Below are 144,179 nucleotides of genomic sequence, written 5' to 3' on the forward strand. Positions count from 1 at the left end.
TTCCCCTTTTTGCTTTTAATTTAATTTCTTTTCTTTTTCTCTAACTTTGAAGAGGAACTATGGGGTTTTTCTTTTCCCTCCAAAGCATCTACTTTTTCCAATCCTCTCCCATCATGTGGGTACTTTACTGTCAACAGCAGCAAGAATTACCCAGAAGACTCTTTCAAAGGAATTAAAAAGTTATGAATAGCCCTAGTTGCGGCAAGTAAGAGAAATAACACTTTAAATGATATTCACACTTGATTGTTCTAATCAAATCTTCAAGCAAGAAAAAAGAAAAAATTGGAAAAAATGTCCTATTATTTTATTCAGATAGATAGGTAGAAGCTTTTAACCTGATATATATATATAAAGATGCTTCCCAAAATATAGTAAAAGTACAATCCAATAAGTCTTGGTGGAAATTTTTCAATAATTCATCATGAAGCACCATTTATGATGCTTGAGCAAACCTGTTAAATGACTTGAACACATGCTGGTGACAGGAGATTCAGGTGTTTACAGTTCATTCAATAGTCTACTTATTTCTTAAGCACCTACTCTGTGTCAGACAGCCTCTTCAGTTTTTGAACAGCTATAATTGTTTAAAAGTTCTAACTCATATTGAGATGAAATCCTCCTGCAAATGGCTTCAACACAGCTCCACTGCAGAAACACACTGTGTTAAGGGCAGGGGATATGGACACAGCTGCCTTCAGGGAGCTCACAGTGTCGTGAGGTTAGGGACAAGGGATCTGACAATGGAATTAATAAATGCCAGGGCCGGCCCCCGTGGCTTATCAGTTCAGTGCGCGCACTCCGCTACTAGCGGCCCGGGTTCGGATCCCGGGCGCGCACCGACGCGCCACTTCTCCGGCCATGCTAAGGCCGCGTCCCACAGACAGCAACTAGAAGGATGTGCAACTATGATACACAACTATCTACTGGGGCTTTGGGGAAAAAAAGGAGGAGAATTGGCATTAGATGTTAGCTCAGAGCTGGTCTTCCTCAGCAAAAAGAGGAGGATTAGCATGGATGTTAGCTCAGGGCTGATCTTCCTCACAAAAAAAATAAATAAATAAAATAAAATAAATGCCAATACAGAGATGCACAAAGTGTTTTGAGAAACTGGAGGAAGAATCTACTAACTCTGCTAAAGGAGTGGTCAGAGAATGTTTCAGAGAGAACATGGTATTAGAGAGAGTTCTAAAAAATGAATAGGAATCAAAAGAGAAAGAACATTCCAGGTACAAGGGAGAGTATGGCTACAAGCATGGAAGCATGAAAAAGCATGACATATTTAGGAACCTTCCAGTAGTTCAGTATGTCCCAAGTAAAAGTTTGTGGGATAGAAAAGATAAGACTGGCAAAAATCTGCAAGAAGCAATTTAGGAAGAGACTTGTACCGCATAATGAGGAGTTTGGCTTTTATTCTCTAGGCAATGGGGAATCAGTAAAGAATGTTAAGAGAGGGAGTGACATGACTAGCTTTGAACGATTACTCTGACTGAAGTATAGAGAGTGAATCAGAGAAAGGAGAAAACATAAGAAACAATGGAGAGACTTGTAAACAGTTTGTTTCTTCTCCTTTCTTTCTCCTACCCTCTATTGTTCCTGCCTCCTGAAACAGGAAATATGTCTAAACTAAGGTAGTAGGAGTGAGAATACAGGGGAATCAACAGATTTGAGAGATAAGGAAATAAGATCATCATCAGTACTTGATCATCAGTGACCAATTCAATATGGGGGTTGAGGGAGAAGGCTGTGATTTTGCCCCCTGCAGCATCACAAAATTCTTCCCTATGATAACTCTTCAGTCACTTGAGAATAATTATCATGTTTTTTCCCTCACCGCTCAAACAATCCAATGCTCAGGGCTGGCCCGGGGGCGTAGCGGTAAATTTGCACGTTCAGCTTCGGAGGCCAGGGGTTCGCCGGTTCGGATCCTGGACGCAGACATACTCACGGCTCATCAAGCATGCTGAGGTAGCGTCCCACATAGAAGAACTAGAAGGACCTACAACTAGGATATACAACTACGTACTGGGACTTTGGGGAGAAAAAAGAAAAAGAGGAAGATTGGCAACAGATGTTAGCTCAGTGTCAATCTTCTTTAAAAAAAAAAGTGAAATTTTAAAAAAACGAAAACCAACGCTCATCTCTTCAATCTAAGAACAATAAAATGCCATTCCTCAGTCCTACTCTCCTCCAGTGTTTAATTAGGTAAAAAGGGTGCCTTACCTAAAATTTCTCAACTCAACAATATACTCAAAACTCAGTCAGCAGAGAAACGTCTTCTTCTTCTGCCTATAGGTGTTTACACCAGCCAAAACATCTCCCTTGCTGTACAGTTGTCAAGAAAATATATTAATGCCTCTAAATCAAGAACAAAAATAAAATCACTCAGAAATAAAGTTTAACATTTCATATTTTTGGCACTTAAAATATTCGTCTATTTGTGCTATCCTAACATGAGCATATGACTTGCAAAGTGAAGTAGCCATAAATCAGGCGACTATAACACCCTTCCTCGCAGACATTTGTCAGGAAAAATCATTAGTATACTGGCTAACAGAACACTAATAAAGCAGTACATTTCATCTCATCTGGTCCTTATTCAACAACAGCAAAGAGTTCCAAAGCGCAAGACAAAGAAAATTAGAATCATCATTATCCTGTACCCAGCCCAACTGATGAAGCACATTTCTTGATGCTGGCAAAACTCCTGGACCTAATCTTTATTTTTTAACCTATTGATTCTTTTCCATCAGTGACAGACTTGTTCTGCCACAGGCGATGGGTTTCCAAATTGGCCCAAGGGAGGCACGTGGGTTAGAAACAATATTGTCATTGGCCTAGTTTTGACAGGATTGGTGGAAAATCAGACAACTGTTGTGTTTTGGAGTTGTGGGCTAATAGTGCCCTCTGTTTTCCATTTTTGCTCCCATCAACAGAATCTCCAGATGGCCAAGAAGCCACTAGAATGGAAGTAATGTTCCCGTATAGTGGAAAAAGACCAACCCCATAAACGCTCTAACATCTATCTAATGGCTTAAAATAGCAATCTAAGCGGTTAAAGGTGAAGGGAAAAAAAGGAATACATAGCAGAAACTCTAGAAGCCTCACTCATTTCACCAACATACTCAGTCTCTTTAGAGCAATAAATTCATTGCAGATTCCAGCACTCTCAAAATATCTCACCCATCCTCCCAAACGCCAAACCTTATAGCCCAGTGGACCACAATGACATGAAAGATTTGTAAGACTCTTCCTAAACTCCCCAGAGATTCTGAGTCAGTGAGTTCACAAAGGAGCATAGGAATCAGTAATTTTAAAAAATCTTTCCAGATGATTCTGATAGTCACAGTGGAGAACCATTTAGAGGAGTCTGAGGTCTACCTGTGAGAGGGGTTTTCAAATGAGAGTACTAGACAGGGAAGTAATCAGTTGGGTAGCTTTTCAGTTTACACCCATCCTCTGATCCCACCCCCAGGTTTCATCAGTGCCTCCTAGTGGATAGAGAGTATAGTACCCAGGATGAGTATGATCCCCAAGTTGAGAACAAATGCTCTTTGGAAAGAAGAATCAGGGAACTGCCTGGAGAAAAAAAATACTTCCTCTCTGAACGTGTGAACACTTAAAATTAGCAGAATTCAATTATGAAGCCACTATCTTCTTCACCTTCACCCTCAATTTTGGTTCATTCTAATGGGCTAGTTCTTCCTCTGCTCCTGGAAGAAATTCTGGGAAGATGGAACTGTTTTTTTCAGGCATTCTCAAATAATAAAGTTATTTTGCCTGAAAAAGAGTCTCATCTTATAGTTAAATGTCAAGTCAAAAACCAGAGTTTAAAGTTAAAATTTCCCTCCTCCGCCATTTGAACCTGCCCTCCCAGTTTGGGCTGACACATTTAATGTTTTCTCAGTTTCCTTTCCTGCTTCTCCCCCTTCTCCACCTCGCTCAATCAGCTTCTTCTCCCCTATTCAAGATTGAAGGTGGGACTGGGGTCAGGAGAAGGAAGGGAGAAGAGGTAAAGATGTTGAGAGAAAGGTCTTGCCTGACCAAAATTGATGCAATCTGACACCGGTTCCCTCCGGCTAGCTGATATATAAAGCTGACTCTCACTCAGGAGACCATTAAGTGTTTTTTGAAGAGCTCCTGCCCTCACTGAGACGTCTCACCTGCCGAACCAGGAGAGTTTATTTCCTCTGGCTCATGGCTTACAATTCCTCCATCCAGTTCCTGACTTCCACCATACACCAGCACCCTTTCTCTGATGAGCTCTCCTTGCCCTTCCTACCCCAAGTACTTGGGCAGGACCTAAGGTAGTTCAGCTTCTTTTGCACGTGTGGCCCATACTTCACCCATAGAAAAGACTCATATGTCATTCCCTGTCCCACCATCAAAGCAGGAAGCTCTAGCCAGAGTATCTTACTTTTAGGTGCTTCAAGCATGTGTCAGACACCAGTCAACTGTGTCCCCCAAACAGCAGGGAATCATATTGGGGTCTCCAATGTATCCCTTTGAAGCCCATTTTGCTTGACTTGAGGCAAAGAAGAAGCTCCTCCTCTACTGTATCCCTACGAGGGAAAGGGATGGGCATTATACTAAAAACTCTCTCTGAGAAGTCCTTTTTTATATCTGCAACCAACTCCTCTCGATCTCTCCAACTTCTTTCACAGATTGGAGGTGGATGGTCTGCAAAATCAGTTCATAGCTGCCATCTTCTTAAAATGTGTTTAAGTGATCTTGCACCCTCCTTGGCATGCACTGCTTCTATTGTCTTGAGATCTTGGATGAAACAGAGATTTAAAGAGTCCAACTTTACAATTGGTGGCTAAAATCCTAGTCCTTTAGTCTGCCAGACTGAGAAGGGCAACGGATTTACATTAGAGGATCTGAACATGCCCTGCATTCAGTTGGCTCTTTGACATTTGAAGTCTGGGCAGACTGGCAGTTCCCATTTGCCAAGGAGCAATTACTTCTGTAGTAATTAGGACTGAAATCAAGTTGCCTCTTTGAATCAAAAGCAGTTATCTGCACAAGATAACGTTCAACCAGTGCAGACACAGAAGAGTAAATAAACAACCAACGTTTCTTCAACCAGATGCGGCACTGAATTTCATAGCAGATAAAGATTTTTAGAGTATTAAACATTGCAAGGCTATCATCATAAGGATACCAAAGAGATTTATTAATTAAAGCCAAAATCTGGAAACATAAACTGAAGTGATTATTATTTATGTTTATAATAGGAAAGAAACAGAGGGACAAAGGGGGAAGAAAGAAGGAATCGTAAGTGGTAAACTGGAAAGCGAAAGTTTAGATATATGAAGGATTCTAAAGATCACCTAGTTTGAGCCCTTTGTTTTACATAAAATAATACTAATAATAATAGGCAACGCTAGTGAGCATTTACTAAGTTTTAAGCACTTTATTCATGTTATTGCATTTAATCATCACATATGAAAGGCTGTGGTAGACTAGATTCTATTGTTCTCGGGTCTTCACTCGCTCCCTCTCTCCAGCACACTACAGTGGGCAGAATATGTTTCTCCACCCTATTGATGTTGCACTTGGCCGTGTGACTTGCTTTGACTAATGGGTTGAAAAAGAGATGAATGAAGTGTGTTTGTGTAATTTGACTTGTCATCTTTCACTCTTGAAATTGTTGCTGGTCCAAAGAGAATAAAGAAACATGAGGAGCAGACCCAAACTCAATCTGAAGCCTAGAGCCAAGGCCAACCAGTGAACGTCCTGAAGCAGATATGGCCCAACAAACTTGCAGACCCACTACTTAGGAAAATTAATGCTTTGGTAAGACAGTGAGCTCTGGGTAGATTGGTAGGTGGCATTATTTTAGCAACAGTTGACTGATATGGAGGCCTAGGCAAAGAGAAAGAATTTCTGTTCATCACCAGGACTGAAATAAAGTTCAAAATCATCATATTTCCAGTTTTCCCCATATTACCTATTTGTCTCAATTTAGATACTTTGACTCTAACCTGTGGTATTGCTAGAAGTTAAGGATTTTATTTGGAAAAGAGTTCTACAAGGAACTCACGGAATTTCTAAATTACTAAAAGAACTGAAAATATGCCCTCTTCACTCCCCCCTTTTTTTTAATGTTTACTCTGTGTGGGATGTAAAGACAACCAAACAGACATCTACACCTTGGCTCAAGCAACACATCAGCTCTGGATGAACAAGAACAAAGCAGATTGGCAAAAGTTTTTCATGCAAAATGGACCATCAACTGCCAGGACCAGAAGCACATAAATCTTTGGCATTAATTGATGGGTGTTTCTTGATAGCCTATGCAATATCAGGCTGAGAGCAAAGGTCGCAGTGGGGAACTGGTGCTTGGGAAGTGGCTAAAAAGTATAAGAAAGAGATCTTCCCTTAAGAAATTTTAGCTTCATTAAAAAGAAGCTCTCAGAGGTTCAAATTCATTGCTCCAAACCCCAAAACATTCAGAACTGCATGGAAAGTCATAATTTGCTTAAAAAGTAAATTTCAAAATTATTAACAAACTAAAACATCTTTCCCTACCAAGTAAAACCTATAGCAAGGGGTCGGCCTGGTGGTGCAACTGTTAAATGGGCACACTCCGCTTCGGTGGCCAGGGGTTCGCCGGTTTGGATCCCCAGCGCACACCGCTTGTCAAGCCATGCTGTAGCAGCGTCTCACATAAAGTAGAGGAAGATGAGCACCGATGTTAGCCCACGGCCAATCTTCCTCAGCAAAAAAAGAGGAGGATTGGCAACAGATGTTAGCTCAGGGCTGATCTTCCTCACACACAAAGAAAGAAAAAAAAAACTTACACCAAATATCAACACAGTGGTGAAAATTTTAAAGCATTAAATCTAAAATTAGAACCAAGACAAAAATGGCTGATACCACCAGTTTTATTCACATTATACAAGACGTCTGAACCAGTAAAATAAGAAAGAAAAAAGAAGTCAAAAACATGAGAACTGGAAAGGAAAAATCAACAACCATCATTATTTACAGACTATATGGTTGTATATCTAGAAAACTCAAAAGATTATATAGATAAAGTATTAGAACAATTAAAAGATTTTAACAAGGTAGCTGGATATAAGATTGTTTTGAAATCAATTTTAAAAAGTCAATTGCACTTTTAGATACTAGGAACCAACATTTAAAATACATAACTTTTAAAAATACCACTCAAAAATAAAAAATAAAGTGTGTGAATAGATTTAACAGAAGCTTTGTAAGCTCTCTAAGAAGAAAAATATAATACTTTACTGGACGGCATGACAGATGACTTAAAGAAATGAGAGATATACCATGTTCATGGGTTATATGAACATATATGTATTATAACCATGTCAGTTATCCCTAACGTCTTCTGAATATTCAATTTAATTCCAGTCATAGTCCAATACAGTTTTATGGGACATTGAAAGCTAATTTTCACAAATCATATGTAGATTAATGGATGGATAGAGAGATGGATAGTTATGTGACAAAGCAATATATTAAAATGTTAATTGTAGAATCTAAGTAGTGGGTCTACGAGTCTTTGCTTACTATGAAATTCTTTCAACTTTTTTTAATTTTTGAAACTTTTCATAATAAAATGTTGAGGGGAAATTATTTGGAAAGTTCAAGGGCTAAGAATGGGCCAGACACTCCTAAAAAGGAGTGCTTTGTGCTTTACCACAAAGAAAAAGCTTGAATAAAAGTTATAATAATTAAAAGAGTATGGTATTGGTGTGAGAACAAAAAAATGAATCAATGGCATATAATAGAGAGCAGGCATTTATGAAAACCTGATTTAGTCACACCTGACATTATAGATCCTAGGGAAAGGATGGACCGTTCAATAAATGGTACTAGGAAGATTGGTTACACATGTGGTAAATAATAAAAACAGTAAGGACAAAACTTTAAAACTTTTAGAACAAAAGTAAGAGCATATCTCTGAAATAACTTTACAAGGAGAAAGTTTTTTTTCTTAAATGACAAAAAAAGGCATAACCCACAAAGGAAAAGACTAATAAATTTTATTACATTAAAATTAAAAACTACTGTTCAACATAAGGTGGCATTAAGAGAGTGAAAGATTATCTCATAACCTGAAGTGGTTAATTTCAACTCATATAACTGAGAAAAGATTAATATTTATATTTTATAAAGAACTTTTATAAATCTTTGAGAAAAAGATAAACAACCTTATAGAAAAAATGTACAAAATACACAAACAGGCATCTCACAGATGAAGCACAAATAGACCATACATATATTAAAACACATTCAAATCATCGATGATAGAGAAAATATGAATTAAAACCACAATGAGAGTTTTTTAATTGGGTGATATGTATATGAATGTTTATTTTATTAATATTTTTTAAACTGGATACATATATACCATTTTATATATGATGTAATTTATCACACATGTCTTTTAAACAAATATATTAAATGTTTATGTCTTAATTAACAAAAATTATAGTGCAGAAGGATGCTGAAAAGCCTAATAGGGAAGTAAAAATCTAAAAAGCTTATCTGGGTGGAAAGAGATAAGCAAACTCTCTCAGAAATCTGAACATTTTAGTTCCCCCCACCCTTAAAAGAAAGAAGCCAAAACAAAGGTAGCTCTGGCTTATAATGCACTTTAGAAAATTTTAAACCTTCCATAAAGTATAATCTAGAAGCTTGAAAACCACATAAGACTTCATGAAGAGTTATTTATTACTCTCCTCAAAATTTATGAGTTGTGGCTTAAGTATATCTTTCCGTCCTAGGAAAAAGAGCAAGAGAGTGGAAATTATGACCAAATATCTCTCTTTCCTTCTTCCTTCCTTCCTTCCTTCTTTTCTTCCTTCCTTTCTCCCTCTCTTTCTCCCTCCCTCCCTTCCTTCCTTCTACTTCTCTCCCTCCTTTCTTCCATCCTTTCTCTCTCCTTCTGTATTAGTTTTCTATTACTGCATAACAAATCACATAAAAAAATAGGAGCTCAAAACAAAACAAAACAAATTTATTATTTCAGAATTTCTATGGGTCAGGAGTCCAGTCACAGATTAAGTGGATCCTCTGCTGAGGCCTCTCCAGGCTGAAAGCAAGTTGTGGCCAGGGCTGTGATCTCACCTGTGACTCAGGGTCCTCTTCCAAGCTCATTCAGGTTGTTGGCTGAATTCAGTTCTCTGTGGTTGTAGGACTGAGGTCCCAGTATTCTCGCTGGGTGTTAGCTGGGGGTCACTCTCAGCTCCTAGAGACTGCCCTCAGGTTCTAGCTACATGGTGCTCCTCCAACATGCAGCTTACTTCTTCAAAGCCAGCAGGAGAATCTCTCTCATGCTTTAAATCTCTCTAACATCTTTTAAGGGTTCGCCTGATTAGGTCAGGCCCTATTAAGATAATCTCTCTTTTGATTAACACAAATTCAACTGACTAGGGACCTTAATTACAGCCAAAAACCACAAATTATTTAAGATATCTGAAACATAGAGTGACAGGTGGAATTGAATGGGAGAAAGCTAAAGAAATAAAGGCTAAGTCACATAGGACTTTGTAAGCCATATATGGAAAGTGGCTATTATCCTAGCAACAGTTAGAAACCATTGAAGGAGTAAAGGATTTTAAGGACAAAAATGTTAGAATGGAATGGTCATATTTGCATTTTAGAAGGATGGCTCTAGGAGGCAGTAAGAAAGATAAAGAGGGCAATTCACTTGAGCAAGTATTTGTGGGATGAAAGGGGAATATGTGGCAAAAATAACCCTAGAAACTATGCCCAGAATACTATGGCATGCTCTCAGAAATTCTTTAATTTGAAAAACAGTTACTCAGCATCTATTCTATGCCCAGGAACAATGCTTATAATCAGAAGAAAAGTCATATGCCCTTTCTCCCCTAGCCTACCACAAATATACACACATGGCTTTTGATAAAAGAATTGAGAGAGGAAAAGTCAAAATGCAAAAGAGAATCAAAACAGCATGGTACTGGCAGAAAAACAGACTCACAGACCATAGAACAGAATTAAGAGCCCAGAAATAAACCCACACATCTATGGACAGCTAGTTTTTGACAAAGGATCCAATAACATACAATGGAGAAAGGAAAATCTCTTCCATAAACACTATTGGGAAAACTGGATAGCCACAAGAAAAAGAATGAAAACAGACAATTATCTCACACCATACACAAAAATTAACTCAAAATGGATTAAAGACTTGAATGTAAGACCTACAACCATAAAACTACTAGAAGAAAACATAGGCAGTACACTCTTCGACATCCGTCTTAGCAGTATCTTTTTGAATGTCTCTTCAGCCAAGGGAAACAAAAGAAAAAATAAACAAATGAGACTACATCAAACTAAAAAGCTCCTTCATGGCAAAGGAAATCATCAACAAAATGAAAAGAGAACCTATCAACTGGGAGAATATATTTGCAAACCATGTATCTGATAAGGGGCTAATTTCCAAAATGTATAAAAAACTCATACAACTCAGCAACAAAAAAACAAACAACCCAGTCAAAAAATGGGCGGAGGATCTGAACAGACATTTTTCCAAAGAAAATATACAGATGGCCAATAGGCACATGAAAGATGTTCAACATCACTACTAATTAGGAAAATGCAAATCAAAACTACAATGAGATATCACTTCACACTCGTCAGAATAGCTATTATTTAAAAGACAAGAAATAAGTGTTAGAGAGAATGTGGACAAAAGGGAACCCTCATACACTGCTGGTGGGAATGTAAATTGGTGCAACCACTATAGAAAACAGTAGGGAGAGTCTTCAAAAAATTAAAAATGGAAATACTATGATCCAGATATTCCATTTCTGGATATTTATCCACAGAACATGAAAACACTAATTCAAAAAGATACATGCACCCCTATGTTCATTGCAGCGTTATTCACAATAGCCAAGACTTGGAAATGACCTAAGTTATTCATCAATGGATGAATGGATAAGAAAGTTGTGAGATATATATATACACAATGGAATACTACTGTGCCATAAAAAAAGATAAAATCTTGCCATTTAGGACAACATGGACGGACCTCGAGGGTATTATGCTAAGTGAAATAAGTCAGACGGAGAAAGACAATTATCGTATGACTTCACTCATATGTGGAAGATAAACAAACACATACACACTGAGAACAGATTGCTGGTTACCAGAGGGTGGGGTGAAAGAGAAAGGTGTAAAGGGGCACATGTGTATGGTGACGGATGGCAATTGGTGGTGAACACAACGCAGTGTATATAGAAGTTGAAATATAATGATGTACACCTGAAATTTGTATAATGTTATAAACCATGTGACCTCAACTTTAAAAAAAAAAAGATATAAAGATGGAAGATTTCTTCTGAGGCAGAAGAGGTAGAGTTTCAAAGGACAAACTTCCTTTTCCGACAATAAGTGAGGACAGGGGGATACACACACACGCTCTTGCATAGGGTATTTCTTCCGTAAAGAGGATGCTTAGCCGTGTGTGTATGTGTAAGTGCGTATGCTCTGTTTCCGTGTTGCTCAGGATGAAGGAACAAGCTTGTTTTTAAAATTACCATTCATATACTTATGCTTTTGCAAAATATAATAAAAAGAAACTACTAGAATAAAGAAATTTTAAAAAACAAAACAAAAAAATCTGCAAAAGAGAATAAAATTTAGGGGAGAAGATTAGCACACTGCGATCCACATCACATCTTCGTCTGTTGTTGCCACGTAGGGTAAAATTTCATTCTTAAATGTCCTTGAAGTTAAAAAGGATACAGAAAACTTGGTCAGTTACAAAAGTCATTGTCTCTACAGGATAAATTGTTCAGGAGAAGAACAAACATGGCTGATGGTGCAATTAAGTGAAAGTTTTCCCATGGATCCTCTGTTATTTTAAGTAATACACCAAGCATTGAAAGAGGTCAAAATAGAACAGTGACCAGTGCACAGCTGTGTTTGCCAAAAAACGTCTCCTGAAGAAGGAAAGAGGGAATATGGCTCTGCAGAGAGAAGGGGCAAATCCTAGTAATAAATTTATCTCCATATGGAACATTCAATTACTTCTCATTTGATTTGTCAAAGGGTTTGTTTTGTGATTGGAGCATCCCGTGTGTATAATAAATTGCTAACTTCATCTCTTGACCAACTTGTAAATCTTCATCCTTTTCAGGGATTAACTACTTGCTAAATTCATTTATCAAAATTAAAACTAGGTTTCAGAATGCTGCCCTCCAAATCCCAAGAAACTGTGAAAGATTAACCTTTGGCAGATCCTTCCAGACTGAACACCAGAGGGTGACATCAATGCAAGTGATTAATCGGAGCTACCTAAGGTCTGGGAGAGATGCTGACAGACATTTCCCCCCTGTGATAGCATAAGCCATCTCCTAATCAACCTAAGGATACACACACCCTGACACTCTCCATACTAATGGAACGCTTCCAATTAATATTTAGACTATCCATAGGAATTCTGTTTTGCAGTAGTAACAAAGGTTTTTACAAGTGTATCAGACCTGCTCACTTCTGTAAAACAGAATTTATTAACTCAGCCTTTTTTAATCATTCTAGAAGCATCAGTAGCAGAAGCAGAATGAAACGTCAAATCCAGAATGAATTAGTCAAAGCTTTTCTGTAATGCTGTTCTGAAAAAAGGACACTAGCTAACATTTTTATCCACTGACCCCTGTACCGTTGGAGTTGTATACAGTCTATATACTCATCTTAGAGAAACACATTCCTCTTCCTTCCTTCCTTCCTTTACAGCCTGTGGTGCTATCTTGGGGCCTTAGAGGCATTTCATCCAAATATCCACATTCACACAAAGTGTTCCAACACCTTCCCAGTACAATCCTTGACATTTTCTCTTCGCTCCCCGGGAGGCACACGCTATGAACCTGCTCCTTCTTGCATGTGAAATGGCAGCTGGGCTCCTTAATGGTTCCCTCAGATCCTCTACCTCTTTTATTCCTCAAAACAAACTCTTTGCCTCAGTTCATAACAGGTCTGATGACGCCCTAAATAAAGTGCCATCGAGACTTTGCTTCCCACTAAAGGGTATAGGTTAGACCCAGACGGAGGTATAAAACGGCATGTGCCCTATCAAAGTATTCCCAGATTCCCTTAATTACACTTTCTGGAACTGTTCCCTTTGAATCCTCTAAACCAGTGGTAAGCCATCTTTTCTTTTTCCCTTGGGGGCTACTAGCTTACAATGTAATCATTTAACTGGGGATCATACAGGTTATGCTAATTCCATTCCTTTTATAAGCATCTGGTAAAGCTAGCATTCCTGAGCATGTATGGTTGCCATGTACTGTGTGAAGCAATTTATATGCATTATGTTCACCAATCTTTACAACAATTCTCTAAGATATGTTCAATTACCAATATCCATTTAAACACCAGGGGACCGAGGCACAGGGAGTGCCTCGTAACTTATCTGAAGTCACACAGGTAATGAGTGGCCAGCCTAGGAGTCAGACCCTGGTCTGTTTGGCCCCAGAGCTGGGCCACACTCGCTAATGACTGCCTTCTCCTTCACCATGGGCAGAACTCCACAGTAGGTCCTAGACTCACGTGGACGGATGAGCCACATGGATGCAGAAGACAGTATTTCTGCCCCACCTCCACCTGGAGCTTAAATTCCAAGAAAAACATGTTAAAAGCTATTACAGAGTTAAGAATGGAATGGAGGTCCAGCATGGAGAATGGAACAGCTAACTCAGTCTAGAGGATTGAAGAGAGCTTCCCCAGAGGAGAGAGATTCAAGCTGTAAACGTGATGAAGAATACTCAAGCAGAAGAACAGGCAATGCACTAAAGCACAGTGTTAAAAGAGGACACATCCCAGGAAAGGCAGGAAGCTTGACACCACAGCGACAGAGCTGGGACAGTGGAGGGAGGAAGAGGAGGAGAGTGACGGGAGACTAGAAAGGTTTAAGCCGGGCCTTAATTGCAATGCCAAAAAGTCTGGATCTTATTTTTCAGGTATGGGAGCCAATTGCTTTTAAGCAAAAGATTGCATTATTAATGTTGACTTTTGGGTTTTTTATTTTTAAGGAATATTACCAGGTGGAAGTATGGATAATGGAGTGCAGTAGAGAGAAAGACCAGAAGCAAAGCCACATGTTTGGAGGCCAGAACAGTAACGAAAGCAAGACACAAAGAGGGCCTGAGCCAGCCCAGTGGCAGTACAGAGGAAAGGAAAGGCCTGAACGAGATCCATTTAAAACTTTCTCCTCACTACTTACCACTGTCTTTTATACCATATATGTACTTAATGATCTGTTTATTTTGTCTCCCACTAAATCGTAAATTCCACAAGAACAGGGAATTGTGCTGGATCCGTAGTGCCTAAGGCACTGCCCGGCAGAACCTCCATGAGTATATTTAGAATAAATCAAATAAACCCAAAGGAATTTAGGGACTGATTGGATTTAACAGATGAGAGTGTTAGATGACTAAAATTTCTAGCTTGGGAAACTGAATACATGGTGACAGCGATCAAGAATTCACAAGACAGTGTTGAAGTGTCTACAAAATTCCAGATTGATATATGTTGAAGGCTGTTTAAAGTTTGGGACTGGAGGAGCAGAGAAAAATTGAGACTGGTTTGAGAGATTTTAGAGTCATCAGTATAGAGTGAGAAATTGTGCTGAAACCATGCAAATGGATAAAACCAGCAGAGCCTACGAGACAGAGAGAGAAGAGGAGTAGGGAAAACCGCGAGCAACCTCAAAATTTAAGAGCTAGGAGAAGCCAGCAAAAGAACAAAGAAGAAATAATGAGAAAACTAAGAGGAGAACTGGGAGAGAAGGGTGTTCCTGGAAACCCCAGAGGAGAGTCTGGAAAAGCAGAGTCAGGCACATTTGAGGATGATGAGTCATGCCATTCACCATATCCCGGTAAAATAGAGAGAAGATAGAAGATTGGCCATTTGTATTTGGAAACTAGATAATCGTTAGAATCTTTAGAGAGAACACTTTTGCGCCTGGAGGCAAGGACAGAATGAAATTTACCGAGGAGGTGCGGATAGGGCTACCACCTGCTCACCAGCACCTTTGTGCCAATTAGCGAAAGGCACCTCTTCTGGGCAGAAGCAACCATGCACCAGGGCCCACGGACTGGCAGGCAGAGTGCCTGCTCCCCTCGAGCTGATTATCTCTATGCAGGGCAAAACCTGCCCGACAGCATGAGGTAGCACTTTGCTGGGAATTAGGCAAGGAATTACTTTAGGATAGTGAGACTGAATGCAAGGACCAATGAAGAAGTCAGTCTAAGATAAAGGAGAAAAGACAGCAAATGCAGTACAGTGCAAGAGATAGAAAGAATACACCTTAGAGTTTGAGGAGCACGGTAAGGGTTTGAAACAGAGGAAAATAAAACTTATTAGAGGCAAGAAAAATGATGATCTGATCTGCATTGATGGTTCACCTGAGGTTGGATGCTGGTGCCACCAATTGTACAGGTGTGTAATTTTTTTTCCAGCAGGGTTCAGAAGCTCAGCAACAAGAACAAAGAAAGTAAGTGGTTAGCTTCTTAAATTTTTTTGGAAAATTACAAAATATTTCTCATGTCAATTTTAACGTCAATATCAATTTTAGAAATTGACAGCAATCACAAAAATCTAGACTCTAGGAAACTACAGAAAAAATAACTTAGTTCCCTCAACACATAAATTGCAAGTTGAAAAAGAGAGAAAGCAAGCAGGAATCTGAGTAGTAAAAAATATGAAGAGAAAAATCAACCAATCTCAATGTGTGGACTTTATTTGGATACTGATTCCAACAAATTATAAAATAAGTTTTTTAATTGACATTAAGGGGCAATTGGAAATCTGAACATTAGGTGGATTTTGTAATATTAAGGAATTGTTAAAATTTTTAGGAGTAAAATTGACCTGTGGTTATGTTTAAGAGTCCTCGTGTGTGAGAGATATATACAGACACATTCATAGACGAACTTGCTACAGAACTGTAGCCTGCTTCAAAATACTATGGGAAGCAGGGAGTGGATGGAGATGTATGTAAAATAAGATTGGCCATGAATTGACAATTTTGCAGCTGGATGATAGGTACACAGGGATTCATTATACTATTCTGTGCACTTTCATATAGGTTTCAATTTTCCTATAATAAATTTTAGTTAATTTAGGGCCAAAACAAAATTCTATTCAGTGAATAATGGGAAAATTGCATTACTTCTAATGATGGCCAGTTAAGGAGATAAGATGAGAAATGAAAGAGAGGAAAAAAATTTAAAGGGAAGATACAAAAGTCAGAAAAAGGCAGAAAAATTAAAATGACTGGAACAGAGAAATCAAAGCATAAATACAAACAGAAAAAGAGGAAGCAACCAGAGCAAAAGAGACTTGTGAAATAACGTTACCACCTTGTGGTCTTTTAGGATATTGCCCCTAAATGCTCCAACCATGATGTTTTTTCACACCTGTAGGCATTTGTGGGGACAGCATGCTACACTTGCACCAGGTGTAACTGGGTTAAAGGTCATACCTAAGCTTCCAGCTGGAGGTTTCTTATTTGTGACTTAAACTTGCTTGACTCTCCTTACATTTCAGACTGTACCTCTGCTCATTGTCACAAGGTCCCTGCATTTACTAAGCTTTATTGGCCTAAATTTCCCATTTTGTATACACAGAGTTAGCTCCTAATTTGGTATTTCAGGACTTTATGAACAAATCCTTGTTCATTTTTTCCAAACCCTTAATAGCTTGGTTTTTTAAAAAAACAGCTTTATTGGGGTATAATTGATATACAAAAAACTGGACATATTTTATATATACAATTTGATGAGTTTGGAGATACGCATACACCTGTGAAACCATCACTGCAATCAAGGTAATAAACATATTCATCACCTCCACGTATCATATTGTCTTTTCACCATTGCGTCTCCAGCCTGACTCATCTTAATTTCTAACTCCTCCATCTCCTTTAGCTTTCTCGCCTTTCTCTAACCTTTTCCAACTCCAAAGAAGTTACTTTTTTTGCAGTATGTGACAAAGTAGCATAATGTATTCATACGGTGTGGGAGCGGCCTCATAAGACAAAGGAAAGGATTGGGAATGTAGAACCAAAGGGATTCTATAGCTAAAATGGCCCCACTATTCAGCCAGATGACCCAAGCAAGAACATTCCATCTCTCTTGTACTCAACAGCCCAAATAGCCCAAATGATATTACTATCACCCGGTACTATCTTTTTTTTTTTTTTTTTTGTGAGGAAGATCAGCCCTGAGCTCACATCCATGCTAAGCCTCCTCTTTTTGCTGAGGAAGACTGGCTCTGAGCTAACATCCACTGCCAATCCTCCTCATTTTTTTTTCCCCAAAGCCCCAGTAGATAGTTGTATGTCATAGTTGCACATCCTTCTAGTTGCTGTATGTGGGACGCGGCCTCTGCATGGCGGGAGCAGCGGTGCGTCGGTGCGCGCCCGGTCCGAACCAGGGCCGCCAACACCGGAGCGCGCACACTTAACTGCTAAGCCAGGGGGCCGGCCCTCACCCGGTATTATCTTTTAAATTCACCCTCCTCTCCATCCACATCCCTTCTGGGTGAGCTCTTGCTGTCCTCTCTGGCGTGGACTAATGCACTAGACCTCTAGCTAGACTCCCTGCTTCTAATCTGCAGCCCCTCTGATTGACCCTCCACAATGCATTTTTACTCTTCCAAAATGCAGATCTAATCATGTGACTCTCTGCTTAATACCTTCCATGACTTCTTTTTTGTTTGTTTTATTTTGTTTTGTTTTTGTGAGGAAGATCAGCCCTGAGCTAACATCAATGCTAATCCTCCTCTTTTTGCTGAGGAAGACCAACTCTAGTTGCTGTATGTGGGACACACCGGAGAAGCGGTGAGTCAGGGTGCACCCGGGATCTGAACCCCGCCACCAGTAGCGGAGCGTGCGCACTTAAGCGCTAAGCCACGGGGCCGGCCTCTTCCATGAATTCTTACCACCCACAAGAAAAGAATCCTACATGCTGACAGCCAACTTCTTCATAACACAGTTCCTGCTGCTTTCCAGGCTCATTCACTGAGTCCCCCCAACTCACACACTGCTCCAGCCATACCAGGCTACTCGCTGTTCCCAACAAGGCCACTGTACGCTTCGCACTGCCTTGCCTTGGCACGGATTGTTATCGCTGTCTGAAAACCCATTTTTCTGCCTGGTTGACTCCTAATCTTGGTTTGTCTTAGCTCAGACACTGAGCTGACACTCAGACCTAACACTCATGACTGGCCTCACCTCCCAACTGAGTGTTCCCACGGCACTTGCACACTATTACACTTAGCTAGCTGCATTGTAATGATGTGTTTACCGGTCCCTCTCCACTCCCGCCTCCACCCCCTTAAACTTAAATGTAAGGTGACTGGAACTGTGCTCTGTTTATTTAAGCATTCCCACATTAGCACAGTGCCCGGCAAGGCGTGGGTGTGCAGTAAAGACTGCCTTCTACCCTGCAGCTATTTGTGGGAATCTGATCTCCAAGATATAGAGTGGGTGGCCAGATATTTAATGAAGAAAAGGAGATACCATTGGGGGCTTACCGGATTGGGTATTTTTTAATAATTAGGCAGTGTTAGCAAGAATTCTCTCTTAAAATTCAGGTAGGAGTAAAAATTTGTTCAAGTCTTTTGAAAGTAAATACAGCAAAATATACCAAAAATATGCATATCATTAGACCCAGAATTCCACCTGTAGAGATTGAAATTGACAATGTGCACAAAGATTTGGATATAGGAATGTTTCTCACAGCAGTATTAATATAGTTTTAAAAAAGTCTACAGGGGCCGGCCCCGTGGCATAGTGGCTAAGTGTGCACGCTCCGCTGGCGGCCCAGGGTTCAGAGGCCAGGCATGCACAGAGGCACCGCTTGTCAGGCCATACTGTGGTGGCGTCCCATATAAAGCGGAGGAAGATGGGCACAGATGTTAGCCAGGGCCATTCTTCCTCAGCAAAAAGAGGAGGATTGACATGGATGTTAGCTCAGGGCTGATCTTCCTCACTAAAAAAAAAACGAACAATCTACAAACCCAAAATGTCCAAATAGGAGCTTAACAAAGCAAATTGTGGTATAACCATATAATGGCATTCTAGGCAGCCATTAAAAATGAAATTGAAAATTATTCTTCTAAAAAGCAAATGCTGGTGATAAAACAATTGTAGTCAATTTTATACTGTGTGTGTTCATTTCTATCAGGGACTAGCAATAGACATGTACATACATACACTTATACACAAACATAAGATAATGTATAATGAAAGTTTGGAAAATATATATACCCAAATGAAAAATACATTTATAAATAATTTAATTGTTGGCCTCTCTATATTTTCTGATTTTTCTCCAGTGAACAGGTATTGCCTTTATAATAATAAGGGGAAAAAAGAAAGGTGATTTTTTTTTAAGAGAAGGGGAAGAAGAAAGGAAAGGAGGCTGAGTCGCTGAGGCCATGAAGAAAGGAGAGCCTAGGAAGCTGGCCTGAATTTAAAAGAGCATCTGAATCTTAACAACAGAAAGGCCTATGGAATTTTACAGAAGGTTAAGCCAATTGGTCGTATGTGCCATAGTGTCAAGTACCCAGATCAATATGTACTTGAGGTCAGTGTCAGTGAATGGAAATGATTTGGAGAGGAGGGAGCTAGGAGGAAGAGGTGATATCTGTCAATACTTATGGGTCAGACTATTCACATAACCCTACTTTCCTCTGTTGCCCCAGCCCCACCCCCTCCATTATGCCTCCATCTTTACCTCAGGGACTTGGAGAACAATAGAAACTTCCTTTATTCCTAGAGAACAGAAGGATATCTGTGGAAGTAGTGCAAGACGAATATCTAAGCCATATGCCTGCCCAGTATTTCTGGATCTGCTTCACTAGACTTGGGCTTCCTTCCCCTAAACAGAGCTCAGTGGACAGACTGATTCTTTCCAAGTACCTGGAAATTTATTTCAGTTTAGGTTTCATCAAAAGTTTTATACTAGTTGATTTATAAGAAAACCAGTAAAGAAAATCTCTGGTCACACTAGAATGGAAACCACATATTCATTTTGAAAACTCTTTTGGGGCCAGCCCAGTGGCACAGTGGTTAAGTTTGCATGTGCTCCACTTTGGCAGCCCAGGGTTTGCAGGTTCAGATCCCGGGCGCAGACGTATGCACCGCTCATCAAGCCATGCTGTGATGGTGTCCCACATACAAAATAGAGGAAGATTGGCTCAGGTGTTAGCTCAGGGACAATTTTCCTCAGGCAAAAAGAGGAAGACTGGCAACAGATATTAGCTCAGGGACAATCTTCCTCACCAGAAAAAAAAAAAAGGAAAATTCTTTTGTTCTGATAAAAAAATAAATAAATAAAGCACTAAAACCATAACAGATGAAAGAGGAAGTTGAAGGTCGTGATGGTTAATTTTATGTGTCAACTTGACCAGGCCAATGGATACCCAGATAGCTGGTTAAACATTATTTCCGGGTATGTCTGTGAGGGTGTTTCCAGAAGAGATTAGCATTTGAATTGATGGACTAAGTAAAGCAGATGGCCCTCCCCAAGGTGGGTGGGTGCACATATTCCAATCTGTGGAGGCCTGAATAGAACAAAAAAGCGGAAGGGAACATTTGCTCTCTGCCTGACTGTTTGAGCTGGGCCATCAATCTTTTCCTGCCCTCAGTGCTCCTGGTTCTCAGGCCTTCAGATCCAGACTGGAATCTACACCCTTGGCTCTCCAGCTCTCAGGCCTTTGAACTATACCACCGGCTTTCCTGGGTCTCCAGCTTGCAGACAGCAGATCGTGGGACATCTCAGCGTATAATCGTGTGAGTCAATATTTTATTTTATATATATATAATATATATTTATATATGTCCTATTGGTTCTGTTTCTCTGGAGAACTCTAATACAAAGGTGAAGAAGTGGAGATGGCAAGAGTACACTAATTTTTCAAGAACTTTGGCTACGAAGTTGAATAGAGAAGGATGCAGGTAAAGGGTGGTATTTACTTATTGTTATTTTGTTTCTTTGCTTTAAGGTAAGAGAAGACTTTGGTATTCTCGTGTCTTAGGAGGAAAACTATTAGCAGGGAAATATTGAACATAAAGGAAAGGATGCAGAGGGAGGCACCGGTATTGAACGGGATAAAAACCATCAGAGCAATTCTACTTCTGAGGTTGCGGAGAAGTAGATGATGAGGATGCATACTATTTGCAGTTTCGAAGATGTAATGTGGTGGAACTTTTTGATTCTTTGTGAAATTAGAGGCAAGATCAACTGCTGGGGGGTGGTGGATAGGGGTAAAATAGTGGTTTAGGAGCATGGTATATTTTTGGAAGAGCCACAACAAATGTCTTCTTGGAAAAGATATATTGTCACAGGTGGTGTTCTCTGGGAAGCAGACCCGAGACAGAGTTGAGAGTACAAAGGATAATTGGAGAATAACACCTGTGAAAGAGGACTTATGCCATACCAGAAGCTCGGTGTTGTTCTCTATTTTTGGTTGGACATTCAGAGGCAGCAGGTCCGACTTGGTAGGTAGGAATTCATGCTATTAAGTCCACATCTTGCCTCCATCACTGCTAATGTGGCCACTTCATTCACGTGCCCATCATGCTAGCCCTGGGGTGGCTATTGATAAAGAGTGACTAATGTCAGTGGCCAAGCCACTTCGTCTGCTTAGTTGTTGAGCACCTGTCCAGTGGTGGATTCTATCTGGGGCATGTTAATGTATGATAGCAAGATCTTTACACTTTTGCCCACTCCCATATATCCATCCACATGTCTCTATCTCAGATCTTGTCACTCATCTAATTTTTTTACCTTCCATCTCTGCTCAGTTTGTCACTGCTTATTCGTCTTATATAGTGTAACCTTGTTCTACCCAAAGTGGATAGCCTAGTGTACCACCCAAAACCCCGTCCACTGGGAATATTTTCCTTCACCACTGTTTATCAAGACCACCCTGAGTGAAGCAATAATTCAACTGCTATCCACATCCAGCTTACATCTACATACCAAGCCAACCTGTCTATAAACCAAGCTAAGGCTTTTTCTCCTTCCTTCAGCTGGTCATACAGGACCTCCCCTATGACCATAGGTGTGAGTTGGAGAAGGGGCGATGGTGTAAATATGGTGGATGACTTAGGGGGTGGGTTATCTGCTCAATCAGTCTGCTCGTATCTTTTGATCCTGCTCATGTTTGGTCCCAGATGTACTATTTCCAACTTACAATTAAGTGGATTACCACTGGGCCCACCTGACTTTATAACCTGGTATGGCCATTAGAATCCAGATCATGACGGCCAGTTTAAGAAGCATGGTTACTTAGGGTTCCACGTTCAAGGGTTCCACATATACTGGGGCCTAGTAGCACACCAACAGCTATTTTTCAAAAGGCAGTTCATTCTCTGCTGCAGATGGCAAAACTTGACTCCAAAAACTCAAGGGGCCAGTTTTTGATCCTTCCACTGGGAAAAACTCCACATTGCATCTTTTTCTACCAACATATAAGGTCTACAAAACCATATAGCCCAAGTGGCAGAGCTATTTGTACCAAAGGCTCCATTTGTTGCAGAGGTCTTACCAGCTCCAAGCCCCACTCAAAACTGGTGGTCTTCCATATCACCCACTACATGCATTGAAGCAGTATCCCTAGGTGTGGAATGTGGCACCTCTGGAATTCAAAGAGACCTACTAAGCATTGTGATTCCTTCTTTGTAGTCAAAGATGCACAATACAACATTTTGTCTTTTACTTTGGAGGGGATATCCTAGCATATTCCTGATCACTTGACCCCTAGAAACTTTAAATGCCAGGTCCATGAATCTTCTTAGGGCTTATCATGTATATGTTTTACCAAGGCGCCCAGAATGCTAGCTAGCTCCAGTTCATCTTGCCTCATCAATAGGATGTCACTGAAGTAGTGAATCAATATGATGCTCTGTGGGATGTCCAGATGGTCTAGATCTATTTGGACTATATTATGGCAGAGAATGATAAAGTTAACGAAGTTCTGGAATAAAATTTAAAATGTATATTGTTGTTCCACTCATGTGGATAAATACTGTCTCTGATCCTGTTTTGTGCCTCATGACTCAGATAGGAAAGAATTTATTTGTCCAACCAATGGCTGCAAACCATGTACCTAAGCTATATTAATCTGTCCCAATGAGGATACCACATTAACACAGCAGCTGTAATCAGGGCCATTTCTTAGTGAAGATTGTGGTAGTCTATAGTCATTCTTAAAATCCATCCACTTTCTGCAAGCGTGAAACTGGCAATTTAGAGATATGAGAGGGTTTACCAATTCTGCATCCTTTAGATCTTTAAGAGTGGAACTAATTTCCACCATCCTCAGGATGCAATACTGGTTTTGATTATTTGGTTGGCTGGGGTGAGGGCAGTGTCAAAGGCTCCCACGTGGCCTTCCTCACTATGATTATTCTTACCTCATAGGCCAAGGACCCAATATGGAAGTTACTTGAACTTCCAAATATATCAATTCCAATCCCCACTGGGGACTGGGAAAATGACTACCAAGAAGGTTTATGGACCCAATATTGCCAGACTTAGACAAGGACTCCATTTGAACCTATCTCCACATGCCCACAGTCTAATGGCAGGCCACGATGATGCTTCTGTCTCCAGTTACCAATGTCAACTTGAACCCTATGTCCAACAGACCTCAAAATTTCGAAGTAGTCTTCTTTCTCCAGTGTACAGTCTCAATGGCTATAGATCCCTTCAGATAAGGACTGGAGAATCATTACAGTTTTACTTACTACAGTGTTGCAGTTACTATCCCCTGTGGATCTGGCCAACTCTTTTGTAAATGGATTCCAGATTTGCAAATTGCTCATATCTAAAAATTGGGCAGGAGATTTTATTAGCAAGACCACCTTCAGCCTTCTGTTCATCCATTTTTACTCTTATTTACATATAGTATGCTCATCTCTTTTGCCCCATTTCTATTAACCATCTCCACCAAGGCCAATCCTTAGGTGTATAGGGCTTTGAGCAAATGTTTTATGGTGGATTCCTGTCTGTACTAATAATTGATTTAAAGTGTATTACAAAATTCATGGGCCCATGTGAAGTATAGTGATTTATCAATGAAGATTTAGAATAATGGGTAGAGAAGAGGTAATTACATATTGTCTTTCTGTCCAATCAGTGCACATGAAGATTCTTTGTAGTGTCCAGAAACCATTTCTTTGTGTGGAGGTCCAGGGACCATGTTTTAATGTTCCTTATTCTCAAACGCACCATTATTGGCTAATTTCATATTTCCTGTTGTAAGGAAAAGGCAGCAACACTGTTATTAATCACAATGACATGGCTCTTCAGAGTGTTTGCTTTGAAACAGTGAAGATCTTGCAGTTCCCTTATACTGTTTATTTAATGCTGGTTACATCATTACTTATGATCCTGCATCCTCTCTTGTAGTTCCATGAATATTGGCTTCCAATGACTTTCTCAAAGTTGTTCCTATGCTTTATTGATGATAAGCACAAATGCAAGTCTTAGGGTATGCAGGAAAATGTGAACAATAATTTGTTAAGGTTAAATTTACTCTTTGGAGTCTTACAGCAAAAATGTAGAATAACATATCTTCCAATCACGTCTTCTCTTGAACTCTTTAGGCCCTATCACTGCATGGCAAGAATGTGATCCCTTTTTATGCTGACCACACCACTGCCTCCCACACACTACCACCAGCAGGGAGAATAGATGAGAGATCTGTGGAGTGAGGAGAATGGTATTATTTGCAAAAGGAATGTCTGTCTTTCATCTGGCATGGCTCAAGTGTGATCCACGTCAATCAGAGACAAAAGAGGACATCAATCAGAAGGACCCATTGGCATCACAGAGCAATGGTCTTGAAAGCCCTCAAAGGAGATAGGTGCAGTCAGTTGGGGAGAACTGCCTGAGTCTAAGAGGGGAGTGGAGTGATCATTCTGGGTACCAGCAGAAGGAGGGCATGAAGAGTAAAGGATGCCTAAAACCAAGCCAACTTCCCTGGGTGTTGTAGAGCCAGTACTATGGTCAAAACATATATAGGTGAGAGTCAATGCATGGGCTTACATGTGATTCAATCCCAAGAGTCAGCAGTAGATCATTGGTAGCCAAAACCCTAAACTCACTCTGGTCCTACACGAGTAAGAGTCATTCCAAAACCAGCATGTCAGAACTATTCAGTCGTCTTGAATGATCCATTGATATACTGGAGCTGGCTGGTACCAGCTCACAAGAGCCAATTGTTAGCAGCTCTTCCCAACTCTGCAATCAGTGGCATCATGTTAGTAGCTTAAAATTGGCCATGATATAAGTATTTATGCTATGGGAATTGGCAAACACTTTAGGGCTTTTTGTGAGAGCTGGTTGTTAAACATTTATCAGTACACCACTGACATTATCCCATGAAAGAAATATCATTATCAGCAGGAATGATCCACCCACCTGACTGGCCTCCTATAACTAAGGCCTGGCCACAGGGCTCCAGGACAACCCCATAAGCACGAGTTTCTGAGCTCACTGGGGCATCTGGTTGATGCCACATGCAGGGTACAGGGCTAAAGAACTCTCAAAGGGGAAAAATGGAAACTGGATCCCAGCGGGTCCTGGTCTAGTCTTGTGGTATCCTGCCTGGATGGCAGTCCCAGCCCAGCTGGTCCTAGGCACTAGAGGAAGACAAAAAAATTACCAGGAAGATACTCCAAAGCATGGGGCCCATGGTAGGGGCTCTACTTGCTCATATGTAATGGTGACAATGATCTCCATAATTCTCAACTGGTCAGGCTCTCTTGGCTGCTACCCCGTGCTTGTTGGTTGCTTTGGTAATCATGACCACCTGGTGAAGCATCATCTTCTGGCCTCTACACTTCAGAGCACTGTCATCATCCTTGCTATCACTGAGACAAGTTCTGTGATAGCTTCTCATACTATCAACCTTGGCTTCCAGAGGAAAGCCATCACTGAACTTCTTGGTGATACTGGTGTCCCTTTCACCTACTCACTCCTGATGGCCTTGGTGAATGGTGTGTCTTCCAAGCCTTCTGCGAAACATGATCCTCTGATCTTCTGGCCTCATCTATCCAATTTCAGCATGTCCACTTTCTTGAATCTTTAGTACCTTTTTCTAATGTCTGCCATGGCAATCCAGGCATTTCAACCTCACTCATGTGGGCCAGCTTCTAGGAACCACCTTAGTAGCCAGTTTGCAACATTGTCTGGAGCCCTTATGAGAATGTTAAGTTGCATATCCCAAGAGGGTGCCCCCAAGTCAATAAACTCATTGTACGCTACCAAAGAGACTAGCTCTATTTATTACTTAGTTTTTAATCATCGTAAATTGACCTCAGCTTTTCATTATCTAACTGCAGGGTGTCAATGCAATTTACTAACAACAATCCAACTCTGTTTTCTTCATATTTATCATTCTTCCTGTAATTTCAAACTCCTGAATGATCACACTGACAACGCATTTCCATCCACCAGTACACCATCCAAGTACACCATCAGTAAAAGTATTACCAATTAGTTTGCCACCTAGTGCCAGGGTCTGTCTGCGCACCACCTACTAGGTAGGTGAGCAAACCAGCTCCAAACGCCTATCTTACTGCTGCTTTCTTGGACTACTCCTGTCACCAATTGTTGCAGGTTGGGTTTTCTGGGAAACAGATGCTAAGATAAGAGTTTGAAATGTAAAAGGCTTATTGAGGAATAGCACCTGTGAAAGAAAAGGGGAAGAAGAGGATTTGTCAGCAGGACAATTCCAGGTCACGAGACAGACCTGACAAAGTCTCTGCCAGATCAGTGGGGAGCTCCAAGGCAAAGACTCCCCACTAGGAGTCCAACATAGGGAAGAAATGGCAAGGTCTTTGTACCATCAGCTGCCCTGAAAAGAGTGTGATGTCAGTTTGAATGATGAGGCAGAGTCTGACAGCCAGGAGCTGTCAGCTAATCACACTCCATACAAAGTTCTTTCTTAAAGGAAGATCTGAGTAGCACATTCCCAAATCTGCCATAGATATACAAATATTGATAAGTTCAAATACTTATTTTGTTAGGATAAATAAGTGTTAGCATGGTTTGTACATTAAGGTCAACCACCATAAACATAAAAACAGAATGTAAAACTTTTAACCCAGTCATAGTGAATTTTACATATACAATAGAACGTAGAGAGTAAAAAGAAATAGTACAATAAATACATAATATGAAATACCAAGATAAAACTGTTTTAATATAATAACTGTACTAAAAGTAAATGCTTTAATTCACCAATTAAAGATAGAGACTCTCAGACTGAATTTGAAAATATACAGTATGTTGTCTTCAAGAGCCATTCAGAGCAAAAAGACACAGAAAGGTTTAACATAAACAATGGAAAAAGATATACCATGCGAATATGAACCAAAATAATGCTGGCAACTGGTTTAATATCTGACAAAATATATATATTCCTTTGAGATAGATGAGGATAGATAGAAAGATATAGATATAATAGAAATGTTATTCACTGATAAAAGGAACATTGGAACAATCCAGAGAGCAATCTGGTATTACTTCATCAAAATAAATACATGCATACTCTATGACCCAGCAGTTCTTCTCCTTGGATATATCCCAGTGAAATTATTACTCATGTCCATTAGTAGATAAATAATGAGGAAGTTCATCATTGTATCATTGTTAGTGGTGGCAGAGTTGGAAGCAACCCAGGTGCTCATCACTGAGAGAAAAGATAGGTGAAATGTGTTGGACACACACTATGAAGAATTATGTAGCTGATAGCAACAGGACATTAGAGGTACATATTCATATAGCTACACAAATTAATCTTAAAAATATAGTACTGGTGAGAAAAGTGAGTATAAGAATGAAATCAATAAAATACCAGTTATGCGAACTGAAAATAAATGGCCACAAAACTATACACATATTGTAAAACTATATTCAAATAAAAAGATATACAATAAAACGGTTGCTTATGAGTCGGGGAATAGGAGTGAAGGATATGGATAAAAAGGGAATGAATTAATAAATTAATAAACTAACTAGAGGGGCTTTGCTACCAACAACGACAACACAGATTTAACAGATGAGTATGATTAACTCAGCCCTCTGCTCCACAAGTCAACTGCTCTTAAAGGCCCAGGCTACATTGGAGACTTTGGAACTGCCGGAGCATCAACCAGCAAAATTGTGTCATGAGCAGTGCCAGCCTCAGGGGCAGGAGTGGATGAGGCACACAGCTGGATATACCCCAGCCTAAGGGTTGGCTGGACAGTGGTGGGAGAAACAGAGGTGGTCAGTAGCTGAGGACTCCTGGCAGGAGGGCCCCGACATAACACATGGGAACCTAGGCTAGACAACAGTGATAGGCCAGAAGGGGGATGTTTGGACAGAAAAGGAAGATGTACAAGTTCTGGAGGCTTTAATGAAGTAACAGAAAAGATACGGTGGAAGGAAGAAAATGAAAAAAACTAGACGAACAGGAAAGTGTAGCCAAAGATTGGTATAATAAAGTTTTACATTTCTGGGGTGCATATTCAGATGATAAGTTAGACACAGACTATGACCATGCAGATAGGATGTTGATATGAAATGGAAGTGAAGAACACTAAAATTTGAAGAGGCCAAAGAACTTTCGGCCTGAGTTGCTGAAAGGGATATTTGCAGGTACAGCTAAGTTTTCTGTGGTGATGGCAGCAGTGGGCATGAGAGAGAAAACTGTGACTCAGATACTGAAGCACTTCATGAGTAAGGAGGCATTTCCAGAAGAATAAGAGATGACAGTAAGGGCAAGTTGGGTGTTACATAGCCATGTTTCATGAACTTCACATAGGGCAAGCGTTTGTTGGAGAGAAATAGCAGTGGCTAAGAAAATATCCACAGTGCTCTGAGCCCTAGAAACGTGGATTTGGGGACTGCGACTAAGTGGTACCCTCAGGAGAAAGGCTGTTCTCAGTTAAGGTAAGGAAGAAAGGACAGTACCTTGTAAAACAGTTAACATTTACATATTCTCGTCCCTTAAACTTCACTCTCAACACACACACACACACACACACACCCCTTATGTACTTACAATAGAAAAGTCCTAAGACAGTTTACGTTTCTACCATCTGTATTAGTTAGCTCAGGCTGGTGTAACAAAATACCATAGACTGGGTGGCCTAAACAATAGAAATTTATCTTCTCACAGTTCTAGAGGCTAGAAGTCCATGAACAAGATGCCAGTTGATTAGGTTTCTGAAGAGAGAGCTCTCTTCCTGGATTGTAACTGCTGTGTGCTCAGGTGGCCTTTCCTCAGTGCATATGCGCTTTGAAGAGAGAGTGAGCAAGCTCTCTAGTGTCTCTTCTTATAGGGACACTAATCCTATCGGATGAGGGCACCACCCTGATTAATTCATTTAACCTTAATTACTTCCTTAAGGCTCCATCTCCAAATTTCACCACACTGGGGGTTAGGACCACAACATAAGAATTGGGGGGAACACATTCAGTCCGTAACACCATCCAAAAGCTAGGTGAAGATGTCCCCTATTCAGGAAGAACCCACGTAATATCTCAGAGATAAAAGACTGGAAGAAGTAAAACTTGAAGTCTGAGACCTCTCAAGACAAGGAGCCTCCCTGTGGTGGCCAGTGTTCAGATAAGGTGGGGCTACAGGGATCCTCTGCTCACACACCTTCTGAGTTGGAATTTTAAGTAGGGAACACAACAAAGGAAAAGGTGTGCCAAAATGACAGAATAATATCAAACGGTCCCAATCTTTACATGAAATCTTTTCAAAAGCATTTTGATACTGTATTCTAGCATTTTAGAACTAGAAGAGCCTCTAGAGGTAATCTTAATTAATCTGATCATTTCACAAATGAGCAATGAAGACCACAAAACCCATGGTCGTTACTGGGAGTTCCTGACACCTGAACAGTGATTTCCACTAAGCAATACTTTGCCCCTAGTTGCTGCTGTCTCCAGAGATATTCTGAACTGACGAGGAAAAAGAACAGAAACTAAACAGCTAAACTCCATTCAACTTTTACAAAGACTGGTGTTATTAGCAACCCCACCTTAGCTTTCATTTTTTATTGCAAAAAATAAATAAGCAGAGGTTGTCAACACAATATCAGGTAACATAAGACAAAGAACTCTGCTCCAACTAAGTAAGGAAACTCACTGGCAAATGTGGTCAAGTGGTTACATTTTCTTTCTTGTTGATTTTTCTTTTTAGAATATTTCAAAGCTGGAACTCAGAAATCTTTTTTAGCAGAATAGCTTTAGGTTCTTGCTAGGGATGTCACCAAGACAGCCTTTTACAAGGCACCTACACAGCCTTCTGTTTCCATGTGGGAAAAAAAAAAAAAACAAAACTGCAAGCACAATAAAATTTTAAATTCTTTTGAAGTGTTACAAAACTGAGAAATAAGAGAACAGTTTGAGTCTTAAAATGTGGTGAGGTTAAAATGGCAATCCTTTATCAACTAATTACTAAATTTTTTTATAAAAGAGACTAAACAATTTTCAACTATTAAGATTCACAATAGTTGAGAAAACCAACTAGAGAAATTGCAATAGAAACTAGGACGTTTGATTCACGATCTTGTATTAAATGAAAAGCATACAGTAAAAATACGTGATTTTATGTCAAAGAGTAGTATTAGGCTGATTCCTCTTTTGTTGAGTTAAGGGAGCAGAGGAGATAATCCAATGCGACTGCCAAATCTTTAGAAAAAAGCAGATTGTTCCCTGCATAACGGATGATGGCCACTTTCAAAAATAAAATTTTGGTATAAGTCAATAATGCTTGGCTTGGGTTTTATTGACATTTACGCAATATTATGAGAAAAACAATTACAGATTTTGACTGAAACTCATCTAGAGAGAAAAAACCTTTTACTGCTTGTTTCAATGTTATGGACATATATTTTTAAAAATATACACTGCGTGGGGCTTGAAAAGCTGCTGGGATGCTAGATTCTAAGAACACTGAATTCTGGTCCTCTAGGAAATCAGTGGCAGTTAACAAAGTACCTACATACTTCTCCAAATTTCAGCTCAACTAAATAAATAAAAACCAAACCAGGGAGAGGTATATGGTAAAAAATAAAATGAATTTCTAACTTCCAAAGTAAAGTACAGCTTCCTCAAGGAAGTTAGCTTTTCAGGTATCATATCAACTCAGAAATTCTGGTAGCCATTTCCAGGGTTTCTCTCTCCAAGATCAAATACTGTCTTTTTACTTTACTTCTTTTTTGCTTGATTGGAAATATTTCCTAACTACTCAATACTTCGATTCATTCATTTAATAGACATAAAGTGAAGTCCATTATGTACCTAGCTCTATGTAAGGTTATGATACCATAAAGATAAATAAGGCTCATGTCATTAAGGAACAGAAAGTCTACGCAGGGAGGCAAACTCATAAACAGACAATCATGAGTTCATTGATGGGGTGTTCCTGGGGCACTGCAATGAGGTAGAGGAAAAGAGCCAGAAAGGACAATTGACCAAGCAGGGAGATGGCCTTCTGGAAGTGACACTTCCGAAGTATTTTGAACAAAATTTTAAAAAGTTCTAACAAAGTAAGATTTAACCTGGTCAAGGGGATGAAAGCATGAAAAAAAGCACAGAGTTTTGAATAAGATTGATATGTGCCAGAACTATAAGCAGATGCGTGTTGCTCTTTTTGAAGTACAAGGCAGGCGGTGAGAAGACTTAAAGGTGAAGAGAAGAGCTGAGACCAAACCAAGGAAGACTTGAGCACTATGCTTAGGGAGCCATTCTAAACAGTGAAATTTCCAACAAAAAGAACAAAATGTGACAAATGTGGCACTAAATATACGGTGAAAAGACATTTAGAGTATGAGAGCTGAACAAGAAGGCCGTGTCAGCCTGTTCAACCTCGGTCAGGAATTCTCATATCAGGTGATTCAGATTTTTCATCACTCTGCACTCACACTTGTCCACAAATGATCATAAAAGTGCTCCAAGAATTGACTTTGGGGTTACAAATAAATTTTAGCAGGTAGGCAAATTCCCAAATACAGAATCCATGAATAATGAGGATAGACTGTGTGCATACGTATGTATGTGTGTGCATGTAAACACACACATATTTATATAAATATATACATACATGAGTGTGCGTGTATACCACCACATTCTGACAACAGAGGATATACCTTCTTCTCAAGAACGCATGAACATTCCCAAAAGTAGATCATCTATTAGGGCAATACATCAATAACTACCATAAAGTAGAAATATTACAAACAACACTCTGATCACAATGGAATAAATCAGGTATTAAGAACAAAACCAAAAATCAAAAAGGTCCTTCCACCTAGAAATTAAACAACTTTCTACTAAACATCTCAGGTAAAAGCAGAAATACATACAAATTACACAATTTCTGAAAAATAATAATTAAAACACTGCAAGTTAGAATACATGGTATTTGTCGAAAAGTAGTAATCAGAGAAAATTTCAGAAACTTTAACATCCATACCAATTTACAGTATTGATTAAATTCTCAACCAAAAAAGCTGCAATAAAAAGGTTCTACTGTACACTGAGTGACGGAGGAATAGCTCCTATTAAACCAGTGTTCCCATACATAACTATAAAATTGTGATATAAAAAAGCACTAGAGAGCAACCAACAGCAAAAAGAAACCAGAGCAGAATTTACACTTAGAGAAAGAGAATGGCACTGAGTTTCCCATTTTATTAACATTATGCCTGAAGGCAAGCCACAAGTCAGAGGTTTGTGGGGTATCTAAAACTCAAAAAACCTGCAGTCTTACTTACTTGAACCAGAGGACAGACTTCAAAGCAACTCCTAAGTATGGAACAGTTGGAAAGTAGGAAAAGAAATTCCAAGAAATACCCAGAGAGAGATGGCACTAAAATCTGCATATATACTCTGCTCAAAACTCTGGCTGAACTCTGAACTACATGTCTGTGGGGCATACTCCAAGCAGCCCACTAAGGCTTAAATAAAAACTGATCAAAAATTTTAACTGCTGTCCACCAAAGAGGAGCCAGAGTTTGAGGCTTGAGTACAGCCAAGTGACATGCCTGCTGAAACAAACAAAACCAATATTTTTCAGAGAATTGAAAAGATTCAAGAATGAAGAATCAAGGGGCCAGCCCCATGGCCTAGTGGTTAAGTTTGGTGCGCTCTGCTTTGGCAGCCCGGGTTTGGTTCCCGGGCAGAGACCTGCACCACCATCAGCGGCCATGCTGTAGCAGCGACCCAAATACAAAACAGAGGAAGACTGGCACGGATGTTAGCTCAGGGCAAATCTTCCTCAAGCAAAAACAGGAAGATTGGCAACAGATGTTAGCTGAGGGCGAATCTTCATCAGAAAAAAAAAGAAAAAAGAATCGAGAATCAAGAGTTTCTACAACATATCAATCACAATGTCCAGGATACAAATCAAAACTACTAGAAGTACAAAGAAATAAGAAAATATGAACCATACTCAAAAGAAACCAAATCAACAGATGGTCCTTGAGATGACCCAGTTGTTGAAATTAGTGGATAAGGATTCTAAAGCAACTATTATAACTACGCTCAAAGATATAAAGACCATGCTCGTAACGAATAAATAAGAAATTTCAAAAAAGAAATAGAAACTCTAAAAATCAAATGGAAATTCTAGAACTGAAAATAATATCCAAAATGAAAAAAAGTCATTGGATGGGCATAACAACAGCTTGGAAATGAGAGGGGAAGAAGTGAGTGAAATATGAAGATAGACCAATGAAACTAATCCAACATGAAAAACAGAGATAAAATAGATACTGGGAAAATAATTAACAGAGCATTAGTGACCTGTTGAACAATATCTAACAGTCTAACTATGTGTAATTGGAGACTCATAAAAAAGAAGAGAGAATGGGTCAGTATACTTGAAGAAACAATGGCTGAAATGTCCCCAAATTTGGTAAAAAATACAAATTTAAGATTCAGAAAGGTTGGAATCCAAGCAGGATAATAAATACAAAGGAAATCACACCTAAATATATCATAACCAAACTGCTGAACACCAATTAAAAGAGAAAACCTTGGAAGCAGCCAGAAAAACATATTACATACACGGAAACATTCGCTCAAATGATCACCAACTCTTCATCAGAAATAATGGCGGTCAAAAGACAGTATCTTAGGAAACACAACTATTGAGGGGTAAAAGAGATTTATGTGTGCAAACTGCTCTCAAATAATTCACAGAAAGAAATAATGAGAAAAAAGGGTAAAACAAAGGAGGTAAAATATCAAATGGAGGCCTTTGGAAAAGGATATATGGCAGTGCCTTGAACTATTCTTGTGACTTTTCTAGTATTTCCTAATTCTGTCAACTGATGGAATTTAGAAGCAGTAAGACCCCAACAACCGTGAATACACTTGGCACTCAGATCTCAGTTCCTAACTATTCTCTAAAAACAAAAAAAAATGTCAGGGCTCCTGGAAGAAACAGTTGAATTGAAGGTTGAGGCAGAGAAGGTACGAGCCTAGCCTGGAACACCTTATGTTGCCAGAAATGGAAGTGCTCAAAAGATGATGTGGGCACGTTGAAAGGAGATAGCAGCCAAGTTGAAGTTCTCAATCACCAAACTGGAACAAACTGAGTAACAATACGATTGTACTAGATTATAGCCCATAGAATTAAATATGCTTGTGTCCTTACTGATATAGTTGGATAAATAAATAGACCTAAGGAAGGCATAGCTCTTCCCTACAAGAAAACTCCAATTTATGAATGTAGAAGGAAATACAAAATCAACATCAGGCAAATATCACAATTGTTGCAGGCAAAACCTGCCAATGGATGCTAAAATAAACAGCAAAAAAAAAATGCATGGTTTCAAAGTATCCCCTCCCACAGGATACTCATTAAAATAAATGGAGAAAATAGGGAGAAACCTGGCAGACACCACTTAAATTAAGCAATTAAGGTTAATATTACCAATAAAACACAAATTAACATCTTATACCTCATATGATCCACTGAAAGGGGCACATCAATTCTACAGTATTCTTAAAAATACTTATCTGTATCATCAGAGTAAGGAGAAACAAACAAATATGAAATGGGGGAGGCAAGGAAGAACTCTGTGAAGTTGGATTAGAAGTTGGAGGTGTCAATGTGGACTCATAATTTCTAAAACATATGTTTATATATAAATATAAGTGTGTGTGTTTCCTTGCTTTGTCAGCTACAAAGGTCTAGGTTCAGTGATATCCCAGAAGCAATGAGCATACCTGGTTCTCAGATCTAAGTTGCTAAATACCATTCCCCCTAAAAGGAACCAAGCTCCTTGGAGAAATGGCTGATTCCAGGGCTCAGGAAGGGAATGTACACATTTAGTCTGGAACGTCTTATTTTACTAGAAAGTAAGGAAGTGCTCAAAAAATGGTGAGGCATATCAAAAGGACACAGGAACCAGGTTTGATGGAGCTCCCCAAGCCAAATCTCAGACAATTTTAACATCAATATAAATAAGTACAGTAACATTATAATCCACTGATAGAAATCTGAGTCTATACTTAAAATACAGTCACAGGGATGGTATATGATTGATAGATAAATAGACAGACATACAGATAAATGATAGACAGACACAAGAGGAGGGACGATTCCTTAAAGTAAAACACTGATATATGTGGAGCATGTAGCAAAACTAAAAATGACTATTTTGCAGCCATCATAATAATGATTGTTTTAGACAATTATCAACTGTTGCTAAATTGGGGAGGGGCACAGGAGATATTTGAAAAAGAGCAAAAAACTTACATAATCTTAAAGTATCTCCCCAAAGATTGTTTATTACTTACAAGGGGGTATCGTAACTATATAGTGAAGACACAGAACAATACTTGGACCAGGTGATCAAAATTAACATCAACAAGGGCCGGCCCAGTGGCACAGTGGTTAAGTTCACCCGCTCTGCTTCAGCGGCCCGGGGTTCGCAGGCTTGGATCCTGGGCATGGACCTACGCACCACTTATCAAGCCACGCTGTGGCAGGCGTCCCACATATAAAGTAGAGGAAGATGGGCATGGATGTCAGCCCAGGGCCAATCTTCCTCAGCAAAAGGAGGAGGATAGGCAACAGATGTTAGCTCAGGGCTAATCTTCCTCACACACACACGAAAAATACAAAGTAAAAAAAATTAACACCAACAGTGAGTTCTTCAGATCTAATACTCTAACAAGGACACATCACTTTTGTAGTATTTTGGCTGGGGATACACAACCTCAATCTAACCATTGGAAAACACCTAATAACTCAAATTGGAAAACATTCTATAAAACACATATACACAAATTGCTGACTATTTTTGTTATGGAGAATTGATCTTTATGATAAATAAACATTATCTGAAGGAAGAGATCATACCTTATCTTTGTATCTCCACCATCTATTACATTACTTGATAATTAGAAAGGGCTTAATAAACATTAGTGGAATGAATATTTCCTGCCTAGACTGTAAGATGTTAAGTCCCAGACACTGCCTTTATTCATCGATGTTTCCAGCCCCAAACACAGTGAAGACACAAAATATAATGGTGAGAAGAATAATGAATCTTTAAACTAGGTAAATAGAATTTGTTCATAAGTTATATAATATTCCACACTCTCATCTCAACCAAATTTTCAAAAGAAAATTTTTTTCAAAACTTTTTAATACTATATTATAAAATCAGAGAATTAGAAATTTAAAGAATCACTTTAAACATACAAATAATTATACACTAACTTTGAAAAGACTTGTTTTGCCACAAAAGTAAAACTACAAAAATAAGTTGAAGTAACAACAAGATTTATGGATACACTGCAGTTAGAACTCAACTTTATTGTTACAACCAATTTTTATTTACAGAATATAAATCTCTTCAAAAGATACATTCCTTCATTTAATCAATGGTAAAAGGCCTTATTAAAACAGAAATAAAGCCTAAACATCACTTACATTTAAACAGAAATACAAACAGTTTCATTAAAAGTTTATGAACATATAGCAAAAATGTATTTTTACTTAAGCAGTTACATGAATGAGGCTGTTTTTAATTTTCTTCACTGGCAACCCCATTTTATCCACAGAACAAATTTTACTTAAATTAACAGTAGTAAAAATGTAAAAATTAAATTTTAAACATGAAAATAAGCAACAGAAAACAGGAAGTATCTTCATTACCAAACAGATTAACAAGTTCTCAGACACTCAGATATTTTCTGAGGCGTATCAAAACACCTACATCAAAAGTTGCATTCATTTAAGAGGTATCAATACATTTTCAGTGCTGAGACTATTTGTAGCACTTACAGTATATACAAAGCAGCATTAAACTACTATGGTTCACATTTGATAAACACAAATTTAAGCTTTATGCCACAATTTTCCAATTCACATACAGCTAATGCAATGACAATTATTCATTTTGGTTTCTTTCTTCTGAAACTGATAGGAAATTATCACTTAAGAACATGTAATATTGCCAGGTCTTCTTCCTTATAATAATAGTATGTTTTAAATTCAAATACTTCATACCATGGAAAATTTACCCAGCTGTACAAACGTCCCTAAATACAATACAGCTAAAAAGTTTCTTCTCTGCAGATTCCACCAATTTATAGTTACTTTAGAACAGATAAATAACAGGAAACTTCTTCAGATTACTGGACAATAAAAATTTCAGTGTGTCACTACATAATTTATGTAGCAGCACACCACAACCAGGGCAAGTAAATATTCTCATCTCCTCCACTGCTTTTTGGGGTCTTTTCCAGGTCACAGGAGCTCGTTTACATGGATACCACTGGGTCTCAAACTATCTCTGAAAGTTCTTTCATTAAGAGTTTTGAAATGTAACTAGTGGAACAACTCAAATCAGCCATCTTTTTCTTACCCTTCACTAACTAGTTCAAATATAATATGTAATGTTTTCAATTTTTATAAACGTCTTATAAGTGTTTTGTTTAAATGACTAATGGTATTTAGATCATTAATGGGTAAGACGTAAACAAAAATATGCCTACATGTAGGGATTAAGAGTATTTTACAGAGCAACTTTTTCATAACTAGAAAAGCTATAGGATTCATAATGAACACAGATTTTATTTTAACTGTAGTATCAGTAGGATAGTAAGTGCACTAAGTATAGGAAAGAAGAGAAAGCAGATTTCAGGACAGAAACCTACTAAAAAGTTGAATTTTGCATGCCTCAAACACAAAAGAATATTTTCTATAAGCACTATCATGATTTTTTCCATTCAAATAGCTGAAATCTTCTGCCCATTTCCAATTAGAATCCAAAAATGAAAATTTTAGTGTAAAAACTGTTCAGAAAAATCTAATTCATTATTTAATATATCTTATTAATTTCAGTTTTCAAGTATTCAAGTAATGCAAACCCAAGCATTTTCTTTTATAGCAATTCATTTGCAGACTAAGCTTCAAAAATGGGAGGAAATTCACTTAAAATAATTGTTATGCTTTTGTGTCCAAAGACATCAAACCCAAGACATAACACTGTAATCACAAAAGTGGTTATGTAGTAGGAAAAAAACGGGGTGCAACATAACTAATGTCTTTCTTTAAAAAAAGAAACAAAAACAAACAGATCGCCTTAAATGTAACAGTTTCCTGTCAAAAGACTTTCTAAAGTCTAATGAACTAAAGAAGAAAAATCAGAGCAAATTAATTTCGAAATACAAAGCTGCTTTACCACAGACTTATAATTCATTTTCCTCTGTGCATATTAACTAGCATTTGCTGTTTGCGTAAAGTAGTGCAAGTTGCTGCCAATAACAAAACCCTCCTCCTAGCATAAAGCATTGTTAACTTTGTCTATCAATCAAATAACAGATTAATATTAAAAGCTTAAGTCTATATCACTTTGGAATGCAGTATAAAATGCTTATTAAAAGCAATTTAAAGCAGAAAATCAAACTGATAGTATTCTCATTTATATTATGAAGGAATTCAAAAATGAACTGAAGGCTTTGTGCAAGGTAAAGAAGAAATATCTATATAATTTTAAAAGTGGAAGTTTTTAACTTTTAATTTAGTGTTTGCAGGTGATTTTTTTCTTTAAATCTGGAAGCTTTTGTAACATATTTATGAAATTAAAATAAATATTTTTACTTCATAAAAAATTGAAATAACAGTCATTAAAAGATTACTCGTGTCTTTTACAACCCCATAATGCACAACTTTATATTCAGAGAAGCCTGAGATATGCTTAAGTTGAACTAAAGGCTATTAATTACCATGTCTCTTGTATATATGGGATTTAGATTCACATTGAGATATATCAAATTCAAGGGTTTTTTTGGTAGAAAAAGGTTAACAACCTTAAAAAATAGGAAAGGATAATACTTGAGTTTGCAATCATTAAATTATATTTTTAATTTGCTGAAGCTTAGAATCATGACTCAAAGAATGGAGCTCTAACAGTGTACTAATTTACTGCTTGCAGGAATCTAACCTCACAAAAACCAATGGCCAACTAAAGAATGAAGAAAAGTCATATTAGGCACTGAGAGGTTAAATAAATAAGTACTGACATTAACAAAACTGATAAACTCTATTTCCAGTTCCTCTTGCTAACCCCACTGTGCAGCCAAAACTGTTGGCTATTTCCAGTCTAAAATCAAAGAGCTGGATCATTTTCTCACAAAAAAATTCTACAAAAGGGAAGAGAATGCAAAACAATACACAATCTCATATGCAAGATACAATTCACACTAATTTACAAATTTCTATTTACACTGTTTTATATACATTCCAGGCAGACCTAGTTGATGAAGTTTTGTGCTCATATTGATCTCAAAAGATCATGTGAACAGTATGATTTACTACATCTCTTTGATTTCCAGAAAGTGGTAGTAGCATGGAATCAGGAGGGAAAAAAAATCAAATATTACTGGTCAGGTAAGATCATACATGAAAGGAACAAAGAGAAAAAAATGTGGAATTTTGCTTGTTACAGCATCCAGGCCACTATGGTCTATTAACTAACAATGAGTAGACACGAATGCCACTTCTCTAACAACCATTTTCATATTTACACAATGAGCTTACTACCAATTGAGTTATTAGGTAAGGCATTCAAGTTTTTTAGCTTAACATAAAAAGGCAACAGACATCTTAGCAAGCTACAGGACAAATTTGAGAGGGATGTTTCTTCTTTAGAATCCCTTAAATGGTCAATTAAAAAAAAGGGAGTAATTTTGAACCCTACTTTTAGCCTGCAGCATGATCCCAAAAACCTGTACAGGAAGTAGGAGCATCACAACACCCAAAAATCTAGCCTGAGTGGAGGAAATATCCTAAATATCTTATTTTGTTCCCAAGATCCACTGCATAGGCCTAGGGATAAAGTGAGAGCCTTTATTCCTCTTTACATTCACTTGTATATGAATCTCTTTGACATGCTAACAATAGTGTCACAGCTAGCAGCTATGCACATAGTCTACCAGCAATGGCTCAGTGAATCTCTATTCAAAACACTTTGAAGAATATGGAATAAGGTAGAAAAATGATCTTCTCTCCCCCAATAGTTCTCCAAGACATATACTGTTGCACTTTAAGAAGTCAGAAAGCAAAAAAAACAAGAGTATTACATATTCTTCATCATTCCAAGAAAATGTTCCAACCACAGATGAAAATTCCACCAAAAACAATTTCTCAGGTTCACTCTAACATTATATAAAAAGCTATTAATTAATTGGTTCCATTCATTTAGTCAATTAGGTAAAATTCTGTTGATCCTACAGTAATATGATTTATAAAAACAGAAGTGAACATCTGTAACACTGGGGAGGTAGAAAACAAATCTCGGTCTAACACTGTTATAGATACAAACAGATTTTACGATTCTATTTATGCAACTAGAATTTACCATTTTAAATGGCCTTTAAGTGTTTCTACTTGTTTTATTAGCTTTAAATATCTTGAGATAATCCAAGTATTTTAAAGCACTTATCTGAGAATATAAGTCATTTGGAATAATACATCAGACTCCCCAGAAGATTTCTCAGAGGATAAATCTGTAGTTGCATATTCTGAATATGCAGATCCATCAAGCCAACTTTGTACATGGGCACTTATGTGACCAAAGTGCAAAGCTTGTCAGACTAATTTTCTAAGTAAAGTTAACCATGATTGCTCAACTCCACACAGCAGTCTTCAAAACTTGAAGCCTACTTATCTATCCCAAAGATCTAACTTCCTTCCATATAATTGTCATCCTCACACTCTCAAACAAAATAAAAAACACATTTAAACAAAATCAAGAGAAATCAAAACAAACAGAAGCCCTCCTACCATGAGAATTTCTGCTTAATTCACATTTTGTTATATCTGATATTAAATGCACAAGATCAATGTTCTAAATGTTCCTTATTTAATTCTTTAACTGCTTCAACTTACTTCTCTGAACTTACATGTATCAAGTAATCATTTGCTATCATTCTAAAGACATGGAGCCACACTAAAACATGAAACCAAAATGTAAAGAATGAATCTAAAGAGGTAAAAAAGAATTACTCTAAATGACATTGTCTTGTTCCCAAGTATGATAAACATTCTATCTTTGTTTCAAAAATTAGCAATTGTTCTACTAGTTACTATTTAATAACAAACAAAAACAAAGAACATCTCAATAAGTAAAACAAAATTTTTGGTTAGAAACAACTTGAGATAGTAAAATTTTAAAAACAAACTAGTAACTTAAATGACCATATTTAGTATATGAAAACGTTATTTAATGCAGATTTTGGTAACATAAAAATCATCATATATCTATTCCAGTATTATATGGTAAATATTAATATTTATACTGCCAGACTACATAGGGACAGAGGAATTTAATTCTAAAATCTATTCCCCAAAAAGAAACACTTTTCAATATTCAATTCAAAAAGATGTACCATTAGCATAGATAGTGAATGTATTTCACCCTCCTAAACAGATATTTTTCTATGAACATCCTAAGTTATCTATACCAATATCTGGCATTTCAAGAGTAAATGATTCATTTTACTTATAGCGCATCAAAATAAAAAGGTTACACTGAACACCTAGAATGTTTACTAAAATTAATCTTATTAAAGTAAAACAAAAAAATTTTTCTCTGGAACATTTTCATTGCTTACACTCAACAAACAGATGAAACAGATGAAAGCAGTCACAGAATCATGTTAAATTTATAATAAATAATTCACATAAAACATAGATTAAATTATCAAAGAATTAAACTGACATCTTTATACCTTTTTGTAGATTTAACAAATTTCTAATCCACCACATACTGATAGCAGTAGGTATATTTCTTGACATCATTCAGTCTATTTAAAAAATAGATTGGTTGTTTAGAGGCATAATTTGTAAAGCAACATAACCAAATTAAATAACAGAATTTTATCAAATATTGGCTTTTCAGAATTTCTTAAGAAAAGATTCACAAGCATTGTTCAGCTACTTGAGAATAATTAAATCTCTTCTTTACTCAGGCATTTTTAATGCAGTAACCTCAGGCTTCATTTTAAAGTATTGGTTAAAACGAACAATTGAATACCTAGTGAGAAAAGAGAGTAACAAAAGAATTAGTCAAAGCTGAAAAACTTAATCCTTCCTTTATTGCCACTCACCCCTTCTAAATTGATTTTTTTTTTTTATTTTAAGACTTTCAAAGGACATATTTTTAGTTTACTGCACCACCTACTGGACACTTTTCTAATACTGAGAGCATTTAACAGATTATACCAGATTTCCTCGAAGACCAATTATTAAATGTATGCAAGCTTTATAATATTTGACTGAAAATAACTGCAATGTCCCCTATGACTTCTAAATGTTAATCCAAAAAACGGTAGAGACTAACGTATTGCATACAATAAACGTAAACTTACCCAAGGAAATCAAACTCAATAGTGGAGTATTTGGCTTGAATCAAAGCCCACAATCCCCAAAAGAAATGAGAAGCCTAAAACCAAGAGAAGAAAAATCAAGAATTATGACACTGCATTTTTTTGTAAAACAAATAAACTATTAATTTTTCCTTTTTCATCAATTTCATGCCAATATTTTCTCGATGCTTTTTTTATATAAAATATCTAATACACAGGTAATACTGAAGTATACAGATATCTGGATGGCTAGAGATCACTTCTGTCCACACCATACAGGTTATAATAAATTATAAGCACTTAAAAAATAGAGCCCAATTCCTGTAACCTGTTTTGTGTAGGCAGATTTCAGCACCAGCACTGACAGATGCTGGTTAAGTGTTTTTAAAGATTTTATTTATTTATTTTTCCCCCAAAGCCCCAGTACATAGTTGTCTGTCTTAGCTGCACATCCTTCTAGTTGCTGTATGTGGGACGCGGCCTCAGCATGGCTGGAGGAGCGGTGCCTCGGTGTGCACCCGGGATCCGAACCCGGGCCGCCGGCAGCGGAGCGCACGCACCTAACCGCTAAGCCACGGGGCCGGCCCTGGTTAAGTGTTTTTAATGGTTATAATTGCTAATAGGCTTTCCTGTAAACTACATTATCAAAGGACTTTGTTTCTTGACATAAAAATATAAACAAAAAGGAAAATCTAAATCTCAAAAACATATATTTAAATGTAAAGAATGTTCTAGGGGTGACAAACATCTGAAAACAACTTTCATTGACCCAACAATCCTGCATAACCAATCACAACGTAAAGGAACACGACTTATGTCAGAGAAAAACGGATCTTAGGACTTAAAGAGTAAAAAAAACAGATGACTATGTGAGATATGTGTGATTAGAAGCTGTAAAATAATTGTGTGTGTGTGCGCTTTACAATCTATTTTCAGTTAAACATGATGATACTTTAAATATTATTAACACTAATAAGACTTCATTTCCCAAGAAATATTCTAAGTAGAAATACTTTAACTAGAAAAAAAACAGTCTTAATGACAATGTTTTTGTTTCAGCTAAATTCACTATAGAAACAACAACAAAAAGTCTCTTAGAAAAAACTACTCAATAGCTATGACCTTGGTATTAAAAAAAAAAAAGTAATTTGATATGTAAAGCAGCACGGTATATGAGAAAGGATTTTTAATTTGAATTACAAGTTGCAGGGGTTCAAATTCAGGCTCTGTCACTAACTCCCTTTGCAAACTAAGTCACAAAGTTTTAGTGTCAAATTCTCAATTAAAAGATGAGAATATTAACCATTCTGTATTCCACACAGGATTACTTTAAAGATTAATGGCAATTATATATGTAAAAATATCTTTTTACCCTCTAAAGAACTCTATTTAAAAAGTATGTTGTGGGGCTGGCCTGGTGGCATAATGGTTAAGTTCACGTGCTCCACTTTGGCAGCCGAGGGTTCGCAGATTCGGATTCCGGGCACGGACCTACACACCGCTTACCAAGCCATGCTGTGGCAGGAGTACCACATAAAACAGAGGAGGATGGCACAGATGTTAGCTCAGGGCCAATCTTCCTCAGCAAAAAGAGGTGGATTGGCAACAGATGTTAGCTCAGGGCTAATCTTTCTCAACAAAAAAAAAAAGTATGTTGCTGTAAAAATCTCCATTTAAAAAAAACTACTGCAGGGCCAGCCCGGTAGCATAACGGTTAAGTTTGCACTCTCTGGCGGCTGGGGGTTTGAGGGTTCAGATCAGGCACGGACGTACACACTGCTCATCAAGCCATGCTGTGGCAGCGTCCCACATACAAAATAGAGGAAGACTGCACAGATGTTAGCTCAGGGCCAGTCTTCCTTGCTAAAAAAAAAAATAAAATACTATTGCACTTTGTTTTTATCTTCCTCAAAAAATATCACTAGCAGGATATATAACTTCCCATCAAATGCAGAAAAAAATAAACAATGCAGTAAAGAGTAAACAGCTAAAGTCACATGCACATGAAGCCTAATGGTTGGGGGGAAAAAAAAACACCTGGGCTCTGGAGTCAAACTGCAAACATTACTAGCCATGTGGCTTTGAGCAACTCAATTAATCCCTCTGTACCTTTGTTTCCTCATGTGTAAAATCAAGGTATGGCATTATGATTTATAATAAGAAATAAATATTTGGTCTTCATCCACTATTCCTGGCTTATAGCTCCCAAAATCCTTGGAATTTCCTAAGCAAAAGAGCAATGGGAGTATCTTCTGTTAAAATATTTGGTCTTTCGGGGCCGGCCCGGTGGCGCAAGCGGTTAAGTGTGCGCGTTCCGCTGTGGCGGCCCGGGGTTCGCTGGTTCGGATCCCGGGCGCGCACCGACGCACTGCTTGGTAAGCCATGCTGTGGCGGCGTCCCATATAAAGTGGAGGAAGATAGGCACCGATGTTAGCCCAGGGCCGTCTTCCTCAGCAAAAAAGGAGGAGGACTGGCGGATGTTAGCTCAGGGCTGATCTCCTCACAAAAAAAAAAAAAAAAATATTTGGTCTTTTGTTATGGGTTCCTGAAATAGTTGCAGAGCCATAAAAGAGAAAGGAGTGTCTTATTACTCATAACAACCTGAGTTTATGTCAATGAGGTAACTTTTGGAAAGCACCTAAGGATGATGGCTGGTTGCCAGGGAAACCAATCATGTGATCAGAGGGTTGGAACTTTCAGTCCCAACCCCTGCTGACTTCCAGCGAGGGGAGAGGGGCTGGAGATCTAGTTCAATCATCAATGGGCAATGATTTAATCAATCCTGCCTATGTAATGAGGCCTCATGTAAAATGTAAAAAACCAAACGGAGGGCATTCCAAGAGCTTACAGGTTGGTGAACCAGAACACGCCCACATGCTGGGAGGGTGGCACACCTGTCCACGGGAACAGAAGTTCCTGCGCTCAGGACCCTTCGGGACCCATCAGGACCTCACCCTAATGTACCTCTTTATCTGGCTGTTCTTCTGTATCCTTATAATATCCTTTACAATAAACTGGTAAACATATGTAAATGTTTCTCTGAGTTATATGAGCCACTCTAGCAAATTAATCAAACCCAAGGAGGGAGTTGTGGAAACCTCCGATTTATAGCCAGTGAGTAACAAGCCCACCAAACAACCTAGATTTGCAATTGGCATCTGAAGGGGCAGGGGGAGGGTAGATAGTGTCAGAATGACTTAAACTTGTAGGATACCCAATCACTGCCTGCTGAGAATTGGAGAACTGCTTAGTGGTGTGGAAAAAACACACACTGGAACAGATAATATTAGTATCTACACCTGGCATATAACAAACATTCAATAAAATATTAACTATTATTATTATATGAAATCAGGATAAAAATAATAAAGATTTTCAAAAATGGACTTCCTTCTATCTAAAGAAGTATCTCAGGTACTATGAAGGAATTATGAGATAAGACGCCTTCCTTCCTTTGAAAGTCTAAATCAGTGTGGTTCTCAAAGTGGTCCATGAACCTATGGGAGGTTCCTGAGGCCCAAAACTATTTCCATAATAATACCAATATGTTACTTGCCTTTTTGACTATGTTAAAATTTGCGGTGATGGTTCAAAAGCAATAGTGGGTGAAGCTACTGGTACCTTAATGTAAGTCAAGGCAGCGGCACCAAACTGTATTAGTATAGTAGTCTTATTCTTCATCATGACATACTCACAGTAAAAAACCAGTCAGACTAAAGAATGTCTTTTATGAAGCCATTAAAACTATTAATTTTATTAAATCTCTACCTTTGAGTACATGTTATTCTAATACTCTGCAGGACAATGTAGGAAGAACACATAAAGCACGTCTGTTGCATATCCAAAGCACGAAGGCTGTCCCAAGGAAAAACACTTACACAACTGAGTCGTGAGCTGAACTTGCATATTTTTAATGGAACACCATTTTTACTTGAAAGCACAACTGATACGAACTAGAGTTATTAGACTTGGGTATCTGGCAGACATTTCTCAAATATGAAAAAGAGAACTTGTCATGAAATGAAAATAACTGACAGAATTTGTTGCCAATGATAGACTGTGACTATTCCACCTAAAATTAGAACTTTGGAAAATTTGTATTTGACTCTGTGAGCTTCTCAATGCAGTAATTAAAATTTTTCTGATGACACTTCTGGTGATATCAATGAATGTGATTTTTTTGCTATATAATGAGATGTATCAACATTTGGAAGATCTATAGAACTCAACGAATCCATATTTTCTAAATAACTAATGAATGATGTTAAAACTACAAAATCACACACTGGTACAAGAGCCAATCAAAGTGCAAGATAAACCAATAAATTTTAATGTAATAGAGTACATAAAGTTAACTGATGTGGTCAGATTGCGCACTGCAACTAACCTTTAAGAAACTATCACTTGTTGAGTTTTGGTGAAGTATCAGAAAAGAATACCCACAATTATCTGAAAAGACAAAACACTCCTCTTTTCCAACAATACATGTGCTTTGGTGAAACAGGACTTTCTTCATATACTTCAACCAAAACTATATATTTCCACAGATGAAATGCAGAAGCAGATATGAGAATATACCTTTTTTTAAGCCAGACATTACAGAGATTTGCAAAAGTGTAAAATAATGCCGTTCTTCCACTAAATTGTTTTTTGTTTTGGAAAATAGTATTTCTCATTTTAAAAATGCTGTTAATGGGGGCCGGCCTGGTGGCACAGCGGTTAAGTGCGCATGCTCTGCTTCAGCGGCGTGGGGTTCATGGGTTCGGATCCCAGGTGTGCACCGACACACTGCTTGTCAAGCCATGCTGTGGCAGCGTCCCATATAAACTAGAGGAAGATGGGCATGGATGTTAGCCCAGGGCCAATCTTCCTCAGCAAAAAAGAGGAGGATTGGCATCAGATGTTAGCTCAGGGCTGATCTTCCTCAAAAAAAAAAAAAAAAAAATGCTGTTAATGGGGGCCAGCCCCATGGCAGAGTGGTTAAGTCTGGCACACTCTGCTTCGGTGGCCCGGGTTTGCAGGTTCAGATCTCAAGCACAGACCTACACCACTTGTCAAGCCATGTTGTGGTGGCAACTCACATACAAAACAGAGGAAGACTGGTACAGATGTTAGCTCAGGGCGAATCTTCCTCAAGCGAAAAAAAAAAAAAAACATGCTGTTTATGTTAACATGAGTTTATTATTTTCTTTAAATATGTATTTAATAAGTATTTTGAATTTGTTTTAATTTCCGATATGTTAAATACTAATAATTAACCTACAGAAACAAAAGTTTATAGAGGTCTTCAAAAAAATTTTTAAGTATAAAGGGGGGTCCTGAGACCAAAAAGTTTGAGAACCACTAGTCTAAATCACGTCAGCATACTTTAAGTGACATAAAAATCGTTTGTGGATGGTATCATAATCTCTTCCTATTAGGTTGGTTCTGTAGTGAAAAAAGCTGAAATCAGGAGACATTCTACACCTAAAAATAACATCAAACCAGCTCCTCCCACCATTTCAAACAGTGTTGGTAACTGTATTTCTCAATCAATTTTTATTCATATAGTAATATAAAACATAACTAAATGATTCTACACTAGAGAAGCATTACACACATTAACTTCACAAAAACTCCTCATTTTGGTAGGCAACACCTTTTATAGGGTGAAAAATGAAAAATTTATATATAATATTAGACTCTTAAACGGATGAAAAGGAAATGTAGGAAATAGACCATTCATCATTTGCAGTCCCAAAACTGGCAAAGAGAGAATCTTTAAGTCCAAATAAAATAATATAATATTGTGGTTTACTTATACTATTTCTCTCAGATTTATAAGTTATGAATATGTAAGACTCTCTATCAAAGGGCATTTTAATTTCTAGGCTACCCACCTCTGTTGCAAAGGAAAATTCAAAGCTAAATAACTAAAATGAATCCTCAAACTGTTTTCTGAAAAACCGCTATGTAATATTTTACTTAGAAAGAATCTGAAGTCTGTAAACAATGTGTCTAAAAATTCCTCAAAGCTTAAAAAACCCATATGTACACTCTATTTGGTTTTATAATGCAAATACTTACTTTTGTTTGTCACGTCCTCAACATTATATAATAAACAATCAATAACAAGTGAAGTCTAAAGTCTGAGCATGCCCTGAGCAATAAACATTTACCAATCCTTTACTTAAAAATATCTATAATCTTCTTCAAACCTTTTTTTGCCTCCCTTCATACATCACAGACTGTGCAGAAAACAAGATGACTCTGCTAGAGCAGAAGTCAGAAGTGGGAAATAGGGCCGGCCCCGTGGCTTAGCGGCTAAGTGCATGCTCCGATACTGGCAGCCCGGGTTCCGATCCCGGGCGCGCACCGACGCACCGCTTCTCTGGCCATGCTGAGGCCGCGTCCCACATACAGCAACTAGAAGGATGCACAACTACGACATACAACTATCTACTGGGGCTTTGGGGGAAAAAAGGAGGAGGACTGGCAATAGATGTTAGCTCAGAGCCGGTCTTCCTCAGCAAAAAGAGGAGGATTAGCACGGATGTTAGCTCAGGGCTGATCCTCCTCACCAAAAAAAAAAAGGGGGGGGGGGGGATAAGAGAATTTGTAGATATTATCATTTGGATTTCATTCTGTACGTCACAGGGAACCATAAAGTAGGAAACCGACATAATCAGATTCATGAATTTGATACTAGTTATTAGAAAGATCACTTTTATATGTACAGGATGAATCACAGATTGAAAAAACCTAGAGGTAAAGAGACCAGCAAAGGCTGAAAAAGATGAGAGATTAAGGCCTTAATCAAAGGTCATACAATTGAAGGAGAAAGAGTTGGAATTAAGAGAATTTTAGAAAACAAGAATAATAGAACTTGGAAATTAAAAAAAAAAGTGAGAATGGAGAAGAGGAACACATGAAAGAAAATTTCTTCTTTCCTGGTTTTCAAAATAAAGCAACTGAATGGACAGTATTTTAATTAAATCAAGACTAGAATAAAGGATAAATAATGATAGAGAGGACAGGATGCATGAAATAAAATTAAAGTTTGGACATACTGTGGTCAAATACCAACAGGACCCTGGATAGAGATAGTTGGTACTGACCTGGAGCTCAACAGTGGGAGGAAATTCAACTTAGGATCATTAACAGAAAAGGCAATAAAAGCTATGGGACTAGATCACCCAATGAAAGTATATAAAGTGAAAGGAGGAGGGAGAGCCCAAAATCAGAACACTAGGGAACACTAACATGCGAGTGGGTTGGGGGAAGAGGAGGCAAAAAAGGAGCCAGGGAAGGAAACTGAGAAGGAAAGCACAAAAGAGGACAACCAAGGATGAATGGTATCACAAGAGTTAACGAAAGAGAAAATTCTAAGAATCAATGGTAAATACTGTCAAATGCAATGGACAGATCAAGTAAGATGAAGACTGAAAAGTTTAAATTGGACTTAGCAATTATGTCATTATTGGTAACCGTGATCCAAATCTTTTTTTTAGAATAGTGAGGGAGAAGACAGATTGCAGTAGTCTGAGAAGTGCACAAAAGATGACAAAAGAGAAAGATTGCAGGTGTGCTTTTATTTCACCCTAACTTCCCAAATATTTACTCATTCAAACACCTGAGATTGTGACAGACATTTACTTAATGATCGGTAGGATGAAATTAAGAGTTGATAAGAGAGTTAGGTAAACTGGCTTGCTAAAAAGAAGCTACAAAAACAGTCTTTAAAAAGAAAGGAAGATACATCAAAAGGAGAGTTAGTAATCTTAGTGAGAGGGGCTGGTGAAGCCAAGTGTGAGTCAGCTAAGTTCTGCTATATTCTTTCTGTTCTGAAGATAGCAATAGAGGCCCTGATGTAAGAAAGTAACCCACCTTAGAAGAGAAAGGTCAAGGAGAGAAAGGTCTAGAAAAGCACATGGCAGAGGATCAGCAGAATTTAGATAAAAGAAGAGGAATTCAAAACAAAACTGACTTAATAAATGGTTTTCAATGGTTTCTTAATGAAGAAGAACTAGGAATTGGTATTAGAATCTTGGAGTATAATAAACTTACTATATTGCTTATGTGAAAACTAATATGTAAATTCTGAAGACATACTAAATGAGGAATAAATATTAAAAAGGTATTGAAGTTTTATGTCTCTATCAATCATCCTTTATCCTTTTTCCATAAGACTTTCTACTAAACATATGACATTACATGAATATGTTTGCTGTACGTTTCAACATATATTTTTTTTTTTAAATTAGGTTAAATTATCTTTTTTTAATCAGGTTAACTAAGTTTCCTTCCAATTCTAATTTGCTAAGAGTTTTAAACAGGCCTGGGTGTTAAATTTCATCCCAAAAAAGGATATTTTGTACATTTCATTTGCCCTTCTAAATTATAAGCACTTTCAAGGAATGCACTATGTTTTATTTCTTTTTTAAGCCTTCAATCTACCCGACCTAGAGTAACAATAAGTACTTGTTAACTGATTAATGAATATTTATAATCAACCTGGTGATCAAATCAGAAGTAATTGTGTTTTTCAATACCACTTATATATATATATAACCACAGTATCCAAACAAAGGTGTTAAAACATCATCAAAAGTTTACAAGGGAACCCAAGTTAACTCTCTAATAGTAAATAGTGGGATTGCTGACTAAGAATTTATAAGCAATGTGGACTTTATGTGGAAATTAACAAACTCAGTGCCTTAGGAATAATTTAATTTCTTTAAAATTAGTACATGGAAAAAATACAAATTATATCAACAATAATATTCTTCAGGTTAATACAGAAATTGGCTAAACAGAAGTATTAAGATGATTCTGAAGTTCATTAAATGACCTCATCAGAAAAGCCCTGCATGCTCTACTTTAAGATCATGCTTAAATAAATAGAAACAGCAAGTATCCTAGGACCAGCTGGAGAGCACGTTATTAATTTAATCAACAGTTCTGCTGAAAACAGGATCAGAACAGCAGGTAAAGTCAGATTTCTGCACACTCTCTTACTTGAGATGTAGTCTGAATGGCTCTAGGGAAATGCTGCTCTTAAGACTATGGAAACAGTACACCTGTGAGCCACCAACAGGGTCTATTTGTAAAGACTACATAAATATTCCCATGCCAATTATACAGAATTATACTAAAACTAAAAAGAAGTAGCTAAAATAACTTTAACCTGGTATTCAATTTTATTGTCTAACACCTTAGCTGAAAGCTCATTCTAATGCATCATGTCATTCTCAAAAGATCATTTAAATGAAGTAATTTTTTAAAAAATAAATGCATTTAGAGTAAAGAAAAGTGAGTCTTGAAAATAATAATAGTAAAGCATTAAAACATCAAAGAAGCTAGAAATAACTGCTTATCAAAAGAAGGTCAATAAGACAAACATAATTCTACTGGTTCTTCAAATCTACTTTTATCATGTTAACATTACAATGTGATGATTAAATGTATTGTGGAAAACCTCATTTCCCATAAATCTGTCCTTGACTACATGTTTTTCATAAGGTAAAGAAAAAGAATAGATATAATATAAAAAGCTCCTTCACACATTAATTTTAACTCGAACTAGAACCCACTCATTAAACAAATAATTACTGAGCACTTACCATGTGGCCAGGTACTATCGTTCTAGGGGCTGGGGACACAGTAGTGAATGAAACAAAATCTTTGTCCTCAAACGCATTATAATGGGGGAATTGTAAACAATCGTGTTTTGTCATTATTTTGAACAAAAATTAACAAAACTCAAAATGAGAAATTGTTTTATAAGATGATGAAAATTTTAAAAGCTTTTTGAATTACAGTAAGAATTTTTCATTTGTTGTTTACATTTAAACTTACCAATGCAAACTGATTGACCTGAATGAAGAGTATTTCTACCTCCTTTTCAGTAACTTCGGTCCCAAAGCCCTTATATTCTTTGTAGGCTTCAAGGTAAGAACGCAGCCACTGGCTCTGTAGTTTTCTATCTGGATAAAGACTATAGTCTACATCACTCACACCTAAAGTGGAAAAAAAGTACATTGAAGATTTTATTTTTTTTATTTTTTTTTAAGATTTTATTTATTTATTTATTTTCCCCCCAAAGCCCCAGGAGATAGTTGTATGTATGTGGGACGCGGCCTCAGCATGGCCAGAGAAGCGGTGCATCGGTGCACGCCCGGGATCGGAACCCAGGCCACCAGCAGCGGAGCGCACGCACTTAACCAGTAAACCATGGGGCCGGCCCTGAAGATTTTAAAAATACATTCTCTTCTGCATACTTTAATATTTATCTTACCATTTACATATTTTTTTCAGAAAAAATAAAATGTATCCATTTTTGGCTGAAATACTAGATATTACGTAAATAAAATTTATTAAAATAATAAACCAAATAATCATAATGTATTCTAACTTTAATTCTAATTAGCACAATACAGTTGGATCATCATAATCAATTCTCATTGCTTTGATTTTTCTGCAAAGTGTGAAGCTTGAACCACCTGCAGCACAAGCCACAAATCTTCATTTTAATAAGTACCCCCAGGAAATCTTATGCACACTAATATTTAGATCATTTCCTAAAACTGTGGCTCTAAAGCTTTTCTGACCATTATGGGGTAAGGAATACCTTTTATATTGAAACTTAAACACACACCCTATATTAAGTTTCACCAAACAATATTTACCCTAACTACACATTCTGACTCTGATATTTTCTATTTCTTTTCTTTTCCTTCACTTACTTTAAAATAATTACCCCACAAATTTAATTTCATGATCTGCAGTTTGAAAAATACTAACCTAGAAGATAAAGTTCATACTAGTTAGCCTAGCATTCAAGGGTCTTCATAAGTTGAAGATCAAACTTACTTCTCTGATCTTACAACCCTCTATTCTCCATGAATTTTATATCCTACAAAAATAGGTATACTCATCTTGAAGTTTTCTTCCTTCTTTCTGCAGTGCCCACCTTTCTCTTCTATCTGCACATCCAAATTCTACCTTTCAAGTTTTAACTCAATTTTTCTACACAAAATCGTATTAAGATCACTGGAGTTTCCTCTTTCACATTCACAGCAGTGACTATCCATATTACTAACAGTATATCTCATATATGCACTGCTGCTTTCCCTTCCCATAGATATGTGAAAACACGTACAGCACAAATGTGGGGATATGGCATGTACATAATAAGCTTGGTAGACAGAAATAACTGAAAACATGTAAATTGAAACTTTTCCCCAACTTTTCTCCCAGTCTGGTAACTGGTATAGTAAAGTATATGAAAATATATGAATGCATGAATATATACAAATACAAATTCACCAATGAAAAATTCCTAGTAGGTATAAACCATCCAGGAGAATTTCCTAATCTTTAGTTTTAGAGCATTTCATGTTTCTAAATACAGTCATAAAATTTATTTTAAATTAATTCCACTTACATAAAAAAAAAAACTAAAACTTTTATTTAGTTGTTTTGTTTTTGGTGAGGAAGATTAACCCTGAGCTAACATCTGTTGCCAATCCTCCTCTTTTTGCTGAGGAAGATTGGCCCTGGGCTAACATCTGCACTCATCTTCCTCTACTTTATATGTAGGACGCCTGCCACAGCATGGCTTGATAAGCGGTGCGTAGGTTCGAGCCCGGGATCCGAATCTGTGAACCCCAGGCTGCCACAGCAGAGTGTGTGAACTTAACCACTCCGCCACCGGGCCAGGCCCTAAAACTTGTATACTCAACAGTGATAACAGATTAATTTTCAGGGGTAAAAATGATCAACTTTTCAATTATTCGTAGCCAAGACAAAAAAAAAAGAATTCTTGAGCATTTTAGTTAACCAACATTCCAAAAGCACAGGTACACAATGGAAACAGCAAAGGCTTTTAAACAATAAAAAATTGGTTTCAAATCTGAGCTCTCTGTATTCTACTGTGACCTTGGTAAGTTACTTTCCTCAATGGAAACTGAGAATATTACCTAACTTACAGGATTGTTCTGAGAAAAAAATGAGATGAGATTTATGAAGCACCTTGCACTATGTCAGGCCTTAACAGAAGCCACAATCACTATTTTTCTCTTATTTTCCTTAAGAAATTAAGAAAGAGGTCATCTGCTCTTTTCTCCAAAAATAAAGAAAAAAGGTCAAGAAGAAGTTAAAAAATGTTGCTCCTAGGGCCAGCCCCGTAGCTTAGCAGTTAAGTGCGCGTGCTCCACTACTGGAGGCCCAGGTTCGGATCCCGGGCGCGCACCGACACGCTGCTTCTCCGGCCATGCTGAGGCTGCGTCCCACATACAGCAACTAGAAGGATGCGCAACTATGACATACAATTATCTACTGGGGCTTTGGGGAAAAAAAAGGAGGAGGATTGGCAATAGATGTTAGCTCAGAGCCGGTCTTCCTCAGCAAAAAGAGGAGGATTAGCACAGATGTTAGCTCAGGGCTGATCTTCCTCACAAAAAAAAAAAAAAATGTTGCTCCTGCTCCCAGCTGATCTTTAAATAACAAAAAAAGAATTCTAAAAGTATCATTTCAAAGTTACATATGCTACTTCATAAGTTAAACCTAGATTTTACCTGCAAATTCATTGAAATGATTTCCAATATCATATGCCAGGTAGTTGTATCCAGAATATTCATAATCAATGAACTGTACATCACCTATGTGAGACACAAAAACAAAGACATAAGAAATCACATGTAAGATCAGAAAATCCCTATGCTATTTGTAATTAAATAGCTTCCAATATTTTGTCTCATTGTTTGTGCTTGGTTACATGCACTTCTGAGACAGTACAGGGTAAGGCTGTGAATTTTATGGCAATGAGCTTTACAAAATTCAAATTATGTATCTTGGTCAACAGCTTCTTGGTGAACATTAATGTCCACTATATTAAAGAAAGTCAAAATATAGTCATTCTCCAAGTTCAAATAAAAGCAAACTATGACTTTCACCACACGGGGGCATCAGTTACTTAAAAATTCAAGTTTAATTAGAAATGAAAACTATCTTTGGAAACTGTTAATAATCTACACAATTGTAACAAAAAATTAATCCATAATACTCCAACAATGAATTGACAAGCTAATCTACACGTGCAAACCAAATGTAAACTTTGAAAGACTTGAATTCTGTGAACCCTACAGTTATGCTATAACAACACTTGCTGATCAACTTAACAATATCCGTAATTTAAGAAATTAGTTGCTATCAAATGCTTACATTTTCCTGGAATGCTACATACCTAAGGTTTCCAATAGCATACCTGAGCAGCATTAAGGTAGCTGTTTTATCATTTAAAAAGGGCAAAAGTATAGTTGCTTTTAAATGTTTTCTAACTTGAGAAATTTTTACATAAGCTAAATAGATTCCTATTCTAAATTAGTGCTAAATATATATATGCATATTTCATTACAATTTTCCAAAGACAATCTTGTTCCGCCTGCCCAAGGGACATACTCTTGTTTAGGAACTTCTCTTTTTTGAGTACTGAGATTATAGAGGGTTTGGCTCAACAAAGATGTAGGTCCCATTTTTTAAAAGAGAGGCAAGAGAGAAAGTTAAAAACACGGAGAGAGAGAGATGTTAAAAAAAAAAAATCAAAATGGGTCACTGTCTACACCAGGGATCACAAACTCGAAGGCTTAACAGGGGCAAATAGTTAAAATGAATACATGAACAGAGTTGGCTGTACGGATAGTTTCTAAGCTGCTTATGTTAAGAAAATGCATAGCATATGCCTAGTTACATTGTCTTTTAAACATCAAGCTGAGGTATCAAAACAAACTCCTGGTCTACACACACTGGCATTTCTCAAATAACGGAACTTTTGAACTATAATGTATTGATATAGATTTATATGTTTAATTTGGGGATGTATGCTGATCATATTCAAATTCAGAAAAACAGAATTATATGACCAAAAAATGTCATGGCAAATAGAATATTTTACATAAAAGCAAAAAATTTTTTTTTTTTTTTTTTTTGTGAGGAGATCAGCCCTGAGCTAACATCCGCCAATCCGCCTCTTTTTTTTTTTTTTTGCTGAGGAAGAGGGCCCTGGGCTAACATCGGTGCCTATCTTCCTCCACTTTATATGGGACGCCGCCACAGCACGGCTTACCAAGCAGTGCGTCGGTGCACGCCCGGGATCCGAACCAGCGAACCCCGGGCCGCCGCAGCGGAGCGCGCGCACTTAACCGCTTGCGCCACTGGGCCAGCCCCAGCAAAAAATTTTTTAATGTAATTGTTAATATATAATTCTAAACTTGTATAAATAATAGCCAAGTCTAGAGTAAAATAAGTAAGAATCATCAAAATATCAAAATCTGTATGCATACTCACAAAATAAATATAAGGTTTTAAAATGTTGACTATAATAAATCATTGCAATTCAACCACCACAAGTATTATATTCTTGAATTCACAAAAAAACTATCCCACAGAAAGTCTTAAAGTTAACCAAATCATTTTGCTAAACTGTAAAATGGGAAGATGGAACAAGTTTTAACCAAATCACTTTACTAAATGGCAGAATGGAAAGTCCGAGCATGCTTTTAAATTTTTTTCTAGGTACCACTAGGAATGAGAGGGTGAAGACCACCATCATGACAAAATACTTTACAGCCATGAAAAAAATTTCAGTTTCAAAAATTATTTAATGACCAGGAGAATTACAAATGTTATATGAAAAAAGATACAAAATAGTAAACACAGTGATCCAAATTATTAAGATATTATGCCTGAAGAGAGAAAAAAACATACAATGCATAGGGGAAAAAAAGATGAATGAAAATAAACCAAAATAAAATGTTTCCACTGGTTTCATTACAGGTGATAGACAAGTGACCTTTTATCCCTTATATTTTAAATTCTTTACAATAAACACTACTTTTAGGAGGGCAACAAGTGATAGTTTAAAAAGATTAAGATGAATTCTCTAAACAAAACTGTCAATAGGTAAGAGACTAAACACAATGATGTGAGAGATACCTATCCATCAGGCCTTCAAGAAATCAGGATTCAAGACAATTTACCAAGTCGCACAACTGAGCCAACCAAACAGTTTTAACATATAATTTTTTAAATTGCAGCTGTTGATTGCTTTAGCTCTTGAAACACAAATTCTTGTAGAGCTCATATTAACTGTTACATGCCAATAAAAATACACAGCCCAGTCCTGAAGCTTACTTTTGCCACATAAACAAAAGCTTCAATTTCAATTTTCAAAATTATATTTAGAATTTGGCAAATATAGTTAAAATGGCAGGTAAAACATGCCTGCTTGTAAAGTAAATACAATTTAAATAAGCATAGATCACTTTAACAAAAGTTAATCTCTTTCAGTATGAAAATTTTAGCAACAACTTTTTGTAGTAGCATTAATTCATTAAAACTAGCCTTTATTTTTAAATGCTATGTTGAGTTTATAAATAATGAAATTTAAAAAATAAGAAAATGAAGCTAACAAGATACAGATGAGGCTGTTACCAGGCTCCGTGCATGTGAACAAGTGATGCGATAAACCTCCAGTCAGTGCGTTTAAGAAGCACGGGGTGCGCCGCCACATGGCAGCAACAATGGCATACCTAATCTGTAGCAGATGAAGAAAATTTGGCAAACTCACATTTTACAAGACACAAAGCTTAAAAGGAAAAAATTTTTTTTAAAAATCTGCATTAACTATCTTTTTCAAACTACTGCAAACAAAGTGGAACTCAACCTTAAATTTAATCTTCTGCAACAAAGTAAAATTAAAGAGGCCTGCTTCCTTTATTTCGGGTGCCAGAAAAATCAAATTACTGGAAAAGGCTTTCCTACCAACAGGAAGTATACTGAACTTTTTTTCTTCTACAAATTTAGCTTTTGATTTCTAAAATTTCTAATTATTTAGAGAAATATCCACATCACTATTAGTAATTAATAGCTCATACGACATGACTATCTTGTTAATCCTTTAAGACGTGAATTTTTAATTGGGGTTTCAAAGATGAAAAGAAAATGAAAATACTCCTTAAAATTTTATACAAAATTCTACGTGTATGTGTATTTTCTGAGGGGATTTTCAATTTTCCAGATTCTCAAGGGATCCTTGACCTCTAAAAAAGTAAAGAAGTACTACTTTAAGGACTAAGACTATATTTCATTTATCTTTATATAATTAGCACACTGACTAGTACATAATGGGTAAAGCATAAGATTCATAATAAATAAAACTATAATCTGAATTTTCAAAAGCTACTTTTTATTGCTGTATTTCTTGCGTATCTTCGCAGTAATGAAATCACACACTACTGAGTTAAATAAATTATTCAAATCTCAGTATAGGTGAAAATAATTGCACAATTATTGAAGTACTTTCAAACTAAAACAATTAGTTTATTAACTAAGGCTATATAATTCACATGACATATTCATTTGGATTCCCTTATTTTGCTGTTGTTAGGGAGAAAAAGATAAAAATAAAAAGCAAAATCACTAATATGAGAACCTGAAAATCTTTCCAACTCCCTCTACTTGCTCTGCAGTGTTAACTAAGGCAGAAAGAGAACAGAGAGAAAAAGCAACTATGATTATACTAATGTTAACAAATTGCTTTCTCTCTCACACAGAAAAAGGGAGTATTCTGCTCTGAGAAACTGTCCCTTCATCCCTCAGTCTGGCATCCAGTAGTACCCTGTGTACACTTTCACCTTAGCACTCATCATCCTGAATGTAAACGTCTGTTTTGTGATCTCACTCCTCCACTACATGGCATATGGCTTCCTGGAGGGGCAGTAGGTCCCTTTCACCTTTCATCACGCAATCCACAGAGCAATCCCTAGCACACAGGAAGTATTCAAATGCTAGTGGGGTAAATGGAGATTTTGCAGAGAATGCTGCGACACAATGATATAACACACATGTTTAAATGGGGAGAAGAGGGGGATAAGCATGAAATACTAAAGAACAAAGTGTGGCATTTCTGACATTCTTATTCAAGTATATGATTAAACACACAGTGGAACTGAATGTATGAGTAAAGAAAAAACACTAAACTAATAACTACTTTAGAAAGCTCCTCCTTAAGAGTTCAGGTTTTCACAGTCCATTTAAGTTTTTTATTACCTGATTTAGGGATATTTTATTTCATGCTAAATAGTGATCTGGAATACAAGTTAAAACAAGGTTAAGGTTATCCTTCATAAAAACTCCACCCTGGAAAATATAAGTTACCAAAATATAAAAATAAATTTGTATTTACTTAAATTTTAAAATAAAACCAACAAAAAAAACTCTCCTAAGTCATTAAAACATCAATGAAACAACCACAACCACAACAATGCCTTTTCATGAATAATAACAGAGTGGATAAGATTTAGAGCCAATCAAGTAACTAAGAATGGTGACATCCATTTTCCATTTATATTGTGTAAAACTGTAAAAACCAGTTTACTCTATAATTCTTGGAAAAGGCTTTCTTTTTCTTTTTCTCATTTATATTTCCTTAAATAGCTATAAACCAGCTTCTTGTATTTAGCTGACAGAGAAAATAATCAATGATTGCCATTACTGAAATTTACAGTTATATATTAGATATTTACATGAGCTTTTATGAAGATATGGGGAAGAGGGGGAGAAACAAAACAGTCACCAATAAACACTCTGCCAGAGCATCAAGACATGAGACAACAAACTCAAAAGCTTTAGCAATTACTTATAACATGTCAGCAGTTAAGGATTAATTGAAATTAAAATATTAGAATTGAAGTCACTTAGTAAGCAATGTTACGATCTGTTCAACTTAGCAAACATTTTTTAAAATCAATTATTGTTTTATTTAAAAGATGACTGGTAAGTCTTATCTTACAGTTCTGGAGCAAGAACCACTGCTTTTGGTTTTCTTATTATGTAATAAATTCTATCATCATATCATTAAGTATTCTTTTCTTACCTTTTTAAGATGTCATTTCATTTCACTGAAGGCAAGGAATGAGCCGATGTTTACCAACCACCTAATTCCTGGCACTGACTAACTTTTCAAAAATCTTGACAGCTACCATCAACTTCAGAAAGGAAGCTCACTCTTCTCCCACATTCCTGAGTCCTGTCAACTGACATGGTGAAAAAAAGTAGAGGCAGTATTTCTTCCTATGATGCCTACCAGTTCCTGCAGCATTCGCATGTGAAAATGCCTATGAACTGCAGGGTGCTCATAGTCTTCGTGTGTGTCTTTGTGTGTGTGTATAAATATGTACTTAAAAATACATATACACATTTTTAAACTTTAACCACTCAAGTTATAGTTATGATAGAATCTGTAAGTTGCACTTAAGACAAACTGAACTGTCATCTCCTACCCATGAGGCATAAATCTTCTACTTATAGGACATAGTTAACCTTCTGCCTTATAGTAAACATTTTCACTTTTTCAGAAACAATACATTTTATAAAATGCATCCTATAAACATAATATAGGTGTTAGCAAAATATGTATGCTCAGGACAAAGGCAGCCCCCTGCTTATTTTTCTAAATAAAATTTTACTGGAACACAGCCACATAGATTTATGTATTATCTAGTTGTGTTTGTGCCTCAACCAAAGTTGAGTAGTTGCAAAAGAGACTATAATATGGTACTCAAAGCCTAAAATATGAACTATCTAGCCCCTTACAGAGTTTTATCAACCTCTATCATGGTATAATAGCTGCAAATGAGAGCTGCTAATAAAATAAGTACATAGCCCAGTGCTACATACTTTATATGCATGATCTAAAATCTTGTCAGGAACCATCTGAAGTAGATATTATCTCTAAGTTACAAATAAAGCAAAGTTTTAGACTATCAATAGTATGAGCACTTCCTGGAAATCTGTTAAACACGCATATATATTCCTAAGCCCATCGATAGAAATTCTTTACCACAGTTGGTCTTGGATGGGGCCCAGAAACCTGCATTTTTTTCCAAGTAGCCTATGTGATTCTGGTGTAGAAAGTCAAGGATCAAATATGAACACTTAATAAAGAGATAAAAGGACTTATCTAATTACCACTTACTCCCATATGTGAGCAAGGATCTGAACACAAGTAGGCTTGATTCCAAAATCTATACTCTTTCTGACTTCTCATGGTTGTAATTAAGCTTGAATACATCTGCTTTTAAGAATTACTTTAGAAATTTTGAATCTAGTTACAATATACAAAATCTAAATTATTATAGTTGAAAAATCATGCAGTCTTCAAGATGATCGAGTATAAATTCATGAAGTTTAATTAAAATTTGCACTTCTGAGAAATTAAGAGTCTAAAAACACTAGAGAGAGATACTGAGCTTGATGATGCGAAGGCCAGTCCCTTGGCTTTCATCTTATAATTTTTATATATCCCATAGGTGGGTTTCAAAATAGTAAAGCCCTGAGTTCAAATCACAGGAAGCACTTAAAAAGTGATAACAAATCAAACACATTTGTGAATATAATACGCAGCTTAATTATTTATCCTATGTAGAAACTATTTTAATCTCAAAAGAATTAACACTTGGCTTTTTAGATGCTATAACAAAGTAACCAGTTAAGAAGGTAAAGAACTTTGCAGTCTATATTCTAATTTTAATTATCCTCCTTGAGATTACAGCTCTAAGTACTAACACTATGGTACAGTCTCAAATGTACATATTTTTCACTTATTAAATGTACTAAATTTATAGAATTTACATTTTTTTAAGTATGAAGCATGGTATCTTCTTATAACTAAAGACAAATATGTCATACAGTTATATTACTTCAAAACCATCAGCTCCGAATTTGAAACAGAGTAAGATAATAATAAACAGAACAAGCTTCTTGCCACACTTTCATGAGTTTTAGATTTTTACCTGAACAACATTCCAACCATATTTTCTTAATGCTTATGTATCAATTAATCACATAGAAATAGTTTTTTTTTTTTTTAATGGATGCTACAGAGTCCAAACTAGTCTTCCTAATGGACATAAACCAATGGAAAGAAAAAATAACAGAACATCTCCATAACTAACACACAAACATAAACACAAAGACAAGAAGAAACAAATGGTACACAATAAGATTTCTATGAAGGGCAAACTCTAAAAAATATATCAACATAAGTTACATTTGCTGAACTGTGAAATTTATTCTTCTGTGTAGGAAAGAAAAATTAGATGCAAAAGTATGATTTAGGTAATTCTTGGTAAAATAAACAAATGACAACCTTGAACTCTTAAAGCCAAACTAAAGCATAAAGATTTTATTTGAAAATATGAGAACTTTTCATATCATTAATCAATAGTTTAGATAGGCAACTGGCTAAACAAAAAAGTAAAAACGCATTTTTTAAATACCTAAGACAAAGTAATCTGATTTTTTTGGTCCCTTATGTTTTAGTTTAATGAATAAGTTTGTTCTGTGAAATGAATATGCAAAAACTTATAAAACAAAAATACGAAAAGTTAAAATTATATTCTAAAGGAAATAACAGATTCTCTTTGATTAACTTGCAGTTAAAAATAAAGCTGAGTGTCCACTTGAAACGTAAGATGAAGTCCCTCACTTGAAATTCTATTATATAAAATAATGTGTTATTAGGTCTTGCACTGAACTTAAAAGCTAACACATCGCTTTAATGCATAACTAATACTTGTCTCACAAATGGCTTTGAGATTTGGTTACTAGTATATAATGTAGTACATATATACTATGACAATTACATATAATAAATGGACAATAATTAAAGGACACTGTCAAGTACGTAAGGGTACACCTGAAGTTTTAAAAAATATTATTCCACACAAAGACTGCAAGACATTCAAAATAAAGATGTTAGCTCAGTATATTTTTACAAAACAGAATCTCTAATCCACATTAAAATACCAAATATACAATGTACTCAAACATGTTTTTGAAAATATGTGCTTCAGTTTACCACTCTTGACAGTGTTCTTTGGTTGGTTTTCTTCAAGTTAAAGTCAGCAACAAATATTAACAATCTTTGCATTAGTATGGTCTCAACTTACAATCTAATAAGGATGGCCATAAATAGTTCTTTAATATAATTATGACCACTTAATCAGAATTCTTTGGCTTCGGTATCTTCACAACAGCACACTTTTGATTCAAAATAATCTTCCAACTATAATGACTATCTTCAAAACTGGTTTCCTTTATAAAATGCAATTGCTTCATAGTTTCAAACAGACATTTTGAATTAATACTAATCCTTCAACCAAAATTATATCTTTAAATTTCAATTTAGTATTGAAGGGCATCTATCATTTAGCAACCAAACCTCAAACCACTTTATCCAATAATGTAATATAACCAAGTGTTTCTTATACATGAAAACATAGAGAATTTGAATACAGCAAGATATGAACAATCACAAAAACATTTCACCAAAATGTATCACTGTCTACTTCAAAAATTATTTACCAGAGGTTCTTGATTATTATTTTAGTAGAAATAAATTTCAGCAACTACAAATAACATTTCCTCCATCTGTGGCTCTCTCCTTAGCATCAAAATATCTAACAAATCAGCATAATAAACAAGTAAGAGGAAACCTGGAGACATATTTATTTCTAATACTGTTGTCCTTCCCAACACTGAGAAAATTCCTGTATTTACAAAGGAGTGCAGTGTCAATTGGTTTTTCAATAACCCCCATTATAAGCAGGTGCATTTTCAAACCATGAATTACCAAATAGGTTTTACAGTTAAATTTATAAACAAAGTCATTTTATCATTTTTCATTTAAAACTCTAACAGGAATCACAAACTGTTTCTTAATAAACCAATTCTAAGAAACATATTTTATACAAGTACATAGAGAACATATATTCCTAATTTAGCACAGTTACGAAGACTTTAAAACCTAAAAGAAAAACTTGAAAGATGTCATGCATGTTTTTAACCCTTGCATTTGAATTAAATTTATTTATTGACACAAAGATCAAAGGACCATTAAGAACATAAAAGAAATCAACTTCAGTTACTGCTAAATTCAAATACCTACCTTGTTTCTCATTGTAGATTATATTCTTACACAATAGGTCATTATGGCAAAGCACAACAGGTGAGCCCAGGTTGGAAAGAATCTCCTTCATCCAAGTCATCTCCTCCTGAAGAGTCTGAGAGCTTGGGATATCACTTAGGAACCTTTCAGTTTTAAAAGAAAAGTTATATCTTGTTTATAATAATGACATTTAAGTTTGAGTAAGGATTAAAATCTATTTTTATTAAGTTCTTTCCATTTAATTACACTGACTCCTGAATTAAAACAAGCCAATTAATTCCAAAATTGGAATAAAGAAAAACCTTTACGATGAACTTAAACATGAATAAAAAGAAACTGAGTGATAATTAAAATGCAGAGCAGAAAAGTAAAAAATATATCACTACAAAATGGGGAGGAAAAAAAATATATGTAGCTAATAGCTAACATATACTAAGCATTATTCTTAAAGTTTTACATTGATCTCCATTTTATAGATGGGGAAACCAAGATACAAAGAGTTTAATGAAAAGAGGTTTAAGCATATTATATAATAAGTTACAAAGACGGTCCATTAAGGAACTAAAACATCTACTTCATGCTTAGAAGGGTGAGTGTAGTAGAAATCAGCTAAATTCACATTTTAAACTCAATAGATATTATCTACTATTGACAAATCAACTCGTATTATCATATAATAACCATATAATCATTAACCATCATATTATCATATGATAATCATATCACAGAACACTCATATTATCTATTATAGAAATTACCTCAGAGTAGTCAGATCAGGAAGGGTGGGAGAAACTGTAGCAAGCAGGACAAGATATGATAGCTTTTTATCCTACATTCTTTTGTACTGTTTATTATGCAATATTTCTATTCATTTGATAACAATAAAATGAAACAAAAATAGGGTGCCACCACTAATTCCCCAATAGTACCACCAGGCTTACAAAATTACTATTAGTTTACTCTTTCTCTTCTTCTCTTAATACTTTGAGCCAAGTTCTCTTCATTCTTTCACTACGGTCACTCATATTATCCCTTACTTTTCCATTTCACAATACAATAAAGATTCTGTATCACTGATTTTACTTTAATGAATTTGCCTATTCAAGTGGTCACTACCTGTACTTCCCCCTCTACTGCATTCTTTTCCATACAAAGCTTCCAAAAGTAATCCTTATACGCTATTTTCAAAATGCTGTAACTGTTCAAGAATCTATTTAAAAAGTACAGAGTTGAATAGAAATAAGAAGACTCAAAGGATTATGAAGATGATAATTACAATCATGTAGCCCTGTCTGTGGGAATGCTCACCACCAAGTGGCACAGCTCGGCCCCCACTAAGGAGCCCCCACCAAGCGCAGCAGCTCAGCAGAGCTACCCACAAGTGCAGGGCCAGCCTGCACACAAAAGAAGGCACCTGTCCCCTCTCATCTAGTGCATCAATTTGGCCAGTCACAGTGGTCCTGCACCAGAGCAACCCAGTGGCAGAGCACAGAGGCCCCACCTCCGCAAGCGAGCGTGACCCGCCAAGCAGCTCTGGCCAGCACACAAATGCAGAGCAGCCCTACCGGCACAACTTCCAGCAGACGAGGTGGGATCAGAAAACAAAGCTCCTGCCCCCACAGCGGTGGCAGATGGAATCTGCGACCTGATACTACCACAAATGAGCCAGCCAAGGATCACTTCATCAAACACCATGAAGAACTACAGTATCACGTCAGAGCAAAAGGAAAAAGACAACTATCCAGAAACCAATCCTGAACTCATAGAAATTTACAATCTAAATGACCGAAAATTCAAATTCGTTATCATAAAGAAACTCAACGAGTTACAGGAAAACTCAGAAAGACAGTTCAACGAGCTCAGGAATAAAATTAATGAGCAGTACCGGCTCCATGGCTTAGCGGTTAAGTGCGCGCGCTCCGCTACTGGCGGCCCAGGTTCGGATCCCGGGCGTGCACCGACACACTGCTTCTCCGACCATGCTGAGGCCGCGATCCACGTACGGCAACTAGAAGGATGTGCAACTATGACATACAACTATCTACTGGGGCTTTGGGGGAAAAAAAGGAGGAGGATTGGCAATAGATGTCAGCTCAGAGCCGGTCTTCCTCAGCAAAAAGAGGAGGATTAGCATGGATGTTAGCTCAGGGCTCATCTTTCTCACAAAAAATAAAAACTAAATAAATAAAATTAATGAGCAGAAGGAATACTTCACCAAAGAGATTGAAACTCTAAAAAAAAAAAAAAAAACAGAAATTCTGGATATTAAGAACACAGTTAATGAGAAAAAACAATCTAGAATTCATAAAAAATAGAGCTGACGTTATAGCAGAACAGAATTAGTGATTTAGAGAATAGAAATATAGAAATGCCTCAGGTGGAGGAGGAGAGAGAACTAAGATTTTTTGAAAAAGGAGAAATCCTTCAAGAAATAGCCAACTCAATTAGGAAAAGCACCATAAGGATTATAGGCATTCCAGAGGGCGAAAGGAGCAGAAAGCTTGTTCAAAAACTAATAACTGAGAATTTCCCAAACCTGGGAAGGAACTAGACTTACAAGTTCATGAAGCCAATAGAATTCCTAATTACATAAATGAAAACGACCTTCTCCAAGGCATATAATAGTAAAACTGGCAAAAGTCAATGACAAAGAAAAAATATTAAGAGAAGCCAGGCAGAAGAAAATAACCTAAAAAGGAACCCCTAGCAGGCTTTCAGCAGATTTCTCAGCAGAAACCTTACAGGCTAGGAGAAAATGGAATGATATATTCAAAATACTGAAAGACAAAAACTTTCAACCTAGAATACTCTATCCAGCAAAACAATCCTACAGATAGGATGGAAAAATAAAAGCTTTCCCAGATAAATAAAAGCTGAGGGAGTTCATCATCAGTAGGCCTGCATTACAAGAAACATCTGAAACTAAAACGCAAAGGTTTATAAAACCTTGAGGGAGGAAATAAATAGACAGAATCAGAAAATTGCAGCTCTATATCAGAATAGGTTCATAAACATTTAATTATAACATAAAAGGGAAGGAAAACATAAAAAATAACTATAAATACTTCAATTTATTCACAAACTCACAACACAGAAAAGAACAGTTTGTGACAACAATAACTCAGAAGGGGATGAGGTAAGGGATGGAACCTGCTTAGGCTAATGGAGATAAGAGGCTATCAGAAAATGGACTATCTCATCTATAAGATCTTTTATACAAACCCCATGGTGACCACCAGACAAAAACATCAGAGCAGAACCACAAATCATAAATAAAGAGAAAACCCTCACAGAAAACCACCAAACCAAATGACAGGCAGAAATACAAGGGAAAAGAAACAATAGAAACACAGAACAACTAGAAAACAAGAGATAAAATGGCAGTATTAAGCCCTCATATATCAATAATCACTCTAAATGTAAATGGATTAAATTATCCAATCAAAAGACACAGAGTGGCTGGAGAGATTAAAAAACAAGACCCAACAATATGCTGCCTCAAGAAAACACATCTCAGCTCCAAAGACAAATACAGGCTCAGAGTGAAGGGATGAAAGATGATACTCCAAGCAAATGGCAAGCAAAAGAAAGCAGGTGTTGCCGTACTTACATCAGACAAAGCAGACTTCAAGATAAAAGACAATGAGAGACAAAAAGGGGCAGTATATAATGATAAAAGGGACATTCCACCAAGAGAACATGATAGTTATGAATATATATACACCTAATATAGAAGCACCAAAGTATAGAAAGCAACTATTAACACACCTAAAGGGAGAAATTAACAGCAACACAATAATAGTACAGGAACTCAACACTCCATTTACATCAGTGAATAGACCATCCAGACAGAAAGCCAACAAGGTAACAGTGGCCTTAAATGAAATACTAGACCAGACAGACTTAACAGATACATAGAGAACATTCCATTCAAAAGTGGATACAGGCCGGTTCCGTGGCTTAGCGGTTAAGTGCGCGCGCTCTGATGCTGGCGGCCCGGGTTCGGATCCCGGGCACGCCCTAAGGCACCACTTCTCCGTCCAACGCGAGGCCGAGTCCCACGTACAGCAACTAGAAGGATGTGAACCTATGACATACAACTATCTACTGGGGCTTTGGGGGGGGGGATGAATAAATAAAATCTTTAAAAAAAAAAAGTGGATACAGAATGCAGAATACACATTATTCTCAAGTGCACATGGAACATTCTCAAAGATGGACCACATGTTGGGAAACAAGGCATGACTCAATAAATTTAAAAAGACTGAAATCATATCAAGCATCTTTTCCAACCACAATGCTATGAAACTAGACATCAACTACAAGAAAAAAGCTGGGAAAGACAGAAATACAGGGAGACCAAACAACATGCTACTGATAAACCATTAGATCAATGAAGAAATCAAAGGAGCGATCAAAAAATACCTGGAGACAAATGAAAATGAAAACACAACATACCAACTTTTATGGGATGCAGCAAAAGCAATGTTAAGAGAAAAATTTATAGCAATATAGGCCTACCTCAACAAAGAAGAAAAATATCAAATAAGTAATCTTAAAACTACATCTAACAGAACTAGAAAAAGAACAAAGCCCAAAGTCAGCAGAAGGGGAGAAATAATAAAATTTAGAGCAGAAATAAATGAAATAGAGACTAAAAAAACAATAGAAAGGATCAATGAAACTAAGAGCTGGTTCTTTGAGAAAATAAACAAAATTGACAAACCCTCAGCCAGACTCACCAGGAAAAAAAGAGAGAAGGCTCAAATACATAAAATTAGAAATGAAAGAGGAGAAATTACAATGGATACCACAGAAATACAAAGTATTAGAAGAGAATACTATGAAAAAGTATATGCCAACAAATTGGACAACCTAGAAGAAATGGATAAATTCTTAGATTCATACAACCTCCCAAAACTGAATAAAGAAAAAATAGAATCTGAACAGAACAATCACGAGTAAAGAGACTGAAACAATAAACAAAAACCTCCCAAAAAACAAAAGTCCAGGACCAGAAGTCTTCTCTGGAGAACTCTACCAAACATTCCCACAAGATTTAATACCTATCCTTTTCAAACTATTTCGAAAAATTGAAGAAGACAGAACATTTCCTAACTCATTCTAAGAGGCCAACGTTATCATGATACCAAAACCAGACAAGGAAAACACAGAGAAGGAAAACTACAGGCCAATATTGTTGATGAACACAGATGCAAAAATCTTCAACGAAATACTGGCAAATCAAATACAGCAGTACATTAAAAGGATCATACACCATGATCAAGTGGGATTTAAACCAGGGACGCAGGGATGGTTCAACATCCACAAATCAATCAGTGTGATACATCACATTAACAAAATTAGGAATAAAAACCACATGATCATCTTAATAGATGCAAAGAAAGCATGTTACAAGATCCAACATTCATTTATGATAAAAATTCTCAATAAAAGGGGTATAGAAGGAAAGTACCTCAACATAATAAAGGCCACATATGACAAACCCACAGCCAACATCACACTTAACAGTGAAAAACTGAAAGCCATCCCTCTGAGAACCGGAACAAGACAACGGTGGCCACTCTCACCACTCCTATTCAACATAGTACTGGAGGTGCTGGCCAGAGCAATTAGGCAAGAAAAAGAAATTAGGGTGTCCAAATTGGAAAGGAAGAAGTAAAACTCTCGCTGTTTGCAGATGACACGATTCTATATATAGAAACCCCTAAAGAAACCATTAGAAAGCTATTAGAAATAATCAACAACTACAGCAAAGTTGCAGGGTACAAAATCAACTTACAAAAATCAGTTGCATTTCTTTTTTATTTATTTATTTATTTATTTAGTGAGGAAGATCAGCCCCGAGCTAACATCCATGCTAATCCTCCTCTTTTTTGGTGAGGAAGACCGGCTCTGAGCTAACATCTATTGCCAATCCTCCTCCTTTTTTTTTCCCCCAAAGCCCCAGCAGATAGTTGCCAAAGCCCCAGCAGATAGTTGCACGTCATAGTTGCACATCCTTCTAGTTGGTGTATGTGGGACATGGCCTCAGCATGGCCAGAGAAGCGGTGTGTCGGTGCACGCCCGGGATCCACACCCGGGTCGCCAGTAGCAGAGCACAAGCACTTAACTGCTAAGCCACAGGGCCAGCCCTCAGTTGCATGTCTATATTCTAATAATGAACTAACAGAAGGAGAACTCAAGAATACAATCCTATTTACAATCGCAACACAAAGAATAAAATATCTAGGAATTAATTTAACCAAGGAGGTGAAAGACCTATACACTGAAAACTATACATTAGAAAAGATTCAAAGACGACACAAAGAAACAGAAAGATATTCCATGCACATGGGTTGGAAGAACATAGTTAAAATGTCCATGTTACCTAAAGCAATCTAGAGATTCAATGCAATCCCAATTGGAATCCCAATGATATTCTTCACGGAAACAGAACAAAGAATCCTATAATTTATATGGAACAACAAAAGACCCCAAATAGCCAAAGCAATCCTGAGAAAAAAGAACAAAGCTGGAGGCACCACAATCCCTGACTTCAAAATAATCAAAACGGCATGTGTGCTGGCACAAAAACAGACACACAGATCAACGGAACAGAACTGAAAGCCCAGAAATAAAACCACACATCTATGGACAGCTAATCTTCGACAAAGGAGCCAAGAACATACAATGGAGAAAGGAAAGTCTCTTCAATAAATAGTGTTTGGAAAACTGGACAGCCACATGCAAAGAATGAAAGTAGACCATTATCTTACACAATACACAAGAATTAACTTAAAATGATTAAAGACTTAAACGTAAGACGTGAAACCATAAAACTCCTAGAAGAAAACATAGGATGTACACTCTTTGACATTGGTCTTAGCAGCATCTTTTCGAATACCATGTCTACTCAGGCAAGGGAAACGAAAGAAAAAATAAATGAGACTACATTAGACTAAAAAGTTTCTGCAAGGCAAAAGAAACCATGAACGAAACGAAAACACGACCCAACTGGGAAAAAATATTTGCAAATCATATATCCAACAAGTGGTTAATTTTCAAAATATATAAAGAACTCACACAATTCAACAACAAAAAGACAAACAACCAGATCAAAAAATGGGCAGAGGATATGAACAGACATTTTTCCAAAGAAGATATACAGATGGCCAACATGCACATGAAAAGATGTTCAAAGTCACTAATTATTAGCGAAATGCAAATCAGAACTACAATGATATATCTCCTCACATCTGTCAGAATGGCTAAAATGAACAAGACAAGAAATAATAAGTGTTGGAGAGGATGTGGAGAAAAAGGAACCCTCATACACTGCTGGGAAGAATGCAAATTGGTGCAGCCACTCTGAAAAACAGTATGTAGATTTCTCAAAAAATTAAAAACACAAATATCATACAATCCAGCTATCTCACTAGTGGGTATTTATCCAAAGAATATGAAATCAACAACACAAACAGATCTATGCCCCGCTATGTTCACTGCAGCATTATTCACAACAGCCAAGATGTGGAAGCAACTCAAGTGCCCATCAACTGATGAATGGATAAAGAAGATGTGGTGTGTGTATGCATATATACACACAAACACACACAATGGAATACTACTCAGCCATAAAAAAAGACAAAATCGTCCCATTTGCAACAACATGGATGGACATTGAGGGTATGATGATAAGTGAAATAAGCCAGACAGAGACAGACAAACACCGTATGATTTTACTCATACATGGAAGATAAACAAACACACAGATAAAGAGAACAGATTAGTGCTTACCAGAGGGGAAAGGGGTGGGGGAATAGGCAAAAGGCGTAAAGGGGCACATATGCATGGTGACGCATAAAAACTAGACTACTGGTGGTGAACATGATGCAGTCTATATAGAAACTGATACATAACAATGTACACCTGAAATTATACAATGTTATAAACCAATGTGACCTCAATAAAATTTTAAAAATTTAAAAATTAAAATCATGTACAAAAAGGAATAGAAAATATGAAAATATTTTTAATATTTTAATTGTTTTTAATGTTCTAGTGTTGTATATTTTCGATTGGAGCAGGATGCTTTCACTGTTATTTATCACAGTGCATCTCCAGCTTTTCCAGATTATCACTAACCTCAAGAATTTAAAATATACCTTGGAGAATCTAGGAAATATAACCCCCAACCTACCTAAAAAATCTCCTTTGAATAATAATAATTTTTAAAATAGCAGCTAACATTTATTTAACACTTACACGGCCAGGCACTGTTCTAAACACTTTATATATACTAACTCAATTAATCCTCACAAAAACCCTACAGGTAAATATACTACTCTTGTTATTTCCATTTTACAGGTGAGGAAACAGGTAACTTGCCCAGGGTCACACAGCAGAACTGTTAAATGGCAGAAGTGAGATTTGATCCCAGGCAGTTTGGCTCCAGAGTCCTGTGCTCTTAACCCACGCAATAAATACTATACTGCCTCAACTCTGCATTAACTTAAAAAGTCAAGAAAATCTTGCATTCACCATTGCCATCTACTTCATTATTTTTAAGTGGTTTTCCCCCAAATCTTTCAATAAAATAGCTATTTCAAAAAGAAGATTTTCTGTTTTTATGCTGTCACTTCCTGAATATCCAGCATACTGGACACTGGCAGATGTTTGCCTATCTCAGTTAAAGGGGTATAATATCCTTATCAAATTCAAAATTTGACAAGCTACCTACAACTACAAACACATACACAGAGTGAATCAAACTAATCTTTGAAATAATCAAACTCAACAGAACAGTACAGCTATTTTCCCTAATGAATTATAAAAACTAAAAAGAAACAAGAAAATAATCTGTAAGTCCTGCTTGCCTCTGTTGTCTTAAAAACTTTCTGAATACAAAAGTGAAGTCTTCATGTACGTTTTAGGTATAAAAGACAAAAGAAAATTTCCATTTTTTATACTAGTACTAATTACACCATGTAAAAATAGGTTCATATGATTTAGATTCTAAATACTGATTTACAAAATTTTCATACAGAAAATAATGCTATTTCTGACTCAGTCTGAACCTGGTGAGTCAGTCTTACAAAAGCTGCATAAGACTCCAGTAAATGAATTTTCAACCTTATTATCTGGGACGTAAATAGTCACAGTAAACTAATACAACCCAAACTTGTTCACACTCCAGTATTACTATATTGCCCCAGTGTCAATCTCTAGACCCATTCAAAATAGCTTTGAACAAAAGAAATTTTTTTAAAAATGCCTCTATGGCCAACTCGTACTATGCAAAAATGTACCCATTCATAGTAATCTTTATATTACATTTACTTTGAAATAAATGTTCTATATTTGTTTCTTGCCCCTCACTTATACCCAGCTTCCTACTCCCCATTTTTGTAGAGTTCTTTAAGGTTTTTTTCCCAAGTTGGCTGGGGGAGAGAGAGGCAGTTTTTTCTGTAGTGCAATCTGAGAATCAAATGAATCAATGCTTATTTCACTTAAATGCAAAGAGATAAACCAAACCAGACTTTATATACAGAAACCCTGTAGTTATCTTTGAAACCCTAAATATAGCGCAAAGCAATGTAAAACATATTTTCAAATGTAACAGTGATTTTACCTTTTATTAATTTCTTCATCTGCAAATCCTGTGGGAATTAGAGAGAAATATTTTCCCATCTTTAGCCATAGATTAGATTTGGGAATCCAGCCATTGTGTGCATGAATAGCATGGATCTTAGCAAGCTGACGTGCTATTAGCCTGTTTAAAAACAAAACAGCATAAAAAGAAAATGTTAAGCATACAGTTTTTGTCTATCAGTAGGTAAACTAAAATGACTAGTGTGCATTTATTTTATAACATGATTTATTTTTACCATTTATAAGATTCAAAATGATTTGGCATGTCAACTCTCACAAGGAGAGACAAACAAACGTTTAAAGCATCAGTAGGAAGAGACACCTACCATTAATACAACAATTAAACACTGTGTCCAAAAGGGGTTGAGTGTCTGGACGTAGGTGCTCTATTTTGATTATATAAACAACAATTGTGGGGGCCAGCCCGATGGCGCAAGTGGTTGCGTGCACGCGCTCCGCTGCGGCGGCCCGGGGTTCGTGGGTTTAGATCCCAGGCGTGCACTGATGCACTGCTTGTCAAGCCATGCTGTGGCCGCGTCCCATGTAAAGTGGAGGAAGATGGGCATGGATGTTAGCCCAGGGCCAGTCTTCCTCAGCAAAAAAAAAAAAAAAAAAAAGAGGAGGATTGGCAGATGTTAGCTCAGGGCCAATCTTCCTCACCAAAAAAAAAAAAAAAAAACCAATATTTGGGACCAGGAGAACAATACACAATTACAAATGGCTTCAAGGCACACATAGACATTAATCAGAGATACATTTAAATCACACTGAATCATTTTAATTTTGAGCCTTTGAAGTCACTGAAGTTAAAGGGCAAAAAGGAGCTAAAGTAAAAAGGTACCTGGGCAGATAAATGAGTTCTAGAGTTAATTTTTATAACTTCGTTAAAGACAAATTCTCTGAACAAACAAACGTTAGGATTCTGTGATGTCAGAATCAATCTTCTTGATGCAACAACAAAACGATTTGAAGCTGTGTATACCTGTGTCCACGCTACCTTTGTATCTATAGAACCTAGTACAGCAAATGCTAATCAAGGAATAAGTGTACCAAACAGAAATAAGAAATAAGTTACCAAATAGTCTGTAGACTAGCAGGTGAAAAAATGACTTTATAATAATCTACAAATTAAACAACTTAAAATTGGCAAATTTTCAAGATGCTAACAATCTAATGCAATACTCCTCAGAGTATAGTTCTAGGACCTTCAACACAGCACCACTTAGAAATGTCTGAGTTCTCACTTCAGATCTACTAAATCATAATCTCTGGGGTGGGCCCCAGCACTCTGCATTTTAAACAAGATCTCCAGATGATTCTAATCTACTGAAAAGTTTGAGGGGCACTGCTATAATGCTCCAATTCTGCAGCGTGGCTATGTACTAAAATCAAACTTTGGAAGCTTCAGGAAAAAAAAAATACAGAACCCTGGGTACTACTCCCAGAAATTCTGATTTTATTGGTCTGGCGTGCAGCAAGGGCATCAAGATATTTGAAAGCTTCCCAGATGACTTTAAAATGCAAAAACATTTGAGAACCACTCAACTAAGGCATGCAGGGAATCTTGTACTGTAGTAATCTTTCACCAATCTGTGATTATATAACACAGTTTTATAATATTTTTATACTATAGTGAACATTCTTATCTACCTAGTTTCTAGTAACAAGATTCCTGACTTTCCTTTAGAGAAACTTCCATCCCCTCACTTTTACTTCATGTGGTTCATACAGAGCTGATCTCAATCCTAACTCCCTATCCATCTGCACCACTAACTTTAGGAGGGAACGTATGACACAGACTTGCCCAGAGCATTCCATCCTTCAGGCCACAAACATTGGTTCGGGACATTTTATGGAAACTAGGCCAAAAGGATTTGATCCTCGGACTTTTATTGAAGCTACTGACTGGCTGAAGCTATTAGAAAAAGAGGCACTCCCTCCACCATGGCTAGACTGACTAGATAAGCCTGGAACTGCTGATAATTATAACTGCCACTCCTAAGGAAAGTTTGCCAGAAAATAAAGCTAACACAAAATAAAACAAAAGAGAGTGATATTTCCAATGACACTGTGAGAGCTTCTGGATCCACTCACACTTTAACTCAGTATTCTCAGTTCTATGTATCAATAAATTCCTTCTTCTTTAAGTCAGTTAGAATTTCCAAATTATCATTCTCAATCTAGAGTCCTAATGCATTACCAAAACATTAAAATCTGTAATCTTTTTAGGTTTATGTCTTTGGTTCATCTCTCTCAAACAAACTGACAAAGAAACACTGCTTTACATAAATTATTATTGCTTGACTGACCTTCCTCAAGACCACACATTCATGTCTACAAGAATACAGAAAAAAGAAATCTGTTTTTATGCCATCTCTCATATATGCATACAAGCCTAGGCGCAAATGAACATATGATACTTTAAGCACCAGGAAACTTCATGAAAAAGCCAGATGATAACAAAATCAAAACAAAGAGTGCAAATACATAAACAAACACACACCCACATGTACACATACATACGTGTGTGATAAGAGATTTCACATAGTGAAGTATATGGGGTAATTACTGGGGTTCAAAACTGATTTGGCTTGAACTAAAAGGCCTGACTTATGGCCTATCAAACGTACACTGCACATCTGCTTTAACCATTAAAGTAAAGAATGCACTCTCCTAAGATAAGAATGCATATTTCCCCTCCTAAGCCCTACTGGTAACGCCTTGTTGGTAATGCCCACATTAGTCCCTTTAGCAAAATCAGGCTCATGTTGACCTGCTAATTTGCAGCTGAGTACCTCTTTGAAACTTTGATGAATGGGTACCTTGGGTGTGTTTAATGTATGATTCTTTGTTCTAAAACGGTATAAGACTGTACTGAAAATCATGCTTCTCTGGAAAGCTTTCTTTGTTTCTGGAAAAGGCCTTCCTGGGTTATAATCCTCAGTTTGGCTCACGTAAAACTCACCTTATCTCTCTTATCTATAGAATAGTATTGGTTATTTTTCATACATATGTGTATGTGACATATATTTTAAGCCGGTAAGAACTGGTTTTAAAACTTTGAGGAGGGGAGTTAGGACAAGAGGCTTGAAGAAAGATACAATTCGTGTTACATAAAACTCAAAAGGCAATCTGTCAACAAAACATTATATCCTAGAAATGTTTACTGAACAAACGAGACAAAATGTTTACTAAACAAGTGATTCAGGAGAAGGGTCAAATACTAGAACAAGTATTTAGCACCAACAAATTTTATTCGCTGTGATTTTCAAAAATAAATGAATAATAATGTCATTCCTTATAGTTTTACCCCAGAGTTTGTATGAGACCCTGATTTGCAAAATACAGAAAGTAGTCTCAGAAGTTGTCTCATTATAAGTTATTCAGCTGGGAGTGACTGGAATGACAATTCTATGGAAAATACTTCAAAAATGGATAAAATATGGTCACAACTCCCAGGAGCTCTTACAGATTAATGGAATCCGTTGAACATGAATAAACTGCTAGAAGAGAAAGCACCTACTAATTTTGAGTGCCTTAACTTTTCTGGCAGAAAGGTGGCTAATTGAGGCTGAGCCAGGATTTGAACTGTGATGTGAAAGTCAAGCCGTTTCCACTATAGAATACCCCCATAACACTGCACAGAATTAGTTGAGTTTTCATTCTGACTTTGCCACTATATTTCCAGTCTGAACTTAAGCAAATCATTTAATTTCTCTGAGTGTCAGGTTCCTTACAAGGAAAACAAAATTATTGACCTATTACATGATCTTCAAGTTCTCCTTCAAATGTAACATGATATACCCCTAAATACCAAAAAAAACTTTTACATAAAAATCTAATCAATTTCAAGATTTAAGCTCAATAATGACAACACGAACTTCACATTCACATTAGTATACAAAGATTCTGTAGACTAACTTCCCTACGGTTATAACAGAAATATTAAATGAACATAAACTATGGAGTGACAGGTAAAATTTTCCAAATGATAGTGCTTTGTATCAGAAATTTATCAAATATTATTTTCTCCTTTGAACGAACTTCTGAAATTACAGATGAAATTATGAAAATTACAAATTTTATATGAAATTTTTAAAACATTTCTGTGTAAGGTGATATATACCTACTCAAATGAAAAACAAACTAAAATATTAATGATCATACTATAGCAAAATTAATATTCACAAAAAAATCAAAACTCAAGAGCTAATAATTAATATCTTCTAAAGCAAATTATAGATATATTTTCCCTATCTATAGGTGCACTGTTAAAATCAGATTATGTAAGGGAATGATAGTATCATGTTTATATAATAGGTAAAAATATATTCAGTGTGTTGTTTAAAACGTTTTGTAGCACTTTCCTATATAATTCAAAATAGAATAGCAGCAAATAATGATACTTGAGACTGCTTTATCAATACTATTGATAAATACTACCAAGTTATCCTACATGGGGCAAAGACTATGCTTTATTCTTCTATCCTAGCACTCAGCACTTACAGAGGAGGTACATAACAGATACTTGATGAATGAGAGTCACTACCCTGGCAACAGACTCAGGATACATTTAGAAATTTACCGTAAGACCAAGGGATTCCCCTACTATTAGGTTCATTGTCAAGTGGATTAAAATCTATCCTGGATTTTTTTAAATCTCATATAAGAATTATAACAAAATTAATGCCTTGCTGTACATAAACAAAGTGACCATCCATTTGAAATACTGCCTGTTCTTTGACAAGAAAGATACATCTTGCATAAGCTTCTTCTCAAAGTCTAGAGTTCAAGGCAATTTCTACAGGTCTCAGAACAACTGGTGTATCTTTTCTGTAGCAAAATTAATAAGAAAAGGAAGAAAATCTATTTATTATTACAAATATTCTCATGGAAATAAGTATAGTTCAACTGCAAGCATAGCTCCTATGAACTTAAAAAACTAGGCTTTGCTAGGAGATTTAAAAAATTAAGTGAGTCCTAATTAGAAGTTCCATACTTATCTAAAATTTTTGATACACTGGGCTTGAACAAAACAAGCAATTTGTGAGAATGGCTCTGTTAAGAAAATTAATAGTTTTTACTAGTAAATGAATTCAGCAAAGTTGCAGAACACAAAACCAACATAAAAATCAGTTGCAGCTCTACATTTACAATGAACAGTCCAAAAAAGAAATTAAGAGAACAATTCCATTTACAATAGCATCAAAAAGAATAAAATACTTAGAAATAAACTTAACCAACCAAAAGACTTGTACACTTAAAACTACACAACATTGCTGAAAAAAATTAAATGCACAAATAATGGAAAGATATCCCATGTTCATGGATTGGGAAATGTAATATTAAGATGTCAGTACTACCCAAAGTGATCTATAGATTCAATGCAATCCCTATCAAAATCCCAATAGTGTTTTTGCATAAATAGAAAAATCCATCCTAAAATTCAAATGTAATTTTAAGGAAACTCGGATAGCTAAAACAACCTTGAAAAAAAAGAACAAAGTTGGAGATCTTACATTTCCTGATTTCAAAACTTATTACAAAGCTACAGTTATCAAAACAGTGTGGTAATAACGACAGACATATAGATCAATGGAATACAGAGCCCAGAAATAAACCCTTTAGTTTATGGTCAAATGATTTTCAATAAGGGTGCTAAGACCATTCAATGAGCAAAGAACAGTTTTTTCAATAGCTGGTGCTAGGAAAAGTAGATATTCACACGTACAAGATGTTGAACCCTTTCCTTATAACGTATATAAAATTAACTCAAAATGGAAAAAAATCTAAAAGTAAGAGCTAAAACTATAACATTCTTAGAAAAAAACCTAGAGGAAAAGCTTCATGACATTGGATTTGGCAATGATTTCTTGGATGTGACACCAATAGGGCAGGTAACAAAAGTAAAAATAGATAAATTGCACTATATCAAAATTTAAAACTGTGCATCAAAGGACAAAATCAACATAGTGAACAGGCAACCCACAGAATTAGATAAAATATTTATAAATCATATACGTGATAAGGGGTTAATAGCCAGAATATATAAAGTATTCCTACAACTCAACAACAAAAAACAATTAGAAAATTGAATAAAGGACTCGAATTGACAATTCCCCCAAGAAGACACACAAATGGCCAACAAACAAAAGAAAAGATGCTAAACATGACTAATCATCAGGAAAATCAAAACCACAATGAGATAGCACCTCATTGCCATTAGGATGGGTACTATCAAAAAAAACAAAATAAGTGTTGGCAAGGACATGGAGAAATTGAAACACTCTGTACTGTTGGTGGAAATGTAAACGGTGCAGCCGCTATGGAAAACAGTATGGCAGTTCCTCAAAAACTTAAAAATAGAATTACCATATGATCCAGCAAGTCCACTTCTGGTTATATAACCAAAAGAACTGAAAGCAGTGTCTCAAGAAGATATTTGCACAACTGTGTTCACAACAGTATTATTCACAATAGCCAAAAAGTGGAAGCAACTCAAATGCCCATCCATAGATGAATGGATAAACAAAATGTGGTATATACATATAATGAAATATTATTCAGCCTTAAAAAGGAACAAAATTCTAACACATGCTACAACATAGGTAAACCTTGAAGACATTATGCTAAGTGAAATAAGCCAGTCACAAAAAACCAGAAGTATTACTCCACCTACATAAGGTACTTAGAGCAGTCAAATTCACAGGCAGAAAGTAGAATGATGGTTGTCAAGACTGAGGGTAGGGGGGAATGGGAAGTTGCTTAATGCACATAAAATTTTAGTTTTGCAAGATGAAAAGAACTGTGGAGATTGGTTGCACACAACGTGAACGTACTTAACACTACTGAAACGTATACTTAAAAGATTATTAAAATGGTAAATTTTGTTATATGTATTTTACCATAATTAAAAGGAAAAAATTTTTAAATAAATGGTCACAAAATACAGTTCTTAAAAAGACTTGATTAGAGCACTTCAATTGTTTTCTATTAGTAAATTTTATACACAACAGAAAAAAAACAAAAAATCTCATTATGTTAACTTAGCATTAATAAATCATTAATTTTTATTTGCATATATAAGGTAACAAAAAATTACTTAAAGATTTCTGATATTCACTATCACAGATCGATCTTTCCTCTACCTAGTCTCATTAAGTAAGGTTTTACTGCATTACCATTAAGGCAAATGTCACTCTAAAATCCCATACTCAACAAAGCCAAATGTTTGAAAATCTCAAGGCTTCAGAGAATTTCCTCAAATACCCACTAATACTAATTGTTCCCCCCCTTGGAAGTTTTTTAAAAATTAAGAGCATTACACAATCATAGGAATTTTTTGAAACTGAAAAATAATCCCTAATCCTACCATCCCAAACTATGTCATTTCTACAAACTCCCTTTGAGTTTTCACATAAGCAAATTACTGACTGTTGAGCTAATAAGCTGATTTTTTCCTCTTAGCCCTGTATCAACCCTTTTGCATGTTTTAGACAATATTCAAAATTATCACTTCAATAGTAGCTTAACATTTATTTGTGCTGAGTTATCCTAGTTATATCTGAATATAAAGAGTTGTCATGACAGAAACATAGCATATAACTTTTATGAGTTACTATCTATTGCCGTATTGATTTCCACGAGAACATTACTGATTTTACTTGCTACCCACAATATACTAGTTCCACTGCAATACCCTCAGCGCTAAATATCAGTGTTTTTTAGTTATGCTTTCTGATAAATGTGCAATAATTCATTTTAAACTGCCTTTCTCACATTATGTCTCTTGCTGGGTAGTTTTAATTAAACTTCAGCCAGGATTCCCAACAAGAGGCAAGTTTTAGAGAAATATCTGATGAGAAAATTCCTAAACACCGTTGAATTTTAAAAAATGTTCTGAAGGTCTCTGCAATACTTGATTGCTACAGAAAAGTTAAATAAAACAGATCATGATAAATTTCCGATAAGTCCAGTTACTAGTTAAGCATTAATTGGTGCAATTCATCTTTACCTATCATCCCACTCCCTCAGCCTCCTCCATGCTCCACTTCATCCTTTGAAGTCAGTTCAAATGCAATCTCAGTGAAACACAGCCTAATTTCCCAACTGTACCACAGTAAACTATCTGTACGTTTTTTTTAAATCTCTTCTGTTCTCCTGTGATACTAATCAGCTTATTTTTTGTCCAAAGTTATTGTCTGTCACAGACTGTAAATTACTGGAAGAGGAGGAACTGTTGGAATTTTTTTCCTCCCCTAGACTAGATTAAACATAAATATATTCTAATGTCTTTTATACTCAAAGTAGATATTCTGTATTATAATCATAACATAGGCAAGAAGCTATGTCTGAATGAGCCAAAGCAAGAGAGTACTGTGGACTTTGATCTAAAGGCTCAATCAACATTTGAGGTTACTTAAAAAGATCAATTATGGGGGCCAGCCAGGTGGCATAGTGATTAAGTTCATGCGCTCTGCTTCGGCAGCCCAGGGTTCATGGGTTCAGATCCCAGCTGCAGACATACGCACCGCTCATCAAGCCATGTTGTGGGGGCATCCTGTATACAAAATAGAGGAAGATGGGCACAGATGTCAGCTCAGGGCCAATCTTCCTCAGCAAAAAGAGGAAGACTGCCAACAGATGTTAGCTCATGGCCAATCTCCCTCACCAAAAAAAAAAAAAGATCAATTATGAAAAGCTTTCCTGTTAAAAGAGAAATTCTATAGTAAGCTTAATGATTATGTAATTATAGAAAATGATCAGAAATCAATACATAGGAAAGTCTGCATTCATTTTCTTCTTGAGTCTATTCAATTCTACAAATTTTTCATAGTAAGTTATTTTTTATAAGTGGTGTAACAAAGGCCTTACTACTTTCTTTTACATTTTATGCTCTTTTCTGAATAAGTAGAAAAGTTAAGTTACTCATCATTACTATTTTTGGGGGATGTTACTTTTACTAGTCATGCAATCTTAGGCAAATTACTTAAAATCTTTGCACCTTACTTTTCTCATCTATTACAATGGGATTATAACATTACCTAACCCCTAGAATTGCTGTGAGTTGAATTTATTAATATACATAACATATTTAGAACAGTATCCAGTTCATTAAGTGCTATATCAGAATTAGCCACCATTATCATCACTTTAATATATCATTTCTCCAATTAACAGAATTCTAATACACCCATTACTATTATTTTTTAGTATTAGTTAAAAAATAAAATCTTCAATTTTTAATATAAAATGGTCACTTCAAGGAAGTTAAAATAAAAACCAAAACAAGGGAGAACAAATGGGTAGTGATTACCTAAAATCACTTAGTTGAGAGATTCTGAGGTCTCATCTAGGTTCAGGAAGAAAGAGTTCCAAGACTAGTTAGTATTGTCTGTCACAAAGGAGTGGGGGTTAGTGGCAATAAATATTTGCTATGCCACATCCATATGCTGCTTTCATACACCTCAAGGAACACTATACAGTCACAAGCCACATAACGACATTTCAGTCAAAGACAGACTGCGTATATGACAATGGTCCCATAAAATTAGTACCATACAGCCTAGGTGTGTAGTAGGCTATACCATCTAGATTTGTCTAAGTACACTCTACGATGTTCACACAGTGACGAAATAGTGATATTCACACAATGACAAAACAGCCTAATGATGCATTTCTCAGAACCTATTCCCATCACTAAGTGATACATGACTGTATGCTATAATAAATAGTTCTTAAAAGCAAAGAAGTCTGTATTTTAAAATTCAAAAAATATGTTTCTAAAAGCATAATAAAGCCAATAGATTGGTTATATCCACTATATTTTGCCTAAGTAGTATTTTAATAACTTTCTTTAGTTAACATCTAAGTTGTCAGAAGCTCTGTAGAAGTCGAGTAAAGTGTGCAAAGTCTTAAAAGGAAAAAAAAGTTAAAAGCTAACGCTTACATAGTGCCTAACATATGCCAGGCACTGTTCTTTTTTTTTTTTTTTAATTTTATTTATTTATTTTTTTCCCCCAAAGCCCCAGTAGATAGTTGTATGTCATAGCTGCACATCCTTCCAGTTGCTGCATGTGGGACACGGCCTCAGCATGGCCGGACAAGCAGTGCGTCGGCCAGCAGCGGAGTGCGCACACTTAACCCACTTAACCGCTAAGCCACGGGGCCGGCCCAGCCAGGCACTGCTCTAAGCTTTTTACATATATTAACAACTTTAATCCTTACAACAACCTTAGACGTAAGTACATTATTCCCATATTTTAGATGAGGAAATGGAGGCACATTTAAAGATTAAGTACTACATCCAAATTCACACAGCTCATAAAACTACAGCAATCGGGCTCCACAGTATACCTAGCGACAGAGCTATATTGCCTAATATAGAATTTCACATGGCTTCTGATTTCATAACTTGCCACTATCACTGGAGAAGAAAAAACCTGCCCTAGGCCTCCAGTTTCTATCATGTGACTATAGAGTAAAAGGACTTGAAAACCTCCTGAATATGAACTTCTCACGGGCAGACAGTATGATTAGCAATTCAACTGAAAGTTTAAATTTGGTGTATTAAAGACAGTTTAGGAATATTCATGTGAAATGTATCAAAGTGTGGGTTTTACAAAGGCTTAATTAAGACTGCTACACCAGTAACAATGGTGAAACCCAGGGCCAACTTGCTTTAACTATACTCAGTTGTTTGTTTGCAAAAGTAGTCAGATAATGCATTACTAAAACCCACCCTATAGATAACACCTCTGAGGCTGGGGTCACCATGGTAACAGGTGGAGTGCTTAAGTTTTCCAGGAACTGAGAGTCGACCCCTTGTCCAGTTCAGGCAGGTCGAGAACACCAACCCAGCAAGTGGGCCCGTGCAAGTGTCCGACAGACAAACTCCTGATGTCAAGGAGCTAAAAACTCCACCCTCAGATCACAGTGACACCACCACTTTGTGAATACGCGCCCCATGAAGAGGCATGAAACTTGACTACACTTGCGTAGATCATCAATTATCTCACTTCTCCTTACTTCCAATTATCTATTCCCACACTTCAGATCGCCCTGACCCCGTATCCCATAAATATCAGAGTCCCCACTTTCAAGGTGGCGGATCTGAGACTGATTCTCCTGCCTCCTCGCTTGGCTCCCTTGTGATTAAATCCTTTCTTTTTGCAAAGTCGTCATCATGGGGATTGACATAATTGTGTGGCAGGACAAAATGAATCTGGTTTGGTAACAACGGCATTATCCTTAAGCAAGTTTTTTCTTAAATCTTTTGGACACTGACTTTTAAAATTAATATTTTCCTCCCTGCTTTAGTTACTAGGAAACTCATACAGCCCTTCTCTAACAACTTTATGGAATATATTTTTTGTATCTGAATCTAACTCCAGCTTTTCCTTTGGCCTAATTTATGCATCTATTCATTTTTAATCCTGTTAAACAGTAGTCCTCCCTTATCCACAGGGACTCCAAGAACCCCTGTGGATGCCTGAAACCACAGGACAGTACCACACCCTGGAAAATACTACATTTTTTTCCTTTACATATATACCTATGATAAAGTTTAATTTATAAATTAGGCAGAGCAAAAGATTAACAACAATAAATAATAATAAAGTTGGCTTAGATGGCTACTAAGTGACTAACAGGTGGGTAGCATATAACAGGTAGTATATACAGTGTGGATAGGCTGGACAAAGGGATGATTCATGTCCCAGGTGGGACAGAGCAGGTCGGTGTGAGATTTCATCACACTACTCAAAACAGCGCACAATTTAAAACTTACGAGTTATTTCTGGAATTTTCCATTTAATATTTTGGGACCACAGGTAACTGAAACCTTGGAAAGTGAAACCACAGATAAGCAGGGACTACTGTATGGATATTTCTCAACCACTATGAACAAGACTGAGAATTTATAAGTAAATAAATAAATTTACATATATATATACACACACACAAGCCTGAAGACCACAAAAACATTTGACACAAAAGAATAAACATAAATCTATTAATCAGCATCTCTCAACAGATTCAACACAGTAGACTCATGCAATTATGGGAAGAGACTATATCTGATGGTTAAAACTAAGGCTTGAGCAGATTTCTATGCCAAAATATTTTAAAATATTGTTTGAAACAAGTTTAAAATAGGTAAATGATACTGGTCCATTCCATCTTTATCAGTGTGTTAACTTAGCAAACCTCAAAATATGATCCAGTATCCCTGGAGACCCAAGACTCAGAAGGTTTGTGAGGTTAAAACTATTTTCCCAAAATATTATTTACCTTTTTCACTCATTCTCTCACGAGGGTAGAGTGAAGTTTTAAAGAAGCTACATGAAGTGGTGTGATGATGTCATCAGGCTGACAGCTAAGAGAATGTGCACTTGATATTCTTGTATTCTAAAAAATTTGTTTTACTTTCTAACATGGTAAATATTGATAAATAAAACTCACATAAACAAAAGCTCTTTGGGTCCTTAATAACCTTTAAGAGTTGTAAAGAGGTCATGAGACCAAAATGTTTGAAAACTTCTGGTTTAAATTATGAATGAACTTGCTGTTTTCAAATCAAGTCCATTTGTTTAGAGTTTTCAAGAGTAGAAAGAGAATTTTAAAAGATAGCAATTTGCATATACATGACATTATTCTTACAGAAAACATAATTCATTGAATTAAATAATGAAAAGTTTAAAGAGTAACAAAGAAGTGTTAACATAATTTAAAGAATCTTAGTAAGCAAGAACTCTGACAATGTGAGCAATTGAGTAACAAAACTTAGTAATAAGAAATATGTAATGCTTTGATTCAAGCATATTTTAAAAAATTAAGGGGAAGCCATGACCCTCTGCAGCAGGCTAATCCAAAACTTCTTGCAGCCTTTTCTTTTGCAAAGAGTCAACAATGAGAATGGCAAATAAAAAGGAATTTTTTTTTCCTTAGCAAAAACAAAACAAAACCCTAACTAAAGAAAGTTTCTAAGTTAACCAAATAGTTGCTCAGAGAAAGAAAAGGGAATTTTTAAAAATATTTCCTTAGTGCACTTAATACTCTTATTTTTCAAAAGGAAAAATTATTTAGAAAAAGAAAGGTACCTGAAAATAGCAGGGTTGCAGACATGCTTTGGATCCAATGCTTCTCCCTGTATAAATTCATAGCACAGTCCATTATTGAAGGTACAGTAGAGTTGCGGTGCACAGCCATGAGCCTGCAACACTCGGAAACTCTTCACCTCCTCATCTCGATCAACTAACAACTCAGTCTTATTGCCATAAATTCGCACCAGGACTACATCCTCCATTGTATTACCCACGTAACAGCCAATAAGTTTATTTGTGATTCCATCTGTGAAAAGCTGCCAAAAAAAAAAGAAAAAATGGGGGAGGGAAAGCAGTTATAATATACTTTTAAGGAATGGAATATGAGATAACTTGAAAATAATTAAATACTAATTAAAAGAAAATATCTACTTTTTAACATAAAAGAACTTTTGAATACAATTTTGCCTAACACTCCTATAACTTTAATTCTAGATTTAAACAAAAAGGAATGCTACCGTTTAATATGTTGCCCTTAATTCCTATAACATGTCTTTCTTGATCCAAAAGCGTTAATTATTCAATCTCTAGTATTTCTACACAACATTTTGAAACCTAGTGCATCTCAGTCTGCCTTATACTGCAGTCATTGCAAACACAATCTTTCCAATGTCGAATAGATCAGCAAGTATCCGAAGACAGGGATACTGCCCTCTTCCTAGCATGGCATATGACACTAAAAAAAAAAGTCTTTACTAATGTTCACAAGTTTAACTATACAAATATAATCTACCATAATTTATATTACAGTAAACCTTCAACTTATAAAAAAATGAATTTTAAATGTTAATTTTAAAGGTTACTTAATATAACGTTATCATTGAAACTGTTTTAAGTATTCAAGTTATAATAATTCAAACTTGAATGCTATGGCTAAAAAAAGAAGCATGGGCCAGCCCCCTGGCTTAGCGGTTAAGTGCGCGCACTCCGCTACTGGCGGCCCAGGTTCGGATCCCAAGCGCGCACCGATGCACCGCTTCTCCGGCCACGCTGAGGCCGCGTCCCACGTACAGCAACTAGAAGGATGTACAACTGTGACACACAACTATCTACTAGGGCTTTGGGGGAAAAAAAAAGGGAGGACTGGCAATAGATGTTAGCTCAGAACCGGTCTTCCTCAGCAAAAAGAGGAGGATTAGCACGGATGCTAGCTCAGGGCTGATCTTCCTCACAAAAAAAAAATAAAAATAAAAACAAAAAAAGAAGCAAAATCTTAATTAGAGGAAGATATAAGAGGTAAGTAGAGATTTCTACAATATTTTCTAAAAGGGACTTTTGGAACTTGTCAAGAGCTCTAAGTCAAGTACTTTAAATCCTTTTCTAGATCTGAGCACAAACAGTATATTGAAAATGCAAACAGATGATTAGAAATACTAGTTCTCAGATTAGTGGTTACCAGAGGGGAAGGGAACTGAGGGTGGGCAAAAGTACATACGTATGGTGATGGATAAAAATTAGACTACTGTGGTGAGCACAATGAAGTCTACACAGAAAGTGATAAATAAGAATGTACACCCGAAATTAGTTATAAATCATCATGATCTCAATAAAATAATTGAAAAAAAAGAAAGAAAGCTTAAAATTAAAGCACTAAAACAAAAAAGAATGATTAGTTTTCTATTCAAAAACTGTAACTTTTATTTTCCTCTGTACTAATTTGACACTAAAACTAACTCTTCTATTTACCCAATTATAATTGAGAGCTTTTGGAGGCTCTAGGTGGAATAAAGAGAAAAGAGGTAAAAGCGAAAGCAAGAGATAAGCCATTTTTTTCCAAGACAACTGGGAAAGACAGGAAAAAAGGACAGAGGATACGTTTTAAATGTAGACACATTTAACTAATGCCTGAGAAAGAGGGTGAATGTTTCTATTTCAATAAGATTGTTGTAATGATAAAATGACATCTGAAATGGCTTTACATCTTCAGATGAAAATTTGAAAGTATTTACTAAAGTTAATATACAGCTAACAAGTTCTTATACAATAGTTTTTTATTATATACAAGGTTTGACTGTTATCCTTATTCACCTAATGCAAGTAAATTGAATGAGCTAAAGTAAAGAGACTTACTTTGACTATCTATGTTTTTTAGGTATGCAGAGACATACAAACACTGCTTTCCACCTAGATTTCAAAAAGATTGTATATAGGAAGACACTGACAAGATGTACATGCACTTAAACTGAACACTAACCATTTTATTAAAATCTGTGTTGAAAAACATGTTCTTATTACAATGCCACATCAAATCACACGTGTTATTCTGTAACTTCTTCAGATGTCATGTAGAGATAATCTATTTCAATTACTGTAATAAAGACTGAGAAATTAACATTCTGAAATGCTTATAATGAATGACACTGTACACTCCTCAAATGCCAGGACTCATAGTCTGTTTTCTATATCCTCATAGTGAATAGGTACTTAATACTTAAACACTAGAACCCAGATAGTTACCAACATCAATGTCTTCTTGATCTAGCTTATAACAAACGCATTCTCTCACTCTTGCCTATAATAATAAATTTCTTTAATTGTGTATGCTATATTGTATATTTATGTGTACATAAACATACATATAAAGACGTATGCACTTAAAAAGCCTAGAGATAGATATTAAGATTACTGAATACTGATTACTGAACACTATATAGACACTTATAAGGATGACATAGGATCACAACTCCAATGACACTAACCCTAATACTCTCTATTGCACAACAGCCACATACTTGCAATGAAATGACAGTCACAATAAATCCCTAGGATAAAAAAATATACAAATAATATAACTTCACATTTATAAAGTATTTTATGTACAAATAAGGATAAAAATGTCTGCGAAGATATTCAACAAAATATTAGGTAGTTTAAATCTTGTTTCATGTTTCTCTCTAAGTAGTTTAAAGTTTTTCCTTTTGGCTTATGTATGTTTTCTCACTTCTTTTTTCCTGCAATGAACCTAGTTTACAAGTGAAAAAATTAAATTAGTGAGAAAAACAAAAGGAGCCCAACAGCTAGGAACTGTCCTGGCACACACAGCAAGGCCTTGAGATTCTGTTGAACATAATTTCACAGAATACCAACATCAGACGAGGCCACTCTGTGACGATAAGGGATCAAGACAAACACAAAACCACTCTGTAATCATGTCTGAACATAGACAAATTATGAAATTTTTCCAAACCACAAAAATGACCAAACATTCCCCTATTCTGGCTGAGTGAATGCTGTTCCTTTTCCAGTCACAGCTTTGGCCCTGCTTCATTCTTCCAGTCCTCTAGGTAAGATTAAGGTACCCACACAAACTTGCCCCACTTCCTTCCTGACAGCACTCAATCCAGAGGAAAGCCTTGCTTCCTAGAAACCTCTCCCAAATCACCAGACAAACCTAAACCCCACATTAAGTCCTTTCTAACACCCACTTACTGAGATCCCCACTATTCCCCATGGTATAAGTTCTTCCTTACTGCAATGAATAATAAACAAACTCGTTTAGCTATACGTGAATTCCTGATGGTCCCTTGACGGAGATCACTGACTTTTAAAGATGTAAGGATAATGCTTTTCACCCTTGGATGGTTCCCACCTCACTTATAAACCTACAAGTAATTCAATGTGCTGAATCTTCTGAAATACACAATTAAAATATACTAGAAATATACAAGATATGTATACTATACTAGAAATATAAAATTCCACCTCAATGGAGGGGGGACAAAGCTAATAAAAAACTCATGGAGCTCCTTTTCACAGGGTTTATCCTGCACTGTTTGTCAAGTATTTAGGATGGTAGGAATTCAGAGGATGAATTACAGAGCAAGACTAGCTGAGCCTGAATTCTAGCTGTGTTATTTACAAGCTGAGTAACCTTAGGCAAGTCACCTAACCTCTGTGTGCTTCATTCTCCTCATGTATAACATCAGCATACTAGAATCTACTTTACAGCATTGTTATGAGGATTAGTGAGTTAATACACATAAAAACACTTAGAACAGTGCCTGGAACATACTAAGCTTTTAACAAGTATGTAGATAACTACATATTTAAATTTTAACATGAGACAGCAAACTAACTCATGATGAAATCATAAAATAAAACAGTGAATAATTAAGACAAAATCTACGTTATAGTTTTATAGATTAGCCCTAGACTCTATGCTGCACTGGTCCCACCTAACAAACTTTAAATGCAAGACCCAAAAGATTCCAGCTATTTGCAAATAACTACAAAAACTACCCAGTGCCTAAGGTAAAATTCACAATGTCTGATTATCAGGCATGCAAACAAGGCAGAAAAATACAATCCATAATGAGGAAGAAAAAAAAAAAAATCAACCAATTGAAACCAACCAAAACTGACACAGATACCAGAATTAGTGGATGTTAAAACTATATTCCATAAAAATGTTTTGTATTCTATCACAAAAAGTTAAGCAGACATTGAAGATATAAAAAACACCCATATCAAACTTCTCAAGAAGTCTGAGGTGAAAAATACATTAGATGTGATTTAATAGTAGGTTAGATACTGCCAAAAAAAAAAAAAATTAGCCAACTTGAAGACATAGCAATAGAAACTATTCAAAACAAAACACAGAGAAATAAAAGAATTAGCAAAGAAAAAAGAGAAAGAAGAGCATCCGTTAGCTGAGGGACTACATATAAAATTTGAGTTCCCAAAGAGAGGAAAAAAGAAAACAGAAAAAATTTTTTAAGAAATGATGGTCAAAAGTTTTCCAAATTTGATGAAAAATTATAAACTCAAAGATCCAAGAAGTTCAATGAGCCAAAGCTCAAGAAGCATGAAGAAAACTACACCAAGGCACATAACAAAACTGCTTAAAACCAGAGAATAATTATCTAATGGTACCAATTCATTTTATCTTCCATCTACTCAGACAAATTTCAGGAAGTCATCCTTGACCCCTCCGTCTCCATCTCCCACATGAAAAGTTTTCTTCCTGGGTAATTCTTAAATCCGCTCCTGTTTCTCCATCCCCACTTCCACCACCGAATCCAGGACCTTGTCAATCTCTTATCTGCAGTATTTTCATAGCCTCATTGGTCTCTCTTACGCCAGGTTAGCCTCTTTCCCATCTTCCAAAAAAATTCACACTCTATACTGCCACCAGAATAATCTACCTAAAATACAAATATGAACATAATGATAGGCAATCTTCAAACGGCTCCACCCTGTTTAGAGTATAAAGTTCACGCTCCTTATGGCATAAACGACACAAATTATCAATAAAGAAGTGGACTTCACTACACACACGTTATTACACACAACAAAAACAGAAAAAGAAGCAACACATCCCAACTTGATACCAAAACTTGTCAAGGACATCAAACAAAGGAAAATTATAGACTACACTCTCTCATGAACATACTTGCAAAAATCGTAATCAAAATATTAGCAACTGGGCCGGCCCGGTGGCTTAGCGGTTAAGTACGCGCACTCCGCTGCTGGCGGCCCCGGTTTGGATCCCGGGGCAGCACCGACGCACCGCATCTCCGGCCATGCTGAGGCTGCGTCCCACATACAGCAACTAGAAGGATGTGCAGCTATGACATACAACTATTTACTGGGGCTTTGGGGGGAAAAAATAAATAAATAAAATCTTTAAAAAAAAATATATATTAGCAACTGATACAATGATATATTAAAAAAAAAAAAAGCGGGGCCGGCCCAGTGCCGAAAGCAGTTAAGTGTGCACGATCCACTGCAGCGGCCCGGGGTTTGTCGGTTTGGATCCCAGGCGTGCACCAACGCACCACTTGGCAAGCCATGCTGTGGTGGCGTCCCATATAAAGTGGAGGAAGATGGGCACGGATGTTAGCCCAGGGCTGTTCTTTCTCAGCAAAAAAAAGAGGAGGATTGGCAGATGTTAGCACAGGGCTGACCTTCCTCACAAAAAAAAAAAAGGAACAGATCACAACCAGATGGGGTTGACTCCAGGAATACAAAAGTTTTTAACATTCAAATAAAAAAAAAATTAACATAGCGGCCAGCCCAGTGGCATAGTGGTTAAGTTCGCACGCTCTGCTTTGCTGGCCCGGGTTCGCAGGTTCGGATCCCAGGTGTAGACCTACATCACTCATCAGCCATGCTGTGGCGGCAATCCACATAACAAAAAAAAATAGAGGAAGATTGGCACATACGTTAGCTCAGAGCTAATCTTTCTCAAACAAAAAAAAAGAATACTGGCAACAGATGTTAACTCAGAGCAAATATTCCTCAACACAAAAAATTTTTTAAAAAGTATCAAATTCCTAGGGAAAAATCAAATGAAATGTGCAAGATCTCTACATTGAAAACTTCGAGGGCCGGCCTGGTGGCTTAGAGGTTAAGCGCTCGCGCTCTGCTGTTGGCGGCCCGGGTTCGGATCCCAGGCGCACACCGACATACCGCTTCTCCGGCCATGCTGAGGCTGCATCTCACATACAGCAACTAGAAGGATGTGCAACTATGACATACAACTATCTACTGGGGCTTTGGGGGAAAAAATAAATAAATAAATAAAATTATTAAAAAAAAAAAAGAAAACTTCGAAAGTTTGAGAGAAGTTAAAGACCTAAATAAATGTTTACTGATTGTAGGACTCAATATGGTTAACGAATTCACTTCTCTTCAAATATCTGTAGATTCCACAAAATATGAACCAAAATCCCATCCAATTTCTTTTGTGAAAATTGAAAAGCTGAGTCTGCAATGTATATGGCATTTTAAAAAACCAAGAATAGTCAAGGCAATCTTAAAGAACAAAGCTAGAGTCCTAAACCAAGGTCTATAGCAACTATATCAGATACCAGATATCAAGACCTATACCAAAGTTTGAATGTAATCAAGACAGTGTAGTAGTGGTGCAATAATAGACAACAGACCAAAGGAACAGAAGAGAATTCATAAACAGACCTACATACAGTGGTACCTGATTTATGACAAAGTTGACACTATAATGGGGAAAAGATGGTCTTTTCTTTTTTGTTGTTGTTTTTTGTTTTTTTTCTTTTTTTTGTGAGGAAGATCAGCCCTGAGCTAACATCCGTGCTAATCCTCCTCTTTTTGCTCAGGAAGACAGGCTCTGAGCTAACATCTATTGCCAATCCTCCTCCTTCCCCGGCCCCCAAGCCCCAGTAGATAGTTGTATGTCATAGTTGTATATCCTTCTAGTTGCTGTATGTGGGACCTGGCCTCAGCATGGCCGGTGAAGAGGTGCATTGGTGCGCAGCGGGATCTGAACCCAGGCCGCCAGTAGCAGCGCGCGCACTTAACCGCTAAGCTACGGGGCCGGCCCAAGATGGTCTTTTCAATAAATGATACTGGATCAACTGATAGCCATATGGGGAAAAAATGAATCATGATCCCCTCACCCTCACACCAAAAACAATTCCAGATCAAAATGTAAAATATCAAAACAAAACTTCCAGAAAACACAGAGAAATATCTTCATGACTTTGGCATAGAAAGAGATCTCAAGACACAAAACATGCTACTCATAATTCAAAAAGTTGAAAAACTCACGTTATGACTATCAAAAGACTCTATTAAGAGTGAAATTGCAAGCCACAAACCGGCAAAAAATATTTGTAACATGTATTTCTTAAAAAAGGACTAACATCTAGAATATATAGAAAACACTTAAATCATTAAGAGAAAATAATCCAATAGAAAAATTAGCAGAGGACTTGAACAGACACCTCAAAATAGAAGACATTCATAGGGGCCGGCCCCGTGGCTTAGCGGTTAAGTGCACACGCTCCGCTGCTGGCGGCGTGGGTTCAGATCCCGGGCGCACACCAACGCACCACTTCTCCGGCCATGCTGAGGCCGTGTCCCACATACAGCAACTAGAAGGATGTGCAGCTATGACATACAACTATCTACTGGGGCTTTGGGGGAAAAAAACAAATAAATAAAATTATTAAAAAAAAAAAAGACATTCATAAATCCAACACACACAGAAAAAAGATGCACTAGTTACCAGGAGAATGCAAATTAAACCAATAATAAGATATCCCTAAGGCCCACCAGAATGATAAAACTGAAGACAGATAATACCAAATGTTGGTAAATATAGCACAAATGAAACTCTCATATACTGCTATTAAGGGTATAAATTGGCACAATCCCACTTTGGAAAACTGAAAGTATCTGGTACAGTTAAAAATACATACACTGGATGACCCAGCAAGTCAACTTCCAAATATCTACCTAACAAAAATGGATATTTATGCTCATCAAAAGATGTATATATACAAGTATGTTCATAGCAGCATAATTTGTAATAGCCAAAAATGAAAAACAACCCAAGTGTCCATCAGCAGTAAGAGATAAACTGAGGAATAAGTCAGCCATGAGAAAGAACTGACTGTATATACATGAATAAATCTCTCAAAATCTGAACATAAGTCAGACCCAAAAATTCCATTAAAAAAATTCATAAAGAGGCAAAACCACGATGTAAGAAACCAGGATAGGAGTAACCCTTGGTTCGGGAGATAGATGGATAATGACTGCAAGGGAGCACGAGAGAGGATTCTGGAGTATGGTTTCCCCAAATCTGCCTCCTGACTTGGATACTTATTACATGAGGGTGGTCATTCATCAGGCTCTACACCTACGATTTGTGCGTTTATTTTATTATTATTATTATTTTTTTTGGTGAGGGAGATCAGCCCTGAGCTAACATCCGTGCTAATCCTCCTCTTTTTGCTGAGGAAGACCAGCTCTGAGCTAACATCTATTGCCAATCCTCCTCCTTTTTTTCCCCCAAAGCCCCAGTAGATAGCTGTATGTCACAGTTGCACATCCTTCTAGTTGCTGTATGTGGGATGCAGCCTCAGCATGGCCAGAGAAGCGGTGCGTCGGTGCACGCCCGGGATCCGAACCCGGGCCGCAAGTAGCGGAGCGTGCGCACTTAACCGCTAAGCCACGCGGCCAGCCCTGTGCGCTTTTTATTACACATATCACACATCAAGAACAAGTTTACTTTTATTAGGAAGAGTTAATGTAATATTCAGACCAGGAAGAATGTAGTTCCACTTAAATCTTTTCATTACCTTCAACTCACAATAACTCTAGACAAAATTCCCTAAAGCTATAAGGTTTTTAAAACTGAAAAGAAATACCTAGGTATTCTGGCACTTTGGCTTTAATTTCTACCTTACTATTTTAAAGAGGGGATATAGATATAAATATAGACATACATATGGATAGAGATGCTCTCACACATACATATAAAAGATAAATAAAATTTCTTAGTCTATTACATGCATTCTCAACAGAGATATCATCACCAAAGGGGCAAAAATTGGTTCTTGAGGGGCAAAAAAAATATCTTAGATATTACAATCTTGTGGCTGTTCAAAGCTTAACCCTACCTGCAAAATCCTATTCTTTAGTATTTAATTTCTCCTGTGAGGTAGAAATTAACATAATTTGACTTCAATTAATTTAATTTTAGTTTTCTCTTTAGAGAGTAACTGTAAAAAGGGTTGGGTTGAGAAACAGTTGCCGAGAACATAGACATATTAAATAAATATTTGCTTATGTATGACTGTAAAGTACCTTGGAGATGATCAATTTGCAGGATGAGAAAACTATAGCCCAGATAAGTTCTCATATTTATCCAAAGTCACGGTGGCAGAACAGGTTAAAAACCTGGTGTCATGACTCAATCCGTTTCAGGGATATCAAGACCACCCTCAAGTTTATGGGTTCCCTAGCATGACCCCAGACTCACTGTAATATTTCTAAAGCATTATTTGAGGAAAAGAATGAGGAGGGGACAGAGAATAATAAATTCCTGATGCCTAGGTGTTTATCAAAATTCACCCATAGTATGAAATAGCAGGCATGTTGCTACCTGTTACAGGAGGTAAAAGTAAATGAAACCTAGAAACGACTGATCCAACCCCAAAGGAGCTGAGTCACTGAATCCACAGTAAAGTGCAAAAAAATGAGAAACTGGCTAAATGCACGATTCCTTGGCTGTTGTTAGCCACTACCTAGAACAGAAAGGTAAAGACAGTTTTAGGATGGGTCTTGACGTTGCACCAGCCCAGGTTCCAGCTGGTCCAATCCAACATCAGGCTGCTAACCAGAGAACCATCACAAAAGAGAAAATTCTTGTTGAACAGCAGATAACTCCTCAATGACCTATTTACCAGGATGATTTAGGTGGTAGAGGGAGAAAATCAGGAAACTAATGAAACCAGGGGATACAGTATAAAGTTTTTCTCTCATTTTGTGGATCAATATAGCTAGCTTCCTAAAGAATCTTTATTAACATGGCTCATAAGAATGGTTAAGTTAGGAGCAGTCTATGGTTTAAAGATCATGGCATGTTTGGGCTAAGGTAGGACCCACAGCTCACTACTGAACTTTCCTGAATGGCTGTGACTAACCCAAAAAGAGAGCAACCTAATCCCAACAGGACTGCTAGCCTGGCAGAAGAGATAAGTGGCTAGAAAGTTTGTTTATCCTGAGAAGAGAAACTGTCCTGTCCCTCCTTTGCATGCAAAGTGACATACTCCAGATGAAGTGGCTGATATGCTGCATATGCAGGCCATACCAGACTGGCTTTATAGTGACCAGGATATTCAACCACTTAATATGCCCCGCCCCCAGGTCATGGTGAATACTGTGATAAAGGTGGCTCCTTCTACATGGGTCCCCCATGAACTTTACTGTTACCAACACAAGAAACTGTTCGGGATGCTGAAGCTTGCTGTCTCAAGCTTCCCTTTATGGGTCTTAGGGATGATACTAAGAAAATTACAATGGTTCAAAAGAAAGCAGAAAAGATAGGGAGCTGGCAAATATACTTGTCCCAATAGAGTGGAAGTTTCTAGTGGTTATTGAAAAACCAGATGAATAAAGCAGACACTGATGGAGTTGAAGCAGAAGTTTTTAATGGAGCATTATCAAAGACTGGGCGGACTGATCGGAGCTGCTACTGATCTCCCAGCATTGAGGTGCCCCGAACGAATCCACTCTATTTACCCCAGGTTGGGAGATTTTAAAAAGGCAGAAAGCAGAGATGATATTGAGAGTCTGCCACCAATTCAAGGCTGGGCAACAGATTAATCAAGATGAAAATTGACTGTGAGGCCAGGATCTTGGCTGGACCCTCAGCAGGTGGGGACTCAAGGCCAAATGCCCACACGTGGGTAAAATGGCCTGCTGTTTTTTTTGAGACTCCTTGACATGGAAGCCCAATGCACTAAATCCAAAACCTATATAAGAGACTCTAAAAGGAGCAACAGTTAAACTGGAAAGATATGGTGATGCTACTGTTGATGAGAAACGTTTGGATGCCAACTGGACTGTTGGAACAGATACCATCTGAGGTGATTCTGCCAGACCGTATTACTGAGATTTGTTTTATAGGAACGCTTCCCCTATTTAGTATTGTAATACAAAAGACATATAAATTCACCCTTCAGCCAGGACTAATTGACCATACCAATTAGGAACTTATGGAAGCGCCCAAACCTGCACAGGTTGCTATTTGAAGCAATACAGAATACCTGGTGGGCTAAAAGAGATTACAGCTTTAATGATACCTTAAAAGCTAAAGTGATATCAGTGAACTTGAAGGTCATTTCGAGACCCCCAAAACATAATCCAATAACTTCTTTCACTATGTGACACTGTCCTGCAATTACAAACCCCAAGATGATAAAAATATTAAACTCTACTTAGCTACAATGAAATTTCTCCAGTGCTTACAGATGACTAAGATACCAAGCAGGGAAACAGATTTTTGATATGTATTTATGGTCTAGAATGACCAAATAATTAATGAATTCAAAGGAATGAGCTTCCTCAAGTCAGAGAGTAAAGACAAGTTTCAATTATTCTTTAAGATAATGGCTACTAGACAAGCCTAGGAAGCCTACAAAGGCGAAATACATACACATCAGTTAACTGTTTTGTGGAAGAAACTACTGGATTCCACTGTGTTCCAAAATAAAAATAACGTAATAACAAACAAAATGCCATTTTCATGTATTCAACTGGAAAAAATTTCTAAATTTGATATCAGGGATTAGACAAGGTATAAGGAGAAAGATACTCTCCAACACTGTTTTGAGGAGTATAAATTAATACAACTTTCATGATAATCTGGCAATATCAAAGTAAGAAACAGCACGATAGTTTTATCATGGCTTGGACTGGCTATAGTACCCAGTTATACAAATCCAACACTAATCTAGATGCAGCTGTGAAAGTATTTTGTAGATCTACAATCAGTTGACTTTAAGTAAAGAAGATTATTCTGCATAACGTGAATGGGCCTCATCCAATCAGTTGAAGGGCTGGGAAAGCAAAATTTAGGTTTTCCCGAAGAAATTCTCCCTCAAGACTACAGCATCAACTCCTGCCTGAGTTTCCAGCTTACCATCCTCCCCTACAAATTTCAGACTTACAGCCTCCACAACTGTGTGAGCCAATTCCTTGAAATAAATCCTGTATGCATGTGCATATGTAAGTGTGTGGTGAATATATTCTCCGGCCATGCTGAGGCTGCGTCCCACATACAGCAACTAGAAGGATGTGCAACTATGACGTACAACTATCTACTGGGGCTTTGGGGGAAAAAAAAATATATATATATATATATATATATGTATGAGATTCTGTTTCTCTGGACTGACACACACAGTTATTAATTTTTTAATTCCACTAATAAGAATTTACTCAATGGATACACTTAGAAAAGTTATCCAAAATACATGTATAAAAGCAGTTCACTGTAATACTGTTTTTATTATCCAAAAAATAGAAACAATTCAATGCTGTTTAAAAAATATGGGGCAGATTATACATACTGACATGGGAGGATGTCTAAGATATATTATTTTATTTTATTTTTGTGAGGAAGATCAGCCCTGAGCTAACATCCGTGCTAATCCTCCTCTTTTTGCTCAGGAAGACCGGCTCTGAGCTAACATCTATTGCCAATCCTCCTCCTTTTTTCCCCCAAAGCCCCAGTAGATAGCTGTATGTCACAGTTGCACATCCTTCTAGTTGCTGTATGTGGGACGCGGCCTCAGCATGGCCGGAGAAGAGGTGTGTTGGTGTGCGCCCGGGATCCGCATCCGGGCCGCCAGTAGCGGAGCGCGTGCACTTAACCGCTAAGCCACGGGGCCGGCCCAAAGATATATTATTTTAAAAAGCAAAATACATAATAACTTAGTTATACAAAAGGAATATAGTTATATTTACTGATATTTATAAACATAGGTCGATATGTGCCCTGGTAAATCTATAATTTGCTAATTTTTTAGAAATTCAAAAGAAATTGTTTACAATATTACCTCTGGGGAGAATGGCTTAAGAGTTGAGGGAGATTAGACTTTTTACTTTTCATTTTATAGCTCTGTATATGTTTTAAATATTTTATGAATATTTTATTATTTTATTGGGTATATTTCTTAAACAAAATCAACACACTTAGAATATGAGCCTTTCTAACTTTTTTCTTTATACTCTAGAATTTTTTAAAAACCTCATTTTAAAAATAATAAATCACATGATGTTTACTAGGACCAAATATTATGTTTACAGCTATCAAAAATTATAGTCAATACCATACAAACATGGGAAAATGTTTATGAAATGTGAAAAAAAGGAATACAAAATTGAACATACAGTCTGATTACATGTATAACATGTATGGGAGAAGTAGAAGGTAATAAACCAAAAAAAAAGTTGATTTTTAAATAAAATATGGATAGGAAATGAGATTTTCCCCCCTATTCAAAGTTTTAATATTGCGATACATCTTTTTAGTAAAAATAAATTATTTCATGTTTATGTAGTCCCTTTTTTTTTTTTATAATTTTATTTATTTATTTTTTCCCCCAAAGCCCCAGTAGATAGTTGTATGTCATAGCTGCACATTCTTCTAGTTGCTGTATGTGGGACGCGGCCTCAGCATGACCAGACAAGCAGTACGTCGGTGCACGCCCGGGATCCGAACCCGGGCCGCCAGCAGCGGAGCGCGCGCACCTAACCGCTAAGCCACGGGGCCGGCCCTATGTAGTCCCTTGTAAAAGGAAATTCATGCACTTAGAATATTATTTTCTCAGAGTACTGACTTGAAAAGAAGTACTAACTCGAAATAGTCTATTTTGTTAACTTAATTTTTTTTTTAAAAACTGCTGTTGTGATTACCACTAGAGCAAGGGAGAGGTTAGGACCAGGAAGGGAAATGAAGATATTCTGGGTTGCTGGTACTATTTTCTTTCTTTCCCTGGGTTTGGGTTACGCAGCTATTTGTTCTACAACAATTTATGTTTCATGCATTTTTCTGTATGTTGTTGTACTGCAATATTTTTAAAAGGGTAATAAAAATTTATCTATTATATTGAAGAGTAAAATAACTCCTTTTAAGATAAAATCATAAGAAATATAACCTCTGATTCCTTAAATATAGGTCCTTCAATTACTTCCCTATCCTTGTCACCCACAAAAAAAAAAAACCTTAAGTTCCCCTTTTCCTCCCTCACCTGCAAGCAATTAACAAGTCCTGCACATTTATTTTCTGAAATGTCAAATCTGTCCCTTATTTCCATTTCCAAGGCCACTGTCCTAATTTGGGTCCTTATCTGGACTAACACAACAGTCTCTCCTAGGTTGTCTTTTGCAAACATTTTTTAATGCAATACACAAAGAAATATATCCATCATCTAATTCAGTACATAGACTCTTATACAAAACTAAAACAAGTTTCACAAAACAATACCTACCTTATTACTTGCAAGACTTTCTGATCTATCCTATCACATCCTATTTTAACTCATCTTTTTAAACTGTAGTGGTTTCAGCCCACTATATTGATTTCGTATCCTATTAGTGTGTGGTAACCACCAGTTTCAAAACCAACATCCTAAGTGATCACTTATTCCTTATTCCAATTCAAAACATTTCCTTCACTGGAAATGAAGGCCTTGTTGTAGCTGCTGCTACTTCTCTAAACGATACGATATAACTCATCTGCTTAAAAACTCTCAGTGGCTTCCCATTACGGTCTAGATAATAAAATACCACCTCTTTAATGAGGCACAAAACCTTCATATTTAACCACTCCCTTTCCCAAAAATCACTCCGACCTCTTTTCTTGTTCATACTCCACTCTGCCCAAGACACTCGTAGTCTAGCTTTCTGGAAGCAGCTTTCTTTGCCCAGAAATGCTTCCCCATTCCATCTGATCATATCTTTACTTCAAAGCTGAGCTCAGGTACCCCCTCCTCTATGAAGCCTTCCCTCCTACCTTATCCCATGCCTACCTTCTACCACAGTTAGATGTACACAGGAATGCCGCCAAAAACTAGCATTATGCCTAGTACAAAAACTACATGTCAGAATGATTGAATTTTAGGAGCTTAGAATTCTTTCAGATCAATTTTCCCACTTACGAATGGTGGAGGGGTAATGGGGGAGTTGGGGGAGTTTTGGAGATGAGAGATGAAGGCATGTAGTACTAAAATACACTATGCATAATTTTATGTATTTCATTTAATTCTCACAATATTCTACTATTCTAACACTATTAGTAAAGTAGTAAAATCAGTACTAGTAGCAAAACTACTCTTAGTCATATAGTAGCTAAGTCGTAGTATAGTAGTAAAATTCTACTATTTTCTACTATTCTACTATTTTCCAAGGTAGATAGTTTAATCCCATTTTATAGAGATTTAAAAACTTGCAGAAGGTTACAAATGGCTAAAATAGGATTCAAAAACCATCCTCTTTGCACTACACTATGCTGAGGCTCCAAAGAGAGCTGAAGCAGTTTGCTTAGTCCAAGTCACACAGCTGTTAATACCTGGAAATGAACTAGCATGTTAGGTTCCTAACTTTTTAGTCAAATCTTAATAAAATACATGGGAGCCTACAAAACATTATAGATCTTTGATAGGAGCCACTCAGACGTTATACATCTCTCTTAGCCATAGTCAATATAGTTTTAGGTCCCACCACTCACCTGAATACTTTATTATTACAAAACACTGAAAACAGAGAAGGAATAGGGAATAGAAAACTGGACCTAACCATTGATATTAAAAGTTATGTTGAATAAAAACTATCACCCCTTATATGTATCCTATAAATACCATATCCTTCTGACTCACTTAATATATTACTTAATTTACCTAAGACTTTTCAGAAACTTCTATCACTTAAAGAACAAACTCATCTTTTTAAAAATGGGAAAGATTAATTACTAAATTAGAACACTAAAGGAAACACAATTTAATAGAGCAACTGTATATATTTGGTTTTTGACTGTTCATTTAAAATAAAATATTAAATATTAAATATCAAATGAGTATTAAAAAGGATTATAGATTTTTAATAGAATATTTCAGTAACTATCTCCAACATGGTTAGATAAAGAAGAGGAATGGGATATGAAAACTGCTATGTAGCTCGCTACAGAACCTTCCACAAAGATTAGTTTCCAAGACACTATATGTATGCTTAAAAAATAAAATTAACAGATTTCAAAAGTATGCATTCAAAACATGCAAAAACTTGTAGTACAGCAAAAGGAATAGTATGCTTTTGGAATGTTCTTGTGTAATCTTTGCACGTGAACAAAATTTGAATGTTCATTCCAAAAACACCATACTGTAATTATTTTCTTATTTGTCTTCCCCATCAAACTAGGAATTTCACAGAATGGATGTATTGCTTGTTTTTGATTCGGGCATCCAATATACAGTAGGTACTCAGTAGCAGTAATAACCATCACGAGATAATCATGAGAGAAAGCATTTATTTCATTCTTACAACAACCCTTTGAGATATTAGCAAGTGGATCCATTTTACAGCTAAGGATACTGAGGCTTAGGAAAGTTAAGTAACTTGACCAGGGTAACAAAGCCAGTCAAGTACAAAGCCTGGACTCAAAACCAGCACTATGTTCACTATGCTCTTGACCACTGTAACATGCTGTTTACTGGAAAACTAAGTTAATATAAGGTACCATACAGCAAGTGATTTCATTGAAACCCTATAAAAAGAACAGATATGTTAGCTTTATAATGTCACATAATAATTATGGTCTTTCTATTCTACCTATCAAGCCTTTGTCATCATCTACTATAAGTCCCAAGTTATAGAAAAATTCACATAGTGACAAGTGAATGAAAAAACACTGCTCAATACTGCAGACAGAAAGATCTGGAGACAACACGCTGGAATATTCCAAACACCAATTCATCAACTCTTTCAGAAGAAAAACAATCTTAAGAGTCTCCTGAGAATTATTCTGTTGAGCCTAAGAGATCTCACTTGATTTTTTATTTCTTTATAAAAGGAATACAAGGACTACCCAAAGAAATGTAAATAAATCAAAACTCTGTAACTTCAAATAAGATAGAGAGGGAGTTGTTACATAACAAAAGGAATAACTATCTCAAAGGAAAGCTGAAACGAAGCCCCTTTTTAAAATAATGTCACGTGTGGAAAAAGTAACACAAATTTATGTTCAGGGGAACTTAAAGCAAAATCTTTTTATGGGCCAAAGCTTTAATTTTTAAGAAATTAATTTTACAAAGAAATGGCTTCCCTGCCTTAATTATAATATACAAACATGAACTTTTCTTGGTCAAAGAGCAATAATTCATAAGATGACTTCTCATCCCAGACCTGCCATTTACAAACTGCAAGTTCAGCTTCATTAACTATAAAACACATATTAGGGGCTGGCCTGGCCTGGCCCATGGCCTAGCGGTTAAAGTTCCATATGCTCCGCTTTGGCAGCCCAGGTTCTGGGGTTCAGATCCTGGGCATGGACCTACACCACTTGTCAGCCATGCTGTGGCGGTGACCCACATACAAAAAAAAAAATAGAGGAAGACTGGCACAGATGTTAGCTCAGGGACAATCTTCCTCAAGCAAAAAAAAGAGGAAGATGGGCAGCAGATGTTAGCTGCGGACAAATCTTCCTCAGCAGGAAAAAAAAAGGGGGGCCAGCCCAGTGGCGCAAGTGGTTAAGTGCGCACGCTCCGCTGTGGTGGCCTGGGGTTCACTGGCTAGGATCCCGGGCGCGGGCCGATGCACCACTTGGCAAGCCATGCTGTGGCGGCGTCCCATATAAAGTAGAGGAAGATGGGCACGGATGTTAGCCCAGGGCCAGTCTTCCTCAGCAAAAAGAAGAGGATTGGCAGATGTTAGCTCAGGGCTGATCTTCCTCACAAACAAACAAACAAAAAACACATATTAACAGTCTACATCTCCCTCATAGGATTGTTGTTGTGTAAAGGTATGTGAAAATGCTTTAAAAATAGTAAAATATTTTTAAATAAAAAACATTGTGACTGGTATTGTTTTAGATTCTACTCTGCCTATTCTAAGATACTACACTCCAAAAAGCTCACCACCCCTTTTACACTGCATTCTTTTAATTTCATATGGATAGGAAAACAAAACAATTAAACTTGTTAAAATCCTATCTAAAATGAGATATATTATTCCTTGTGTCCATAAGTTTTGAGAAAAGACTGGGCCCTCTATCATTTGGACTGCACCAAAGTCTTTTTTTGCTTGCTTCTGGATTTTCCAATATGTTTTGAACAGTTCAGTTGGCAAGAGTTAACTGCCAGGTAAAATAAGTATTACTAGAGTAAGATTCTAAGGTATGTTTAAAGCATATTTTAAATCACATAAAAGTTTTTTTTTTGAATCTTTGGGGAAAAAATGGCCTATATTACTAACCCCCAACTGTTTTAATCTATTGACTATACGATACATATTTGCCCTTCTGAAATGTGAAGTATGATTTTTATCTTTATACTTCAAAGGAAATAAAAGCAAATCTCAAAAAAATATATTCCCATTGAGATTTACTAAAGAAATCCTGAAGCATCATAAAAGCAGAGTTTGTAATGACCTAGAAAATGTGCGAGTCAGATCTACTAAAATGAGAAATGAATAACCATCAATTCAGCTTAGTAGTTGTCCCAGCTGCTGGAAGAAAAGCTTTGCTTGCACATGGAGGGATTGTATTTCTAACTAATAATCATCCTTAGGACAAAATAAGTGGTAGTATTTACCTTCACTTACAAATAAGTATATGAGAAGTTTAGATGATGAGTCCAAAGGTCTTAAAGTCAAAAGTTGCTACATAGATAGAAGACAAGATTCAATCCCAAGTACTTTCCAACAATCAAAAAACAGTTTGATGTTACCACATTTTGTCCCTTTTTTACCTATATCCTGGCTTTACTTCACTGAGTTTCACCTAAAAAAAAAATAGTACCTACCGAATATGGTTGCTTGGAGGATTAAATGATAAAAAACACAACCTGGCACACAGTACCTCAGGGTGGCTATTATTACTGTTCTACAGACAAATACATCAACGGAAACTCCAAGCTTCAAAGCTTCAACCTTTAAAGTCTCTGCTTAAAAAGTAACATCGTTTGTCAGTACCAGAATTTACCAGGAAGTGGCACTGCCTTTAGTTAATATCTAATTTATGACTGACTGTCAGAATATAAATCATTTTAATAAATATAAACATCTTCTACAATAAACTACAAATAAGTTAATGTATAATAAAGAAGTGTCAAGTTTCAATTCGCAAGTTTGAATTCTGGAAGTTTCAATTAATTTTTTCCTTAATAAAAAAATACACTAAATTTTTTAGATTACACATGAAAATCATTTTGGATTCACTATGTCCTATATACTTGGCTAACAAACACTTCCTTAAAATTTCAAAATTTTTGTCTAACAATTTTTTTCCCCAAAACATATGGGTCCTTTTAATCTGCTCAAAACTCTTGTAGGCAATAAGAAATGAAACTAACACACATGAAAGCCCGAGTGTCAGGAACCGTTCTGGGCCCACGGCACTGCTCATATTTTATTCACCTTTGTATAGGTGACTACTTTAACAAAGAATCTGAGATAGTGTCAAACCAGTAACACTGCTGAAATAAATTAGTCAACAAAACAAGGCAGATAATTTGGCTACTTCAAGTGAATGTTCTTACATTACTGCTCAGATATGAAACAAACCTCAATTATCATAGCCTTTAAAATTACTTTGTTTTCTGTTTGCAAGGGAAAAGGAGGTTCGTTTTCGTATACAGTTCCTGCAACTCCAAAAGTTAAAAATAAATTAGTATTCAAAATAAATTTCATGTATACTAAATCATAACTTATTAGAAATAAATTATTAGAAAACGCCTAGCTTCTTAACTTTTTCCTCTCAATTTTTATCTATGAATACAGCGGCTCAAGAAAAAGAAATATTCACAAGCCACTGATCATTCTAACATCGGTATTGTTAATTTTATCATACGACTAAAAAAAAATTCAGAAACATCGATTCAAACAAAATAATGTGTATAATGCTACCTAAGAACTCAATCTAGTAATGCATGATCATGGATCCAGTACTTTGGAATCGAGTCCTCTCGCCAATCCGAGGATTTGAGAAGACAAAACGCAGGATGAGGCATCAATGGGTGTAAACCGAGGGGAGGGAAGAAAAAGGAAAAGATCAGAGAGGATTAATTATTGCATTATTTGTGGAAGGAGAGAAGGTTGCTTGGGCCGATGGGGCGAGGATCTCTTGCAAGGGGAGTGGAAAGGGTTCATTTTGCAGTTAGAAAGGATGGAGGAGGGGGAGGAGGGGCAACTATCAACAGGAATCTTCCCGGGGTGCAAGGGGTGCGTCACTTACGTAGCCGCTTCTAGAAAGAGAAAATTTGCCTTCGGGATAACCTCAATATTAGCAATTGTAAAGGCAGGGGGAGTGACCTTCCTAGGTGTGACGGAGGAAATAGGGGATCACTTCCCCAAGGACTGAGGGAGAAGACGTTCTCGTGGGTCCTCCTCGCTCATCCGGGAGTAGAGGGATCGTGAGAGCCCCCAAGGCCGCGTTGGGGTTGGCAGACACCCAGGGCTGAGGTGTGGGCGTTACCTGCAGGGTCACCTCCTGAGGGTCCCAGTGCGGCCGCAGGTGTTGCAGGAGGCTTAGGGCCCCCTCCCGGCAGCGCTGCTCCTCCTGATCCTGAACCGTGACGTCCAGCTTGGGGACCTCCGGGGAGCCGGGCGGGACGTGGATGTAATTGGCCATGGCCCACGCGACGGCAGAGACTATCACAACGACGACGGCGACGGCGACCACGAGAACGGCGGGCGCCGACAGGCTGGTGGATCCTTCCGTCCCGGGGCGCCCTCGCGGGAGGGCAGGGGGCGTTCAGACTGACAGGCGAGCGGTAGGAGAACGGCTGGAGGGGCACTCTCGCCGACCCGGTCTGCACAGCAGCTGAACCGACCCCGGGCTCCTCACGGGGAAAATTCCTCTCGTCTGCGCTCGACCGCCGGCGGCCGCGGAGCATGCCGGGACTGGCCTGACGCTGGCGTCACGCGCGGGGCGGGGCCTCCGCCTACGTCAGGAGCCCAGGCGGACTTGCTAGCCCGCGACACAATGGGGCGGTGGGCTGGAGCTCGTTCCTCGGCTGTCCTCAGACACTGCAGGGCGTGCTGCCAGTCTGAAAATCGCGGGGCTCCTCCGCCGGAGTGAGCCCAATCCCTGCCAAAACGGGAAAGGCATTGAAGCTTTAGCTCACCTGATCAGGCGGGTCTTGGGGTCTGAGTTACAGTTAGGGCTGAGTTTTTCTGAGAAGCGAGGGACACGTCCTGAGATAACCCCGGGATCAGCCTCTGAACTTGGCCTGAGTCTGGGCAACCTGGATTAACTGGGTCGCCTTGATCTCGGAGCTGCTGTGTACTGGGGACTACAAGTTGGGTTGGCAACTAAATTCTCCTTAGCAGTGTTGCGAGATCCTGATCTTTGGGACAGTTAAGATATTTGGGTAAAACTACGACAGCACTTCAGGATTTCTTTTTAAGGTCAGATGTTTGACCATATTGAGCATTATTCAGAGCCTGGAAAAATAGGTTATAGACTGGGATGAAGATGAAAAGGAAGGAAAGGAAAATAGTTTTGAGGCTCAGCGCTAGAAGGGCTAGACGGCTGTTTCACAGTATCCGTGAGTGGGCCTTAAAATAGCTAGCTTCAAACTTTTAGTCTTAAGGTCTTATGGCAGCTATTTCCCCTCTTAAGGGAATACTGGAAACTGGGTAATCCACAAATAATTTATTGGGACCTCTTAATTTTCCTTATGATTGAGGAAAATGGGTTGAGATTTGACCTCTTAATCTCTGTCTTCCCTGCAGCACTTAGTTTAGTACGTGATGAATATAGTTTGTTAGTGGTAAATTAAATCACTAACTGGATTCAGCTTAACATTCAAAATATTTAATTACCTCATTAGCATCAGTTTACATTCTGATTGTCAGGAAGAACCTAGTTACCTTTCTAAAGCACTAAGTAGCTTGCTATCAATAAACCTAAACTAAAAAAGGGAAAAGAAATACAGTTCTATAATATAGCAAGGAAGTTGATCCAACATTTTCCAGACTTAGGCATATTTTTTTGTTAAATCATGTACTACTAGAAACACTAGGTCATGTGTTCTAATTTGGGGAGAAATAATCAATGTACTAATACTTTGACATTTCAGATAGTATCTCTTATTTTTGTATAATTTGTATTTTATTAAACAGTTGACATTTTAAGAATTTTAAAGCTATTTTGAATTGTAAAATGATGTAATAGCAAATATTAAGAAATTATTTCAGGAAGTGCACAAGTTTGTAATTTTAAAGAAGCATCCATTAACAATTAGAAAAATGAAAAAAACACAGATAGCTAAGAATGAAACTAACGAAAGATAAGACCTTTATGGATGAGATTATATTTAATGGAAAAATGAACCATATTCATAAATAAGATACTTATTATAAAGATTTCAGTTGTCACCGAACTAATCAATAAGTATAATGCAATTATAATTAAAATCTCATCAGAGTTTTCCATAGAACTTGTTAAAATGATGTTAAAATTCATACAAAAACTTAAGGTCCAAGAAAAGCTGGTATAATTTTTTGTGGGGTAGGGAGGGTTGGAAAACAAGTTGGGAGAACTCATCCTACCTGGATTTATTATATAATGGTTTAAGAATAGGCAAATAGACTAGTAGAACATAATAAAGATTCCAGAAAAAGCCCTACACGTGTATGAGAACTTTGCATATGATAAAAGTGGCGTTAAAAATTAGTGAGGAAAGGGGCCTGCCCAGTGGCGTGGTGGTTGGGTTCACGTGCTCTGCTTTGGCGACCCGGGGTGCCGAGTTCAGGTCCTGGGCACAGACTTGCGCAGCGCTTATCAAGCCATGCTGTGGCAGGCGTCCCACATATAGGGTAGAGGAAGGTGGGGATGGATGTTAGCTCAGGGCTAATCTTCCTCACACACACACACACACACAAAAAATTACTGAGGAAAGGATGGGCTAGTTGAATGGTACTGGAACAATTGCTATTTGGGAAAATTTTTTGATCCCACCTCATTATATATAAAAATTAATTCTAGAAGATTAAAAACCTAAATGTTACAAGTAAAACTTTAAAAATATATAAGAAATATCAGTTCTTATCAACTTGATATATGATTCAATGCAACTCCAATCCAAATCTCAGCAAGTTATTTTGTGGATGTCCACAAACTGATTCTAAAGTTTATATAGAGAAGCAAAAGACCCAGAATAGCCAACAATACTGAAGAAGAACAAAGTCAGTAGAAAGACACTACCTAACTTCAAGATTTACTGTAAAGCTACAGTAATCAGGGCCAGCCCTGGTGGCCTAGTGGTTAAGTTCCACATGCTCCACTTAGGTGGCCCGAGTTGGGTTCCCAGGCGCTGACCTGCACCTCTCATCTGTCACTGGCCATGCTGTGGTGGCGGCTCATGCACAAAAAGAAGAAGATTGACAGTGGATGTTAGCTGAGGGCAAATCTTCCTAAGCAAAAAAAAAAAAAAAAAAAAAAAGCTACAGTAATCAAGACAGTGCAGTATTGGCAAAAGATTAGACAAATAAATCAATGAAGCAGAATAGAGAGTCCAGAAATAGATTCACACAGATATAGTTAACTGATCTTTGAAAAAGGAACAAAGGCATTTCAATGGAGAAAGGATAATCTTTTCAATAAATGATACTGAAACAACTGGACATCGACATATAAAAAAACATGAATTACTGTGATAAAAAAAAAGTTAAAAAAACATGAATCTAGATACAGACCTTATACTTTTCACAAAAGTTAATCCAAACCGGATCATAGGGGCCGGCCCCGTGGCTTAGCAGTTAAGTGCTGGAGCACTGCTACTGGCAGCCCGGGTTCAGATCCCAAGTGCACACCAACACATTGCTTGTCCAGCCATACTGAGGCTGCATCCCACATACAGCAACTAGAAGGATGTGCAACTATGACATACAACTATCCATTGGGACTTTGGAGGAATAAAGGAGGAGGATTGGCAATAGATGTTAGCTCAGAGCCGGTCTTCCTGAGCAAAAAGAGGAGGATTAGCATGGATGTTAGCTCAGGGATGATCTTCCTCCCAAAAAAAAAAAAAAATGGATCATAGACCCAACCATAAAACAAAACTATAAAATTCTTAAGAGAAAACATAGAAAATCTAGGTAGCCTTGGATTTAGCAATGACTTTTTAGGTATAACACCAAAAGCACAGTCCATGAAAGAAAAATTTATGAGTTGGACTTCATTAAAATTAAATACTTCTGGGGCCGGCCTGGTGGCGTAGTGGTTAAGTTCTTGCGCTTCGCTTTGGTGGCCCAGGGTTCACAGGTTCGGATCCTGGGCAAGCTGTGGCAGGCATCCCACATATAAAGTAGAGGACGATGGGACAGATGTTAGCCCAGGGCCAGTCTTCATCAGCAAAAAGAGGAGGATTGGCAACAGATGTTAGCTCAGGGCTAATCTTCCTCACACACACAAAATTACACAATCTAAAAATATTTTTTAAAAAATAAATAAATAAAACTTCATGAAGTTAAATGACAAACCATAAAAAGAGAAAAAATAACTGTGTTTTGTATGTCTAGAAAAAGATTAGTATTAATCATTAAGGAAATGCAAATCAAAAGTGCACTAAGATATCACCTTGCACCCATTAGAACGGCTGTAATCACCAAGACAAAAAATAACAAATGTTGGACAGGCTGTGGAGAAGGGGCAACCCTCATACACTGCTGGTGGGAATGCAAACTGGTGCAGCCACTAGGGAAAACAGTATGGAGATTTCTCAAAAAATTAAAAATAGAAATACCATATGACCCAGCCATATGGCCACTACTGGGTATTTATCCAAAGAACTTGAAATCAACAGTTCAAAGAGACTTATGCACCCCTATGTTCATTGCAGCATTATTCACTATAGCCAAGAAGTGGAAGCAATCTAAGTGCCCATCGACTGACGATTGGATAAAGAAGATGTGTGTATATATATACACACACACATATATACATACACAATGGAATATGACTCAGCCATAAAAAAAGACAAAATTGTACCATTCGCAACAACATGGATGGACCTTGAGGGTATTATGTTAAGCAAAATAAGCCAGACAGAGAAAGACAAACACCGTATGATTTCACTCATATGTGGAAGATAAACTAACACATGGACAGAGAGAGCAGTTTGGTGGTTACCAGGGGGAAGGGGGTTGGGGTTGGCCACAAGGAGTGAAGCATCGCATTTATACGGTGACTGACAAATAATAATGTACAGCTGAAATTTCACAATGTTATAAACTATTATGACCTCGATTAAATAAATAAAGGATTAGTATTCAGAATGCCACTAATCAATACAAAAATTAAACCACCCAATAGAAAAGTGGGTAAAGAATATCAATTTCAGAAGAGGAAATCCAAAAAGCTCATGAAAATATACCTCTCTAACTAATATTCAAGGCAATGCAAATTAAAACAATGAGATACAATTTTATATCCATTGGAATGGAAAATTTTTTGAATTCTGATATTGCCAAGTGTATATTACTGGTAGGAAGGTAAATTTATTAAAAAAAAAAAAAACTTTGGAGAACAATTTTGCAATATTTAATAAAGTTGAAAACAGGCATTTTTTACCATCCACCAATTTCAATTCCAGGTACATACAAAAGTCCCACACATGTACATGAGAAAGTGTGTACAAGAATGTACGATAAAGTATTATTCATAACAACTAAAAATTGGCAGCAACCTAGCTGCCCCTCGCTAGAGAAATGATTGGATTCATGGATGGATAGATAGATGGGAATATCCTACAACGGAATAAAGATGGCGGATGGAACATGTGCATCTCCTTATGCGTACATTCAGGAGACAACAGTGGCCCTAGAAGTCAGAAATCAAGCAGTAGCCCTGAGGGCTCAACAGCAACAGCACTTCTGGCTCATTTGCAAACAGTTGACTTCTCTGCCAACTTCTCTGTCTCTGACCAGCCTGTCTCTTCTCTCTCCACCTGTTTTTATCTCTATTCTGTTTCTAATTATCTGTTTTTGCTTCCTTGTGATTTCTGCCTACTAGTTTCTCTCCGTATGTCTCCCTGTCATTCAGATTTTACCCAAAAGTTGTTCCCAGGGAGGCCTTTCTGTTGCTTCCTTTATCACAACAACTTGTTTTATTTTTTATACATCACTATCACTCTGTAAGTTATCCTGAAATCAATGTACTGACTTTTTTAGAATCTACCTTTTGTACTACAGTGGTAGCCCCAGGAGAGCAAAGCCACAGTGTGTCTTATCTATTGCCCCATTTCCACTGCCTAGAACAGTGCCTGGAAAATAAAAGGTACTCCATAAAAAAGTGCTTAAGCCCACTTAGCTCCTGAAACTGCCAGTCTCACACAAGACCAGCCCTCAGTCAGGGGTTGTATTAGCTGATCACCATAGAGTACTCTGATTATGCTGGACTCTCCTGCGTGACGACTTCCTAGGCCACAAACCAACCCATAAATTATCTTGGGCTTTGGAACAAATCCCTAGCTACAGGGCATTATTAAAACCATCCAGCACCTTGCAAGATGTCTAGAGGATATAAGATAGTTATGAAGATATCAATATAAAGTGTCCAACACATTTTAGTCCTCTTCCTGTATTTAGCATGACATTGGGGCCCTCCAATACCTGGAATGACCTGCCTCCTATCTCTGCTTCTTGAAATCGCACTCATTCTTCACTCTCTGGCAATTATCTTCGTGGAGACACCTGTATTTCCTAGTCTGAATTTACTTCTCTTTTTATACATCTGTTAGAACACCTAACAAATTCTGCCTTGTGCCACCCATATTGCGGATTTAAGTCATAAAGATTGTGCCACATGTAAAAGACTAGTAAAACATTTATAACTTGTAACACAATAAGCGTTTCGTAATGAGAGAATGAAAAGGTCTCTGAACGTAAGTCCAGAGGCTTTGGTCATAAATATTTTAATTATAGTGGAGTTCACTTTAGTTACCAGAGTAATAACACAAAGAATTTGCAGAAGAAAATACTCTGTGAAACAAGATTATGTGGGCATGACTAATAGCTAGATCATCCAGCAAACTAAAAACACGTTTAAAGTGAAATCACTCTTGTACACCTACCAGAGAGTCAGAGTCAATGTCGTTCTGGGGTGAACTGAAAATTCAGAAATCCAAAACGTCTGTGATACCTGACATTCAAGGACGTGCATGCTTTGTCGTCTGCTCCCCCGCCGAAACAAAGGAAAAAGAAGAGCCTCTAAATGCTTAGATTTTCAGAGATGCTACATAAAAATGAGGCTGCACCTGTCCTGCACTTCACAACTTTAAGATAGCCTAAGGGAGCCGGCTGTCTATAAACTACTGCAACAACCACATTAAACACCTAAGAAAGGCTGTGCTAGTTATCGGTATGCTCAGTTACAAGAGATGATAAATATTTAACTCTATAAAATATGTCTATTGGTGCTTGTTCTAACTTGCCTCTTTTTCATATTCCTAGAATCAAATTATAACTCTATTTCATACAATAGAGTAATTCCTTGAGAGCAAGAATCCTATCATTTTCCTCTTTATATCCTTTATGGTCTCAAGACAGTGTCTGGCGTATTGTAAATTACAACTGTGGATTTAATTGACCTGAGAAATATATCAAGTGATCCCTAATTTTTAACCATCTAAAATATGTAAGGGAATAAGACTTTTTAAAGATCCTTATATGAGTAATGAAAGGGGATGCACCTTACCAAGTGTTGAATCATATCATAAAGCTATAAATTATGAGGTTGGCATAGGAATAAACAGATAAAAAAAAGAGAGAGAGAAATCCAAGTATATATGAGTACTTAGTATGTAATAAACGTAATATTTTAAACCAGTGGGGGAAAGCAGATTAATTTAAAAAATAGGGGCCAGCCCCGTGGCTTAGTGGTTGAGTGCGCGTGCTCCGCTGCTGGCGGCCCGGGTTCGGATCCTGGGCGCGCACCGACACAACGCTTCTCCGGCCATGCTGAGGCCGTGTCCCACATACAGCAACTAGAAGGATGTGCAGCTATGACATACAACTATCTACTGGGGCTTTAGGGGGAAAAAAATAAATAAATAAAATCTTTAAAAAATAATGTTGGATCATATTTTTTGTAGCATTTGTTAAAGTTGGTTTAGCAGTCTTTATTATTGTTATTTAAGTGGTATTAATTAAAAGTCCAACAGCATCCATTTATGATAAAAACTCTGAATAAAATGGGTATAGAAGTACCTCAACATAGTAAAGACCATATATGACAAACCCACAGCTAATATCATCCTCAATGGTGAAAAACTGAAAGCTATCCCTCTAAGAACAGGAACCAGACAAGAATGCCCACTGTCACCACTCCTATTTAACGTAGTACTGGAAGTCCTAGCCAGAGCAATCAGGCAAGAGAAAGAAATAAAAGGGATCCAAATTGGAAAGGAAGAAGTGAAACTGTCATTATTTGCAGATGACATGATTTTATATATAGAAAACCCTAAAGAATCCACCAGAAAACTTTTAGAAGTAATAAACGAATATGGTAAAGTTGCAGGATACAAAATCAACATACAAAAATCAGTTGCATTTCTGTACATTAACAACGAAGTAGCAGAAAGAGAAATTAAGAATACCATCCCATTTACGATTGCAACAAAAAGAATAAAATACCTAGGAATAAACTTAACCAAAGAGGTGAAAGATCTGTACACCGAAAACTATAAAACATTTCTGAAAGAAATTGAAGAAGACACAAAGAAATGGAAAGATATTCCGTGCTCTTGGATTGGAAGAATTAACATAGTTAAGATGTCCATACTTCCTAAAGCCATCTATAGATTCAATGCAATCCCTATCAAAGTTCCAACAACATTTTTCACAGAAATAGAACAAAGAATCCTAAAATTTATATGGAACAACAAAAGACCCCGAATAGCTAAAGGAATCCTGAGAAAAAAGAACAAAGCTGGAGGTATCACACTCCCTGATTTCAAAATATACTACAAAGCTATAGTAACCAAAACAACATGGTACTGGCACAAAAACAGACACACAGATCAATGGAATAGAATCGAAAGCCCAGAAATAAACCCACACATCTATGGACAGCTAATCTTTGACAAAGGAGCCAAGAACATACAATGGGGAAAAGAAAGTCTCTTCAACAAATGGTGTTGGGAAAACTGGATAGCCACATGCAAAAAAATGAAAGTAGACCCTTACCTTACACCATGCACAAAAATTAACTCCAAATGGATGAAAGACTTGAATGTAAGACCTGAAACTGTGAAACTTCTAGAAGAAAACGTAGGCAGTGCGCTCTTCGACATCGGTCTTAGCAACATCTTTTCAAACACCATGTCTGACCGGGCAAGAGAAACAATAGAAAAAATAAACAAATGGGACTACATCAAACTAAAAAGCTTCTGCACAGCAAAGGAAACCATCAACAAAACGAAAAGACAACCTAACAATTGGGAGAAGATATTTGCAAACCATACATCTGATAAGGGCTTAATCTCCAAAATATATAAAGAACTCATGCATCTCAACAACAAAAAAACTACCAACCCAATTAAAAAATGGGCAAAAGACCTGAACAGACATTTCTCCAAAGAAGATATACAGATGGCCAACAGACACATGAAAAGATGTTCAAAATCACTAACTATCAGGGAAATGCAAATCAAAACTACAATGAGATATCACCTCACGCCCGTCAGAATGGCTATAATTAACAAGACAGGAAACAACATATGTTGGAGAGGATGTGGAGAGAAGGGAACTCTCATACACTGCTGGTAGGAGTGCAAACTGGTGCAGCCACTATGGAAAACAGTATGGAGATTCCTCAAAAAATCACGGATAGAACTACCATATGATCCAGCTATTCCACTGTTGGGTATTTATCTCAAGAACTTGAAAACACCAATTTGTAAAGGTACATGCACCCCTGTGTTCATTGCCCCATTATTCACAATAGCCAAGACTTGGAAGCAACTTAAGTGCCCATCAAGGGACAAATGGATAAAGAAGCTGTGGTATATATACACAATGGAATACTACTCAGCCATAAGAAATGATGAAATCCAGCCATTTGTGACAACGTGGATGGACATTGAGGGTATAATGCAAAGTGAAATAAGTCAGAAGGAGAAGGTCAAATACCGTATGATTTCCTTCATTAAGTAGTAGATAATAACAACAATAAACAAACACATAGGGACAGAGATTGGATTGGTGGTTACCAGAGGGGAAGGGGGGAGGGAGGAGGGTGAAAGGGATAATTCGGTACATGTGTGTGGTGATGGGTTGTAATTAGTATTTTGGTGGTGAACATGACGTAATCTATGCAGAAATAGAGGTATAATGATGTACATCTGAAATTTTTACAATGTTATAAACCAATGTTACTGCAATAAACAAAAAATTTAAAAAAATAAAAAATAAAAAAATAAAAAAGTCCACAAGTGCTAATGAATAGTTTGTCTTAGTTCTGTATAAATCAGTGACAAAAACCTCACTTTAAAGGTGAAAAAACAATTACTTAGCTTACTTAAATCCTGTGTTGGTTTTTTTAATCTGTTTTTCCCAGGACTTAGCCGATGACTGGCATTTAAAAGGCACTTAATAATTATTTGTCAAGTTATAAACTGGGTGACCGGCTAAATATGTTCTGCATTATAGTTTAAAACCATTTTTTCAGACTCCTAAAGTATACTGAATTGAATAATCACTCTATATTGTTTTCCTGCCATTCCAACTTTTCCCCAAATGCACCTAATTACTTTAACACCAATTCCTAAGTTAAACGTTTAATATCTCTATGCTTATGCCTGTTCAGCCCTCCATAGGAGGGTTTGAAAAAATATTTTGATATTTGGAAGTAAGGATTTCAGAGCAATTGTGTGTGCCACGAACTACAAGGGCTAATGCCTCCTCATTGTGTGCGTGTAACATTTGAAAAACACACAAAAAAGGGGCCCTTTGTCCTGTTTCAGATTCTACTCTATCTTGTCCAAAAGATGCAATTTTGCTTTCTAGCTCTTTAAGCATATTTTACAGAGACTAGAGAGGTGATGAAGGGGATTAAAAGGATTTGAGGCGCCGACCATGGCGTAGTGGCTAAGTTTGGCACACTCCGCTTTGGCGGCCGGGTTTAACAGGTTTGGATCCCAGGTGCGGACCTACATCACTTGTCAGCCATGCTGTGGTGGCAACCGGCGTACAAAATAAAGGAAGACTGGCACAGATGTTAGCTCAGGGTGAATCTTCCTTAACCAAAAAAAGAAAAGGATTTGAGCCTTGTAGTTAGACAATCCTGCTGTAGAGTTTGAGCAATTTATTTAGTCTCTTTTACCTCTGTTTCCTCATCTGCAAAACAGTGATAATAACAGAGATGCCGAGAAGATTTAAATAGATGATTGTCAAATCTTCAGAAAAATGCCTGGTCCTAGTAATGGCTCAAATATGTTTTAAGCCCTTATTATTAAATTTTTATCTGAATTAAATGAAATGGTACATAATAATTAGCTATTATTAAATGACATGGTGCTATTATTATTAGATAGTAGAAGGTAAAAGACTTTCTTAACTTAAGCGAGGGGAATTGTTCCAATGTTTAAACCTTAGTTCAGTAAAGGGATTTCAAAATCCAGAACTGAGTTATGGCTTTGGGGTCTGCCTAACCTAAGGATGCTTCTCTCTTCTTTCCTTGGGATAGGTTTAACAGAAGCTAGAGGAGAATATTCTGGGGGAAGGGAAAGGAGAATATTAAGGACCTACTTTCTCTGGTCCTTTGTAATCCACGGGTCTGTTCATGTTACTCTCCTTTTCTTCTTCTTGTATATGTTAAAGCTGCCCAGAGTAACATGACCTGGAAAGACAGCACAATAGCAAGGAAAGAAGAGAGACATAGGGACTGGTGGCTCAGTGATAACGTCTGCAAGTCATCTAAAACCAGAGCAGATGCAGGGAGATCGGCCATTATTGTGGAGGATTTATGGATATGAAAACTCTGAAGATTGCTAAATAGATAAATTAAATACTAGTTTTTTTAATGAAGATGGGTAGAATGTAGCCCTGGTAATTGTAAACTGGCGAGATAAACGAGGATGCCTAGGTAACCACTACATAACAGATTATCAAGCAATCCAGTAATAACCCTCCAGAAGAGTTTAAAGTATAGTAAGACAAAATCCTGATGGCTTAAAAGGGACAAAGCCTACTGTACTAGTTAATTGACTTTTATGATGGTGTCAGGCCAGTAGCGATAATGAGGAAACATTGGATTTCATGTATTTGGACTTTGGTAAGATGTGATTCTTTCTTCTTGTCACCACGTTAGGACCATACGGTCTAGAATCTGGCATTGTAAATTCGAGAGAAAATTGACTGAATATCTTATCCAAATGGTTAACACTGCTGCCGAAATGTGCCAAATGGGGCTACTTAGGATCAGTCCAAGGGATTTTGTGTGTGTGTGTGTGTGAAGAAGATTAGCCCTGAGCTAACATCCAGTGCCAGTCTTCCTCTTTTTGCTGAGGAAGATGGGCCCTGGGCTAACGTCTGTGCCCATCTTCCTTTACTTTATATGGGATGCTACCACAGCATGGCTTGACAAGCATAGCATGGTCCATGCCCCGGATCCGAACCTGCAAACCTCAGGCCACCAAAGCAGAGCATGGGAACTTAACTGCTATGCCACTGGATGAGCCTCCCAAGGGATTTTTTTGTGTGTGTGAGGAGATCAGCCCTGTGCTAACATCTGCCAATCCTCCTCTTTTTTTGCTGAGGAAGACTGGCCCTGGGCTAACATCCGTGCCCATCTTCCTCCACTTTATATGGGATGCCGCCACAGCACGGCTTGCCAAGCAGTGCGTCAGTGCACGCCTGGGATCCGAACGGGCGAACCCCGGGCCACAGCAGCTGAGGGCGCGCACTTAACCGCTTGCGGCACCGGGCTGGCCCCCCAAGGGATTTTTAATATACTTATTTGTGACAAGTATGAGACATTTTACAAAAACCAGTGGGAGTTTCTACCCATTCCCACACCTCTGAGTCACTGCTCAGAAAGAGTAACAGCCAAACCAAGGTACACCTTCTTGACCCCAAACCATATGTCTGAAAAAAATATATCAGAGGTAACCAATACACAAACCTTCAGATGGAAAAACTAAAAAGTTGGGTGAGAGAGAAAAGAAGAAGAGGCAGAGTGGTAAAAAAAATCCAAATAATGTAGTGTCCTAATTAGCCGCGAAAGAAATACAAAACTTATGTATTTATATAGATACAAATTGATTCTTTTAATGTTAATTATATCTTGAGTTGATCATAAAATAATAAGCATTAAAACAGGACATGTGCCAAATCATACAAATCAAATTATTAACCTGAGGTTGAAAAAATAGGGCCCAACATTAAGAAGCCAATGAATAGGGCCGGCCCTGTGGCCTAGTGGTTAAGTGCGCGCTCCACTGCTGGCAGCCCGGGTTCACATCCCGGGCGCGCACCAATGCACCACTTGTCAGGCCATGCTGTGGCGGCGTCCCATATAAAGTGGAGGAAGATGGGCACAGGTGTTAGCCCAGGGCCAATCTTCCTCAGCAAAAAAGAGGAGGATTGGCATGGATGTTAGCTCAGGGATGATCTTCCTCACACACACACAAAAAAGAAGCCAATGAATATTCTTCTAAATAAAAACGGAGTCAAAAAAGAAATTAAAAATACAGTAACAATGTTTGGGAAATAATTGATATGAAAACAATATACACAAGATGGGCTGCTGCTAAATCGGAGCTACACTGTTTGATGAATTTATAACTTTTAAGTGTTTTATCATCAAAACAGGAAAAGAATAAAAGCACTGTGTTTATTATTTAAAAATTACCCTCGGGAGGGGAGGGTGAGGGGGCTACAAGCCCCGTAAAATCAATCTCTCTTTCAGCTGAGCCAAGGCTACCTTAGCTGTAGGAGAAAATATAAATGTAAATGGGATACTTATGCATCATCAATATCTAGTCTGGGAGGAAAAAAATATTTTTTTAATTGTATTGGCAATTGTAGCAAAAAGAATAAATTACCCGCGAATAAGGATGTGCAAGATTTTTTTTCCCATAGTACATACTCATTTTTAAAATCTGTAAAATATTAACATGCATAAAGAAAAAATTCTTTATTTTTTTCTACTCACTAATAATTATCAATAACATTAGCTTCAGATGATTTGGTTTACAATGTTATCAAAATGGCAATTGGTCAAAATGACAAAGCGGTCAAAACATATTCTCAGAAACTTTAATTTTCACATGATGCCATTTAGCCAATTTCTCAATCTTTATACATATTTAAAAATTTTTGTCTGTTTCAGAATTTTTCAGGTTTTTTTTTTTTTTGCTTTTCTTCCTAAGTATTTTCAGCTAATTATACTGCTCTGGGCTATTTGAAATAGTGAAATTTGAAAGTAACCTAAATACTCAAAGTTAGGGAAAACTTGTGATACTCTGGTGTAGCATAAACTTATGCAATTAATAAATTAAAATATAGTTGCAAAAATGTATCTATTGAAATGAAACACAAAATGAAAAGGTGACCAGACAATGTATATAATGTGTTTTCAGGTTAAAAAAATATCTGGGGCCGGCCCCATGGCTTAGTGGTTAAGTGCGCGTGCTCCACTACTGGCGGCCCGGGTTCAGATCCCCGGCGTACACTGATACACCGCTTCTCTGGCTGTGCTGAGGCCGCATCCCACATACAGCAACTAGAAGGATGTGCAACTATGACATACAACTATCTACTGGGGCTTTGGGGGGAAAAAAAAAAGGAGGAGGATTGGCAATAGATGTTAGCTCAGAGCCCGTCTTCCTCAGCAAAAAGAGGAGGATTAGCATGGATGTTAGCTCAGGGCTGATCTTCCTCACAAGAAAAAAAAAAATATCTGTGTGTGTGTTGGTGCACAGAAAAAGGAATTAGGAAGATAGACATTATTGCTTTAACAGCTGATGATTTCTTTTCTTGTCTGTTTTTTCTGATTATTCAGTAATAAGCATAAGTATTAAAAATAAACATCAAAAGACAATAAAGTTTTAAAACAAAATGATCTTGAATTTCAGAGGAATGGAGTTTCATTTTCAACTTTTTTTTTACTTTCTAATTTAGCTATTATCTCTTTTCCCTCTTTGACAATGTTTTCTTTCTTTTTTCTTTTTTTTTTTTTTCTCTTTTCTCTCTTGGTCTTGCTATCACCCTGCCTGGTCAAAAACAAATGATTCTAAATAGCAGTTCACATTTTTTTTTTTTAAAGATTTTATTTATTCATTTTTTCCCCCCAAAGCCCCAGTAGATAGTTGTATGTCATAGGTTCACATCCTTCTAGTTGCTGTACGTGGGACCCGGCCTCGCGTTGGATGGAGAAGTGGTGCCCTGGGGTGTGCCCGGGATCCGAACCCGGGCCGCCAGCATCAGAGCACGTGCACTTAACCGCCAAGCCACGGAGCCGGCCCGCAGTTCACATTTTTATCTCTTTTCAGGACCAAAAAAATCAACAAAAGCCTAACATCATTGGCTAAAAGGGTATATAAAAGTGGAGAAAAAAAAAATCTGATAATCAGTGTGTGAAAACTAATTATTGGGAATATTAATACTTGAACGAATTGTTTTAAAAATTAATCTATTTAACATAAACCATAAAATATATATGGATATATGTGTGTATACATACATTTATAATTTGGCACACATGCATATTTTACATAGCTTATATCATATTGCATATCAGGTTTTGTATAATGATTGTTTTCCATTAACATTATATGCATTTCCTCATGTCATTAAAATTCCTGGTAAGCATACTTTTGATGGCTGCATACTATTCCATCATACAACATGCCATAATTTATATTATTTGTTTGTTTATTTTTTATTGTGATAAAAACCACATAATGTGAAATCTAGCCTCTTCATAAATTTTTAAGTGTACAGTACTGTATTCTTAACTATATGCACACTGCTGTACAGCAGATCTCTAGAACTTTTTCAACTTGCGTGACTGAAACTCTATACCTATTGAATGGCAACTCCCCATTTCCCCATTATCCTCTACCTGATCCTGGAAACCACCATTCTACTTTCTGCTTATATGAGTTTGACTACTTTAAATACTTCACATAAGTGGAATCAGGCAGTATTTGTTCTTTTGTGATGGGCTTATTTCATTTAGCATAATGTCCTCAGGGTTCATCCATGTTGTAGCATATGACAGAATTTCCTTCTTTTTAAGGCTGAATAATATTCCATTCTCTGTATATACCACATTTTCTTTATCCATTCTTCCATCTATGGACATTTAGGTTATTTCCATCTCTTGGCTATCGTGAATAATGCTGCAATGAACATGATGGTGCAAAGATCTCTGTGAGATCCTGTTTGCAATTCTTTTGAATAAATACCCAGAAGTGGGATTGCTGGATTGTATGGTAGTGTTATTTTTAATTTTTTGAGGAACTTCCATATTCTTTTCCATAGCAACAGAACCACCAGTGTGCAAGGCTTCCAATTTCTCCGCATCCTTGCCAACACTTGTTATTTTGGTTTTTTTCATAATGGACATCCTAACAGGTGTGAGGAAATAATTCATTGTAGTTTTGATTGCATTTCCTTGATGATTAGTGATGCTGAGCATATTTTTATATACCTACTGAACATTTATATGTCTTCTTCAGAGAAATGTCTATTTAAAGCTTTTGCCCATTTTTAAATTGAATTATTTGTTTGTTTTGCTGTTGAGTTATAGGAGTTTCTTATATATTTTGGATATTAACACATTTTCAGATATATGGTTTGCAAATATTTTCTCTCATTCCATAGGTTGCCTTTTCACTCTATTGATTATTTGCTGAACAGCTTATTAGTTTGATGTAGTCCCACTGGTCTATTTTTGCCTTTGTTGCCTGTGCTTTTGGTGCCATAGCCAAGAAATCATTGCCAAGACCAATGTTATAAAGCTTTCCCCTAAGTCTTCTTCCAGGAATTTTGTCATTTCAGGTCTTATGCTTAAGTTTTTAATCTTTTTTGAGTTGATTTTTTTGTTGGCATAAGATAAGGGTCCAATTTCATTCTTTTGCGCTCAGATATCCAGTTTTCTCACAATTGTTTGTTGAAGAGACTATCCTTTCCCCATTGTATTTAGTTTTGGTGCCCCTGTCAAAGATCATTTCAATGTATATGTGTGGGTGAAGCCAGGTACTTGAGGATTACTGTAAATATTCAATAAGAACATATTACCATTCTACCTTATTCCCAATACAGACACAGATGAGAAGAAGTTAACCTTGTTGATCTGCTGGTTTTTTTCTTTTTTTAAAGCTTCTGTGCATGGTTGTGTATCCTAGTTATTAGCTTTTAGTTCTGTATGTGAGCCACCGCCAGCGTATGACAACTGACAGATTGGTGGTGTAGTTCCATGACCAGGAAATGAACCTGGGTCATGGCGGTGAGAGCACCACATCTTAACCACTAGACAACAAGGGCTGGCTCTAATATGCTGTTTTCTTGTTTAACTTGAGGGATTACTCAAGGGTCACAAGGATTTATGAGCTTGTTTTGTAGAAGAAAAAGAATGCCTTCAAGGAAGTTATGATCACCAGATAACCAACCCTCAGCTGCCATTGACTCCCAGAAATCTGATTGCCCAAGGGCTTACCTGGAGTGAAAGAAACACGGTTTCCCCTTTGTTTCTCTGAAACCCCCCCTCCCAAGCCCCTTAGCTCTATAAAACCCCCTGCTTTCTTCTTTTGTGAAGGCAGATTTCAGAGAACCTATCCTCCTGCCTTCTCATTTTGGCCAATTCAAAGAAACCTGTCTCCACCTCCAAGCACTGATGTCTCATTGATTGGCTTATTGTGCATCAGGCAGAACTTTAGATTAAGAGGTTCGGTTTCATGGGCTTATTTTTGGATTTTCTATTCTGTTCAGTTAGTCTATATGTCTGTGTTTATGCCAGTACCATATACTGTTTTGATTACTGTAGCTTTTTGAAGTCAGGAAGTGTGAGGCCTCCAGCTTTATTATTCTTTCTCACGATTGTTTTGGGCATTCAGGGTCTTCTATGGTTCCAAATAAATTTTAGGATTATTTTTTCTATTTCTGCAAAAAATGCCATTGGCGTTTTTTTTTTTTTTTTTTACTAAATAACTTGAATTTATTGAGTCTGAAAGGAAGGACTATTTAGGTCTCCCTAAATGACACAAACAAAATATAATTACAGCCCAAGCTGTTTTTGTGTAAAGTTTTCTCACCTCAATAAACCTATGGCAAAGATTTTTTAAATTACTTTTTTATTGAACTATAATTGACAAATAAAGTTGTAAGATATTTAATGTGTACAACATGATGATGATGGTATAGCCAGTGGTATTTTGATAGAGATTACACTGAATCTGTAGCTCACTTTGGGTAGTATGGACATTCTAACAATATTCATTTTTCCAATCCATGAACAAAGGATGTCTTTTGATTTGTTTATATCTAATTTCTTTCAGCAGTGTGCCATAATTTATTTAATCATTCTATTTTCAGTAGATTTTTAGTTTTTCCCAGTTGTCCTCTATTATAATTAACATTTTGAGTAACATCTTTGTGCATGAGTCTTTACTTTCATTTCTGATTACTTCCTTATGGTAGATTCCAAGAATAGAATTACTGTGTCAAAGGCTATAACCATATTTAAGATTTGATTCATCATGCTATATTGCTTCCCCAAAAGTCTGTTTCAAACTACATTTCTATAAGCTAATGTGCATGCCCATCTGCAGTGAACTCTCACCAGCATGAGTGAGAAGACACCTTTACTGTTTAAGCTATGGAGATTTGGAGGACTATATGTTAGCTGCAGTAATATCCAGTCTATCCCAAATGATAGTTATGATTTAAAAAGTTTTCAGATTATAGCACTAAACTGACTAAGGTTTGGAAAGCTTTTATATGGCTTTTGAAACTTCATGGTATAAGATAAAATCTAAATGTGAATCAAAAGCTTTGTATTGGGGATCTAGCAGAAATTTTATAATGATTTAAAATGTCTTTTGGAACCTCTGAAATGGAAACTCAATTAAAAGAACTTTTGTGAAGCAGATGAAATGAAATTGGTTATGTCAAATAATATCACTGAGTGTTAACTTCTGCCAAGTAACTGCTGGGGAGAATTTACATGGGAAATGTTCCTTTCAATTCCATTTGAAATTCTTGAGCCTGAAGTAAAGATGATTCTGACAATTACGGGCTAGGTAATATAACTTAGTTGTTAATAATAGGACCTTTACCAAAATTCTCAAATCCCAAAGTCTCTAAAAACAGAAAGTTCTTTTTGACATTTGCCATAGACTAATTGGGTAACCAATTCAGACCAGCTGAAATCAAAGTACTTATAGTCCCCATTTGTTCCACTTTGTATAAATTCATAAGTTTAAATCAAATATATTCATTTCTTTGCTTCTGGGGAGGTTCCCAGACTCTGCTGGAAATATTATATAAATTTTGGTGTATGCTCTTATTTACTTTTCTAAAATCTGAAAAATCCTGTATTTCAAAATACATCGAACCTCATGGGTTTCTGATACGGGGTTATGGACTTGCAATAGTTAATATTTTTTACAATGTGTATTCTGTACCAGACTATTCTAAGTGCTTTGTGTTAACTGAATTCATCTCATAAAACTTATGAGAAAGGTACAATGGTTATTTCCATTTTACAGATGAGGAAACTTGACACACAGACAAGTGAAATAACTTGCGAAGTTAAATAGGGGCAGAGCCTAGATTCGTATCATGGCTCCAGTCAGACAGGTGGACTAGCTCAGCTGGCTTTTGAATCAGAGCTCAAGGCTTACTTAGCAGGTAGCAAAATCAGACTAGTTTAATGACCACTCACACTCCATTTTCTCATTGTAAAATGAGAATAATATTACTAACCAGCTCATCAGATTATTACCTAGATTAAATAAACATGTAAATCACTAAACACACAGTGGCACATAGTACTTACTTAATATATGTTTGCTATTGTTTATACTGTTGGTCAGTTTAAGTCAACCTGAACTATCAATCACAATGGGGACCTTGAAGTAGAGGTAACTTAGACTTTGCATCAGTAAAAAAGAAAATATCTGTTTGGACTACCTAGGACCACGTTTATACCTTTAAAAAATATATAATATATCCAAATGAAACCCTTTTTTTTCCTGGGCTTTGGTTTGACCTATAAAACGCAGTGTCTGACACAGAGCAGGTAATCAATAAATATTTCTTGAATGAACAGTGCTGTAAAGTTATAAAGAGGCAACCACATGCTTCAAATTGTGAAATGTTGATTCTGAATCCACACAAGGTACATGTCACTGAAAGTCTTTGTTGATAATGGTAGATAATAAAAATGTTAATGGGCTCATCAACTTCCTGAAAACAAACAGTAAAGTCCACAGTCTATACTTCATTAGAGCTGTGCTGAAGAAGAGCCTACCATCTGGCAAGACGTCCAAGAGTAAAAGAACAGAGCTTCCCTTCCATTGCGAGTCCCTCAGGACACAAATTGGCTGACATGGGGCAAGGAGGGCACTTGGGTGAGCAGAAGAGGGTCAGACTAGGCTGAATTTTAAGTAACTGAATATGATTAGAAAGTTCTGGGATCTGACTGGGATGTCATTAAGATATGAAGTCAGGAGGATTTGATAGAAGAGCTGAAGTCTTTTAGAAAAAATATAAGCTTTATGTTCGTACTGTACTGAGGGGAGACTGCTTATTAAACTAGTTACCTATATTTTTCTGGCAGAAGAACTTTGAAAAACTTTTAGAGCCCTTAAAGATTTTAAGAACTCATCAAATACTTCAGAAGAAAATATTTAAAATATATGTGAATCACTTGATATTAACATTTGTAATAAATAATGTACCAAAATGTCACATAATTTGTTTCACTTAATTTTATCATGCTAGAAATATCACTTGTGAGTCATAATTAATGACTTACAATAAAAACAATAGAACAGTTGTGGTACGCCCCTCCTTCAGTTTGTGCTTGAAAAAAACTCCTACTCATATTTCAAGACCAGTACAGGTCAACAAAATGAAAAGGAACCTTATGGAATGGAAAAAATATTTACAAACCATATATCTGATAAGGGATTAATATCTAAAATATGTAAGGAAATCATACAACTCAATAGCAAAAAAACCAAATAATCTGATTAAAAAATGGACATAGGACCTGAATAGATAGTTTCCTAAAGACAACATACAAATGTCCTTTTCTGATACAAGAAAAGGTGCTCAACATCACTAATCATCAGGGAAATGCAAAACAAAACCACAATGAGGTATCACCTCTTACCTGTTATAACGGCTATTATGAAAAAGATAAGTAATGGCAAGGATGTGGAGAAAAGGGTACCCTGTGCATTGTTGGTGGGAATGTAAACTGGTACAGCCACTGTGGAAGACAGTGTGGAGCTTCCTCAAAAAATTAAAAATAGAGCTACCATATGATCCAGCAATCTCACTTCTGGGTATACATGCAAAAAAAAAAAAAAAAAATGAAATCACTATCCTGAAGAGATGGAAGAGATAACTGTACCCTCATTTTCATTGAAGCATTATTTACAATAGTCAAGACATGGAAACAACCTAAGCGTCTATTGACAGATGCATGGATAAAGAAAATGTGGTATACATACACAATGGAATACTATTCAGCCATAAAAAAGAAGGAAATCCTGCCACTTATGGACGACATGGATAAACCGGGAGGGCATTTATGCTAAGTGAAAGAAGTCAGACAGAGAAAGACAAATACTGTATGATCTCATTTATATATGGAATCTAAAAAAACTGGGTTCATAGAAACAGAAGCAGATTGGTCATTGTGGGGGGAATGGAGGGAGAAATGAGTGAAGGTGGTCAAAGGTTACAAACTTCCAGTCATAAGATGAATAAATTCTAGGGATCTAATGTACAGCATGGTGATATAGTTAATAATACTGTACTGTGTACTTGAAAGTTGCTGAGAGTGCATCTTAAAAGTTCTCATCCCCCCCCAAAAAAAGGTAACTATGTGAGGTGACGGATGTGTTAACTAACCTTATATGTGTTAACTAACCTGATTTCTCAATATATTTATGTATACTAAATCATCGTGTTGTACACCTTACACAATGTTATATGTCAAACAAAACATTTTGGAACTAGATAGAGGTGATGGTTGCATAACAGTGTGAATGTACTAACTGAATTTTTCCATTTTAATTGGTTAATTTTATGTTATGTCAATAAAAAAAGAAACAAAAAGACAAGTACAAATGTCACTTTTTTTAAATTGTAAATAATATGCCTCCATATCATATTGTATTATAATTATTTATTTATGTTTCTTTTTCCATAGCTAGATATATGTTCTCTTAAGGATAGGAATTATATTTTATTTATTTTTGTATCCTCTACTTAGCGCAATGCCTGACACATAGTAGGCATTTAAGAAATGATCAAGTTAATTAATGAATTAAACAAGTCACATATATTTCTCATCATTGAAAAGTTGAAGTTAAGTTTTGGATAACTAGCACACTTTGAAAAAGTCATTGATGTTTGTGAGCATAAAGTGCTGAATGTGCTAGGTTATTAGGACTTTTTTTTCATAAGGTTACAGGAGATTGACCTAACAGAGCTGATAATTGACTTTGTTGCTCACCAAATTGCTGACATTAACATAGCTGTTAAAACTATGAAAAACATCTAAATTGTGTTGAGTTTTTAAAGATCACTCTGTTTACTTCAGGCTGTGACGAATTCATTGCTGTGAAGTCAATGAATAGTTCTAAGAGATCTTAATTTCCCAGTAATGTGATAGTGAACTAGACCGTGGAATATGACCTAAGGCTTGCAATTCTACACTTGTGTTTAACTTCTTCAAGTAACTCATTAACTATTTGTATTGTAAATATAAAGTGCATGATGACACTGAAATAACCTTAAGTAGGCTAATGGCTTTTATGCTATTAAGGTACTCTATTGCTTATGAGTAGTAGTCTTTCATTCACTGAGATATTCTCTCAAATTTTTCCTTTGTGTGTAACTATTCCAACTTCAAATGTGGCAGTTAGGGTCGTAAAGCCTTCATTTGAACATTGTTTTGTGATTCATTTCTCATAACAATGGAACCTTCAACCTGGCACGTACTCAAATATGTGCATGGAAATAGTCTTCAAAGAAATAAACAGTGATGCAGTGATGAATTTAAAAAATATTCTATTAAAAAACAAATTTAATATTGCTTTGTTCAGATTCTTATATGTGGTGGTATACCTTTTAGATTCTAACTAAAGTAACATTGGTATTAATTAAAATTATCTCAGTATTAATATGGTTATTATCTCAGTTTTACAAGTCTGGCTACAGATATCTTCATATCTGTTGATTTGGGTAAAGAGACTAATGTAAACATAAAATTTCCTCAAATAAAGATGAAATATTTTCAGAAGTAGCACAAAGTGAAAACCCAGCTTGGTAACAATCTAGACATTTATGTCTGTCTTGTTCATCTTTTGTTTCCTGGCAAAAAAAAAAAACAAACCCTGAACTAATTATTTTAAAATTTACGAGTACCTAAACTGAACTACGATTAAAGAATTTTCTTTCTTTTTGATACATAGCTGTGTTTTGCACACATAGATGTGTATCTCAATCAAGAAAAGTAGTAGATCCACTGAACTGGCTCAGATCAGACTTTTACAGGATTGTTATTAATTTACAATGTCGTTAAAATAAAGAAAAGAATAATACTCTTTTAATGAGTGTGTGGATAAATATAACCGGAAAATCTAGGCTGATTATATCTGTGCCTCCTGGGAGCTAAAGTAATATGTTAGTTACTAATATACAAAGGATATTTCCAACATAACGGGCAATTATTTTCAGTTGCAGTTTTACAAATGATATATAATGCCACATCTGAAATTCTGCTGTCAGTTCTGGGAAAGAGGAAAGAAGGGCCTGTCCAGAGAAGGTTGAGCCAGCTAGTGAAGCATTTCCAAACGTTGTTGCTTGTGGAAAGGTTAAGGTCACTGTGATTCTTTAGCATAGAGAATAGAATAGTTAGACAGCTATCTTCAGATATTCGAAGGGCATTTTGTACAGAACAAATTAGATCTTATTTTTATATTGCTTCAAGGCACAAATAAGATAAATGAAATGGGACAGAGAGACTTTGTGAGTGAATGAGTTCCCTTCACATTGCTAAAAGCACTCAAAATTAACATTACCAGGGTAGAGAGTTTTTGTTCTTATTAAATATATTCCAAAATAAATATAAAAGAGCTTTACCAAAAAATGAGAGGAAAAGAAGGAAGGAAGGAAGAGGTAGGAAGGAGACAATGGGAAAAAAAATAGGGATGATCTAGCAAAGATTACTTTAAGAGGTAAATGCAAGGTAATTTAAGATGATAAATTTATCATAAGTGTATTATCATTAAGATGATAAGGATTAAATCTCTCTTCTTATGAGAATAGGGGAGTTTGTCCAATCTATGATTTGGCAAGCATATCAAAAGTCAGAAAAACAATCACATAAAAAACTGTTACGGCCCAAAAAAGGAGTTTGTCTGCCCACCACAAGGCACAATAGTCAAGTGGCAGGGTGATAGGAGAGAGAGAACTTTTTATTACAGCTTGGTAGCAAGAGGGAAGATGGCCAACTAATGTCCAAAAAAACCATCTTACAGAACAAAGATTACAGGTCAGTTATATAGGGGGCTGGTCTCCGGGTGGAGGAGGCATCTGGTCTCTGGGTGGGGGCATCCATCTGATCTCCAGGTGGGGGCAGACATCTGGTCTTAGTTGCTGATAGTGTTTGGTTTTACTGCACATGCATCAGAGACTAGAGCAACGCCCTGTACCCTGATCTTTTAGTTGTCCTTGATGATGGCTCTCAGCATAGACTCTCTGTTCAGTGGTCATCACATTCCTAAGGAACTCAAGAGAACAAACTTATCAACTTATAGCAGCTGGGAGGGGCCATAAAATCCACAGAGCATGTCTGGGCTAGTTAATCAGAGGTCATTCAAAGTTACAGTAGGGTTTCTTTTCTAGAATATGGCTTCTCTTATGTCAACCTTGTGTTGAGCCAGTATCAAAAAGACACTAAAAAAGAAAATACCCAATGTTGGGCCGGCCCGTGGCTTAGCGGTTAAGTGCCTGCGCTCCACTGCTGGCGGCCCAGGTCCGGATCCCGGGCGTGCACCGACGCACCACTTCTCCGGCTGTGCTGAGGCGGCGTCCCACATAGAGCAACTAGAAGGATGTGCAGCTATGACATAAACTATCTACTGGGGCTTTGGGGGAAAAAATAAATTAATTAATTAAATTAAAAAAAATACCCAATGTTGATGAAGTCTTATATAATGGGTATTCTCATATATTTCTGGTCGTGTCACCCAGAGAAGTCCCTAAAACATTTTCCATGTCTAATGCTTTGTTTTTAAGTTGCACTTACTTATAGGAACCAAGGTAGAACATTGCCAGAGGGAAAAACTGCAGAACTGGTCCAAACCAGAAAGGCCCAAGATGGCGATGGGGTGCCATACACAAAAGGAAACGTATGTAAAAGGTGCCATGCACAAGAAGGGAAGATCTGCACATGCCCCAAATGCCCCCTACCTTGAATGATGACGCAGAGACTCCTCCTCCTTCACATCCCATAAGAATCCTGCTCACCTTCCCTTTGGGAAAAGGTGTTTTAGAGCCTGAGCTCTGCCTCCTTCATTCATTGATCAATGAGTAAAGTTTCTGCTCTGCTCTTCCAAACCTGGTCTCACTCTATTGGCATGAGCAGTTCCAGGCAAAAGGACCGACTTGTGGGTCATGGGTCCCTTAGGGCTCAGTAGCAGTTGAGTATGTTTGACATTTACAACTTTCATTCTATAATTCTACTTCTGTGCATCCAACCTAGTGAAATATTCTTCAATAAGAAGGAAGCTGTGAGTCCAAATACATTCATCATAGTGATTTTTAAATAGTAGAAAAATGGAAATAATATAAATCCAATTATAGAAGAATAGTACATTAACTACAATATATTCACTGGATAGAATCTTATGCTGTCATCAGAAAGACGCCTTCAAATAATGTGTACCAGTATAGAAAAATATTTGTTGATAAATGGAAACATTCAAAGAAGTACAGTTCAAACAGCCAAAATATTTCTTAAAGGAATTCTAATTATTTACTTGGCTCTTCTCTAAAATTGTTAATAGATTCCCATTCATACATCCTAGTATCACCTCCCACATCTCTTTTGCTCTCCTTTTCAATTTTCTGTAAGCCCACGTTATTCTGGAGCCTCTTATTTACAAACCACACTCCAATATTCTCTTCCCCTTTTCTCAACTGCTTTCCCTTTCTCTCCACGCCCTGTCGGTTGTTTTTTAAATTACCCTAGATCGATTAGCTTTTCTCTTCTTCCCACCCCTTCCTCATCTTAAATTTTGCATCTCAAAAGTCCATCAATCCAGTCTGGCAGAGTGACCTTTTCTCTGGAGGAAAAGTGTAGAAGGCTGGAATGGAAAAAACAGTCAGCATTCTCTCTTTTAGCAGAGGGAAGGCCATTTCCACATTAAGAATTTTTTATCCTGTTCAATTATGAACAGGCTAATAGAATTTAAGATACCAAAAATTGGAACTTGGTATCAAGTTCCAAATATTGCAACTTGTTATTCAAGTCTTATTATCAAACTGGTTTTTGTTTAAATGTATCAAATTATATATACTCCCACAAGAAAGCCATCATATATACCTTCATCAAAGTTGGATATTTTATTTCTTCATCTCTTTTTTCATGTGAAACTAAGAAAATTTTTTTAAAATACTGATAAACACACAGTTACAATAATAGTTACATAAAAGGAAGTGCTAAAATATAAAGGACTAGAAACGTCTCCCAGACAGAAGGGCCAGGATTTTCCTGTAAAAACGAAAACTTCTATTGGACTATGTCTTAGGATTCTGCCAATAACTTGCTAGGTTACACAAGTATGATTTACATATATCCTAGTTACACTGAGGTGCCAGAGTGCTGAGACATAGCTAGTTATTAATAGGGAATATGTCAAGAGGAAGGAAAACAGAAGTAAGGGCTTAAAAATACTTTAAATTGCTTCCTTGTTTCTGATTTTTTTTAAATTTCCATTTCTATACATAATTGATATTACTAGATCCCTGCTGCTCTCTTTGATTAAATGAGAAAAGATTAATTGCTACTTTGCACCTCACTAGGTACTTCCTGTAATATCCTGTTTTCTGTTAACTACTTAATCAATAATTTAATTAAAAATCAGTAGAATTATAAGCAGGTGGAATGAGGTCTCCTGAGGTCTTGGATTTACTTTAGAATGTTTTAGGAACAAAAATTAAGAAAAGGAAGGTAGATGAAGCCAGTATGGCAAACTACTGATAATTTTTTAATCTGCTGTTGCATGTATTAGGGTTCAATACATTAGCCTCTCCACTTCTGTGAATGTCTGAAATTTTTCATAAGATCAAAATCAGTAGTTATATTGAAAGCAATCAAGCTCTTAGCTTTAAAGAATAAAGTTTCATAGTCTACTGACAAGAGATTTTCACATATTGGGGTATATGGGGTAGCTGTTCTACTTCAAAACTGATTCGGCTTGAACTAAAAAAAAAGCACACCTGATTTAAGGCCTATCAAACATACATCACACATCTGCTTTAACTAGTAAAATAACAATGCGTACTTTCCCTCCTACAAAGCCCTACTGATAACACCCTATTAGTAACATCCTATTGGTAACAACCATATTACTACTCCTAAAATAAGTTCCCTTTCTCAACATCAGGGTCATGTTGACCTGCTAATTTGCAACTAAATACCTCTTTGAAACTTTGATGAAAATGTGTCCTGGGCGTGTTTAACGTACATTCTTTGTTCTAAAAAGATATAAGACCTTACTGAAAACCACATTTCTCCGGAACGCTTTTTTCCTTTGCGAAGACTGCCTTCCTGGATTATGATCCTCTCTTTGGCTCAAGTAAAACTCACCTTATTTCTCTTATCCATAGATTGGTTATTGGTTATTTAGTGTCGAAACTACCAAGGAAGATTTTTTTCTTACATCTTGATTTATCCAGAATAGTAGATTTATCCAAAATTGAAAATTTCTATTTGTAAATTTTCTAACTATCCAAGAATGAAAAGAAACGTATGTATATGATAAATAAGATATTAAAGACATTTTGAGGGGCCAGCCCCATGGCCTCGTGGTTAATTAGGTGCACTCTGCTTCAGCGGCCCAGGTTCAGTTCCCGGGCATGGACGTACACCACTTATTGGTGGCTATACTGTGGTGGTGACCCACAAAAAAAATAGAGAAAGATTGGCACAGATGTTAGCACAGGGCGAATCTTCATCACCAAAAAAAAAAGAAAAGAAAAGACATTTTGACATTTGGCATACTTAAAAGTAACACCAACTTGCATTTCTTGTCACAAGTGAAAAATCCAACTGCTCCTTGATTCCAAGATTCTTCACTAGCTCTTTCTAACCACCCACCACACTCCTCTTCTTGCTGTTGTACCACAGTCTTGGATTTAACCTTAAACACCTTTTACCTTACTCTATTGCTCTCACTGATTTACTTGAAGGGAAAATAAGCCATATAAGATTCAGGAGAAAAAGACTCTTGGATCAAAAAGAATCTTAGAAAAACTGAGACAAACAACAGGAATGGTGGTAACAGCGAAGACAAAAGAACATGTTTTGAGCCCTCTGCTATGGACCAAGGCAGTATTATGGATATTGTATATGTAGCAGAGTAAGACATTTTTTGATATTGTTTGCAAGAGAAGCTTATTATTTCTTGAAGAGTCACTAGAGTGGCCCTATTCTTTATACAAATGTCAGGCAGGTAGAATTCTTTAATGAGGGTGTAATTGAAACCAGTAAACAGTTAGCCATTGATGATTAGGTAGCTAGTAACTAAAGTTTTTTTTGCAATTACTAATTATAGCTTTTAGTTGTTCACTGACCCATTGTTCACTGTGCTGCTTAGGCAATAAACTATCCAATTCCCACTAGGTTCCTATAGATAACATCTCCCTGGCACCTGGCTCCCCATAGCAACAGATGTTTGAGCTGTTTTTTGGGAATTAGGACCTCTTTTCCAGTTCAGGTGGTTGAGACCACCAACCCATCAACTGCGCCTGAGCAGGTGCCCAATAAGTGACCTTTTGATGTCAAGAGGCTAAAAACTCCACCCTCAGATCACGCTAATGCCACTATTTTGTGAACACGCGTCCTATGAAAAGGCATGAAGTTTGACAATGCTTGCGCAGATCGTCAATTACCTCACCTCCCCTCACTTCCAATCATCTGTCTCCACACTTCAGACAACCTTGCCCTCCTACCCCATGAATATCCCTGTGTCCCCATTTTAGAGGAGGCAGGTTTGAAACTTGTTCTCCTGCTTCCTCATTGGCTGCCTTGTGATTAAAACCCTCTCTGCTGCAATCTCATTGTCTCTGTGATTGGTTTTCTGGGTGATGGGCAAAAAAGACCCAGGTGTGGTAACATAGTGTTCTGTAATGAGGGTGTAGCAAATATCTTTCATCAATCCATCATGTCTGTCACTCATTGTGATTCCTAGACTGTAAAGCTGGTCACTGGGGCAGAGGTAAATAAATCTTCATAAGGAGCCCAGGGCCTTCTGATAGAGAATAAATCCTAAATATCCTCTCTGAGGATATCCTACCCCCTACCCTCTGAGATATGAAATCAGAGAATGTTGCTGGCATGGAGAAGGCATCATTCACCCAAGGTCCAGTGGTAGGGACAGGCAGCATTGTTACGGAGCCAGGTTCGTTTTGCCCATCACACAAAAATCACCAAGATGACAAGTTTGCAGCGGACAAAGGGTTTATTCACAAGGCAGCTAAGTAAGGAGATGGGAGAACAAATCCCAAATCCTCCTCTGCAAAAAATGGCGATTAGAGATATTTATGGGATAAGGGGGCAGGGCAGTTTGAAGTGTGGGAATAGATGATTGGAGGTAAGAAGAAGTGAGGTTAATTGATGATCTGTGCAAGCATAGTCAAACTTCATTCCTCTTCATAGGACACATGTTCACAAAATGGTGGCATTAACATGATCTAAGGGTGGAGCTTTTGGCTCCCTGACGTCAGGAGTTCACCTTTCAGACACCTGCACAAGCCCACTTGGGGAGCTGGTGGTCTCAACTGGCCTGAACAGGACAGGGGTAATTGTTAGTCCCTGAAAAACAACTCAGGCATCCATTACCATGGTGACTCAGGTGTCAGGGAGATGTTATCTATAAGGAACCTAGTGGGAGTCAGATAATATATTGCCTATCTACATGACTTTTAAAAATAAGTGGCACAGCTAACAATGGGCAGGCGAACAACTAGAGGCTACAGCTAATAAGTGCCTAAAACACTTTAGTTACTAGTTACCTAATCATTAGTGGCTAACTGTCCATCAGTTTCAGCATGTCTCCTAAAATAAAATTAATGTAGAGAAAGGCGTTATCTGGACTGACAGTTCTAACTCACGACAGAATACATACAGAAATGATACAGAAGTAAGTACAGTAATAAACATCTTTATACCCTTTTTCAACATAAAGAATTTATTGGCACTTATACCCTTCCCCTGAACAAAACAAAACTTACCTCAAGTCTGGAAATTTAGCTCTAAATTATTTTTCTTACATCATATCTCTACTTTCTTAGGAAAATTACTTATGGATAAAATAGTGTTACTTGTATTTTAAAATTAAAGGAAAATAATTTGGAGTCAGTTCTAGTGGACAAAGCAAGAGGTATTCAAATCCTAAAACTATCTGCTCCATGGCTGCAGACTTCCTCATCCTAAACCCTGACTTAGTTCCCACCGGGCTTCCTTATCTGAACAGTTCTCACCTTTGATTTCCCACTTCAAGTCCCATTTTCCCCTTGAAATCTTACCAAGCATCTCACTTCAGAGAGACCTTTTTTTTTTGGCCTCTGAATTCTTACCATATTTACCTATCATATTCATTTCATACTCTTCTCTATTGTTACATTTTAAGTATATAAACTAAAATGGAACTTATTTGAGAGCAGTGACTGCATTCTAGATCTCTCTGGACTCTTCAAGGGGTTTAATGTGGTGTTTTATGCATAGGCTAAACATTAGACTAAGGCTCTAATTTCGTCAAAACACATGAATTCTTCCTCGCCTCTCTTTGGGTCTTTTCAGCTTAGTAACCATCATGGACAACTGAATGTGAATCTTAGGGCTGTTATTGGTCAACCTAGCAACCAGGAGGGTTCCCAAGGATACTAACTCTGAAGTCATACCCTTTTGATATGGTAATGAATGAAACTAAGGAGGCAGTCCTAAAACAGAACATTTCCATAATAAACTGAAATCGTATGTCAATATTGGCACTCCTGTATAGCTAACTGTGGCTTTACGGTCTCAGGAATAGCCATTATTATTGTTCTCTCTATAATCAAACATTTTTAGTCACATGGAGCAAACATCTTTAACTTTTTATAAATGAAATAATGAGGACACATAGAGAAGTACCAAGAACAATGTAACAACCAACCATGTACACATAAGACAAATTTAACAAATATTAACAGTCATTTTTCCTAAGAAATAAACATTATAAAGTTGAAGCCCTCTTACCTCATTTTTCTCTTTCCCCAGAAGAACAGCTATCCTAAAGTTTATATGTATATTCTCCCCATCCATGTTTATATATTTTTACCATACAGGTATATATCCATTAATACTATGTACTGTTATTCTGCATGTTTACAAATATTACACAAATGTTATATCATACATAGTATCCTGCAAACTGCTTTTTCATTAAAAATTATGTATTTGAGATTAATGCATGCAGGTATATGTAATGGATTTATGAATTGCTGCATAGGATTCCACTAGAGTGAATTATATACAATGTGCTTATTTATTCTTTTATTGAAATGCATTTAGATTATTTCTAATTTTTTGGAAATTACGCCTAAAAAGCTGCAGTGAAGGGGCGGGCCCAGGGATGTAGTGTTTAAGTTCATGCACTCTGCTGGGCCAGCCCCGTGGCTTAGCGGTTGGGTGCTCGCGCTCCGCTGCTGGCGGCCCGGGTTTGGATCCCGGGTGCGCACCTACGAGCCACCATGCTGAGGCCGCGTCCCACATACAGCAACTGGAAGGATGTGCAGCTATGACATGCAACTATCTGCTGGGGCTTTGGGGGAAAAAAAAAAAAAAGTTCATGCACTCTGCTACCCAGGGTTCATGCCCAGGGTTCACGGGGTCGGATCCCAGGTGCCGACCTACACACTCTCATCAAGCCATGCTGTGGCGACATCCCACATACAAAATAGAGGAATATTGGCATGGATGTTACCTCAGGGACAATCCTCCTCACCAAAAAAAATAAAATTAAAAAAAAAAAGCTGCAGTGAATATCTTTGTACATGACTTGACATATGTGAGAATCTCTGTAGTGTAAATATTTGAACATGAAATAATGTTAAAATGATAAATTGTTAATAGATTTTTGGTGTTGAACCATGCTTATATTCATGGAAAAAACCTTATTTGGTCATGACTTTTTTTCAATTACTGGATTTGAAACAAATTTTATCTATGATCTTTAGCTCTGCATTCATAAGTGAGGTTTGTCTATGATATTATTTTCTTGTAGTGTCTTTGCTTAATTTTGGTACCAAATTACATCTTCGTAAAATGAGTTGGCACGCTTTCTCTTTATTACTATTTTTGAAATAGTTTGATTACAACAGAATTTATCTCACACTTCAAAAACGTTGTAGTATTCTTTGCTTTGTTGATATTTTTAGATTTTTTGAATGCTTTTTTCAATAAATATTAGAAAGTTAATTTTTCTAGAACATTATGCTTTTCATCAATATTTTCATATTCATTGATGTAAGTTGTTCATAGTGTTTTCCTTATGATTTTAACAATCTAAATTGTACTACAAGGGCCGGCCCCATGGCTTGGTGGTTGAGCGCGTGCACTCCACTACTGGTGGCCCAGGTTCAGATCCCGGGCGCACACCAACGCACTGCTTGTCTGGCCATGCTGAGGCCACGTCCCACATACAGCAACTAGAAGGATGTGCAACTATGACATACAACTATCTACTGGGGCTTTGGGGAAAAAAAAAAGGAGGAGGATTGGCAATAGATGTTAGCTGAGAGCTGGTATTCTTTAGCAAAAAGAGGAGGATTGGCATGGATGTTAGCTCAGGGCTGATCTTCCTCACAAAAAATAAAAATAAATAAATAAATTGTACTACAGTTATATTCTCTTTTCATCCAAATATTATTTATTTATGGCTTTTTTTTATTGTTCATTTTTGCTAACGACATAACTATTTTATTAATTTCTTCAATCAACCAGCTTCTCAATTTGTTTATTGTCTCTTTTTTTCTCCTCTTTCATCATTTTCTACTCTTATTATTATTTCTTTCTATTTTCTTTAGCATTGTTTTATTATTCTTTTTGTAAATATTCCATGTGTGCTTAAAACATACACATATTCTCTTATTATTGTGTGTAGGTATATAAAAAATGAATCAAACTTCTTCGATTGTTCAATTGTACTACTCAAATGTTCTATATCCTTTCAAATTATTAGTCTATTTGATTCATATTTTACGATAAAGATCTTTCCCTCTCTTCCTGTGGAAAAAGAAGAAAGATGTTTGTTCTTTGTCCCAGGTTCCTGGCAAAGAGCTCCTAAAACCCTTGAAATTTCCTGAGTGATGAGGGTGCTAAACACGTCTGGTGTTCTGTTTATTTGTGTGTGTGTGTGTGAGGAAGATCAGTTCTGAGCTAACATCCATGCTAATCCTCCTCTTTTTGCTGAGGAAGACCGGCTCTGAGCTAATATCTATAGCCAATCCTCCTCCTTTTTTTCCCCCAAAGCCCCAGTAGATAGTTGTATGTCATAGTTGCACATCCTTCTAGTTGCTGTATATGGGACGCGGCCTCAGCATGGCCGGAGAAGCAGTGCATCAGTGCGTGCCCAGGATCCGAACCCGGGCCGGGCCGCCAGTAGTGGAACGAGCGCACTTAACAGCTAAGCCACGGAGCCGCCCACATCTTGTGTTCTAATAGGGTGACTCGTTGCAGGCCCCTAGATAGTTTCAGGATGGAGGCTGATCGCCAGAAAGATCTGACCTTGATTAGAAGCTTGGAACTTTCAGCCCCAGCCCCCACCAACCTCTGAGGAAGGAAGAAGGGTTGAAGATTGAATTAATCACCAGTGGCCACCATCATGCCTACATAATGAAACTTCCATAAAAACTCCTAAATGAGAAGGTTCAAGGAGTTCCCGAGTTGGAGAATACGTTCATTTACCAGGAGGGTGGCACATCCCAGCTCCACAAGCAGCTCCTGGGCTCAGGACACTTCTAGACCTTGTCTTATGTACTTCTTCATTCAATTATTCATTTGTAGCCTTTATAATAAACTGTAATAGAAGCTATAGCATTTTCTTGAGTTCTGCAAGTTGTTCTAGCAAATTATTGAGCCTGAGGGGGGGGTTGAGGGAACCCCTAAATTTGTAGCCAAGTTGGACAGAAGTGTGGATAACCTGGGGACCCGATACTTGTGACTGGCGTCTGAAGTGAGGACAGTCTTGTGGGACTGAGCCTTAAACCTGTGGAGTCTGACATAAACACCGGGTAGTTAGTGTCCAAATTGAATTGAATAGTAGCACACTTAGTTGATGTTATCGATTTGGATAAGTGGTGTTGGGAAAGACACCACGTATTTGTTGTCAGGAGGAAAAAAGTCTCTCACCATTGTGGATTTTTATTTTATTTTAAAGGTTATAATCAGTGGTGTGCTGGAGCCAGCTTATATGGCACAGAAGAGCCATTTGTTAACTTTTATGAAATATGTGGGCTGGTTGTTAAATACAACTACACACACACACACACACACACACACACACTACACAAATGGTAGCATGTTTTATGCACTATTTTGACCTTGCTTTTCTCATTCATGATATATCTTGGAGATTGTTCTATATCAATAGAGAGAGTTTTTTTTAACAGTTGCATTAAATTCCTTTTTCATTTTTTTTTGTGTGTGAGGAAGATCAGCCCTGAGCTAACATCCAGTGCCAATCCTCCTCTTTTTTGCTGAGGAAGATTGGCCCTGGGCTAACATCCGTGCCCATCTTCTTCTACCTTACATGGGACGCCACCACAGCATGGCTTGAGAAGCAGTGCATTGGTGCTTGCCTGGGATCCAAACCTGGGAACCCCGGACCGCCAAAGCTGAGCGCGTGCACTTAACCACTGTGCCACCGGACCAGGCCCCCTTTTTTACTTTTAAGATGATCTATTTGTGCGTTCCCTATCATGAGCCTAGGTGTAGATTATTTTATTTTTGTTTTATTTTATAACATCTTATTTGAATGTAGGTGTACACCTTGATTTTCAAGATTTATGACTTTCTTTAATTCTGGAATATTCTATTTATTATCTTTTCAAATACTAGGTCCCACCCTACCATTTCTTTTCCTGGAACACCTATAGTTGCTTACTTATTATGCCATTTAATCTCATAGATATCAAAATTGCAGATGAATCATTTTACATTTAGTAGCAAAACCTATGCCCTATGTATTTCTTAAAGTAAGCTTTTGTGAAAAAAAGACACCTCAACATACAGTGGCTTAAAAATGTCGTTATTACAACTACCACATACAGCTATGTACTAGGGCTTTGGGGAGAAAAAAGAAAAAGAGGAAGATTGGCAACAGATGTTAGCTCAGGGCCAAACTTCCTCAAAAAAGCAAAACAAAACAAAACAAAACAAAATGTCACGATTTAGTGCTCTCACACATCACAATCCTGAGGTGATTGGGTCATTTTCTGGCTGGTTCTCCTCCATACAGTCATTAAATGGACCTGGTTCCTTCCATCCTGTGTCTTCATCATTGCCTA

The 144,179-nt window shown here is 36.9% G+C and overlaps 2 protein-coding genes across 2 annotated transcripts; both read right to left on the reverse strand.

Annotated features, from left to right (window-relative positions):
• Window positions 1-36,836: 36,836 nt before the first annotated feature.
• Window positions 36,837-108,958, reverse strand: ETNK1 (ethanolamine kinase 1). The gene is made up of 8 exons (XM_058558651.1): window positions 108,625-108,958; window positions 87,663-87,922; window positions 74,543-74,683; window positions 64,909-65,051; window positions 55,478-55,561; window positions 52,758-52,918; window positions 42,924-42,997; window positions 36,837-42,589 (listed from the first exon to the last, which is right to left on the reverse strand). The coding sequence occupies exons 1-8, from the start codon at window positions 108,778-108,780 to the stop codon at window positions 42,517-42,519; spliced, it is 1,092 nt and encodes a 363-aa protein (XP_058414634.1). The 5' UTR covers window positions 108,781-108,958; the 3' UTR covers window positions 36,837-42,516.
• Window positions 108,782-109,060, reverse strand: LOC131415566 (ethanolamine kinase 1-like; the record flags this gene model as incomplete). Its single annotated transcript, XM_058557402.1, has 1 exon — window positions 108,782-109,060. A coding segment is annotated over exon 1 (264 nt), but the record flags the coding sequence as incomplete, so codon positions are not given.
• Between the last annotated feature and the right edge of the window lie 35,119 nt (window positions 109,061-144,179).

The sequence above is a fragment of the Diceros bicornis genome, chromosome 17 (genome assembly GCF_020826845.1).
Source record: "Diceros bicornis minor isolate mBicDic1 chromosome 17, mDicBic1.mat.cur, whole genome shotgun sequence".
NCBI lineage: Eukaryota > Metazoa > Chordata > Mammalia > Perissodactyla > Rhinocerotidae > Diceros > Diceros bicornis.

What these genes read in the sequence shown, in the direction of transcription:
- ETNK1 (XM_058558651.1), bottom strand. Translation starts at nt 108,780, where the DNA reads ATGGCCAATTACATCCACGTCCCGCCCGGCTCCCCGGAGGTCCCCAAG. An exon ending in TGCAACCCTGCTATTTTCAG is followed by an intron (nt 74,684 to 87,662) that starts GTACCTTTCTTT and finishes GTTTTTAAACAG; the next exon opens with GCTAATAGCACGTCAGCTTG. An exon ending in TCATTTCAATGAATTTGCAG is followed by an intron (nt 52,919 to 55,477) that starts GTAAAATCTAGG and finishes TTTCCACTTTAG; the next exon opens with GTGTGAGTGATGTAGACTAT.